The sequence below is a fragment of the Saccoglossus kowalevskii genome, chromosome 18 (genome assembly GCF_978046115.1).
Source record: "Saccoglossus kowalevskii chromosome 18, keSacKowa6.1, whole genome shotgun sequence".
Lineage (NCBI taxonomy): Eukaryota > Metazoa > Hemichordata > Enteropneusta > Harrimaniidae > Saccoglossus > Saccoglossus kowalevskii.
The window spans coordinates 27,437,120-27,581,298 of NC_140658.1; the positions used below are offsets into that span (position 1 = coordinate 27,437,120).

Consider the following 144,179-nt stretch of genomic DNA (forward strand, 5'->3'; position numbering starts at 1 on the left):
CTACTCTGCGCGCGTTTTCAAACTTAGCAATGTTCATATAATGCAGTCGTTGAATGAAAATCTGATTATTCCATTTCATTCAAACTTAAAATTGTTTGAGTTTAGAACAATTGTGGCGGTTTACTTTCCGCATTAAAAAAGTCAAGTCACAAGAATAAGGGAATTATCGTAGCAAATTGTCACTAAATAGTACGTGACTATATGGCTATTTTTCTCGTTCCATTCTAAACAATGTCTTTATTTCTTCCTAATGGGCGAGCTTTTTATAGAATCGGTCAGTTTCTTTTTTTGGAAACTGCCCTCGTTCAGTAGTTTTAACAGTTTAACATTTAACAGTTGATTAGACAGAAGTTTTCGCTGTCATCACAGTTGACTGAGCGGACCTGTTCATATAGATGATTTTCCATCGTCGTCTGTCCATCGTTCGTCTGCCGTCCGTCAACGATTGCATTTTCAACTTCTACATGAAAACTACCAGCTCAATTGCTTTGATACTTGGTGTGTAGGTACCTTGGGTGCAGATTGTTCGTTTCATGACGATATCTTCATTTGTCTATTTTTGACAATTATTTTGTCATTTTCGGTACAAAATGACATTTTCAACTTCTTAAAAACTACCAGCTCAGTTGCTTTGATACTTGTGAACAATTTGTACTCGACTTAGCTACCACAATGTTCTTGTAGGACAGCAGAGCTATTTCGAACGTCAGATCGTGTTTTTTTCATGTTAACATTGAAGAGTGAACCGTTCTTACTTTTCAAGATGCTGCCAAGGTTCTGTGTGTGAATATCCAGATCGGCATTTCTGTCCCGTCGCTACGAACGCCAATAGAAAACCTGCGGACCAGTCATCTGTCATTTCATACTGAACAGACGTGCTGTCAAGATCGTTTTTATTAGTCACGTGACAAGTTATATTGACACCATTAAGTTGAGAGATATTTCGCATCGTTTTAAGACTATATCATTAAACTTACACGTGTTAGTTGTTCATGGTGTTTGAAATCTTGTAATATTTGCTCAATAATGGTGTAAATTTTAGGCAGAAATTATATGTACACATGCGAGTATATAGCAGTTATTTGGTTACGGACGATTGTACATGTATTTGTATGAGGCAGTTTTAATTCCATTTTCTATAAAGTCAAGTAAGAATGTTCTCAGAAATTGTGTGTAGTTACAATGTAACGATGTTTGGCAACAAGTGCATAACATATTCCTAGCACTGATGAATACAAAGACATGCGTGAACTACTATGTACGTACATTTACGGCATTGAACTGGTGATGTGATGTTTTGTGATGCAAAACTTATATTTTGTAACGTAGCTGTTGATTGATTGGTACCGAAAGCGCCCGCTTCGTCAATTACCGTCTCACTCTGCTTTTCCCGAATAATATTAAATGACGTGTTCTTCCTTCCACCTTTGAGCGAACGTAGATATGTCTTAAAATAAACAAATGCGAACGCATTTAGTAAGCGGCCTAACACAACACTGAGATAACGCATACTAGCATACTATTACGGGATCGATTCAAGGTTCAGCAACGCGACGTCGCGTCCCCGTCAGCGATTGACGGATGACGCTGTCTGAGCTGGTATTTATGTTACTAAGCTTACCAGGTAGCAGGTGATCAGAGAAGGAATACAACGAGTGTCCCGTGATGATGCGTACTTGTAGCAGATGTGGTGCGTGCCTATGCCTACGAATCAATTACGACGGGGTTGTAGAAAACACTGACAAACGTTCAAAAATGTGGGGTTAAAAGGGTGGTGGTGGTCGCGCTGCGCATTTGTGACATGTGTGTTGATAAAAATTGATTTTCCCACAATCCAACGGAAATCACAAATATGAGGTTTGACCTGGGCACGATTGCACTAATTACCGCCGGTGACTCCTTTGATACCTTTGAATTACTTAAAAAATACCTAATTAAAGCTTGGTAATATTTAAGTTTGTACTCGTTGATCTGCGCAACAGTCAGAGTCGCCATCTTTGTTTATATGAGATCCATATATCTCGCGCATGCGTGGCGTGACGATTACCGCCCTTTAACATAGTTAAATGAGGTTTACTGACATAAACATTGTGAGTATTGCCTCGGTCTCATGAAAAAATTACTATACTGGTAATATTCGTAAACCTCTTCATACCTTTGAAATAATGTCTAAGCGTTCTGTTCTAAAATCGGAATGGTCCTAAATGTAGCTTATATAAAATGAAATATTCATATCCGAGAGCTGAACCGCAAATTGATTTCACACACGCCAGCGTGGACTTTAGTTTGGGAATTAACCATGTGGTTTTTGAATGAGCCACTTATGTTTTCTGTGAACAACAATTGTGATACGTGATTGGTCATTGAAGCGTGTAAATTATTCACGCTAGAATAACCAAAAGCAGACGCTTCAGAAAGCACTTGTACGTACGACCTCTCCAGATTGTTCATCCAATCAAAGCACTGCATTGAAACAGCGTCAACAAAACTTAGCTACAAATGTATTAAATAATATACCTGAAATGATACCTATAATTTATATATTTATCACGAGATATTATGTCATCCGTCTTTTCCATGGAACAATGTAGAAAAAATGAGGTAAAAATTCAAATTCTAAGAGAATGAGGTGTATAAATGATGTGTGTAACATTGATTTATATATATAATTTATGTAAATATTACTAAAACCATCGCCATGGTCCATATTTGGGCATCGCGCCACCCCATAGCATCATCAGTGTTACTACATCGTTTTATCGACCTTATCTTTGCACACCAAGAATAAAGTGTTGAACATCGTGGATGAAATATTGACTACCCTGGGCACAATGTTGAACATCCTAGGTCAAACGTTGAACATCGTGGGTAAAATGTTGATCATTATGGATAAAACACTATGGGTAAAATTTGATAACAACCAAGAATAAAACTATGCTGACGATGAGATTATATGGAACAATATTGCACGCAACCTGTTTTTTTATCGACATATCGTGCACTGTAATCGTATATTTATTATCGGGAGACACTTACAATCAGTGAAGTGGGGGTCATTGGAAATCTGACGTGTTGTTCACTTCGTTGAGTAATTTGCATCTAATAAAACAGATGAGTGCACGTGCACGCCATCTGCTTTAATTAATGATTGCATATGCAAAAATATATAATAGTATGTAGATTACAGTGAAATGTTTGTGAAGCTAGGGTGACTTCGCAGTGAACCGGAGTGATCAGTGAAATGTGATCAAATGTAACCAATATTGTTTCTTTCCAACACTGATTTACATAGGTATTTGCCACGCACCTCACCGATCTTTCATCAGCCATATTTCTTATATATATATATATATATATATATATATATATATATATATATATATATATATATATATATATATATATATATATATATAATGTACAAACAGTGAGGCACATGACTATAGTGACGTTTATAAGCCAAAATGATGCGATCTACAATTACATTGGACACTAATTAAGCATTTTAATCAGTTCTCTAATCTCTTCCTCTTAAAATGGCCACTAAATTATACACACTTAGATGTGGTGGCATTGGAGAGCTAAAATTAACCTTAGATTCACCAAAATGTCACAAAAAAGTTTTTATATTTTTTGAATACATCGAATCTTTTGTCAAATCATCGACTGATTACTACAGAATCATTGTTATCTACCGACCTTCGTCTACACGCAAAATGGACGAGTTTCATTTATTTTCCAGAAGAATTCACATAAACCACTCATTACCAGACAATTTATTATTCACTTAGAACAAAATTTTTACCAGGAAATCAAAATAATATACCGTTTATGATCCCAGTTACTAAATATCATAAACCATGGAAACCAATCGCATGACGAATGAAAAATTGACATTACAAATTTTACCGCAGATTTTCTTATTTTTAATCACTATTCTACAATCACTCCAACAACTCATTGATCAATGCGACGACACAATGAGAAATCTTGACTTTCTTACACCTGAACTACATCAAGAGGTTACTATGAAACATAATATAAAGGGTATAATAATATTAGAATTAAAAAAAAAAAGAAAACGCGCCAGCTGAGCGAAAATGAAGGAATACAAAATTGGACAATTCATGGAGAGATCTACAAACTTCCTTGTGTCATTCTAATTCAGAAAACGACACAGAATATATATTACTCGATTACACTCACTGCGAATATGACTAATAAACAAGTCACATGTTAACCATCAACAATCTGTTACACAAAGTCAAAGAATCGCCACTACCATCTCATACAAGTGCTGAAATAACAGTTCAATTATTCGCTGAGAAAACACTAACTATTCATACAGATCTGTAACACCAGGTACAAGTTGAATATAAAGTATTGGAAAAACCACCTACCGTACCGTACTTGACACCCACATGACCACAGAAAACATTATAAATCTTATCTGCATAATTCCATATCACGAAAATCAGACAAACCCTCACGTATGACATGAGATGACCACAAAGACAAACTTTCTCACTTAACATATGTTTTATATAACTTCAGATATAATTATATAATCTTATTATTACCTAAAATACACTTTATAACTCAGCACCTTGTTAACTATCATCAACTCATATGCACATACACATAACTTAATTAAAAAAAAACCCACACTTTCTACTTCTGAATCAAGGACGAATGTCCATGTGAAACACGCAGCACTAAAACTATTACTTACTCATATGTATTAACCAGTGTTTGACCCTAACATTATTCAAAAAGACATTGAAATAAGCTCGTAACATATTTGAGCAATTGTCTATTTTGAATTCATATCGATCTAAAAAAATCAAATTTATATTTATTATATAAAATATGATTAGTCACTGATTCACATTCACTGTTTGTTTTGTGATTCAATTTAACACGACTGCCCATCTTGGGTTATCTTGGAATTTTAATTTGTGTATGCCTTGACTAATTTTGTTTAAAATAAGGAAAGAGACCATGATATTGCTTTACATATGCACATTAATTGTCTTTTTGTTGACTATTGAACGACCTTCGCTCAGTTTAGTCAACCAATCCAAATCTTTGAACATGGAATCAATCGTTGCTCACTCAGGTGTGCATTGTCCTAGACCATTCATACCTTGTCTTTAATCATTGTGGGTTACTGACGTTATTTATTTGATTAAAATCGCCAAATGGCAGTAATCTGTTTTTGTCACTAGTTCTACCAATTACTCAAATACACCTTCATTGATTTTGTTTTGCAAGTTTATTCGAAATTTGATTCAAAATCTAAATTTCCCCAATGTCAGGCATAAAATTTTATAATGTAGACTGTTTTCAGGGTAATGTTCAAATACATATATAAAAATATCTTTAATGTGGAAAAAAATAGTCAATTATTCTCAACTACTTTATATCCAACAGTCATTGCAGCAGCTACAATTTATTATTATTAACGTCTGTCTTGAGCGTCTGAACCAATCAGAATGCAGTATTACTCGACTTTATGTACACGTAATGTTAGGTATGTGCATTTATTTGTAAAACAAATATCAACACTCGTTGGGATAGTAGGTAATACAGTTGAGGGAAGTTGTTAGAATTGATATTATTAGCAATATGATGTAAATTACCATTTCATTTACGAGTACAATGCATTCTGTTTGAAAACAATACAGGGTGGAATTATTTAGTTATTTCCCATTACGAAATATAGTGAAATATAGTGTGGATCATGCCTTAAATTCGCCACAAAATTTTCTTGTCTGCATTTATAACCTCTAAATAATGATTATAATTCAAAATATAAACGACCATTAGTGTTATTCCGTCGCTTTTACACGTTTGTGTGAACGTCTGTTTATTTTTAAAAATGCAATGTTGTAAATAGGTTGAATATAACAAGTGTGCAGTGCTTGCTGCAACAAAAGTTTAGTTGAACTAACGGATCAGGCCCCAGTATAAATGTTTATCTTTTTTATCCACATAAATCCGACAGATTACATCATGACGCCACACTTGGACGTTCGTAATTGTGTGTTAGTGCTTTTCATCTTATTATATTTAGTTTGAAATCACCATGCCAACGCTAAAAAGTTCGCAACGTGTTAATATTCAAATGGTCTTACCAGAGGTAAATGTGTCAGCTAGTTGTGGCGTGAAATCTTGTTTAAACCATTGTATCTAACTGTATTTTACTACAACAGACTGGTATATGCTGTGTACAGTTATATCTGCTCCATCAATTCTTTTTTTTAAATCCGTTGCCTGGGAACTAGATACAAAATGATGATTTACCAAGCCGAATAACCATTCACAAAAACATAACAAACAAACACGGTGAGTATTTCTCGGTCAAATATAAAACACAATTAGGCAAGGCTAACATCAATATGCTCACAGTAAGTTGTGTGTAATGGGTTTTCAAGTAAGTCTATTCATGTGACGTCAAGGACCATTGTCAAGGGTGTTCAACAGTGAATAGCACAATTAACCGTAGCATTTAGAAACGTCCGGTGTATTGTTTTGCAATATGTCAAGATGGTATGTTAACCTTATGTGGGTATTAGTTATATTATACAGTGGCTATATGTACATATATTTTATGTGCATGATCAAATCACCGGTATTGTGTTGGACTGGATGTTGAATCCTGTTCACGTAAGACAATACACAGAATGTATTAATATTCATTATGTTTTATTCTGAACCAATATTGAGAGTAATAGGATTGAATAGTTTATACCAGTTGCATGATACACTTAACAATATACTATATACCATGGTTACAGAGGTCAGGGGAACAGTGTATGCGCTGACACTGAGAGTGAATGGAACACTATTTGAGAGACAAAAACATCTATTATGGCTGTCTAGCGAAAAACTCCTCGACCACTTGCGCGTGGAAATCTATTGACCAATTTTAGAACCAGAGGCCATTGTAACTGAATGAGGTCAATTCGTTATAGTTTAATTTTGCTACAGATTGAAAGACAACCGAATAGACCAATACACTGAAGTACATTCCGTAGTGGTATGATATTAACTGCATTCATACCACACGTGTTCCAGTATCAACATTAAAATCTTCTTACCTACCTACTTTGAATCATATTTTGAAAACTAAAATATTTTGAAAACTAACGTTCTCTTTCTAATGTACTTTACGTGACATTACACCAAGTTCATTGTGCCTTTTAATCTTGCTAAAAGGATTTGATGTAGATGGAAGGTCACTTCGAATAGATGGTTGCTGATTAAATCACAGATTTCTAGTCGTGGTTTATTGTATGTCAGTACTCGGCGGGGTTCGCACACGAGTAATCAAGATAGTTGGTTATTACCTCGGACGATACAATAGACGGAAACAAACAAGTACCGTACACGTGTTGTGAAATGCTTAAACAGTGATTGTACTGGCAATTCATGAAGTTTGTTCATCGACTAATAGCATACTGGTCGACCATCTATTACAAATTCACCATTACATTAGCACATGTGATGATAAAAATACTATAGATACGTATCTTATTTGATTTACACGCTGTCGACTTCGAATTCAGTGTTTTGTTTAAAGGGCGGCGTTCATCGCGCCGCGTCCTGTTCGATATGAGACTCATAGCGACATACACAACGCGTGTAAAATACATTCGAACACGCGCTGTGCGACGACCACCGCGCTTTAATATAATAATAACAGCGTAACGTCGCATCGGAAGACAGTCGTTCATTTGCGGTATGCTAGTGTGTACATGTATAGCCCTGGGTAGAAATTACGGCTTTTGATGTTTGTCATTATTATCTCGTGTTGATTAATGCTTCAGAGAACTTGATATTATAGATAATATGTTTCCGATAATTTGTTTTCCGCTTTCAAAACATGCACCATTTTTTTTATCGCCTAGTTACGCATGCATGCGCGCACCCGACAAGCAGTGGTGACGCTCATGCGCAACAGTAGTCCGAGACAGCAATTGAATCAATCTGTCGTTGCAACACCGAAACCGAATAACATTGATGAGATATAATATCACTAATCTCGCAAAGTGGTTTATTTATAACCCGATATAACAAGAATATGGTTTGAATGCAATCCGCTCTAAGTATTATGCAATTACACTGCGGCTTTTTGTGATGTTGGTGGTGGTGGGGGGGGGGGGGTCTCAGGCAAAGTTGTAAATTTGTACTGATTTACACACATTCAGTACTCCCGGAATCCAAATGAAATGCAATTTGCACGTAAACCGTAAAACATATGTTTTCCAGTAGGTTGTTGAGGAAGAGTGCCTTGTACGTGTCTTGTACGAATATGCGCCACTATTTTGACCCCCATTTTAACGGCGGAGCACTCTCATCTAAATTCCAGGAGAGAACCTCTCACACCTACTCCCGGGTTCTGATTATGGTATGTTCAAAATACAGGACTGAGTGATTCTGAATAAAGCCTTACCGGGGGACTACATCTTATCGTCTGACGAATAAAATGCAATTTGCATATAGCAATTGTCTTCATTAGATAGGAGTAGTTTCTTTCGCAGTTTATTTATCGCTCAGTGCACATGTTGTCATGTGTTGTCCGCGCATCTATAGACCGTCGAACTTGTTTGCGTTTTGCGCGCGTGCGCAGTGACTGGTTTGAAAGAACTGTTCGTTCGCATCCAAGGATAAAATAACGGCGTTGTTTGTTGTTTTTGTTTTTTGATATTAGATATACATGTATGATTCCTGCAGTAGACCACGAACCTGCGTATATCAGCAACATTTGTTATCACACAGTCGTATTCTTGTTGGCGAAAACATATATTGTCACATCGCGACGGCCTATCTAATAAAAACGTTGAAATATGTAGTATGTTTATTCAAGCATCAATACAAATATTTGGTATTCTTCAAACTTGTACACTTGGGCAATATTCATTACGTGAGATATTGATCAGTGTTATTCTGTTCATTTGATTCCACTGACAATTCACACACTGATATACGCTACTGAATTATTTTCGAATATACGCGAGCAGTATCTATAGCAACCCGAGTAAACCCAATTTGTTAGTTATATTTCAAACGGAACTATGTTTATACATTTCGTAGCTTAAAAACTGTATATGTAATTATTTTGATAAGCTCTGTAACCCCAATTTCATATACTCAGCTACCATGAAAAAAAAAACTATTTCTGTACGCAAGTTTATGAAATTCGATTATCTTTTACGAAACCGAATTGGCTGCATGTGACTTGAATGTGCGAGTGTAATTTCAGTGGGTTAGAAATTGCACATTCTCAATATAAGATCTGTGGGTATTTGCGGTGTATTACACGAAAAACAGAGCAGCTCCTAGATACGTTGCCGTCTCATACATCGAGTCAGCAAATCAGTGTCACACGGATACAGACTTTTGAAACTGTTATGATGAACCATTAATTGAAGTGATATTTCCTGCTAAATTCAACATTGAATTCAACAACTCTTGGCGCCGCTCCTTTTTATGTACATTTAACGGTTTATGGAAAACCAGGCATTTGATTGCTCAAGGAAATTTACACCTGTGACACCTATTTGCATAATCACGCCAAGCATATGACACTTATTTGCATAATCACAACTGGCATTGATTCACTTCGAGAATTGGAAAGGTATTCAATCTGATAATAAATGAAATGTTTAAAAATTAGGTGCGTAATTCAAAGGTTCCGAGAGGATATATTGGTGCTTTTAATAAATTAGGGTCACGGGTAATATTGCCAATGAATTTATTGAAATGAAAAAAAAATGTTGAATTATAGGATATGAAATTATCACAGAAAGAAACAGCTATTGTTGCACAGTGAAATTGACTCCTACGACTCGTTCTGTTCTGTTTTCCTTGTAGTAACCATGGCAATGTAGTTCTGTCATGATCCAGTATTGTTCAGCATCAGCGCGAGCAACATAAAAAAACAAAAACATTTTTTTTTTCGCAAAGTTGTCATGACAACACCCACGTCAATGTAAGTATTATGTTGGTCAAATGCGATGATTAATTATATGTGATGTTGGCGGCTGAAATGATTTGGATGACATGTAACCCAAAAATACTCGGCGTCTATGCGTGGTGTACTAAAATGTGTTTATATCAATATAAACATAAACTGACATGAACGTTGGTGTTTGCTGTTAGATTTAAAATTGACTTTCAAGCGCCGAATATGTTTTCCCTGTTAGAAAGTATTATACGTGCTCACTGGATGATGAACTCAAATTATGACGACGACACAGGCCACGTAAATGTGATTGCCGCACTCCCGGTTGTAAATCAACGTGAAACAAAACATTAAACGACAATTTGTGTGAATGGAAGTCCATTAATTGTGCATGTGATTGACTGGCTAGTGACTGATGAGTCGGAATTGCTTATGATAGAATGTACAGTGCAGTAACCTTACAAATTGGAAGAACGCTGATGTGAATTGCATTTTTATGTGATTTTAGTTGCTTTTACATGGGCGGTGAAATGAACATGATACAATGGTATTTGCATATTTAAAAAATAATAATAAAAGTTCTCAGTGTCGCGAATGAAACTGCTAAGCGTTGGTAGATTTCTAAGGAATTAATTAATTAATTAAATCAAGCCAGTTGATAAATTTATAAATATATGAAACCAATATGAAACACGTTTCACATAGTCATGAAACTGTTTGGAATTTAAAACATTTACCCCGGAATACTCTCGCAGTACATTCAACTCCGACAGAACGCTTTCATCGGCTATGGAAGCCATTTGGTATCGCCATTGGCATTATGTTTTGCACGTTTCCTTTAATTAATTAATAGCTGATTCGCTGCCATGCACACGAAATGTATCCCACAAAGGCGGTATGCATCCACTAATCGTTGTAATTTATAACAATTTAAATATATTGTGTGTGAAAAACATAAAACTATATCAAACGAAATAATGAGGACTTAATAACACTATATTTTGAAAAGACATCTATCTGGGTGAATCTGTAATATTAATATTCAATAAAAGTGCAAACAAAAAAGCTGCATGAATTAAATCGTTAATTAGTGCACGGCTATCCAACTTGCTGTTCAATCAGTGGCTCAAAATAAGCTAAAATACATGCGACTAAAAACAATAAAAATGTACTTTGGGTTGTTTTTAACCAAAACACTTGTCTGCAATGTGTGTTAAATTCTACGTTTAATTCATAACTATCTAACAATTATATTTAAGTATATGTCAGATAACACACCTTTGTCACCTAAACATGAGGGGAATTTAAAAACAATCACACATTGCACAATTGCCGACGGTAGTTTTAACACAAGATTGTCTGTATTGCCTTGAGGCTGGTTGTATAGATATCGCAAACACATTGATGAATAAATAATGAATCTAGATGTAAAGACATCAGATGTTCTGTCTTCAAAAAAAAAGTATTTTACTTTTAGCGTAACCTCTCATCCACCATGTCATCTGACGTTTCAGCAGCGTAATTTACTGACGAATCACATACCACTTTCTGTTCTAAATCAATATAAATTGAAATCCTACATGTCCACTTGTTTAAATTAGGTCTAAAATTTACTGTCAACATCAAATGGTGTGTAAAAGATGAATGGACAAGTGTCTCACTGTTGTTGATATATGTAGTCTTAATGCCATTTGTACGGAATATACCTTGAACCGCCGAATATGTTGTATTACGATTTGTCTTTCATTTTGCGTGTGATAATAATTAGCATGTATATGTTAATTACATGCTAATTATACAACACAAAGTTTACAAAACTAAGGGACAGAAAAAAGAGAACGAAAGAAAAGGGAATAGGAAAAATATGACAGGATGATGGCTTGCAGGTGTGGAATGACGCAAAAACGCATTAAATCCTTCAAATTCGCAGTGTTAACAAATTTCAATTTCAATTTGTATCCTAATTATTCTTTTTTCGCAAGAAATAGTTGTAACTACGTGTGACAAGACAAAATGTGCTTTAAAACAATGTACATAGATGTTTGGTCAACGTGTATAGTATCGCTCTCAGCTTGAATGATTTCGGCGTCATGATATTGAAGGGTTGAACAATCATCGCTACAATATACGCATGCCACGAATCACGTGGTGCGTGAATTCACGTCTTTGATTGGATGACTACTTGACGTTGTATCAGTACAAGCTTGCCAAATCGTTCTCTGCTTAATTCATCTACGGACTTAAATTATCACTTTATGGGGGAAAAACAAGCTGATTTAAACAAACAAACACGAAATCATTTACCGTGGTACTTTTACATGAGATAGATAAATACATTATCTAGAGCAAAATACCAAATATTGGTGAGTCATTTATTGGCGTCGGCTTTATTCCTTCAAGCTCTTTAAAAGAATATGTACAACAAACTGACCACATCCCCAGGGACGTGGATATCTAATTCTGTCAGTAAAATCAAGTTTGAAGTGCACGGAAGCGATGCTACTTGCACTTAGCGCGGGGTATCAAGATCCCTGTCGTCGCAGCGTAGGTCATTGAACAATAAAGCCGTTCTGGTTATAATGAGCATGCGAAATTGCCGGTTTATATTTTTGACTGATTATTACTCCACACTCTAAGCCTGAACTAGATGTACTCATACTTGATAAATAACGTGTGATTTCACTACTCGTCGATGATTAGTGTAAATGTTAAATATATCTCCAAGCAACATCACACACACGTTTTGTATGTTTGTGGAATATAATACGTCAATCTACTAAGGTAACGTTCGAAAATATGTTTTTACAGAAGATATCATGGGAATGCTGTCACAGAGTGTCAAGAAACAATACGTTAAAACTGTGGCTGGGTGTGGGAGGGTTTCAAGTGTCACGGTCGTCGACACGTGTCGTTGTTGATTTGGGTCCAATGCGATTTCTACAACGATTGCAAAATAATGTATATATCCTATTGTAAACGCATTAATTATTTTCTGGTTTTTAATTTCTCTAATTTCGCCGATAAGTAAAATCCACCAAATTAACTCCACGTCTGACAAAATAACACTCTTCACTCAGTAAGTTATATGTATTTTTTCCCTCAGAGAGATGAATGTGTTTGATTCTAGTGTTCTCTCACGCTGTGTTTATTTCCCAGCACCATGCTTGTTTCTGACGCGTGTTCGCCATCTCATAAAATATGATACACCCCTTTGCACCACACATCTACAAGCTTAATTAAAGCTAATGTTAAAGCTCATGTGAAACGGATTAAATAGAGACATGGGGGAAAAGGACGTTGTCAACAATGTAACGTAGATTGTATATTTAAAGACGTCATCAATCAGGTAGTAACCAAGTTGTTTCTCAGTACTTTGTGATACAAGCCGTGGACTGAACTCATTAATATAAGGAGATTCAACATATTAACTGTACAAAAACCACTGAAACTAATCTCATCTCGATGTATGCGATTACCAAAAACCTGTGTTTGCAATGCATTGGAAAAGGCTTTAATATAAAAACGAGTTAGTTTCATTGAAAGCCAATTACTAGCATTGGCCATCGATTTAATTTACATACAAAAATCAACAGAAATCATGGCTACGTCCCCTTCTTTTAAAATCACAGAAAGTACATGGATTTGACAAATGAAGAATTTAATTTAAATTCGATTTAAATGTTACTAGCTACGTTGGAAAGCGGTGATGATGACGTCAACCTGTACTTATATCCATTTATTAAATCGGTGTCCTTTGCTTGATTTAATATTTCTAATGGCATTGAAATTTACAGATGGCTATATTTTTCATATCATCACATACCGATATAAACAAAATTACTCGTGTACGAATGGAGCGTAGTGATAATCCCCTACTTGTATTGAAATGAATCGTACGATATCGCGGACATAATTAACTTGACAACCGTCTCTCCGGTCATTGCTAAGAATATGCATGATACTGAGAGTGGGTAATAATTTCTGCTGGAGCGAGTGGGATAGACTTATTTTAAAGGGTGGTGGTCGTCGCGCTGCGCATTTGCGACGTTTGTGTTGATAAACATTGATTTTCCCACAATCCAATGCGCTCTTCTGATAGAAATCACGAGTATGAGGTTTGACCTAGGCGCGACTTGCACTAATTACCGCCGGTGAATCTTTCGATACCTTCCAACCACCTACAAAATACCTAATTAAAGCTTGGTAACGTCTCAGTTTGTACTCGTTGATCTGCGCAACAGTCAAAGTCGCCATCTTTGTTTATATGAGACCCATATAGTATCTCGCGCATGTGTGGCGCATTACACGCTAATGTGTAATATTATTATTCCGTTTATGTGTGTCCGTGTATAAAACGTCACACTTGTCGTGCCAAGCCGCGTCATGATCGATATCGGCCCATAGCGACGTATACAACGCGTGGAAACAAATCGTTTGTTTTCACGAAATCCCAACGATGCGAGGCGAATGGGGAAATTCAATAATCTTCGCACAGTGCTTTGTCTTCTTCGCACAGACTATTGTTTTCTCTTTGTTTTGTTTCTGTTTTCATTGTATTTTTTTCCTCCTACAGTGAATACTTCAAAAGTACTACGAAGATAGACGACTTCGTTAATTGCCGAAGTTTAAGACCAGAATCTCGTCTTTGTTTGACATCATCTAAGCACCAAAATCTCATATTCTGTTCGTAATGTCGTACGTTATTCAAATGTAATATATTCACAATTTTCTTGTACATTCTTGAGACCAGTGAATATTTGAATAAAACGATACCAACGCGACACCTACATGCCACTATACACAACACAGGAAACGTACAGTCGTCTAACACTACATGCTCAGTACGACGTTTAGACAATCACCGCCATTTTCAACTTATTTCCCTAATTATAAGCGAAAACGACAGAAATGTAAACTGAACAATACAGACAACCTTAGGTGTAGATTATCTGGTAAAATAAGTTGTGTAATATGAGATATCCGACGGAATATCAATTGTTGAATTTGCAGATTGATCTAAATCTAAATCTGTGTATCCTGTGGTATTATAAACCGTACAGCTATCATAGACGATTCGAAATTCCTAAAAAATGATTTAGCGTTTCTTATTGTGAGTAAAATTTATAAATGGAAGGAAAGTGTGCTATGGAAGAGAATTTGATCGAAAGTAAATGGTCACATCAAACATATATACACTAAAATAGTGTGTAATTCTACGCACTTATGTAATACATAAGGTATAACGCAGAGCTACAGTAATAATCGTACAATGCAAAGGTAGAGGTGAAGTAAGATGAGTATCATGCCGAGTTACAGTAGCGTACGTATAATGCCGAGTTACAGTAGCGTACGTATAACGCCGAGTTACAGTAGCTTACGTATAACGCCGAGCTAAGGTAGCGTACGTATAACGCTGAGTTACAGTAGCGTACGTATAACGCCGAGCTAAGGTAGCGTACGTATAACGCTGAGTTACAGTAGCATAACGCCGAGTTAGAGTAGCGTATGTATAACGCCGAGTTAGAGTAGCGTACGTATAACGCCGAGTTAGAGTAGCGTACGTATAACGCCGAGTTACAGTAGCGTACGTATAACGCCGAGTTACAGTAGCGTACGTATAACGCTGAGTTACAGTAGCGTATGTATAACGCCGAGTTACAGTAGCGTACGTATAACGCCGAGTTACAGTAGCGTACGTATAACGCCGAGTTAGAGTAGCGTACGTATAACGCCGAGTTACAGTAGCGTACGTATAACGCCGAGTTACAGTAGCGTATGTATAACGCCGAGTTAGAGTAGCGTACGTATAACGCCGAGTTACAGTAGCGTATGTATAACGCCGAGTTACAGTAGCGTATGTATAACGCCGAGTTACAGTAGCGTACGCATAACGCCGTGTTACAGTAGCGTACGTATAACACCGAGTTACAGTAGCATCCGTATGACGCCGAGTTACAGTAGCATACGTATAACGCCGAGTTACAGTAGCGTATATATAACGCCGAGTTACAGTAGCATACGTATAACGCCGAGTTACAGTAGCGTATATATAACGCCGAGTTACAGTAGCGTACGTATAAAGCCGAGTTACAGTAGCGTACGCATAACGCCGTGTTACAGTAGCGTACGTATAACACCGAGTTACAGTAGCATCCGTATGACGCCGAGTTACAGTAGCATACGTATAACGCCGAGTTACAGTAGCGTATATATAACGCCGAGTTACAGTAGCATACGTATAACGCCGAGTTACAGTAGCGTATATATAACGCCGAGTTACAGTAGCGTACGTATAAAGCCGAGTTACAGTAGCGTACGTATAACGCTGAGTTACAGTAGCGTACGTATAACGCCGAGTTACATTAGCGTATGTATAACGCCGAGTTACAGTAGCGTATGTATAACGCCGAGTTACAGTAGCGTACGTATAACGCCGAGTTACAGTAGCATCCGTATGACGCTGATTTACAGTGCCGTACGTATAATGCCGAGTTACAGTAGCGTACGTATAACGCCGAGTTACAGTAGCATACGTATTACGCTGATTTACACTGGCGTACGTATAAACGCCGAGTTACGGTAGCATACGTATAACGCTGAGTTACAGTAGCGTACGTATAACGCCGAGTTACAGTAGCGTACGTATAACGCCGAGTTACAGTAGCGTACTATAAACGCCGAGTTACAGTGGCGTACGCATAGCGCCGAGTTACAGTAGCGTACGTATTAACGCCGAGTTACAGTAGCGAACGCGTAACGCCGAGTTACAGTAGCGTACGTATAATGCCGAGTTACAGTAGCGTATGTATAACGCAGAGTTACAGTAGCGTACATATAAAGCCGAGTTACAGTAGCGTACGTATAACGCCGAGTCACAGTAGCGTACGTATAACGCCGAGTCACAGTAGCTTACGTATAACGCTGAGTTACAGTAGCGTACGTATAACGTTTACATACGTACATGTCGTAGAGTATGTCTGCTCTGATCAAGGACCATGCATCGGTCAGTTTTGGTGAGTTTTTTTCCCGTTTCTTTTTCTTGTCATCATCAAAGGGAAAATATAAACATATATGCACAATAACAACGTCGTAGACTTATCTTCGGGGGCGGAACTACGTCACAGACGTTCTACGTTGCTAAGACGCGCATCACTGTACCACGTATTTCTATGGGCTTTGTGTGCGCTGCTGTGGAACGCTGGTGGTCAAAATTCGAGAAAACAACACAAACTCAACTTTGAAGTAATCCTGAACAACCAAATTCATATATGTTACACACGTAGGGCTAATCTTGTTACACTGTTCAGAGAACTCTCAACAACCATCGCAAAGTACCGTTTTCTGCGAGTTTTTGGTCTTTGTTTTCACCGCGAGGGTTGCCAGGCGGTAGAAAATGCCCGGATGTCCGCCCCGAGGATACCATTCGCAAAACATTGTCAAAACGCGAGATCTTGTCACCACACGAGGGCGTAGTTTAAAGACTGTACAGACAAAGACAACCATGAACTCAAGGTAGAGATGCAGGTTCGTGGGCACTTGGGAGTGAAATTTTTTTTTTTGCTTTTGATTATCTAAACAGTCTTGGCTATAGACTGTAAAAAAATTGTAGAATTGTTAATAGTGGAACATACTCCAAAAAACGATTTTAAAATATAAATAACAGGTGCAAACATTCTCTTTTTTGAATGCTTAGCAAGATTTGGCAAGGCTGTACATAAATAATAAAAAAGAAACATGGTGAAAAAAAAAAGAAATGACTGGATGTCCATATTATGCACTATATTTAACTTTTTACAAAACGAAAATACATTTAAATTTGGAACTGTTACAGCCATTTTAATTAAGAGCATTAGCAATCTTCTTACCGAGTGAGTTGTTATGCAAATTAGCAATTATCTCAGCTTCTTTTTAGTGCACATCCCAGAACTTTAAAAAAAAAAGCTCCTAGACGCTTTGATCTTTTGTTTTGAAATTTTCACAAATGATTGACAATGTGTTTATCTTCAAAACGCCGACGGGGCTTTGTTTTTGGTTGAACAGTGTTACAACAATCGTACAGACAACTGGCCTGGGTGTTAATTTATGCATAAACTTGAAGTAGTGAAATTTTAGCTGTTGCCCTGCAAAATTGACAACTGGTAGACAGTTTTCAAGACGGCACTTTCTTCATAGTAAACAGATGTACCCATAAACCAATTTTGGCATGGTTTAGAAGCTATTTTGGCATGGTTTAGAAGCTATTTTTTTTAAAATCACTTTTGAACAAAACAAAAACACATTTTTGAGCATACTTCAAACTACAGTGTCCATACAAATAAAATACTAAAAAAAAATTTAAATTCATACAATAAGCTTTCCGAAAATATATAGTTTTGTGGACAAGGGAGGTCATCTTGGTTTCCTAATTAACTAATTAAAATACCTGTCAGGTAAACTGCATCTCTACCTTAATGTTGGCATAGCAACTACTTCCTCTCTGATGATGGTCCTTTATGAAATTGACTGGATGAACCTATTTGACAGCTGTGAAATATCACTTGATTTAGATCCATACAAGAACACGTAAAAACTGAAAGTTCACATTTTTTATGCTTGTATGTACAAACGCATTTACGATTTGCTCGTTCAATTATACAAATTGCACAAACCTATGATCGCAGTAATATACGTCTCTGTTTTCTAATCACTCACATCTCTCAAAATATTCATCCTCTCAATATTCTGTTTCTGAAATACCATTTTATAAGTGATGTGTGATCAGTGATGTGGGCAAATGTTTAATTTTCATGAAAAGCATTCATTTTGCACACGTTATGCAATGGTCTTGAAAACAGTGATATCAATTGAATTTGATGATGTTAGACTGAACACTTGCAACATGAAGTGGTGTTCGGCCAAATAGGCATAAATAATTCTAAACGCATGCGTAGTAGTTCGTTATTTCATCTCACGCGAGTCTATTTGGTGATCGCTCAAAGCTACATTTTATCTTTTGTAAGATTTGAACGCGAGCTCCGCGACGACTGTACAAGTTTATTAATAAGTCGTTTCCCATCCTGACTAATGTGCTAATTGACGAACGATACGTTAAAATAATAAAGTGTTTATTGCTTAAATACGAAAGCACTCGTCTAGTATTGGTTGGGAGTCGGCAAGGGGTATTTTAGTGAGCTGTAATCAATTGTTTTTATTTTCGTAATAATGTAATTTAAATAAATAAAAAAACGTAAATTCGTAGACATGGGCAAGGTGGAAAATGTAATCAGCTATTTTATTTGTTCGTAATTTGTAAAAAGATCTTATTTTTTGTAAGCGTATAAAGCATTTTGCAAATTAAATGTCGTAATTGGTACGCAATTATGAATTTTGATTCTTAAACACAAATTATCAAAAATATTATAAAAATATAAAATGTAATTGGGAAATTGCTTTATCTGTAAAGTGTAAAAACTATTTTTACTGTAAATGGAACTTTCATTTTATTTGCCTGTAAAAACGTAAAACGACATTTTTATTTCCTGTAACCTGTACAAGCTACCCCCCTTGCCTCCCCCCTTGGTTCATTTCCCTGTAAGGCTGACCTGTCGTAGTCGTACTAGACATGTCGCAATCCTAGTGTTTGTCGTGAACAATTCACATAGTCGATTACAACCGTTCATTACGGTGTACCATACGTCCAGTTCTCAAATGTCATGCATTAACAAATCTTTTCAACATCTAATCGATTCGCTGCAGATTACCGTCCATTTAATCGGCTAATTGTAAGCGTAGAATAAAGGATATTATGTCTAAGTGCGACAAACTGCGTATTTCAAACAACAGCGGCAGAAAAATGGGCTACATACAAGCCTGGCACAAAAAGTAGGACGGTTTTGTAGGTCGTTGTTTAGAGCAATGTGTCTCATGTTAAAGGGCACGCAGTCGTCGCGTCGCGTCGCGTCGTGTTCGATGCCGCGCGACGTATACAACGCGTGTAAATCGCATCGTTTGCGTGCATTCGAACGCGATCTATATATAGATTTATCATGAGTATCCACTGACATATTTACATTCATTTAATATCGCCAAGTCGTTATGGAGACGCCACTATCGACTTTTAATACGATCAACCCGCCACAACAACAACTACGCCATTTTATCTCAATAAATCTAAAAGGACGTTTTACAAAACGCATTTAACACGATCGGTGTCAACGGGGACACTATATCTTGCTGAAAATGCCTCTTTAAATGGAATCCTCGAGAGTTCATATTTCATCCTTAGATTATATCGCATGAAAGATCGAAAAGTTATTGTTTAATTTATCATCATCGCGCTTTTCATCATGTCAACGGATACGAAGATGAATATCACATTTTTCGCAACACGTGTCCAATTTATTCTGCTTAGGGGATCTTAACAGGGGGCAATCAAATGCACAGTAGCTTGAAATATATGAAAATATACGCTATTTATCAATGCTGGGAACGGGTGTAAACACGGCGAATGAGCTAGCACGCACTGCAACTATAGCCTTCGTGTGAACGCTGTATTTTATTAATTACGTGTTCTATTACGCACACAGCTGCAAATTGAAAAGTGTTTGTTATACAAATCATAATTAATACAAAGTAAGCATGTCTATATGGCTGGCTTCAATGCGTCTCCCTCCTCCATCTGTTCACAGCATATAACGCTGAAAATAACGTTGCTTTGTAGATTTGCGTGTACTTGTCGAGATGTAGTCGTAAGCTTGTTGTAGTTAATTTCAGAATTGATATACGTACAACAGAAGACGTCAAACTGTCATAGTGATTAATGGGACATCGCTCATACTAGTACACACAATACAAACGAAGATTCCCGGGTTCATTGTCAATCGACTTTAATATATCGATCTTATTGTATGGATATACTGGTCTCGAGATTTATCGAATATTAATTTGGTTTAGGGATATTTAAGTCACAATTCCTCAACTACGGTAACGTGTTTTTTCGAACACAGTTGACCCAATCCAAAGACCTCAAAAAACTTCTTGGTTTGCACATCCCCTTACCTTTCCAGGACATACCTAGCCAGGTCGATATAATCCCATACATATCCAAAAACACATTGGTCAACATATATCCCCCGTAGACATCTTGGACATTCGTATAGCCCAGTAACGTATAACACTCGGCAGCACATTTCCATATCCCATATCGTGGTCAGCAGCATACTGCCATAATTTGTTAAGGCATCTCTATACCACTCGATACACTCTTGAATAAGACATTCCAATAACTATCACAACATCTTAGTCAAGACATTCCTATAACCCCCCCCCCAAATAAGAACACTCCCATAACCCACTAGGGTGTCTCACTCAGTACATTTCCATATCTCTCCAACATGACTTGGTAAGCACACTTCAATACCCCTCCAAAATCATCTCGGTGAGCAAATCCCCACACCACTTCAAGACATCTTGGTTAGAACGTTATCATGGCTTTATATGACATCTTGACCAGGACTCGGTTAATATATTGATATATTGCTCAACATTATTATATTATATTATTACATTGACATTCTCACAAATGCATACTGGTCAGTACATCTTCACAGCCCTCAAAACAATTTGGTTAGCCCATTCCTATAGCCTTCAAATAAATCTTAGTTAGCACTTTCACCTAGCCCTTCATGAATCTCGATCATGACATTGCCACAACTCCAAATACCCATTGGTAGCGCATTCCTATAATGCGTTAAGGTATCACACTCAGAACATTTCCACATCCCTCCAATACATATTGGTCAGCACATTTGCCGTTTAATTGAGTATGAGACAAATTGGCTACAATACAGCGACGTGTATCTGTAACATCAATTTGTTTGGCCAGAACCCCTTTGAATTGAACAGTCGTAATGCATTGTGGTCACTTGAGATATGGGCATGACATATAAACAACCATCGTGAATTTAGCGCGAAGTAGGTTGGGGATATGATGTCGTGAAAACGTTTGTAGTATCATAAACCAATGGTAGACATTATATCATTTTGGAACCCATTTATCAATAATTGCTGTGATAGAAACTCAAATTCGACATAGATAATATTTTATTTATCATCATGTTCTATGGAAACTGAAAAAAATGAAATTCTCGAGGAATATTTTGTCATTTTTTTCAAACTAAAATTTGCAGCACACAGCATAATGTTGTACTGTAACATTGTAATTAAAAATATTGCAACGCTTTTTTACCATTTTCCCCATTCTACATTTAAAGGAAATTCCTCAAGACCCATATCACAGAACATGTGTCACGTGACACACGACTGCAAGTGAACCTGTAGTAGTTATGGCAAACACTTTAACAGGCGGTAGTCGTCGCACCGCGTCCTGTTCGATATGGGACTCATAGCGACGTACACAACGCGTGTAAAATACATTGTTTATTTACATGAAATTCGAACACGCGCTGCGCGACGACCACCACGCTTTAAGTGACGCTGTAACAATTACTTGCATTTAATACAATACACCAATTTACACGGTGTGTTTCTGAAATAAAATTAACTACCCAGATTTAAATCGAAACCTAATATTAGCAACTAATAAGGTCTTCTATGAGTGGACTACTATTGAAGTGAGCAGTAAACAAAATGTGTTAAGATTATTGAGGTCAGGGTCTCGCCAATCCTAATTACAGATAAAGGCCATTCTAAATGATCACTGCTTGGAAACGTAATAACCATTATTGTTCGGTTATTGTGAAAATGCGTTGTAGTGTAACAAACAGGGTAATTATATGATAATTACCAGGATACCAATACGACCAGAAACGGGTGATAATGGAAAAATAAATAGGTAATTTATATGTAAATATCAGTTTTTGGTATATTGAAAGAATTTAAATACTACTCGGCTGATATCACATTTGCCTAGTGCTGATAATATAAAACAAAATGTAGAAATGTGAAGACTAACGTTTTACACTGGATTGCACTTTACGTATTTGTATCAATCATACAACCAACCAATCAATCAAACAATCAATCTATCAATCAATCTATCAACTTAAATCCATTAACTAGTCACTCATTCACTCACTCACTCACTCACTCACTCACTCACTCATTCACTCACTCACTCACTCACTCACTCACTCACTCACTCACTCACCCACACTCACTCACTCACTCACTCACCTCACTCGCACACCGAATAATTCACCAATTAACTCACTCAATCAATTAAATATGCTATATGTGTGTAAAGAAATTCCCATCATCGCACGTTCTAAGATGATGATTGACAATGTTTGAATGGAAGGCATTTTCATGTTCAACCAACCTAGCTAATCCACTGCCAATATGGCCGAGATGAGATATTTCAAGCGTCGTATCTAGGCGTTAGTGGAGTGACGTATAATGAGTGAAACGGTGCATAGAAATGAGTCTAAGTCTAGCATACTCCATTTATGACAGTTTTACCGGGGTTAAAAAAAGCACAACATTTCAGAAAGCGATATTGAATTCACAAACCATCAAATTACTTCAGATGGAAGAAACGAGAAACAATTACGTAAACCATATTGAAATTGCGCGACAGAGTTCATGAATATTCTCGTAGAATAAACACTAAAACATGAAAAAGGTTGGTACAGTCATACAATTCAGTAGCTCCAACGAAAACGAAAGTACACACGACAGCATATGCTAAAACATAGAGGGCAGCATGCAACAACAATTTGTCTTAATTTTTATAAACATAAAGAATATATACGTATATAAACAATTTCTCCGACAGACAACAGAAATAATGCTAAAAGGAGGTTATGTAATGAAAATGAAAATTTCGAAGGAAAGTCAATTCACTGATTCACCTTGATATTGCAAGATAAAATGTTACAGCAAAGTGTATTCACCTTTAGTAAGAGAGTGATATTTGAACGCTTCATGCGAACGAATCATATAAACGTTCAGTTGTTTTTCGATCTAAAACGAGCAATATTTCAATCAAAGAATATTTCGGTATTTCTACACGTTTTATTAATGGCATACCGTCACAGCGTACATCATAATAGAGAGCGCTATATGAAGTAAAAAGAATAGGGCGTAGTACTCCACATGGTAGATCACGTGATCAAACATTATCAGTCTTAGATGTCACGAAATAACGGAGATATATTGTGCTACGTTTCCAGCTTGTTACGATGACACATCAACAGGAAAGCAACCAACCAACTATTGATTTCGAACGCAAATTATTGAAACGTTCACAAAAATATTACCACTGAAAAGTGATAAAAAACAAAATTATGAAAAGCAACATCGAAATATGACGTCATCCAAAGTGAAATACTAGAAAACACTCATCATCAGAATTACGGTTGAAATGTAATATACTATGAGCTGATTGGGATAAAAACTGTGATTATCCTTCCCAGAATTCCTTGCGCTTAGAACACCGAAAGTATATTCGTAGAAATAGAGATGACTCCAATGGGCACCATATATATGAGAATATGTTTAGATTAAAAACTTTTCATTAGATTATGAAATAGCTTTTGTAATAGTTTATGAAAACAAAATCGGGATGTTCTAATAGTTAACTAGATGGCAGAAGGAATGTGTCATAACTGCCACAGAGGGCGCCATACCATGATCTACGCATATAGATAAACAAAGCGGACACATTTAAACTCTTAAGTTCTAAACATCGAATTGTTATATTGCAATTATTCCATAGAGATGGGTTGCCAGCATTGTAAACTGTTAATATATGTACACAAGGGAATAAAGACTTCATTCTCAAGGTTACAGGTTGTTTATTATTTATTAAATATTAAGATTGAATTATATTATTCTCTTTAGAAATATTTTCTACATCAATACATGTTAAAAAAAAAATTATCGGAATATTTATATGGGTTTTAGCGATTAAAAACATCTCATGTTTGACAGTACAAGTTGTAACAATATATTGTTGTGAAAAATATCTCAGATATGTTTTTCTATTGTTAAAATTCAAGTGACATGCAATCCTTGTCACAAGCTACAAAATGTGAAACTGGGCAAACATGGAGCAACTGACTTGCCTTCGATATCCGGCATTGTTATGTATAAAGAAATTTCACATGACAATGTAGCAAAAATTTCAATTTTTAGGTGAAATATAAATTACACCAAAACTGAATAAATGGATCAGTATAATCTCAATGCTATCTGTAGATTGTTTTATAGAACACGCTGGTCAATGCACATTAATGATACGATTAAACAGCAATTGTTGTAAATTCATAACAAATCATCAAAAAGTTACAAGAAATAACACAATTGGGAGTGACAATACACAACTGTCTTTATTTGATCTGTTTCACTGGGTATAGTATGTTATGATTATGTCAGTTCTATTTTTAATAACATCTGAAAATTATGACAGTAAAAAGTAGATACATATCAAGACTTCAAAAGTTGGAAATTGAATTGATAGGCCCTTCAATCCCTGGGATTGCACCATGGAATCATGGGACACAACTTATTCTTTTACTTAAACTATTATTGTTTTTTCATTTACCATTGAAATATTAATCAAGTTGAATGTTACATAAGACTTATAATAATAACTTTGAATGCCATATTCTTCCAACCCAAATTTTGCACATTTTATATAATTTCATTTTTTTTCTAAATTTTTTGTTAATTTTGGACTGAAAGAATTAAAAACAATTATTGGTTACAGGTTTTTGAACAAAAACAAATTTGAAAATATTATGCATGACAAAAATTGACTTTGGTATTCAAAGAGTCAAGCACATGGTTGAATGTCATCACCAGACTATAGTTTAGCGGTTGGTGTTCTTCTGGTCTTCACACCTAATAGTTGAGATACAAGTGTAGTGGTATCCTGAGCACAGCCCCAATGAAATGTAACACCACTTCCACCATGCCCGTAGTTATGAACAACCTGCAAGACACAATACACAAGTTAATTCATATTTAAGCTACGCTATATGTCGTCTACAATTCAGGTTTTTTTCCTAAACCAGCCAGCAACAATGGTACCCGGATGTTTCTTTGTATTACAAAATATTACATACAATAAAACCGCAGCGATTGGTGCAATCACATGATTACAAGGCGTGTGTCTCGAGGGTTAAATCATCGCAGAGTTGAAAGTACAAAACTTGGTTATTATACAATGTGTTCATGAAATTCATGAATTACATGTTTATAATATGAGGTTATTACGAAGATACCGAAAAGTATACATGAAGACAGTACAGCAGGAGTATCGACCGATACGCAGCAGAGGTCGATGCGACTATGTACTGTCGGAGTGCATATTCTGCAGTATCCTCATAATAACTATAATATTATACATCTTTTCCTCCCAGGAATACATCATGGGAATCCAAAACGTTTAGAGCAGATTTAGCGAACTTCTTTGTGTGGAGTCCGGTCAAACCCTGGAGGCAGCCATGTTTGTTTTTTATTATTAGAGGACGCTCACGTGCGTAATCATTTCATATTTTGAATTCGTATTTCCTAATATGGTAGGATGAAAATACCCTTTGCAATACCGCAAAATTACGGCACGCTGTAATTTACGGCATTACAGTGACTGTTGTATAATAATATTGTTTATAATTCAAAATAATTCTGCATGTGATGTCACTATACGGTACCTTAATTTCTCTACCATTAATATTCATGATTTCTTTCTCTAGTCGGACACTAGTTCTCGAAGGTCTCAAACCCACCCAGTCATAGTCTAATTTTGCATGCTGTGAATATAAAGCAACAAATGTATGGGTTAATTTTAGCACAAAAAATTACCATTATTTGTTTGCAAAGTATATGAAAATGAATATTACATAAGATAAACTATATTACAGATAAATAGAAATCATACATGTCTATTTAAGCAAATAATGTAATAAAACAATGACTACAATGACATTGAAAGTACTGTAAAATATTTTATTTTCGCTTGGAATAAATTTTCGCTGATTAATGATTGAGAAAAAATAAAATCCAGCGAATGTATTTTTTTCCCCATATTTTACATTAAACTCGTCAAAATTCAGTGAAAATAAATTCCATTCAAAACACCCGAAAAGTCTTTTCAGCAAAAATTTATTCTTTTTCAGCAAAAATAAATTTTTATTTTAGTTTCGAAATCAAAGTAAATTTGCAAATATATAACTGAAAATTAAGATGGTCTTTATACAGGATGGTAATACATTATGCCTTGTGATGGCCTAAAAGTGGTCACTATAAGCAGGTCAGGCATTAATAAAGCTAGCATTAACAAAATTGAAATACACATAATTCTTGGATCAAAGGACAAGTCTTTTTTGTAAATTATGAAGCATATACATAAAATTCACTAATTCTTCTTGTCTTTACAAGACAAATAATGAAATTTGTTTTCAGTACTATATTTGTTCTATTTAAAGCACATCTGCCTTGTATGATAAATCCTTACATTAGATGATGCATGTACATCTGTCATTTACGCTTATACTTAGGGACAACATCAAAAGTTCAATGTCGGATAAAAAACTTAATTCCTTTAGTTTTTTCCCAAACCCCCCACTGAAACTTAATTGATAAATATTGACCATGGCGTCAGACTACATTCACCATTAAATACAAATTGATAATTGGACAGTAGTATTGCATAGCAGTCCGTTGTCGGGTGGGTGTAAAAAGACTTTACACATGCACCAATAACAAAGAAAAACAAGCTTTATTTGACACGTATATTTACACTCGGACCAAACCATTTCCTCGTCTTGGATGTTTGTTTTTTCATCTTCTGTTATTTTTGTCCATGATTGGATAGAAAAAATCAAACTACTCTAAGATTTTTTTGACTTCATTAAAAATAAAATCGTTTTTGTAGGATGGAAACTTTCGGAGTTCAAACACCCCCCACTCCCAAACTAAAGCAAATAAGTTTTTTATCCGACATCGATCTTTTGACGCCGTCCCTTATCACTCCTTCACTGTGTGAAATATGCTTGTTTTCAGTTGCATTTATTAACAATAATTACTACCTTTAAACTTGGGTACATTTTACAACATCCTTCCCATATCTTCTTCTTGTCATTCTCATCAATCTTGAGATTCCAGTTACCGACTTGTGTAGTTCCACCAAGAAGTACATTATTGGCACTGAGAACAAACACAACATGATTAGTACAGTTGCATTTACCTTGCATGTATCTGTATCTAATGTGTTACTGCAACCAATGTCACTATAGGTATATGTATATATGATAAGGAAGACATTCCATGAACATGAACATGAAGTTAGCGCATGTGTTTCTTTTAGGGCAAATACAGCATTTAAAAATATAACTGCAAGCAATGATCTGAGGGGTTCCATGTAGTGCTGGTTTAACAATTATAAATATTTAATGAAATAATGACCATATTAGATGATTTGATATTTTGGTCATATATCTTGTCAGACAAGATTATAGCACCAGTTCCGGTCACTGATAGCATAGTGGTTTTCGCGTCAGACTCATGATTGGTAGACCCAAGTTCAAATCCTACCTTAGGCTGAACATCAAAAGGGTCGACCCCTACCCTGGGTGAGTGTGTCACAGACTCAATGGGAATGCCAATTCCACTGGCCGAGATTCATTCACTAACGAATGCGACTTTGGGGGAACCTTGGTTAAGGTCCGCAGGTGCTTGTGTTTGACCGAGCCTGGTTGACGCCAGGATAGCGCATTAAATTGCCACTTGATAGGGAGATGGCCGCACAGCCCTGTCATGTAGTCCCAAACAGGAAATGACTTCTGTGGCAAAATGCACTATGTGTCAGCACTTGAAATTTGCAAGTACAAAAAAAAAAAAAGTCAGGAGAGACAACAGTGACATTCAAAGTCCGGAACTGTCGCCTGGCACAAAAAAATATTTAAAAGATTATAGCACCAGATACATGCCCCTATCAGCAACAGTACTTATATCACATTGATTTCAACTTCAAACTTCAGGTTAGCGCATTATCCCAGGGCATCTATTATTAATATCCATAGATTTTTGACCAAAAACTAATCAGGTCTGTGAATCGTCATAAAGCATCTATGTACCAAGTTGAAATGTTAAAATTGGTACTTGAAACATCAGCAGAATAGCTGAAAATTCACTAATTATACAAATTAGGTAATTATTATGCACAAAAATTAATCCAATACTTATCAGGTCTGTGTATTGTGCTATGACATCTATATATACCAAGTTTCAATGTAATGTGATGATTAGTACTTGAGTTATCGAAGAAAATTTACTAATCATTATGCAAATTAGGTAATTATTATGCACAGATTTCCCCCCAAAACAAATCAGGTCTATGAATAGTCATAGAGCATATATGTACCAAGTTTCATTGAAATGTAATTTAATGTAATGTACTTGAAATACATGTATCAGCAGAAAAGCCCAAAAATTGACTAATTATGCAAATCATGTAATTAATATGCATGGTTATTAACCCAAAACTTGTCTGTGCATATGTCCTATGACATCCATGTACCAAGTTTCATTGTAATGTGGTGATTAGTACTTGAGATATCAGTAGAAAAGTCAAAAATTGACAAATCATTATGCAAATTAGGTAATCAATATACATGGGATTTTTACCCAAAACTAACCAGGCCGGCTCATTGTCTTGAACATCTATGTACCAAGTTTCATTGCAAATATGGTTCTTGAGATATCAGACAGACACACGGACACACAGAAACATACACACACAACTGTAAAAACTCCCATTGTCTATTTTGCACATGGGAGTCAAAAATGACTGACAGTTTGTCATTTTGTATTCATTCTGAAAAACAAAATGACATCATCAAGGTGCCGTAATGTTAAATGTACATATATACCAAATTTAAACAAAGTTCATGCCGAGATCCTGATGAGAAATTTTGATGAATTTTCAATAATAAAAGGCCATCAATACATGTTCATTTGTGCGACATAATGTATATTAAATTTCAAATATAATCTGTCAAGGCATGTCAAGATTATGACTACAGCATTGGTTAAAACAAAATGGCCACTAATCGGCCAAGTTGAATATGATAAGTCAGGGCATGCCAGAGATATTGTTCATGAAGAGTATTCAGTAAAACAAAATGGATGCCAGTCATTCATCAAGGTCCCATAATGTCTTATATATGTGTATTAAGCTTGAATGAAATGTTTCCATACATGATCAAAATTCACAGGTTATGGAATTGTAGAAATGCTTGATTTTGATGAATTATTAGCCCCCAAATGGCCACAATTCGGCCATCTTGAATCAGTTTGTGAAACGAATGGACGTGCATATGTATCGCAAGAAGCACGATGTATGTGTGAAGTTTGAACGTAATCGACATGTCCAAGATACAGGTGGAAATGCATAGTGGTTAATCAATATATCCCAGTTCTCAAACTGTGTCCAAATGGTTACTAAAAAACAAAGTACGATATCTATTGTGGTGGTAATTCACAAGGGCTTTGGTGTTAGGAAATAATGTACAACAAATTTGCTAATAACATTTCATATTATAAGGTTATCTTAATAAGTTCACAAAGTAGGTTGTACAGTGATCGTATCTTTAGATACATAGCAGCTAGGTCAATCTCACACTGTCTGGCTGGGTAATAATTATTAGTGTGTACTATAGTAATAATTCAGTAAATAATAGCAGCTTTAAATGGTTACATTAATGTCTCTGTGATCAATTGATTTCATTGTCATTATTCCATTACTATTACGTGCTGTGAATTTGCTGCACTGATCCAATGTGATTAAATAATTTAAAGATTTTGAATGTAACAGAATTAATCTGGAATGTGCTCAGGTTATGAAATTATAAGATTTTTGGGAAGATTTTTCTAGAAAATTAATTTAATAATTAGTGAATCTGTGAAATAATTGATTGGTGCTCATTTCAGATTGCTTTTGACAGTGATAAAAAAAAAGCATACCGTATGTTATTCATGTGTTCTGTATTTTTGAATGTGACAATATATATTTCTAAGTATCTACTGCAGAATTAAATTCAATCCACGATCACGCAATGGAATGCTCATCTCATACCCTCAGATAATTAATTATTTGAATTTAAAAAGTAAAAATCATGAAACAATTTGGACTGATTCTGAAATCAAACATACTTAGAAATTAAAGACAACACAATTCACAAATTGAACTCACCAAGGTATCACATATGATGAATGTCCTGCATCAGCTGTGATTGCAAAGTGTTTGATCCAATGTGCATGCACCTAGAGAGTAAATAAAGCACTGATGTATGGCTTTGATGGAATATAAAGCTACTGTATCTGTTCTATTACTTTATGATGCACTTCGGTAAACAGCTGTGTGTTAATGGTCAAAATAAGTCAAAATAAGTAATATCGACAATAAAGGCGTTTTTTGGTTTACTATATTATGTATGCACTTTTATATTGGAGAAGTATTTTTAATAATAGGGCAAGTACGGTTAGCAGTCAGCACAAATTTGTTTTTAAATTGCAGAACACATCAAGAAACCCATTTTTTAATGGTTTAGTGGCGACCTTTTTTCAGTATGTTTCGCCTTACCTGCATATATTAAAATATTGACAGCAGATTATGTTGACGTAATATTTACGAGTTTACAATTATTTAGATAAGTCATGTTAATTGTCTGAATAATGTTATAACGATAACAGGTTAATTATCAATTCAGAATATGCAAATGACCTATTCCTTCAAAAAGAAACCAAGCAGATACAATGAGTCATAACATTTTCAGTTGTATCGTGTCATAACTATTACACTGTCAGTGTCAACATTTATTATTTCTCACAACAGTTTATATTTTATTACCCCCCCCCCCAAAAAAAAAACAAAACATGACAATTAAACACATCATGATGAATATGGGTCCCATGCAACAAATACATAATGCATGTAAAATGTGTTACATTTTTGTTCACATGAAATTCTATGTGTTTCAGCGATGCACGAGTGCACCATGCTTTAAATTTAGCATATTGATGAAACATTACATTACCACTATCAGACAGAGCAAGAAATTGTATGTCACTATCAGACAGAGCAAGAAATTGTATGTCACTATCGGACACAGCAAGAAATTGTATGTCACTATCGGACAGAGCAAGAAATTGTACGTCACTATCGGACAGAGCAAGAAATTGTATGTCACTATCGGACAGAGCAAGAAATTGTATGTCACTATCGGACACAGCAAGAAATTGTATGTCACTATCGGACAGAGCAAGAAATTGTATGTCACTATCGGACACAGCAAGAAATTGTATGTCACTATCGGACAGAGCAAGAAATTGTATGTCACTATCGGACACAGCAAGAAATTGTATGTCACTATCGGACAGAGCAAGAAATTGTATGTCACTATCGGACACAGCAAGAAATTGTATGTCACTATCGGACAGAGCAAGAAATTGTATGTCACTATCGGACACAGCAAGAAATTGTATGTCACTATCGGACAGAGCAAGAAATTGTATGTCACTATCGGACAGAGCAAGAAATTGTATGTCACTATCGGACAGAGAAAGAAATTGTACGTCACTATCGGACAGAGCAAGAAATTGTATGTCACTATCGGACAGAGCAAGAAATTGTATGTCACTATCGGACAGAGCAAGAAATTGTATGTCACTATCGGACAGAGCAAGAAATTGTATGTCACTATCGGACAGAGCAAGAAATTGTACGTCACTATCGGACACAGCAAGAAATTGTACGTCACTATCGGACACAGCAAGAAATTGTACGTCACTATCGGACAGAGCAAGAAATTGTATGTCACTATCGGACAGAGCAAGAAATTGTACGTCACTATCGGACACAGCAAGAAATTGTACATCACTATCGGACAGAGCAAGAAATTGTACGTCACTATCGGACAGAGCAAGAAATTGTACGTCACTATCGGACAGAGCAAGAAATTGTACGTCACTATCGGACAGAGCAAGAAATTGTACGTCACTATCGGACAGAGCAAGAAATTGTACGTCACTATCGGACACAGCAAGAAATTGTACGTCACTATCGGACACAGCAAGAAATTGTACGTCACTATCGGACAGAGCACGTTGTAGGAGAGGATTAATATTTACTGGTAGCAAAATAAGTTTAATTTATGATTGTAATTATCAAGTTGATATTAGGTATGGTTGAGATTATTTAATTAGTTAACTGTACTTGAATCAGTAATGAGATACATAGAAAATATCCCCATAGATGAACTACAATCTCCAAAGAGTGGTGAACTGTACTTGAGTTAAAGATGTGAAACATAGAAGATCTGCAATGATATATATCACTAGTTGTAATAAGAAATTACAATAATTAGTCTGTATCATGTATCACACTTGTAGATCAATGGCTACACATTGGCAGCTGACTAATGTAAACAAATGTTGTTGTAACACATAACCACTAAACTTTCAAAGAACGGTCTGGATAACATAACATCACTAAATTGACATATTTCAATTAAGACACAGAACAGCACAAGTATCTCAGAATTGACGTTGATAAAAGTCAACTGAAATAAGCAGTCACTGTATACAATCACAAAAACAAATATTTATATCTCGTTAACAAAATACAGGACTGATTTGAACCCTGAGCCCTAAATGTTATAGAAGAGAACCTGACTGAAAATTGTAAATACAAGTACCTGCCTGCATACATGAAAACATGCATGGATTATAAATCTTCTGTAAGCTAGCATTCTCCAAGTAAACCAATGCCCTCTGATACACTTAGACATTATCAGAAGAGAACAGATTTTTTCTATAACTCATGACCTGACCCGCATGATAAAAACAAAAGTATACAGCATGGACACTGATAAAACATAGAGGGCAGCATGCAACCAAATTGCACATGATTTTAAAAAGCTATTTTAGAAAATACCACTTCTGCTAATATAAACTGAAAGTTCTTTATGTGTATTTGTCGTTGCGTTGCAGAAGCCATTGACTGTCATCCATTCCTACATCCTGGAATTGTGAGTTATCACCAATGCACACTTCTCTAGGCAATCCCCTATTTTAGTGAATTTATATATTGTATTTTCTGTGCTTTGTTGATGTTTTAGTGTATGTGTATTTCATTTCCAGTACTATTGTCTTGTCTACCCCATACTAGCAGTGAAAGAACCCCCTGTCCAGTGTGAGTTCTGTGGGTGGCCCTCTCAATAACAATAAGCAGGGATTAAGCTGTGACAGTATCACCCATAATATACAAGAACTTTGCCTCATTATCTAACAAATTGAACTGTGGATCTGAGGTTTTATTGACTTCTTTATGTTGCGGGCAGTCAATCATCCTCATATTCATCACACTTTTCACAGAACCATTCATCATTATTTGTTTTTGGTTTTGTATGCCGGCCTTTCTCTATTATGATATTGTGATAACTAATTCTGAGTTTGCATCTGTTTTCCCATAAATAGTCAAATTGTAAACTCTGAGTATGTCAAAGAGGGTCGGCAAGGGGTATTTTCGTAAGCTGTAATCAATTGTTTTTATTTTCGTAATAATGTAATACAAATAAATAAAAAATGTAAGGTGTAAAATGTAATCCGCTATTTTATTCATCCATGATTTGTACAAGGATCTTATTATTTGTAAGTGTATAAAGCATTTTCCAAATTAAATGTTGTAATTTTTATTTTTAAACACAAATCATCAAGAATATTATAAGAATATAAAATGTAACTAGGATTTTGCTTAATCTGTAAAGTGTTTTCACTGTAAATGGAACTTTCATTTTATTTCCTATAAAAACATGAAATGCCATTTTTATTTCCTATAGCCTGTACTAGCTACCCCCTTGCCCCCCCCCCTCCCTCGTCAAAGGCTTTATAGTGTTTTTATTTTTCATTTGCAAATTGGAACACTGTTCCTTGAATACAGTTATTACTAGTAATTTATAACCATACATTGCTAATTATAATTTCGCTGATATCTCAAACAGGGAATTCAATATACGTTAAAGAGAGGCATTGGTAACATTTCATTTTTACTTGATTTATGAGAATTGTGAGACTGGTAGATTAGGGAAACAAATCCTGTGTGCTGCCATTAAGTTGGGAGAAATAAAATAGAAGTTTAAGTTTGATTATGTGACTTTAACACCATGATGCACCTTGATTGATGTCTGAAATTATAAAGATTGCTTCTGAACTGAAAAACAAAATTTACAAATTCAGCTCCGGAAAGCAAAAGTGCTGGATTTTGAAGAATAATGTTGAATGTACATGTATGTCTAATTTTGAACTAAATTTACACAACTGAGATTAAGTTCTAGAATGGCGGAAAAAGCATGTTTTTGATAAATTTTTATTTGATTATGAATTTAAACTAACTAACATAGACATGTATGATATACAATGTACGTGCAAAATATAAATAAAAATGGTCCATAAGTCTCAGAATTATATCAGTATGGCTAAGAGGCAAGATCGCCACCAGTCAGAATTCTTTGAGCCGATTGGGTACGAAGTGTCATGGACATGTATCCTAACATGTAAAATGTACATGTATGTATTCAATTTGAATGAAAAACTGACAAAGCTTGTTCCAGTAACCACATTTTCAAAAAAACAAGATGGCCACCAGTCAGCCATCTTTGATCCTATCGTAAAAAGAATTGTGAATTGTGAACATGAACATGAATCTTAACATGTATAATGTATGTACCAAACTGACAGAGCATGCCAAAAATGTACAGTTTCAAAAAAAAAAGATGGCTGCCAGTCAGCCATTTGGAATTGAATAGCGTAACCACTGCATGTGCATATGTGCCACATAAAGTGCCACATGCAAAGAATTTGACTCCGAGGGTCCTGAAATATGATGAACATATGGATGCACAGATGGAGACACAATTATAGCTGATATAAGTATCATATACAATTTAAGTTTAATTCTTATTTTCTTACCATGGAATAATATAACTGGAACCCAAATCAACAAATGTCTTTATCCAAGGGGCATGTACCTAAATGTTAATGTAAAGAATATGAGAACACCTACAGAGAACATTGAGCCCGGCACCTAATTGTTAATGTAAAGAATATGAGAACACCTAGAACATTGAGCCCGGCACCTAAATGTTAATGTAAAGAATATGAGAACACCTACAGAGAACATTAAGCCCAGCACCTAAATGTTAATGTAAAGAATATGAGAACACCTACAGAGAACATTAAGCCCAGCACCTAAATGTTAATGCAAAGAATATGAGAACACCTACAGAGAACATTAAGCCCAGCACCTAAATGTTAATGCAAAGAATATGAGAACACCTACAGAGAACATTAAGCCCAGCACCTAAATGTTAATGCAGAAATTCAGAATCGAAAATTTAATATTTATTTAATTTTAAAGAATGAAGTGTCTTGGCAATAGGTTTAGGGTTTTTAGGTTTATTGTCTTCAATTTACTTGGCTGTCACATACCATATTTAGAGGATCATCTCCAATAGAAGTGCATGAAAACCCCCCCAAAAGCATTTGTTGTGTACAAAATCATTAAAATATTACTTATTTTGACCACCATAGTTTACATTACATGTCTGTAAAACACAAAAGCACATGCACTACAGCTAGAGCAAATAGAGCAGCGAGGAGGATGCAGTCACATTGAATAGAGGATGTTCCATTCACTGAAAGATATCTTGAGTAATGAGTACAAGTCACAGACTAAACATGTCACAAAACTTAGATGAATTTCTATATTTCAATGTCCAAATGCTGACATCTTTCTGAGAATAGGGCATTGAGATATCCTTACTTCATAAACCTTTTCACCACAAATTCACAAAGTAGTCCTGTTTATAGTCTGCACTTTCCTTTGGAAAATAGGAATGAAAATAGCTAAATTTTTTGAGTAAAAACTGAAAATTGACTAAAATTTTGTCAGTTGGCTCCAAAATTAGGATTTAGTTTCAGAAATATATAAGAATATTATAAAAAAAAGTCAGACAAAATTTTGGCAAGAAAGTCTGGTGGTGAAAAGTTTAAGATATAAAAATAACCAAAAATACAATACTTTCTATTTGTTGATTCAAATGTTTTGATGCATAAAGCAGGATTTCACAGTGAGCGGAAAATATGTTCTATTAAATCAACAGTTCACTTGATCTTAAAATTGTATCATCAACAAACGATTCTTGCCAGCGAATAATAATAGTAGACAATCTATCAATTCTTACCCGTATAACCTGACCTCTGATTGGCTGAACTTCAGCGTCATTGACCAATGATCTTGCTCCAATACCTGTACAATTGACCACAACATCGTACTGCTCTACCTACACACAAAGACATATATGTATGTTACCATGGTAGTAGATAATATGTCAAAATTTAATATTTTCAGTGTATACATAAAAAACAGCTAGAACGTGGTTAAAATAGACATTCTACAGCACTACCGGTACATATAAAAACAGTTTTACACATTTTGTTGGCCATAGCAGTGAAAGTGTCTTTTTTCAGAAATAAAACCATTTCATAAAATCATTTTTTTTTTTCATATTTTTATTTCCACAATTTTATCAAGACCTGTAGCCAATAGAAAATGTTATTCAATTGGTCCAAAATTTAAAAGAAAAAAGTGAAGAATGTTGCATCTAAATTTTTTGTGGGACAAATTATGAAATTCAAATGATATAAGCTATATCAGGTGATCCAAGTTTACCTCTCTGATGTTTTCAATCTTTTTCTTCATAGTTCTCCCACCTTGCCGTTTGAATCTGAAAAACAAAATATGGAATTTAAATAAGTAGAAAATTATTTATCAGAAAGTATCCCTGAGTGCTATGTCAAATTTTTAATTAGCTCTTTAAAAAAATATTCATTCAAAAATTATTTTTTTCATTTTCATCATGTTTATTTTTGACTAGATAGACATAATTTTTCTCAATCAATATTTTTGAAAAAAACACATAACAAATGACAAATTTCAAAGTCAAAATATAACAGCCTCTCAGCTGAGATAGCGAGCAATGCATATTTCAATTAACAAATTGAAGTTATCACCACGAAATGAACAAATCTGAGAGAAGTCCACCTGTAGTACCTATATGTATAATATCAAAGCAATCAGACTAGCTGTTTTTAACAAGAAGTCGAAAATATCCCTTTTTACCAAAAATAACAAAAATATTCATCAAAATTAGAGAATTAAAGATATCATTACAAAATGAACAAGTCTGAAAGTGGTCCACATGTAGTACCCATATATGTAATATCAAAGCAATCGAACTTGTCGTTTTCAACAGAAGTTAAAAATATCACTTTTTACCAAAAATGACAAAAATATTCACCAAAATTAGAGAATTGAATATATCATGAAATGAACAAATCTGACAGAAGACTACCCCAAGAATCTATGTTGCAAATATGAAAGCATTTGGTTTAACCAAAGACTATAGAGAAGATAGTCTTTGGTTTAACGGTTTTGAAGAAGAAGACAAAAATGTTAAAAGTTGACGACAGACTACATACTACAGACGATGGACAATCAGTAATATGAAGAGCTCCACGACATCGACTTTGTTTGAACAGAGTTCAATAAATTAAGAAATTAAAGAATTCCAGTTGCTGCATGTTAGTATTTTCAGAATTGTTATTTCTCATGTCATTGTTTGACATTTTGAAATCCAAAAAAAATTTAACATTTCATATTCTAAACTAATGAGAACATACATTTGATTAAGACAAGCCATGCATGGCACAGTCCCAGTTAGTTATCAAATTTAAGATATATAGTTTTGTTTATAGTATATACTGTGAAATACTTTATTTTAGCTGGAATTAATTTTCGCTGAAAAGGCATTTAGGGTGTTTTGTATGGAATTTATTTTCACTGATTTTTAATGAGTTGAATGTGAAATATAGGGAAAAAAGTATATTTGCTGGATTTTATTTTCACTGAATCATCCTTTCAGCGAAAATAGCGAAAATAAATTCCAAGCGAAAATAAAGTATTCTACAGTAGCTGGAATATAAACATGTCAGGAATATGATTATGATGATTGTTTAATATTTGACATTTGTATCTGATCGTCAAACGAGTATTGAGAGATATTGCTCTGGAACAGCATTAATTAAAACAAAATCAGCCATTTTGAATACTACATGTATTCAAAATGGCTGATTTTGTTTTACTACATGTATTCAAAATGGCTGATTTTGTTTTAATGAATATATAAAATTTGAACATAATCAGTCACAGCAAGTCAGAGATATGGCACTAGAACCACATTTATTAAAACAAAATTGCCGCCAGTCGGCCATTTCTAATAGGATCCTCAAACCAATATATCTGTATATCTATGACATGATGTATAATGAATATTTGAAATTTAAACATAATCAGTCACAGCAAGTCAGAGCTATGGCACTAGAACCACATTCATTAAAACAAAATGGCTGTCAGTCGGCCATTTTGAATCTGATCTGAAAATAATGTGCATCAAAGTCCTATAATGTCCAACATATATACCAAGTTTGAACAAAATCCATCTGTAAACACCCGAGAAATGCTTGATTTTAATGATTTTTAAAACAAAAATGGCCGCCATTCAACAATCTTGAATCAGATCGCGAAACAAATTGATGTGCATAAGTATAATATCATGTATGATGTATGTGTGAAGTTTGATTGTGATTGGTCCAGGCATTTCTAAGATACAGGTCTGGATGCACGCGCACACGGACGGAAGCACGGGCGCGTGGACACACGGACGCACGGAGGTCAAAACATAAGTCCCCGAACAGGGACTAAAAATTATTGATTTCTTGGTCAAAAAAATTCTCACAAAAAGTTTTAAATTTAAGTGTTTCGGTACTGCAGTTCTTGTGTTCATAATAGTGCAATATCATTTGAAAATTTCAAGTTTCAGTCATGTGATCAAAAAATCTAGACTGATGCATTTCACATATTATTTCTAATTCAAAACTATGACCACAGAGAGCTCCCTCCAGCAAGCAGTACCTTGACACTCAACTTTTCTGCAAATACTAGTAAATCACAATCCAAATTTACATTCTTTCTTTATTAATGGATAATGATATCAAAATTAAAAATCCCAAAGTAACCTAAATTTGTTTCACTAGTATTTAAATTTCATAATTCACCTCACCTTTCCATCAACCATGGTAAATATTTCTTTCCTTCACATAGCAATGAAGTGAAATAAACCGCATCACTGCAATAAAAAAACACAGCGATAATAGTAATTTATTACATCCTCAGAAATACATATCCAATAAATAAAAAAAAGTGTAAATAATAAAAAACAATATTTTAAGAAATCTAAAACTAATTTATTTGCCAAAATATAAAACCCCTGTACTGTACATTACAATGTGCCTGTTTTATCATCACAAAGTGAATTACTACAGCATAATAAAGTATATCAATGTGAGACATTACTGATGTACATAACATACACCAAAATAACATACAAATCTGCTTATGCACAGATCCTGTGAGCTGGTATTCAAGTGTGAAATGTAAACAATGTTTTGAATAAAGGGGAAAAATAATTGAGACAATTATGCTGTTTTCCTCATAAAACATAATAAATACAGCTACATGTATTTATCATCACAACTATGAACTAGCAGCCTGTCGGCTGATATAGCTCCGCTGTTTGTCCGCTCTGAAAGCAATGACTAAGAAGCAATTTAAACTTTATGCTAGCTGCTTCAATATCGCGAGACACCAACTTTCTTGATTTGGTTGCAGAGAATATTTCACTAAAAGTAGAGAATTGAAGATATCTTTACGAAATGGACAAATCTAATAGAGGTCTACCCAAGCTGCATGTGTACAAGTATCAAAGAATTTGGACTACTGGTTTTGAAGGACAAGTCAAAAATATGATTTTTGATGAAAAATGCCGAAAGTATTTTCTAAAAATAGAGAATTGAAGATGTTGACAGAAATTGAACAAATCTGATATAGGTCCACCCAGGGTACATATACACCAAGAATCATGACATTCAGGTTAACAATTTTGAAGAAGTCAAAAATATCATTTTTGAGCCAAAAATGACAAACCTATTCGCTAAAAATAGAGAATTGAAGATATCGTCATGAAATTAACAAATCTGAGATTCACCCAAGGTACCTACAAATAAAGTTACAAAGCAATTGGATTAGCAGTTTTCAAGAAGACGTTGAAAATAATTGAAGATGTCGTCACAAAATCAACAAATCTGACAGAGGTCCACCTGATGTACCTACATATACAAGATCAAAGCAATCAGACTAGCAGTTTTCAATTAGAAGTCGAAAATATAATTTTTTACCAAGAATTACAAAAATATTCATCAAAATTAGAGAAATGAAGATATCATCACGAAATGAACAAATCTGAGAGAGGTCTACCCAAGGTACCTACACACCAAGTATCAAAGCATTTGGGCTAGCGGTTTTCAAGAAGAAGTCGAAAATAGCATTTTTGACCAAAAATGACCAAAATATTCGCTATAAATAAGATAATTGAACATATTCACATGAAATGAACAAATCTGAGAGAGAACCACCCAAGGTACCTTCCTAGAAAGTTTCACAGCTATACAGTTTGTGGTTTTTAAGAAGAAGTCGAAAATGTAAAGTTGACGATGGCGACGACAGACGATGGACGCCGACAAACAATCAATAATACTATAAGCTCAGCTTGACTTCGTTGACAGCAGAGTTAAAAATTAAACTTATTTAATATTACTGCCTTACAGTATTTTATACACATACCTGTATTTTGGAAACAGTCGTTTCACTTCCTCTTTGGGTACCCTTCTATAATTATACACAGTATTCTTCCATGATGGATCCTGAATTATTTAATTGAAAGAATTGCATATACATGTGTATATTAGTATTAGCTAAATCATTATAAAACTTTCTGCAATATAAAGAAAGGCCATCATCCCCTCTTCTAAAACTTTGGCAACTATTTATTTGCAATGTGATTAACATGATTTTTTTCAACTTTGTAAACATGCGAAAAGAAAGAAAATAATCTCCTTTTGCTATACTACTCAATAATGTTCTTTGAAAAAATGGGTCTTAAAATCTTTTTGTGCCTCCTTGTTCTACATAAAAGTTTATGTCAGAACTATTCACTTTATTTTATGGATGTGTTTATGATATTTGTGTTTGCACATAATTTAGTTTGATATAGGTTATTTTGGGCCTTGTTACAACTCTGTAAACACACATTTCATGTGAATTGAAACAACAGCATATTTCAGTGTTATTATATTCAATAATAATCTTTAAGATGGCACTTGGAATCTTTATGTGGCTTCTAGTTCTAGATAATAATTTAAGTCAGAACTATTTGATGGATTTGTTCTTGAGGTCATAAATTAAAATCAGCAGCTCATAAAACCATCTATGAAATGTTATTTTTAGCCAAGTTTTAAATATGATATACAGTCCAGATAGTTGAGTATTGTAGTTTTTTTGTAAAATTGCAATAAAATATTTTTGTTTTGTATTTGGCCATGGAAAAAACAACTGCTTTATTATCAAGTGCGTTCCATATTGATCATACTTTATGATTCAACTGAGGTAGACTAGTTTTCACTTCAATGAGATGGCGTTTCATGCAAATAATTTGGTCAAGATGTTCTGTTACATGAAGTAAACTTCTTTTAGTATGCAAATTAAATCTATAGTTCAGCATTCAGCTTGGTAAAGTAAATGTACAGTGGGAAGTTTACCCACAACTTGGTTTGAAAATGAAATCACAACAAAATAAATTATAATGCTATGTAATCAGAGATACATGTGTCTTGAATAATTTCCCCCGGTACAACCTTGAAAATAAATTCTTAACTTTATTAGTTGATCAGGATCTGATTAAATAAAATATACCCACCTCCTCAGTGTTAGATTTTTCATATAAATGATACCCAGATACAAGACCAATACCGGCCTGCGATGATTCTTCTGTGAGAAATATCTTCTCTAAATGATGAAAAGTGACATCGCCCCAACGACTGCAAATGTGATTCAGATGTTTCTTATTCATGTCATCTATGAATTAAAGGGAGAGGGTCGTCACCTGCGCATGTGCGGGAATTGAGTCCCAAGCGACGATAACAACACACGACTATTTGTCACACGCAACGTAATATTACCGTAATTGGTATAGTACAGGTGTGATGGTTCAAATACCAAAATGGGAACAGTAACAAAAAGACTTCCCTGGCGGCGATGATAAAATACGAACACGGAGCCAACAGATGAGGTTTAACTGGTACTGGTATTATTATACTCTGCAAACATCAAGTACAATAACGCGGTAAAAATCCACTACTCCAATAACTAGATACTTAAACTCCAATACAATTCAACGAGATCTCCGATCTGATCTCTGTGCTGAACAACTCCCCTATATATACCCACACTGTCTATAAATAGACCATTACATCAGTATACATAATGAGTCTGGAACTTACTACCAATTTCTAGAATGTTCCATTACCTTCTATTGCCTTCTACAGTGTCCTATTACCTATTCAATCAACATCTAAAAATTCCACCCAGACACAGTACGGTTCTAGAACATTCTCAGTGACACGGAAGTGGTAAACAAGTCGTATGCGACACTATTGCATTGTTCACAATCACTTATATACCAAGCCTTATGCAAATGCAATAATTAATATGCATAGATTCGAACTCCAAACTAAGTAAGTCTGTGTATTGTTCATGGGCATATATGTAACAAGTTTCATTTCATTCTTTAAAAAATTCAGTGGAATCCGAAAAGTGAATTATTAAGCAAATTAAGTACACCCGTAATTATGTATATAAATCCAAATCTAATTACTAGTAGATTGTTGCATTGTCTTAAAGTATTTATGTACTAAGCATCTTTGCAATAAGATAAGTACTTGAAATATTGATGGAAAATCTGAAAACTGACTAATTATTATGCAAATCAGATAAATAATATGCACTAATTTTAATGTGAAACTTATAAGGTCTGCTCAATGTCACAGACTTTCTATGCAACAAGTTTCAATGAAATGTGATTAGTACTTGAAATATCGATGGAAAAGCCGAAAAATTATGAATTATAATGCAAATTAGGTTACTCATATGAACAGATTTAAACCAAAGCTAAAGAGGTCCCATTGTCCTTGAGCATCTACCGATTAGTACTTGATATAACAGTGGAAAAGCCAAAAATTGACTAATTTTACAAATTAGATAACTCATATTCATGGATATTTATCAGACTGTGCATTACATGTGCATTACATGTGTCAGAGCATCTAGGAAGCCATGTAGCAAGTTTCACCAACATCCAATGAGTGGTTCTTGAGATATCAGTGGAACAGACACACATACACACACAACCACACACACACACACACAGACACACATACACACACATTAACTGCAAAGAATCCCATTGTGTACATTTCACACCGGAGTCAAAAACATTTTTAGTTATTGTAACTATTATGCAATGTTAAGAACTACAATGTAGATGGGTATATTTTCAAAAACAATTGGATTAGAACCTCTTGAATAAACAAAACCACAACTCCCATATTATTCCTTCTATTTCATTATAAAAAAGGCAAAACATGGCACAACATGCATCTCATAGCCTTTTAAACATAACAATATATATTGATATTAATATTTATTGCATTACTATTAATATTATTACTGCAAACAAAGTACTGTACATGTATCAACACAACATGAACGATTCCTAAAGTTCACACATCCCGGTTCTTCCTAGAAATTCCTTATAAATAACAATTTCTCAATTATTTCCCGTCTCAAGAGAAATGCGATTTAAAAAAAACAGTGAAATATGGAGAAAATTCAAGGATAACCTGAGAAATTTTAAGAATAATACTCCCATCAAAGAGCCAGGATGTGTGACATTCAGGGGGGGGGGGGGGTCATACATAAGTCTTATAATACTGACTCTTGAAGTTCTTGTGGCGTATCGCCTGGTTTGAAGGGTTCCCAAAATCCAGCTGCTCCATCACCTGTAGTGTTTGGTGAGAACTCATCAGATATAATGGTCACAGTGACATCGGGAATTTGTTCTAAAATATTGACAGCTGCTGATAGACCATTAACACCAGCACCAATAACACAAACTGTGAAAGGCATTGTGGGTAAGTCTGGTGGCAAAAAAAAATATTATTTTCCATAAATATTTACTCAAATTACAGTATGAAAACAGTACACCTGGGATATTGACAGCGTACAGTATAAAAACAGTTCACCTGGGCTATTGACAGTGTACAGTATGAAAACAGTTCACCTGGGCTATTGACAGTGTACAGTAAGAAAACAGTTCACCTGGGCTATTGACAGTGTACAGTATGAAAACAGTACACATGGGATATTGACAGTGTACAGTATGAAAACAGTACACCTGGGCTATTGACAGTGTACAGTATGAAAACAGTACACCTGGGCTATTGACAGTGTACAGTATGAAAACAGTTCACCTGGGCTATTGACAGTGTACAGTATGAACATAGTACACCTGGGATATTGACAGTGTACAGTATGAAAACAGTGCACCTGGGCTATTGACAGTGTACAGTATATGAACACAGTACACCTGGTATATTGACAGTGTACGGTATGAAAACAGTACACCTGGACTATTGACAGTGTACAGTATGAAAACAGTACACCTGGGCTATTGACAGTGTACAGTATGAAAACAGTACACCTGGGGTATTGACAGTGTACAGTAGGAAAACAGTACACCTGGGCTATTGACAGTGTACAGTATGAACACAGTACACCTGGGCTATTGACAGTGTACATTATGAAAACAGTACACCTGGGATATTGACAGTGTACAGTATGAAAACAGTACACCTGGGCTATTGACAGTGTACAGTATGAAAAGAGTACACCTGGGCTATTGACAGTGTACAGTATGAAAACAGTACACTTGGGCTATTGACAGTATACAGTATGAAAACAGTACACCTGGGCTATTGACAGTGTACAGTATGAAAACAGTACACCTGGGATATTGACAGTGTACAGTATGAAAACAGTACACCTGGGCTATTGACAGTGTACAGTATGAAAACAGTACACCTGGGCCATTGACAGTGTACAGTATGAAAACAGTACACCTGGGCTATTGACAGTGTACAGTATGAAAACAGTTCACCTGGGCTATTGACAGTGTACAGTATGAAAACAGTACACCTGGGCTATTGACAGTGTACAGTATGAACACAGTACACCTGGGCTATTGACAGTGTACAGTATGAAAACAGTACACCTGGGATATTGACAGTGTACAGTATGAAAACAGTACACCTGGGCTATTGACAGTGTACAGTATGAAAACAGTACACCTGGGCTATTGACAGTGTACAGTATGAAAACAGTACACCTGGGCTATTGACAGTGTACAGTATGAAAACAGTACACCTGGGCTATTGACAGTGTACAGTATGAAAACAGTACACCTGGGCTATTGACAGTGTACGGTATGAAAACAGTACACCTGGGATATTGACAGAGTACAGTATGAAAACAGTACACCTGGGCTATTGACAGTGTACGGTATGAAAACAGTACACCTGGGATATTGACAGAGTACAGTATGAAAACAGTACACCTGGGCTATTGACAGTGTACAGTATGAAAACAGTACACCTGGGCTATTGACAGTGTACAGTATGAAAACAGTACACCTGGGCTATTGACAGTGTACAGTATGAAAACAGTACACCTGGGCTATTGACAGTGTACAGTATGAAAACAGTACACCTGGACTATTGACAGTGTACAGTATGAAAACAGTACACCTGGGCTATTGACAGTGTACAGTATGAAAACAGTACACCTGGGGTATTGACAGTGTACAGTAGGAAAACAGTACACCTGGGCTATTGACAGTGTACAGTATGAAAACAGTACACCTGGGCTATTGACAGTGTACAGTATGAAAACAGTACACCTGGACTATTGACAGTGTACAGTATGAAAACAGTACACCTGGGCTATTGACAGTGTACAGTATGAAAACAGTACACCTGGGCTATTGACAGTGTACAGTATGAAAACAGTACACCTGGGCTATTGACAGTGTACAGTATGAAAACAGTTCACCTGGGCTATTGACAGTGTACAGTATGAACATAGTACACCTGGGATATTGACAGTGTACAGTATGAAAACAGTGCACCTGGGCTATTGACAGTGTACAGTATATGAACACAGTACACCTGGTATATTGACAGTGTACGGTATGAAAACAGTACACCTGGACTATTGACAGTGTACAGTATGAAAACAGTACACCTGGGCTATTGACAGTGTACAGTATGAAAACAGTACACCTGGGGTATTGACAGTGTACAGTAGGAAAACAGTACACCTGGGCTATTGACAGTGTACAGTATGAACACAGTACACCTGGGCTATTGACAGTGTACATTATGAAAACAGTACACCTGGGATATTGACAGTGTACAGTATGAAAACAGTACACCTGGGCTATTGACAGTGTACAGTATGAAAAGAGTACACCTGGGCTATTGACAGTGTACAGTATGAAAACAGTACACTTGGGCTATTGACAGTATACAGTATGAAAACAGTACACCTGGGCTATTGACAGTGTACAGTATGAAAACAGTACACCTGGGATATTGACAGTGTACAGTATGAAAACAGTACACCTGGGCTATTGACAGTGTACAGTATGAAAACAGTACACCTGGGCCATTGACAGTGTACAGTATGAAAACAGTACACCTGGGCTATTGACAGTGTACAGTATGAAAACAGTTCACCTGGGCTATTGACAGTGTACAGTATGAAAACAGTACACCTGGGCTATTGACAGTGTACAGTATGAACACAGTACACCTGGGCTATTGACAGTGTACAGTATGAAAACAGTACACCTGGGATATTGACAGTGTACAGTATGAAAACAGTACACCTGGGCTATTGACAGTGTACAGTATGAAAACAGTACACCTGGGCTATTGACAGTGTACAGTATGAAAACAGTACACCTGGGCTATTGACAGTGTACAGTATGAAAACAGTACACCTGGGCTATTGACAGTGTACAGTATGAAAACAGTACACCTGGGCTATTGACAGTGTACGGTATGAAAACAGTACACCTGGGATATTGACAGAGTACAGTATGAAAACAGTACACCTGGGCTATTGACAGTGTACGGTATGAAAACAGTACACCTGGGATATTGACAGAGTACAGTATGAAAACAGTACACCTGGGCTATTGACAGTGTACAGTATGAAAACAGTACACCTGGGCTATTGACAGTGTACAGTATGAAAACAGTACACCTGGGCTATTGACAGTGTACAGTATGAAAACAGTACACCTGGGCTATTGACAGTGTACAGTATAAAAACAGTACACCTGGGATATTGACAGTGTACAGTATGAAAACAGTACACCTAAGATATTGACAGTGTACAGTATGAAAAGAGTACACCTGGGCTATTGACAGTGTACAGTATGAAAACAGTACACCTGCGATATTGACAGTGTACAGTATGAAAACAGTACACCTGGGATATTGACAGTGTACAGTATGAAAAGAGTACACCTGGGCTATTGACAGTGTACAGTATGAAAACAGTACACCTGGGCTATTGACAGTGTACAGTATGAAAAGAGTACACCTGGTATATTGACAGTGTACAGTATGAAAACAGTACACCTGGGCTATTGACAGTGTACAGTATGAAAAGAGTACACCTGGGCTATTGACAGTGTACAGTATGAAAAGAGTACACCTGGGCTATTGACAGTGTACAGTATGAACACAGTACACCTGGTACATTGACAGTGTACAGTATAAAAACAGTACACCTGGGCTATTGACAGTGTACAGTATGAAAACAGTACACCTGGGATATTGACAGTGTACAGTATGAAAACAGTACACCTGGGCTATTGACAGTGTACAGTATGAAAATAGTACACCTGGGCTATTGACAGTGTACAGTATGAAAACAGTACACCTGGGCTATTGACAGTGTACAGTATGAAAACAGTAAACCTGGGATATTGACAGTGTACAGTATGAAAACAGTACACATGGGCTATTGACAGTGTACAGTATGAAAACAGTACACCTGGGCTATTGACGGTGTACGGTATGAACACAGTACACCTGGGCTATTGACAGTGTACAGTATGAAAACAGTACACCTGGGCTATTGACAGTGTAAAGTATGAAAACAGTACACCTGGGATATTGACAGTGTACAGTATGAACACAGTACACCTGGAATATTGACAGTGTACAGTATGAAAACAGTACACCTGGGCTATTGACAGTGTACAGTATGAACACAGTACACCTGGGATATTGACAGTGTACAGTATGAAAACAGTACACCTGGGCTATTGACAGTGTACAGTATGAAAACAGTACACCTGGGCTATTGACAGTCTACAGTATGAAAACAGTACACCTGGGCTATTGACAGTGTACAGTATGAAAACAGTACACCTGGGCTATTGACAGTGTACAGTATGAAAACAGTACACCTGGGCTATTGACAGTGTACGGTATGAAAACAGTACACAAGGGATATTGACAGAGTACAGTATGAAAACAGTACACCTGGGCTATTGACAGTGTACGGTATGAAAACAGTACACCTGGGATATTGACAGAGTACAGTATGAAAACAGTACACCTGGGCTATTGACAGTGTACAGTATGAAAACAGTACACCTGGGCTATTGACAGTGTACAGTATGAAAACAGTACACCTGGGCTATTGACAGTGTACAGTATGAAAACAGTACACCTGGGCTATTGACAGTGTACAGTATAAAAACAGTACACCTGGGATATTGACAGTGTACAGTATGAAAACAGTACACCTGGGATATTGACAGTTTACAGTATGAAAAGAGTACACCTGGGCTATTGACAGTGTACAGTATGAAAACAGTACACCTGGGATATTGACAGTGTACAGTATGAAAACAGTACACCTGGGATATTGACAGTGTACAGTATGAAAAGAGTACACCTGGGCTATTGACAGTGTACAGTATGAAAACAGTACACCTGGGCTATTGACAGTGTACAGTATGAAAAGAGTACACCTGGGCTATTGACAGTGTACAGTATGAAAAGAGTACACCTGGGCTATTGACAGTGTACAGTATGAACACAGTACACCTGGTATATTGACAGTGTACAGTATAAAAACAGTACACCTGGGATATTGACAGTGTACAGTATGAAAACAGTACACCTGGGATATTGACAGTGTACAGTATGAAAACAGTACACCTGGGCTATTGACAGTGTACAGTATGAAAATAGTACACCTGGGCAATTGACAGTGTACAGTATGAAAACAGTACACCTGGGCTATTGACAGTGTACAGTATGAAAACAGTAAACCTGGGATATTGACAGTGTACAGTATGAAAACAGTACACCTGGGCTATTGACAGTGTACAGTATGAAAACAGTACACCTGGGCTATTGACGGTGTACGGTATGAACACAGTACACCTGGGCTATTGACAGTGTACAGTATGAAAACAGTACACCTGGGCTATTGACAGTGTAAAGTATGAAAACAGTACACCTGGGATATTGACAGTGTACAGTATGAACACAGTACACCTGGAATATTGACAGTGTACAGTATGAACACAGTACACCTGGGCTATTGACAGTGTACAGTATATGAACACAGTACACCTGGTATATTGACAGTGTACAGTATGAAAACAGTACACCTGGACTATTGACAGTGTACAGTATGAAAACAGTACACCTGGGCTATTGACAGTGTACAGTATGAAAACAGTACACCTGGGGTATTGACAGTGTACAGTAGGAAAACAGTACACCTGGGCTATTGACAGTGTACAGTATGAACACAGTACACCTGGGCTACTGACAGTGTACAGTATGAAAACAGTACACCTGGGCTATTGACAGTGTACAGTATGAAAACAGTACACCTGGGATATTGACAGTGTACAGTAGGAAAACAGTACACCTGGGCTATTGACAGTGTACAGTATGAAAACAGTACACCTGGGCTATTGACAGTGTACAGTATGAAAAGAGTACACCTGGGCTATTGACAGTGTACAGTATGAAAACAGTACACTTGGGCTATTGACAGTATACAGTATGAAAACAGTACACCTGGGCTATTGACAGTGTACAGTATGAAAACAGTACACCTGGGCTATTGACAGTGTACAGTATGAAAACAGTACACCTGGGCTATTGACAGTGTACAGTATGAAAACAGTACACCTGGGATATTGACATTGTACAGTTCGAACACAGTACACCTGGGATATTGACATTGTACAGTATAAAAACAGTACACCTGGGCTATTGACATTGTACAGTATGAAAACAGTACACCTGGAATATTGACAGTGTACAGTATATGAACACAGTACACCTGGGATATTGACATTGTACAGTATGAAAACAGTACACCTGGGCTATTGACAGTGTACAGTATGAAAACAGTACACCTGGGATATTGACAGTGTACAGTATGAACACAGTACACCTGGGCCATTGACAGTGTACAGTATGAAAACAGTACACCTGGTCTATTGACAGTGTACAGTATGAAAACAGTACACCTGGTCTATTGACAGTGTACAGTATAAAAACAGTACACCTGGGCTATTGACAGTGTACAGAATGAACACAGTACACCTGGGATATTGACAGTGTACAGTATGAAAACAGTACACCTGGGCTATTGACAGTGTACAGTATGAAAACAGTAAACCTGGGATATTGACAGTGTACAGTATGAAAACAGTACACCTGGTCTATTGACGGTGTAAGGTATGAACACAGTACACCTGGGCTATTGACAGTGTACAGTATGAAAACAGTACACCTGGGCTATTGACAGTGTAAAGTATGAAAACAGTACACCTGGGCTATTGACAGTGTACAGTATGAAAACAGTACACCTGGGCTATTGACAGTGTACAGTATGAAAACAGTACACCTGGGCTATTGACAGTGTACAGTATGAAAACAGTACACCTGGTCTATTGACAGTGTACAGTATGAAAACAGTACACCTGGTCTATTGACAGTGTACAGTATAAAAACAGTACAACTGGGCTATTGACAGTGTACAGTATGAACACAGTACACCTGGGCTATTGACAGTGTACAGTATGAAAACAGTACACCTGGACTATTGACAGTGTACAGTATATGAACACAGTACACCTGGGATATTGGCAGTGTACAGTATGAAAACAGTACACCTAGGCTAGTGACAGTGTACAGTATGAAAACAGTACACCTGGGCTATTGACAGTGTACAGTATGAAAACAGTACACCTGGGCTATTGACAGTGCACAGTATGAAAACAGTACACCTGGGCTATTGACTGTGTACAGTATGAAAACAGTACACCAGGGCTATTGACAGTGTACAGTATGAAAACAGTACACCTGGGCTATTGACAGTGTACAGTATGAAAACAGTACACCTGGGCTATTGACAGTGTACAGTATGAAAACAGTACACCTGGGCTATTGACAGTGTACAGTATGAAAACAGTACACCTGGGCTATTGACAGAGTACAATATGAACACAGTACACCTGGGCTATTGACAGTGTACAGTATGAAAACAGTACACCTGGGCTATTGACAGTGTACAGTATGAAAACAGTACACCTGGGCTATTGACAGTGTACAGTATGAAAACAGTACACCAGGGCTATTGACAGTGTACAGTATGAAAACAGTACACCTGGGCTATTGACAGTGTACATTATGAAAACAGTACACCTGGGCTATTGACAGTGTACAGTATGAAAACAGTACACCTGGGCTATTGACAGTGTACAGTATGAAAACAGTACACCTGGGCTATTGACAGTGTACAATATGAACACAGTACACCTGGGATATTGACAGTGTACAGTATGAAAACAGTACACCTGGGCTATTGACAGTGTACAGTATGAAAACTTACACCTTGGATATTGACAGTGTACAGTATGAAAACAGTACACCTGGGTTATTGACAGTGTACAGTATGAACACAGTACACCTGGGCCATTGACAGTGTACAGTAAGAAAACAGTACACCTGGGCTATTGACAGTGTACAGTATGAAAACAGTACACCTGGGATATTGACAGTGTACAGTATGAATACAGTACACCTGGGATATTGACAGTGTACAGTATGAAAACAGTACACCTGGGCTATTGACATTGTACAGTATGAACACAGTACACCAGGACTATTGACAGTGTACAGTATAAAAACAGTACACCTGGGCTATTGACAGTGTACAGTATGAAAACAGTACACCTGGGCTATTGACAGTGTACAGTATGAAAACAGTACACCTGGGCTATTGACATTGTACAGTATGAACACAGTACACCTGGGCTATTGACAGTGTACAGTATGAAAACAGTACACCTGGGCTATTGACAGTGTACAGTATGAAAACAGTACACCTGGGCTATTGACAGTGTACAGTATGAAAACAGTACACCTGGGCTATTGACAGTGTACAATATGAACACAGTACACCTGGGATATTGACAGTGTACAGTATGAAAACAGTACACCTGGGCTATTGACAGTGTACAGTATGAAAACTTACACCTTGGATATTGACAGTGTACAGTATGAAAACAGTACACCTGGGTTATTGACAGTGTACAGTATGAACACAGTACACCTGGGCCATTGACAGTGTACAGTAAGAAAACAGTACACCTGGGCTATTGACAGTGTACAGTATGAAAACAGTACACCTGGGATATTGACAGTGTACATTATGAATACAGTACACCTGGGATATTGACAGTGTACAGTATGAAAACAGTACACCTGGGCTATTGACATTGTACAGTATGAACACAGTACACCAGGACTATTGACAGTGTACAGTATAAAAACAGTACACCTGGGCTATTGACAGTGTACAGTATGAAAACAGTACACCTGGGCTATTGACAGTGTACAGTATGAAAACAGTACACCTGGGCTATTGACAGTGTACAGTATGAAAACAGTACACCTGGGCTATTGACAGTGTACAGTATGAATACAGTACACCTGGGATATTGACAGTGTACAGTATGAAAACAGTACACCTGGTCTATTGACAGTGTAAAGTATGAAAACAGTACACCTGGGCTATTGACAGTGTACAGTATGAATACAGTACACCTGGGATATTGACAGTGTACAGTATGAAAACAGTACACCTGGGCTATTGACAGTGTACAGTATGAAAACAGTACACCTGGGATATTGACAGTGTACAGTATGAAAACAGTACACCTGGTCTATTGACAGTGTACAGTATGAAAACAGTACACCTGGTCTATTGACAGTGTAAAGTATAAAAACAGTACACCTGGGCTATTGACAGTGTACAGTATGAATACAGTACACCTGGGATATTGACAGTGTACAGTATGAATACAGTACACCTGGGATATTGACAGTGTACAGTATGAAAACAGTACACCTGGGCTATTGACAGTGTACAGTATGAAAACAGTACACCTGGGATATTGACAGTGTACAGTATGAATACAGTACACCTGGGATATTGACAGTGTACAGTATGAAAACAGTACACCTGGGCTATTGACATTGTACAGTATGAACACAGTACACCAGGACTATTGACAGTGTACAGTATAAAAACAGTACACCTGGGCTATTGACAGTGTACAGTATGAAAACAGTACACCTGGGCTATTGACAGTGTACAGTATGAAAACAGTACACCTGGGCTATTGACATTGTACAGTATGAACACAGTACACCTGGGCTATTGACAGTGTACAGTATGAAAACAGTACACCTGGGCTATTGACAGTGTACAGTATGAAAACAGTACACCTGGGCTATTGACAGTGTACAGTATGAAAACAGTACACCTGGGCTATTGACAGTGTACAATATGAACACAGTACACCTGGGATATTGACAGTGTACAGTATGAAAACAGTACACCTGGGCTATTGACAGTGTACAGTATGAAAACTTACACCTTGGATATTGACAGTGTACAGTATGAAAACAGTACACCTGGGTTATTGACAGTGTACAGTATGAACACAGTACACCTGGGCCATTGACAGTGTACAGTAAGAAAACAGTACACCTGGGCTATTGACAGTGTACAGTATGAAAACAGTACACCTGGGATATTGACAGTGTACATTATGAATACAGTACACCTGGGATATTGACAGTGTACAGTATGAAAACAGTACACCTGGGCTATTGACATTGTACAGTATGAACACAGTACACCAGGACTATTGACAGTGTACAGTATAAAAACAGTACACCTGGGCTATTGACAGTGTACAGTATGAAAACAGTACACCTGGGCTATTGACAGTGTACAGTATGAAAACAGTACACCTGGGCTATTGACAGTGTACAGTATGAAAACAGTACACCTGGGCTATTGACAGTGTACAGTATGAATACAGTACACCTGGGATATTGACAGTGTACAGTATGAAAACAGTACACCTGGTCTATTGACAGTGTAAAGTATGAAAACAGTACACCTGGGCTATTGACAGTGTACAGTATGAATACAGTACACCTGGGATATTGACAGTGTACAGTATGAAAACAGTACACCTGGGCTATTGACAGTGTACAGTATGAAAACAGTACACCTGGGATATTGACAGTGTACAGTATGAAAACAGTACACCTGGTCTATTGACAGTGTACAGTATGAAAACAGTACACCTGGTCTATTGACAGTGTAAAGTATAAAAACAGTACACCTGGGCTATTGACAGTGTACAGTATGAATACAGTACACCTGGGATATTGACAGTGTACAGTATGAATACAGTACACCTGGGATATTGACAGTGTACAGTATGAAAACAGTACACCTGGGCTATTGACAGTGTACAGTATGAACACAGTACACCTGGGATATTGACAGTGTACAGTATGAAAACAGTACACCTGGGCTATTGACAGTGTACAGTATGAAAACAGTACACCTGGGCTATTGACAGTGTACAGTATGAAAATAGTACACCTGGGATATTGACAGTGTACAGTAAGAAAACAGTACACCTGGGCTATTGACAGTGTACAGTATGAACACAGTACACCTGGGCTATTGACAGTGTACAGTATGAAAACAGTACCCCTGGTCTATTGACAGTGTACAGTATGAATACAGTACACCTGGTCTATTGACAGTGAACAGTATAAAAACAGTACACCTGGGCTATTGATAGTGTACAGTATGAACACAGTACACCTGGGATATTGACAGTGTAGAGTATGAAAACAGTACACCTGGGCTATTGACAGTGTACAGTATGAAAACAGTACACCAGGGCTATTGACAGTGTACAGTATGAAAACAGTACACCTGGGCTATTGACAGTGTACAGTATGAAAACAGTACACCTGGGCTATTGACAGTGTACAGTATGAAAACAGTACACCTGGGCTATTGACAGTGTACAGTATGAAAACAGTACACCTGGGCTATTGACAGAGTACAATATGAACACAGTACACCTGGGCTATTGACAGTGTACAGTATGAAAACAGTACACCTGGGCTATTGACAGTGTACAGTATGAAAACAGTACACCTGGGCTATTGACAGTGTACAGTATGAAAACAGTACACCAGGGCTATGGACAGTGTACAGTATGAAAACAGTACACCTGGGCTATTGACATTGTACAGTATGAAAACAGTACACCTGGGCTATTGACAGTGTACAGTATGAAAACAGTACACCTGGGATATTGACAGTGTACAGTATGAACACAGTACACCTGGGCCATTGACAGTGTACAGTATGAAAACAGTACACCTGGTCTATTGACAGTGTACAGTATGAAAACAGTACACCTGGTCTATTGACAGTGTACAGTATAAAAACAGTACACCTGGGCTATTGACAGTGTACAGAATGAACACAGTACACCTGGGATATTGACAGTGTACAGTATGAAAACAGTACACCTGGGCTATTGACAGTGTACAGTATGAAAACAGTAAACCTGGGATATTGACAGTGTACAGTATGAAAACAGTACACCTGGTCTATTGACGGTGTAAGGTATGAACACAGTACACCTGGGCTATTGACAGTGTACAGTATGAAAACAGTACACCTGGGCTATTGACAGTGTAAAGTATGAAAACAGTACACCTGGGATATTGACAGTGTACAGTATGAATACAGTACACCTGGGATATTGACAGTGTACAGTATGAAAACAGTACACCTGGGCTATTGACATTGTACAGTATGAACACAGTACACCAGGACTATTGACAGTGTACAGTATAAAAACAGTACACCTGGGCTATTGACAGTGTACAGTATGAAAACAGTACACCTGGGCTATTGACAGTGTACAGTATGAAAACAGTACACCTGGGCTATTGACAGTGTACAGTATGAAAACAGTACACCTGGGCTATTGACAGTGTACAGTATGAATACAGTACACCTGGGATATTGACAGTGTACAGTATGAAAACAGTACACCTGGTCTATTGACAGTGTAAAGTATGAAAACAGTACACCTGGGCTATTGACAGTGTACAGTATGAAAACAGTACACCTGGGATATTGACAGTGTACAGTATGAAAACAGTACACCTGGTCTATTGACAGTGTACAGTATGAAAACAGTACACCTGGTCTATTGACAGTGTAAAGTATAAAAACAGTACACCTGGGCTATTGACAGTGTACAGTATGAATACAGTACACCTGGGATATTGACAGTGTACAGTATGAAAACAGTACACCAGGACTATTGACAGTGTACAGTATAAAAACAGTACACCTGGGCTATTGACAGTGTACAGTATGAACACAGTACACCTGGGATATTGACAGTGTACAGTATGAAAACAGTACCCCTGGTCTATTGACAGTGTACAGTATGAATACAGTACACCTGGTCTATTGACAGTGAACAGTATAAAAACAGTACACCTGGGCTATTGATAGTGTACAGTATGAACACAGTACACCTGGGATATTGACAGTGTAGAGTATGAAAACAGTACACCTGGGCTATTGACAGTGTACAGTATGAAAACAGTACACCAGGGCTATTGACAGTGTACAGTATGAAAACAGTACACCTTGGCTATTGACAGTGTACAGTATGAAAACAGTACACCTGGGCTATTGACAGTGTACAGTATGAAAACAGTACACCTGGGCTATTGACAGTGTACAGTATGAAAACAGTACACCTGGGCTATTGACAGAGTACAATATGAACACAGTACACCTGGGCTATTGACAGTGTACAGTATGAAAACAGTACACCTGGGCTATTGACAGTGTACAGTATGAAAACAGTACACCTGGGCTATTGACAGTGTACAGTATGAAAACAGTACACCAGGGCTATTGACAGTGTACAGTATGAAAACAGTACACCTGGGCTATTGACAGTGTACAGTATGAAAACAGTACACCTGGGCTATTGACAGTGTACAGTATGAAAACAGTACACCTGGGCTATTGACAGTGTACAGTATGAAAACAGTACACCTGGGCTATTGACAGTGTACAATATGAACACAGTACACCTGGGATATTGACAGTGTACAGTATGAAAACAGTACACCTGGGATATTGACAGTGTACAGTATGAAAACAGTACACCTGGGCTATTGACAGTGTACAGTATGAAAACAGTACACCTGGGATATTGACAGTGTACAGTATGAAAACAGTACACCTGGTCTATTGACAGTGTACAGTATGAAAACAGTACACCTGGTCTATTGACAGTGTAAAGTATGAAAACAGTACACCTGGGCTGTTGACAGTGTACAGTATGAATACAGTACACCTGGGATATTGACAGTGTACAGTATGAAAACAGTACACCTGGACTATTGACAGTGTACAGTATAAAAACAGTACACCTGGGCTATTGACAGTGTACAGTATGAACACAGTACACCTGGGATATTGACAGTGTACAGTATGAAAACAGTACACCTGGGCTATTGACAGTGTACAGTATGAAAACAGTACACCTGGGCTATTGACAGTGTACAGTATGAAAATAGTACACCTGGGATATTGACAGTGTACAGTAAGAAAACAGTACACCTGGGCTATTGACAGTGTACAGTATGAACACAGTACACCTGGGCTATTGACAGTGTACAGTATGAAAATAGTACACCTGGGATATTGACAGTGTACAGTAAGAAAACAGTACACCTGGGCTATTGACAGTGTACAGTATGAACACAGTACACCTGGTCTATTGACAGTGTACAGTATGAAAACAGTACACCTGGGCTATTGACAGTGTACAGTATGAAAACAGTACACCTGGGCTATTGACAGTATACAGTATGAAAACAGTACACCTGGGCTATTGACAGTGTACAGTATGAATACAGTACACCTGGTCTATTGACAGTGAACAGTATAAAAACAGTACACCTGGGCTATTGATAGTGTACAGTATGAACACAGTACACCTGGGATATTGACTGTGTAGAGTATGAAAACAGTACACCTGGGCTATTGACAGTGTACAGTATGAAAACAGTACACCTGGGCTATTGACAGTGTACAGTATGAAAACAGTACACCTGGGCTATTGACAGTGTACAGTATGAAAACAGTACGCCTGGTCTATTGACCGTGTACAGTATGAAAACAGTACACCTGGTCTATTGACAGTGTACAGTATGAAAACAGTACACCTGGGCTATTGAAAGTGTACAGTATGAAAACAGTACACCTGGGATATTGACAGTGTACAGTAGGAAAACAGTACACCTGGGCTATTGACAGTGTACAGTATGAACACAGTACACCTGGGCTATTGACAGTGTACAGTATGAAAACAGTACACCTGGTCTATTGACAGTGTACAGTATGAAAATAGTACACCTGGTCTATTGACAGTGTACAGTATAAAAACAGTACACCTGGGCTATTGACAGTGTACAGTATGAACACAGTACACCTGGGATATTGACAGTGTACAATATGAATACAGTACACCTGGGATATTGACAGTGTACAGTATGAAAACAGTACACCTGGGCTATTGACATTGTACAGTATGAACACAGTACACCTGGACTATTGACAGTGTACAGTATATGAACACAGTACACCTGGGATATTGACAGTGTACAGTATGAAAACAGTACACCTGGGCTATTGACAGTGTACAGTATGAAAACAGTACACCTGGGCTATTGACAGTGTACAGTATGAAAACAGTACACCTGGGATATTGACAGTGTACAGTATGAAAACAGTACACCTGGGATATTGACAGTGTACAGTATGAAAACAGTACACCTGGTCTATTGACAGTGTACAGTATGAAAACAGTACACCTGGTCTATTGACAGTGTACAGTATAAAAACACTACACCTGGGCTATTGACAGTGTACAGTATGAACACAGTACACCTGGGATATTGACAGTGTACAGTATGAAAACAGTACACCTGGGCTATTGACAGTGTACAGTATGAAAACAGTACACCTGGGCTATTGACAGTGTACAGTATGAAAACAGTACACCTGGGCTATTGACAGTGTACAGTATGAAAACAGTACACCTGGTCTATTGACCGTGTACTGTATGAAAACAGTACACCTGGTCTATTGACAGTGTACAGTATGAAAACAGTACACCTGGGCTATTGAAAGTGTACAGTATGAAAACAGTACACCTGGGATATTGACAGTGTACAGTAGGAAAACAGTACACCTGGGCTATTGACAGTGTACAGTATGAACACAGTACACCTGGGCTATTGACAGTGTACAGTATGAAAACAGTACACCTGGTCTATTGACAGTGTACAGTATGAAAATAGTACACCTGGTCTATTGACAGTGTACAGTATAAAAACAGTACACCTGGGCTATTGACAGTGTACAGTATGAACACAGTACACCTGGGATATTGACAGTGTACAGTATTAAAACAGTACACCTGGGCTATTGACAGTGTACAGTATGAAAACAGTACATCTGGGCTATTGACAGTGTACAGTATGAAAACAGTACACCAGGGCTATTGACAGTGTACAGTATGAAAACAGTACACCTGGGCTATTGACAGTGTACAGTATGAAAACAGTACACCTGGTCTATTGACAGTGTACAGTATAAAACAGTACACCTGGGCTATTGACAGTGTACAGTATGAACACAGTACACCTGGGCTATTGACAGTGTACAGTATGAAAACAGTACACCTGGGATATTGACAGTGTACAGTATGAAAACAGTACACCTGGGCTATTGACAGTGTACAGTATGAAAACAGTACACCTGGGCTATTGACAGTGTACAGTATGAAAACAGTACACCTGGGCTATTGACAGTGTACAGTATGAAAACAGTACACCTGGGCTATTGACAGTGTACAGTATGAAAACAGTACACCTGGGCTATTGACAGTGTACAGTATGAAAACAGTACACCTGAGCTATTGACAGTGTACAGTATGAAAACTTACACCTTGGATATTGACAGCGTACAGTATGAAAACAGTACACCTGGGCTATTGACAGTGTACAGTATGAACACAGTACACCTGGTCTATTGACAGTGTACAGTATGAACACAGTACACCTGGGATATTGACAGTGTACAGTATGAAAACAGTACACCTGAGCTATTGACAGTGTACAGTATGAAAACTTACACCTTGGATATTGACAGCGTACAGTATGAAAACAGTACACCTGGGCTATTGACAGTGTACAGTATGAACACAGTACACCTGGTCTATTGACAGTGTACAGTATGAAAACAGTACACCTGGGCTATTGACAGTGTACAGTATGAAAACAGTACACCTGGGCTATTGACAGTGTACAGTATGAAAACAGTACACCTGGGCTATTGACAGTGTACAGTATGAAAACAGTTCACCTGGGCTATTGACAGTGTACAGTATGAAAACAGTTCACCTGGGCTATTGACAGTGTACAGTATATGAACACAGTACACCTGGTATATTGACAGTGTACGGTATGAAAACAGTACACCTGGACTATTGACAGTGTACAGTATGAAAACAGTACACCTGGGCTATTGACAGTGTACAGTATGAAAACAGTACACCTGGGGTATTGACAGTGTACAGTAGGAAAACAGTACACCTGGGCTATTGACAGTGTACAGTATGAACACAGTACACCTGGGCTATTGACAGTGTACATTATGAAAACAGTACACCTGGGATATTGACAGTGTACAGTATGAAAACAGTACACCTGGGCTATTGACAGTGTACAGTATGAAAAGAGTACACCTGGGCTATTGACAGTGTACAGTATGAAAACAGTACACTTGGGCTATTGACAGTATAGAGTAAGAAAACAGTACACCTGGGCTATTGACAGTGTACAGTATGAAAACAGTACACCTGGGATATTGACAGTGTACAGTATGAAAACAGTACACCTGGGCTATTGACAGTGTACAGTATGAAAACAGTACACCTGGGCCATTGACAGTGTACAGTATGAAAACAGTACACCTGGGCTATTGACAGTGTACAGTATGAAAACAGTTCACCTGGGCTATTGACAGTGTACAGTATGAAAACAGTACACCTGGGCTATTGACAGTGTACAGTATGAACACAGTACACATGGGATATTGACAGTGTACAGTATGAAAACAGTACACCTGGGCTATTGACAGTGTACAGTATGAAAACAGTACACCTGGGCTATTGACAGTGTACAGTATGAAAACAGTACACCTGGGCTATTGACAGTGTACAGTATGAAAACAGTACACCTGGGCTATTGACAGTGTACAGTATGAAAACAGTACACCTGGGCTATTGACAGTGTACGGTATGAAAACAGTACACCTGGGATATTGACAGAGTACAGTATGAAAACAGTACACCTGGGCTATTGACAGTGTACAGTATGAACACAGTACACCTGGTCTATTGACAGTGTACAGTATGAAAACAGTACACCTGGGCTATTGACAGTGTATAGTATGAAAACAGTACACCTGGGCTATTGACAGTGTACAGTATGAAAACAGTACACCTGGGCTATTGACAGTGTACAGTATGAAAACAGTTCACCTGGGCTATTGACAGTGTACAGTATGAAAACAGTTCACCTGGGCTATTGACAGTGTACAGTATATGAACACAGTACACCTGGTATATTGACAGTGTACGGTATGAAAACAGTACACCTGGACTATTGACAGTGTACAGTATGAAAACAGTACACCTGGGCTATTGACAGTGTACAGTATGAAAACAGTACACCTGGGGTATTGACAGTGTACAGTAGGAAAACAGTACACCTGGGCTATTGACAGTGTACAGTATGAACACAGTACACCTGGGCTATTGACAGTGTACATTATGAAAACAGTACACCTGGGATATTGACAGTGTACAGTATGAAAAGAGTACACCTGGGCTATTGACAGTGTACAGTATGAAAAGAGTACACCTGGGCTATTGACAGTGTACAGTATGAAAACAGTACACTTGGGCTATTGACAGTATAGAGTATGAAAACAGTACACCTGGGCTATTGACAGTGTACAGTATGAAAACAGTACACCTGGGATATTGACAGTGTACAGTATGAAAACAGTACACCTGGGCTATTGACAGTGTACAGTATGAAAACAGTACATCTGGGCCATTGACAGTGTACAGTATGAAAACAGTACACCTGGGCTATTGACAGTGTACAGTATGAAAACAGTTCACCTGGGCTATTGACAGTGTACAGTATGAAAACAGTACACCTGGGCTATTGACAGTGTACAGTATGAACACAGTACACATGGGATATTGACAGTGTACAGTATGAAAACAGTACACCTGGGCTATTGACAGTGTACAGTATGAAAACAGTACACCTGGGCTATTGACAGTGTACAGTATGAAAACAGTACACCTGGGCTATTGACAGTGTACAGTATGAAAACAGTACACCTGGGCTATTGACAGTGTACAGTATGAAAACAGTACACCTGGGCTATTGACAGTGTACGGTATGAAAACAGTACACCTGGGATATTGACAGAGTACAGTATGAAAACAGTACACCTGGGCTATTGACAGTGTACGGTATGAAAACAGTACACCTGGGATATTGACAGAGTACAGTATGAAAACAGTACACCTGGGCTATTGACAGTGTACAGTATGAAAACAGTACACCTGGGCTATTGACAGTGTACAGTATGAAAACAGTACACCTGGGCTATTGACAGTGTACAGTATGAAAACAGTACACCTGGGCTATTGACAGTGTACAGTATAAAAACAGTACACCTGGGATATTGACAGTGTACAGTATGAAAACAGTACACCTGGGATATTGACAGTGTACAGTATGAAAAGAGTACACCTGGGCTATTGACAGTGTACAGTATGAAAACAGTACACCTGGGATATTGACAGTGTACAGTATGAAAACAGTACACCTGGGATATTGACAGTGTACAGTATGAAAAGAGTACACCTGGGCTATTGACAGTGTACAGTATGAAAACAGTACACCTGGGCTATTGACAGTGTACAGTATGAACACAGTACACCTGGTATATTGACAGTGTACAGTATAAAAACAGTACACCTGGGCTATTGACAGTGTACAGTATGAAAACAGTACACCTGGGATATTGACAGTGTACAGTATGAAAACAGTACACCTGGGCTATTGACAGTGTACAGTATGAAAATAGTACACCTGGGCTATTGACAGTGTACAGTATGAAAACAGTACACCTGGGCTATTGACAGTGTACAGTATGAAAACAGTAAACCTGGGATATTGACAGTGTACAGTATGAAAACAGTACACCTGGGCTATTGACTGTGTACAGTATGAAAACAGTACACCTGGACTATTGACGGTGTACGGTATGAACACAGTACACCTGGGCTATTGACAGTGTACAGTATGAAAACAGTACACCTGGGCTATTGACAGTGTAAAGTATGAAAACAGTACACCTGGGATATTGACAGTGTACAGTATGAACACAGTACACCTGGAATATTGACAGTGTACAGTATGAACACAGTACACCTGGGCTATTGACAGTGTACAGTATATGAACACAGTACACCTGGTATATTGACAGTGTACAGTATGAAAACAGTACACCTGGACTATTGACAGTGTACAGTATGAAAACAGTACACCTGGGCTATTGACAGTGTACAGTATGAAAACAGTACACCTGGGGTATTGACAGTGTACAGTAGGAAAACAGTACACCTGGGCTATTGACAGTGTACAGTATGAACACAGTACACCTGGGCTACTGACAGTGTACAGTATGAAAACAGTACACCTGGGCTATTGACAGTGTACAGTATGAAAACAGTACACCTGGGATATTGACAGTGTACAGTAGGAAAACAGTACACCTGGGCTATTGACAGTGTACAGTATGAAAACAGTACACCTGGGCTATTGACAGTGTACAGTATGAAAAGAGTACACCGGGGCTATTGACAGTGTACAGTATGAAAACAGTACACTTGGGCTATTGACAGTATACAGTATGAAAACAGTACACCTGGGCTATTGACAGTGTACAGTATGAAAACAGTACACCTGGGCTATTGACAGTGTACAGTATGAAAACAGTACACCTGGGCTATTGACAGTGTACAGTATGAAAACAGTACACCTGGGATATTGACATTGTACAGTTCGAACACAGTACACCTGGGATATTGACATTGTACAGTATAAAAACAGTACACCTGGGCTATTGACATTGTACAGTATGAAAACAGTACACCTGGAATATTGACAGTGTACAGTATATGAACACAGTACACCTGGGATATTGACATTGTACAGTATGAAAACAGTACACCTGGGCTATTGACAGTGTACAGTATGAAAACAGTACACCTGGGATATTGACAGTGTACAGTATGAAAACAGTACACCTGGGCTATTGACAGTGTACAGTATGAAAACAGTACACCTGGGATATTGACAGTGTACAGTATGAAAACAGTACACCTGGTCTATTGACAGTGTACAGTATGAAAACAGTACACCTTGTCTATTGACAGTGTAAAGTATGAAAACATTACACCTGGGCTATTGACAGTGTACAGTATGAATACAGTACACCTGGGATATTGACAGTGTACAGTATGAAAACAGTACACCTGGACTATTGACAGTGTACAGTATAAAAACAGTACACCTGGGCTATTGACAGTGTACAGTATGAACACAGTACACCTGGTATATTGACAGTGTACAGTATAAAAACAGTACACCTGGGCTATTGACAGTGTACAGTATGAAAACAGTACACCTGGGATATTGACAGTGTACAGTATGAAAACAGTACACCTGGGCTATTGACAGTGTACAGTATGAAAATAGTACACCTGGGCTATTGACAGTGTACAGTATGAAAACAGTACACCTGGGCTATTGACAGTGTACAGTATGAAAACAGTAAACCTGGGATATTGACAGTGTACAGTATGAAAACAGTACACCTGGGCTATTGACTGTGTACAGTATGAAAACAGTACACCTGGGCTATTGACGGTGTACGGTATGAACACAGTACACCTGGGCTATTGACAGTGTACAGTATGAAAACAGTACACCTGGGCTATTGACAGTGTAAAGTATGAAAACAGTACACCTGGGATATTGACAGTGTACAGTATGAACACAGTACACCTGGAATATTGACAGTGTACAGTATGAACACAGTACACCTGGGCTATTGACAGTGTACAGTATATGAACACAGTACACCTGGTATATTGACAGTGTACAGTATGAAAACAGTACACCTGGACTATTGACAGTGTACAGTATGAAAACAGTACACCTGGGCTATTGACAGTGTACAGTATGAAAACAGTACACCTGGGGTATTGACAGTGTACAGTAGGAAAACAGTACACCTGGGCTATTGACAGTGTACAGTATGAACACAGTACACCTGGGCTACTGACAGTGTACAGTATGAAAACAGTACACCTGGGCTATTGACAGTGTACAGTATGAAAACAGTACACCTGGGATATTGACAGTGTACAGTAGGAAAACAGTACACCTGGGCTATTGACAGTGTACAGTATGAAAACAGTACACCTGGGCTATTGACAGTGTACAGTATGAAAACAGTACACCTGGGCTATTGACAGTGTACAGTATGAACACAGTACACATGGGATATTGACAGTGTACAGTATGAAAACAGTACACCTGGGCTATTGACAGTGTACAGTATGAAAACAGTACACCTGGGCTATTGACAGTGTACAGTATGAAAACAGTACACCTGGGCTATTGACAGTGTACAGTATGAAAACAGTACACCTGGGCTATTGACAGTGTACAGTATGAAAACAGTACACCTGGGCTATTGACAGTGTACGGTATGAAAACAGTACACCTGGGATATTGACAGAGTACAGTATGAAAACAGTACACCTGGGCTATTGACAGTGTACGGTATGAAAACAGTACACCTGGGATATTGACAGAGTACAGTATGAAAACAGTACACCTGGGCTATTGACAGTGTACAGTATGAAAACAGTACACCTGGGCTATTGACAGTGTACAGTATGAAAACAGTACACCTGGGCTATTGACAGTGTACAGTATGAAAACAGTACACCTGGGCTATTGACAGTGTACAGTATAAAAACAGTACACCTGGGATATTGACAGTGTACAGTATGAAAACAGTACACCTGGGATATTGACAGTGTACAGTATGAAAAGAGTACACCTGGGCTATTGACAGTGTACAGTATGAAAACAGTACACCTGGGATATTGACAGTGTACAGTATGAAAACAGTACACCTGGGATATTGACAGTGTACAGTATGAAAAGAGTACACCTGGGCTATTGACAGTGTACAGTATGAAAACAGTACACCTGGGCTATTGACAGTGTACAGTATGAACACAGTACACCTGGTATATTGACAGTGTACAGTATAAAAACAGTACACCTGGGCTATTGACAGTGTACAGTATGAAAACAGTACACCTGGGATATTGACAGTGTACAGTATGAAAACAGTACACCTGGGCTATTGACAGTGTACAGTATGAAAATAGTACACCTGGGCTATTGACAGTGTACAGTATGAAAACAGTACACCTGGGCTATTGACAGTGTACAGTATGAAAACAGTAAACCTGGGATATTGACAGTGTACAGTATGAAAACAGTACACCTGGGCTATTGACTGTGTACAGTATGAAAACAGTACACCTGGGCTATTGACGGTGTACGGTATGAACACAGTACACCTGGGCTATTGACAGTGTACAGTATGAAAACAGTACACCTGGGCTATTGACAGTGTAAAGTATGAACACAGTACACCTGGGCTATTGACAGTGTACAGTATGAAAACAGTACACCTGGGCTATTGACAGTGTAAAGTATGAAAACAGTACACCTGGGATATTGACAGTGTACAGTATGAACACAGTACACCTGGAATATTGACAGTGTACAGTATGAACACAGTACACCTGGGCTATTGACAGTGTACAGTATATGAACACAGTACACCTGGTATATTGACAGTGTACAGTATGAAAACAGTACACCTGGACTATTGACAGTGTACAGTATGAAAACAGTACACCTGGGCTATTGACAGTGTACAGTATGAAAACAGTACACCTGGGGTATTGACAGTGTACAGTAGGAAAACAGTACACCTGGGCTATTGACAGTGTACAGTATGAACACAGTACACCTGGGCTACTGACAGTGTACAGTATGAAAACAGTACACCTGGGCTATTGACAGTGTACAGTATGAAAACAGTACACCTGGGATATTGACAGTGTACAGTAGGAAAACAGTACACCTGGGCTATTGACAGTGTACAGTATGAAAACAGTACACCTGGGCTATTGACAGTGTACAGTATGAAAAGAGTACACCGGGGCTATTGACAGTGTACAGTATGAAAACAGTACACTTGGGCTATTGACAGTATACAGTATGAAAACAGTACACCTGGGCTATTGACAGTGTACAGTATGAAAACAGTACACCTGGGCTATTGACAGTGTACAGTATGAAAACAGTACACCTGGGCTATTGACAGTGTACAGTATGAAAACAGTACACCTGGGATATTGACATTGTACAGTTCGAACACAGTACACCTGGGATATTGACATTGTACAGTATAAAAACAGTACACCTGGGCTATTGACATTGTACAGTATGAAAACAGTACACCTGGAATATTGACAGTGTACAGTATATGAACACAGTACACCTGGGATATTGACATTGTACAGTATGAAAACAGTACACCTGGGCTATTGACAGTGTACAGTATGAAAACAGTACACCTGGGATATTGACAGTGTACAGTATGAAAACAGTACACCTGGGCTATTGACAGTGTACAGTATGAAAACAGTACACCTGGGATATTGACAGTGTACAGTATGAAAACAGTACACCTGGTCTATTGACAGTGTACAGTATGAAAACAGTACACCTTGTCTATTGACAGTGTAAAGTATGAAAACATTACACCTGGGCTATTGACAGTGTACAGTATGAATACAGTACACCTGGGATATTGACAGTGTACAGTATGAAAACAGTACACCTGGACTATTGACAGTGTACAGTATAAAAACAGTACACCTGGGCTATTGACAGTGTACAGTATGAACACAGTACACCTGGGATATTGACAGTGTACAGTATGAAAACAGTACACCTGGGCTATTGACAGTGTACAGTATGAAAACAGTACACCTGGGCTATTGACAGTGTACAGTATGAAAATAGTACACCTGGGATATTGACAGTGTACAGTAAGAAAACAGTACACCTGGGCTGTTGACAGTGTACAGTATGAACACAGTACACCTGGGCTATTGACAGTGTACAGTATAAAAACAGTACACTTGGGCTATTGACAGTATACAGTATGAAAACAGTACACCTGGGCTATTGACAGTGTACAGTATGAAAACAGTACACCTGGGCTATTGACAGTGTACAGTATGAAAACAGTACACCTGGGCTATTGACAGTGTACAGTATGAAAACAGTACACCTGGGATATTGACATTGTACAGTTCGAACACAGTACACCTGGGATATTGACATTGTACAGTATAAAAACAGTACACCTGGGCTATTGACATTGTACAGTATGAAAACAGTACACCTGGAATATTGACAGTGTACAGTATATGAACACAGTACACCTGGGATATTGACATTGTACAGTATGAAAACAGTACACCTGGGCTATTGACAGTGTACAGTATGAAAACAGTACACCTGGGATATTGACAGTGTACAGTATGAAAACAGTACACCTGGGCTATTGACAGTGTACAGTATGAAAACAGTACACCTGGGATATTGACAGTGTACAGTATGAAAACAGTACACCTGGTCTATTGACAGTGTACAGTATGAAAACAGTACACCTGGTCTATTGACAGTGTAAAGTATGAAAACAGTACACCTGGGCTATTGACAGTGTACAGTATGAATACAGTACACCTGGGATATTGACAGTGTACAGTATGAAAACAGTACACCTGGACTATTGACAGTGTACAGTATAAAAACAGTACACCTGGGCTATTGACAGTGTACAGTATGAACACAGTACACCTGGGATATTGACAGTGTACAGTATGAAAACAGTACACCTGGGCTATTGACAGTGTACAGTATGAAAACAGTACACCTGGGCTATTGACAGTGTACAGTATGAAAATAGTACACCTGGGATATTGACAGTGTACAGTAAGAAAACAGTACACCTGGGCTGTTGACAGTGTACAGTATGAACACAGTACACCTGGGCTATTGACAGTGTACAGTATGAAAACAGTACACCTGGTCTATTGACAGTGTACAGTATGAATACAGTACACCTGGTCTATTGACAGTGAACAGTATAAAAACAGTACACCTGGGCTATTGATAGTGTACAGTATGAACACAGTACACCTGGGATATTGACAGTGTAGAGTATGAAAACAGTACACCTGGGCTATTGACAGTGTACAGTATGAAAACAGTACACCAGGGCTATTGACAGTGTACAGTATGAAAACAGTACACCTGGGCTATTGACAGTGTACAGTATGAAAACAGTACACCTGGGCTATTGACAGTGTACAGTATGAAAACAGTACACCTGGGCTATTGACAGAGTACAATATGAACACAGTACACCTGGGCTATTGACAGTGTACAGTATGAAAACAGTACACCTGGGCTATTGACAGTGTACAGTATGAAAACAGTACACCTGGGCTATTGACAGTGTACAGTATGAAAACAGTACACCAGGGCTATTGACAGTGTACAGTATGAAAACAGTACACCTGGGCTATTGACAGTGTACAGTATGAAAACAGTACACCTGGGCTATTGACAGTGTACAGTATGAAAACAGTACACCTGGGCTATTGACAGTGTACAGTATGAAAACAGTACACCTGGGCTATTGACAGTGTACAATATGAACACAGTACACCTGGGATATTGACAGTGTACAGTATGAAAACAGTACACCTGGGCTATTGACAGTGTACAGTATGAAAACTTACACCTTGGATATTGACAGTGTACAGTATGAAAACAGTACACCTGGGTTATTGACAGTGTACAGTATGAACACAGTACACCTGGGCCATTGACAGTGTACAGTAAGAAAACAGTACACCTGGGCTATTGACAGTGTACAGTATGAAAACAGTACACCTGGGATATTGACAGTGTACAGTATGAATACAGTACACCTGGGATATTGACAGTGTACAGTATGAAAACAGTACACCTGGGCTATTGACATTGTACAGTATGAACACAGTACACCAGGACTATTGACAGTGTACAGTATAAAAACAGTACACCTGGGCTATTGACAGTGTACAGTATGAAAACAGTACACCTGGGCTATTGACAGTGTACAGTATGAAAACAGTACACCTGGGCTATTGACAGTGTACAGTATGAAAACAGTACACCTGGGCTATTGACAGTGTACAGTATGAATACAGTACACCTGGGATATTGACAGTGTACAGTATGAAAACAGTACACCTGGTCTATTGACAGTGTAAAGTATGAAAACAGTACACCTGGGCTATTGACAGTGTACAGTATGAATACAGTACACCTGGTCTATTGACAGTGTACAGTATGAACACAGTACACCTGGGATATTGACAGTGTACAGTATGAAAACAGTACACCTGGGCTATTGACAGTATACAGTATGAAAACAGTACACCTGGTCTATTGACAGTGTACAGTATGAATACAGTACACCTGGGCTATTGACAGTGTACAGTATGAAAACAGTACACCTGGGCTATTGACAGTGTACAGTATGAACACAGTACACCTGGGCTATTGACAGTGTACAGTATGAAAACAGTACACCTGGTCTATTGACAGTGTACAGTATGAAAACAGTACACCTGGGCTATTGACAGTGTACAGTATGAAAACAGTACACCTGGGCTATTGACAGTGTACAGTATGAACACAGTACACCTGGGCTATTGACAGTGTACAGTATGAAAACAGTACACCTGGTCTATTGACAGTGTACAGTATGAATACAGTACACCTGGTCTATTGACAGTGAACAGTATAAAAACAGTACACCTGGGCTATTGATAGTGTACAGTATGAATACAGTACACCTGGGATATTGACAGTGTAGAGTATGAAAACAGTACACCTGGGCTATTGACAGTGTACAGTATGAAAACAGTACACCTGGGCTATTGACAGTGTACAGTATGAAAACAGTACACCTGGGCTATTGACAGTGTACAGTATGAAAACAGTACACCTGGTCTATTGACCGTGTACAGTATGAAAACAGTACACCTGGTCTATTGACAGTGTACAGTATGAAAACAGTACACCTGGGCTATTGAAAGTGTACAGTATGAAAACAGTACACCTGGGATATTGACAGTGTACAGTAGGAAAACAGTACACCTGGGCTATTGACAGTGTACAGTATGAACACAGTACACCTGGGCTATTGACAGTGTACAGTATGAAAACAGTACACCTGGTCTATTGACAGTGTACAGTATGAAAATAGTACACCTGGTCTATTGACAGTGTACAGTATAAAAACAGTACACCTGGGCTATTGACAGTGTACAGTATGAACACAGTACACCTGGGATATTGACAGTGTACAATATGAATACAGTACACCTGGGATATTGACAGTGTACAGTATGAAAACAGTACACCTGGGCTATTGACATTGTACAGTATGAACACAGTACACCTGGACTATTGACAGTGTACAGTATATGAACACAGTACACCTGGGATATTGACAGTGTACAGTATGAAAACAGTACACCTGGGCTATTGACAGTGTACAGTATGAAAACAGTACACCTGGGCTATTGACAGTGTACAGTATGAAAACAGTACACCTGGGATATTGACAGTGTACAGTATGAAAACAGTACACCTGGGATATTGACAGTGTACAGTATGAAAACAGTACACCTGGTCTATTGACAGTGTACAGTATGAAAACAGTACACCTGGTCTATTGACAGTGTACAGTATAAAAACAGTACACCTGGGCTATTGACAGTGTACAGTATGAACACAGTACACCTGGGATATTGACAGTGTACAGTATGAAAACAGTACACCTGGGCTATTGACAGTGTACAGTATGAAAACAGTACACCTGGGCTATTGACAGTGTACAGTATGAAAACAGTACACCTGGGCTATTGACAGTGTACAGTATGAAAACAGTACACCTGGGCTATTGACCGTGTACAGTATGAAAACAGTACACCTGGTCTATTGACAGTGTACAGTATGAAAACAGTACACCTGGGCTATTGAAAGTGTACAGTATGAAAACAGTACACCTGGATATTGACAGTGTACAGTAGGAAAACAGTACACCTGGGCTATTGACAGTGTACAGTATGAACACAGTACACCTGGGCTATTGACAGTGTACAGTATGAAAACAGTACACCTGGTCTATTGACAGTGTACAGTATGAAAATAGTACACCTGGTCTATTGACAGTGTACAGTATAAAAACAGTACACCTGGGCTATTGAAAGTGTACAGTATGAACACAGTACACCTGGGATATTGACAGTGTACAGTATTAAAACAGTACACCTGGGCTATTGACAGTGTACAGTATGAAAACAGTACATCTGGGCTATTGACAGTGTACAGTATGAAAACAGTACACCAGGGCTATTGACAGTGTACAGTATGAAAACAGTACACCTGGGCTATTGACAGTGTACAGTATGAAAACAGTACACCTGGTCTATTGACAGTGTACAGTATAAAACAGTACACCTGGGCTATTGACAGTGTACAGTATGAACACAGTACACCTGGGCTATTGACAGTGTACAGTATGAAAACAGTACACCTGGGATATTGACAGTGTACAGTATGAAAACAGTACACCTGGGCTATTGACAGTGTACAGTATGAAAACAGTACACCTGGGCTATTGACAGTGTACAGTATGAAAACAGTACACCTGGGCTATTGACAGTGTACAGTATGAAAACAGTACACCTGGGCTATTGACAGTGTACAGTATGAAAACAGTACACCTGGGCTATTGACAGTGTACAGTATGAAAACAGTACACCTGAGCTATTGACAGTGTACAGTATGAAAACTTACACCTTGGATATTGACAGCGTACAGTATGAAAACAGTACACCTGGGCTATTGACAGTGTACAGTATGAACACAGTACACCTGGTCTATTGACAGTGTACAGTATGAACACAGTACACCTGGGATATTGACAGTGTACAGTATGAAAACAGTACACCTGAGCTATTGACAGTGTACAGTATGAAAACTTACACCTTGGATATTGACAGCGTACAGTATGAAAACAGTACACCTGGGCTATTGACAGTGTACAGTATGAACACAGTACACCTGGTCTATTGACAGTGTACAGTATGAAAACAGTACACCTGGGCTATTGACAGTGTACAGTATGAAAACAGTACACCTGGGATATTGACAGTGTACAGTATGAACACAGTACACCTGGGCTATTGACAGTTTACAGTATGAAAACAGTACACCTGGTGTTATGATATTCTATTTTTGCTGTAAAATAAATGTATTTTGATAATGCCCAATTAGCTAGTGAGGCTTGCCCAGCTGCGGAATTAGAATAGATAGCATGTATTGTCATTGCTAATTAATATTCTTTTGTTCGTGCTTGTGCAAGACGAACGGGAACATGAGTTAGTCAGTTGTCACCCAGCTCCCGACCAGTGCAGTGCAGTTCAGCTCAGCTCCGGTGCAGTGTCAACGTGGCAGCCAACGTATGTCTCAAGATAATGCCTGACCAATTCGGCATGTGGGACTAATAGATGCAAAACAGCCTGCTTTGGTTCTGCGCTGTAAAACCAACTTTATCCAAAGACCTGTGTTGCGCCAGAAAGCGTGGTTTGCTGAGCTTGGTCTTTTCTCTGCACAGACGGTATGGAAGTCGTGTAACATTACGGTCAGTGTCGTGTAATTTGCATTCCCCGAGACCTCGTAGTTTGGAGCTGTATAACTGATATCGCCGTCGACGTTGCTGTGATTAACTGTACTATTGCTGAAGCTACGCAGTACGAGTTCTGCACTTCGGTAGGGTAGGCAATTCCGAGCTGGGCTATTATCATTAATGTTATATTTATTGTGATGTATATTGTTGACCGGTTTGTGATTTATATCACTCCTGTTATTGGTTTATGCTTATTGTATTATTAAATTAGTATTATTGGACATATCCTGACTGTGTGCCTTTGTTTGACCCTTTAGTGTTGCGTTCTGGAGTGCGAGATATTGGCGGCCAGGTTCGCGGGAGACTATCTCGTATTCCCGTTCGTAACAAATTGGCGAGCGTGCCAGGATACGACACGAATTGTTATGGTACATTCTAATATATAAATGATTGAATTGCGTTTGGTGGCCGTACTAATGAATTTAAATTGTACTGAATTTTGTTTGGTTATGCATGGATATGTAATAATCCGTACTGTCGTAGTTCTGTAACAGGTCAAACAAAGCATACTGGTAATTTGCTTACTATTGAATATATTTGATGAATATTGTGGGTATATAATTGTTCACTCTATTATATTGCGTAAATTTTGGATATTGTGTTGATACCTTTTGTTTTAGGGCTAAGGTGCATTCGAGTCTTATTTGCATAATATTTGTATTGTAAAATATTGTATCTAACACCTCTCCAATCATGACTTCTAGTGTAGAGTTTAATGCTGAAAGTTTTCTGAAATCTGCCAGTTTATGTGTTAAAGATGTAGAGGCATTGCGCAAAGATGAGTTGAAGGCCCTTGGGGAATACCTAGGTATTGGTGAAACACTGACAGGTATGTTGAAATCTAAGATGGTGCGAGTATTAAGTGAACATTTGCGGTTAGTTGGGGAGGAGGAGGAGGAAGAGATGTGTCTTGACAGCCAGGTAGTTCTAGCTAAGATAGCATGGGAAAAAGAGAGATTAGAAAGACAAGAAAGGGAAAGGGAAAAGGAGAGACAAGAAAGGGAAAAGGAAAGACAAGAAAGGGAAAAGGAAAAAAATTTTGAGTTGGAAAAGATGAGATTAGAGCAGGAACTTAATAGAAGTGGCCCTAGTGGTTCAGAGTTTGGGTTTAGGTATGGTGGTGGTAAAGTTCAGGAATTTGATATGGCTCGGGAAATTAAATTAGTACCGAGATTTCAAGAGCAGGACGTGAATACCTATTTTTTGTCATTTGAGAAAATTGCCAAACGACTTGCATGGCCTGAACGTTATTGGACCTTGTTGTTGCATAGCGTGTTTACTGGAAAAGCTAGCAAAGTATGTTCCACTCTTGATGAGGAGCAGTATGCAGATTATGAGTTTGTCAAAGCTGCAGTTCAGTCAGCCTATGAATTAGTGCCCGAAGCTTATAGACAGAGATTTAGGCATTTGCAGCGTACCGGTGGGCAAACATTTGTTGAGTTTGCTAGGGAGAAAGAGCTAGTTTTTGATAAATGGTATAGGTCCCTCCAGGCAGAGAAAGATTTTTGTAGTTTGCGGGAGGTAGTGTTGTTGGAGGAATTCAAAGATAGCATTCCCCTAGATATTAAAACCCACCTTGATGAGCATAAAGTGAAAAATATTAGAAATGCAGCTGCTGTGGCTGATGATTATGAATTAACCCATAAGAATAAGGCCTATTCCCCCAGATGGAATAATAGGCGTTCCTGTGGTGCTAATGGTGCATTGGACGGTGAGGCTAGTGGTGAGAGTACTAAAAGTCAGTCTGTAACACCTAAACCAGCTGAGAACAAGAGAGTATGGGAAAAACCTCTTTGTTACTATTGTAAAAAGCCAGGGCATGTGAGGGCAGAGTGTTTCAAGTTGAAGAATGAGAGGCAGTGGAGAAAGCCAGTAGCATTTGCCAGGGTTAGAGACCCTGTTAGGAAAGTAGTAGGGAGTTCAGCCATGCCTGGAAAAAGATGTGGAATTCTTGATGTACCTGAAGAGTATAAAAACTTTGTGTCAAAGGGTGAGGTATCCCTTGGTAAGGTTAGTGATAGTAAGCCTGTAGTTATACTCAGAGATACTGGGGCAGCTCAGTCTTTAATGTTGGCTGGTGTATTACTTTTAGATAATGTAAATACAGATAGATGCCAGTGTGCTGGTTCAGGGTATTGGAGGTGGTTATGAGTCTGTTCCCTTGTATAATGTCAAGTTGAGGTCTGATTTGGTCACTGGAGATGTGATTGTTGGTGTGGTCAAGTCCTTGCCGATAGAGGGCGTTACTTTTCTGCTGGGTAATGACCTGGCTGGGGGTAAGGTGATTGTACTCCCCGTGGTTTCTTGTAAGCCTGTGGTTAATGACAAGACTGAAGAGTTGCTTGAATTATATCCTGGTATATTCCCTGCGTGTGTTGTTACTAGGTCACAAACTAGTAAGGAGAGACAGGATGAGCTGGTGTCAGAGGTAGTGAAGGAAGACTCTGGTGTGTGGTTAGCGGAGACTTTTTTTGGTGATTTGAAGGATGGTAATGAGATTAAGACTGACTTCAGTCACTCTTCACTAGTAGAGCAGCAAGAAGCAGATTTCACCTTGAAAGAGCTAATGGCGAGTGCATTGAGTGAGAATGAGGCTGAAAATCTTCCGAAGTGTTGTTATATGAAGGATGGTGTTTTAATGAGGAAGTGGCGACCTCCCAGTTCCCCAGCTGATGAGGACTGGACGGTAGTTCACCAAATAGTGGTGCCTCACTCTTATCGGCATGAGATACTTAGAATAGCTCATTCTATCCCTGTGGCTGGGCACTTGGGTGTAAGAAAGACTGAAGCCAGAATAATGGCACATTTTTACTGGCCCAAGTTACATAGAGACGTGGTTGACTACTGCAAAACGTGTCATACTTGTCAGGTTGTAGGAAAACCCCAGCCTGCTATTAAGCCTGCCCCTTTGGTGCCTATCCCAGCATTTGGTGAGCCATTCAGTAAGGTGTTGGTTGACTGTGTTGGCCCATTGCCTAGAACCAAGACAGGTTTTCGTTTTATGTTAACAATCATGGATATGGCCACTAGGTATCCTGAGGTAGTGCCTTTGAAAACTATAACTGCTAAGGTAGTGGTGGAGGCATTGGTGCATTTTTTTACAAGGTATGGGCTTCCTAAAGAAATTCAGTCTGACCAAGGGTCAAACTTTATGTCTGGGTTATTTCAGGAAGTTATGCATCAGCTGGGGGTGAGTCAGCTCAAATCCTCTCCTTATCATCCCCAGTCTCAGGGAGCATTATAAAGGTATCATCAAACTTTGAAGAACATGCTCAGGTCATACTGTACAGAGTGTCCGGAGGATTGGGATAAGGGAATACCCCTTGTATTGTTTGCTACTAGGGACACTCCCAGTGACTCTACAGGGTTTAGTCCATTTGAACTTGTGTATGGTCATAATGTCAGGGGTCCCCTGTAGCTTCTAAAAGAAAAGTTTCTAGTTGCTGAGACCAATATGCTAGATTATATATGCAAGTTTCGAGAACGCCTTTTTAAAGCAGGCGAGATGGCTGCTGAACATCTTAAGGTGTTCCAGAATGTTATGAAGAAGAAGTTTGATAGAAATGCAAAAGCACGCCAGTTTAGCCCAGGTGACAAGGTCTTAGTATTATTACCGTTAGTGGGTGAGCCATTAGCTGCTAAGTTTAGTGGGCCCTATGAGATTAAAAAGAAACTTAGTGAGGTCAATTATTTAATTAGTATCCCTGATCGCCGAAAACATCAACGAGTTTGTCATATTAACATGATGAAGAAGTATTTTGATTGTAAGGGAGAACCCCCTAAGATGATAGGTGTAGTTGGTTCTGGTAATCAGACTTTTGAGTGCGAAGATGAAGATGAAGATGATCCTGATCCTGGAGAGTTTGATATGTCACAACTGGATCCACAAACTGCTGTATTATCCAATTCTGAGACCTTATCCAACTTGTCGTCTTTGTTGAGCTATTTACCAGAGCCTCAAAAAGAAAGTTTTTGCGAGTTGATTTTTGAATTTCAACATTTGTGTTCTGATGAATTGGGTCGTACCACTTTGGCTTGGCATGATGTGGATGTCGGTGAGGCTATCCCCATTAAGCAGGCTCCATACAGACTCAACCCTGATAAGTTGGCCATGGTGAGAAAGGAGGTTCAGTACATGTTACAGCATGATATAATCGAACCCAGTCAGAGTAGCTGGAGTTCTCCCATTGTTCTCATCCCCAAACCTGATGGGTCTTTGAGATTTTGTATTGATTTCCGTAAGGTAAATGCTTTAACTGTTACTGACTCTTATCCTCTTCCCAGAATTGAAGATTGCATTGACAAAGTTGGGAAAGCAAAGTACATCAGTAAGGTAGATTTACTTAAAGGTTATTGGCAGGTTCCTCTGACTAATAAGGCCAAAGAAATATCAGCCTTTGTCACGCCTGATGGTTTGTTTCATTGTAAAGTTCTTCCATTTGGCATGAAAAACACTCCAGCAACCTTCCAGCGCCTAATGGATAGAGTAATACAAGGTGTACCAATTTGTGTTGTGTATATTGATGATGTGGTTATCTATAGCGAAAATTGGGAAAGTCATTTGCTCCATCTCAGAAAATTGTTTGAAAAGCTCACATGGGCCAATTTGGTTGTAAACTTGACCAATAGTGAGTTTGCTAAAGCTAAGGTGACCTATTTAGGTCATGTCATAGGTCAAGGTAAAGTGTTGCCACGACTGGCCAAGGTTAAAGCCATTGTCAACTATCTGGCTCCAAAATCAAAACAAGAAATCCTTAGATTTTTGGGCATGTTTGGTTTCTATCAAAAGTTTGTGGCAAACTATAGTGAGGTTGTGGCTCCACTTACCAATTTGCTAAGTACGAAGGTGAACTTTATTTGGTCAGATGAATGTGAACAGGCATTCGCAAAGATTAAATCTGTGTTAATAAGAGAGCCCATTCAAGTCTTTTAGGTTAGCGATTGATGCTAGTGATATTGGCGTTGGGGGCGTGTTGCTCCAGGAAGATGACTTTGGAGTTGAGAAACCAGTTTGTTATTTTTCAAGAAAATTAAATTTACACCAAATACGGTATTCTACAATTCAGAAGGAAACTTTGAGCTTGGTATTATTTCTCCAACATTTTGAGATATATGTGACGAATGGCAATGGTCCTACCACCATTTATACGGATCATAATCCACTTGTGTTTTTGGAAAAATTTAAAACCAAGAGTCATCGTTTATTTCGCTGGAGTTTGATGCTACAACCATACTCTTTGAAAATAGTACATATAGCTGGAAAAGATAATGTATTAGCTGATGCTTTATCACGAGTTTGAGATTTGTAAAATTGCATTAACAGTTTGGATTTGTAGTTTGAAGAACGCATTTCTTTAGAAAAGCGTTCTTTTTTGTATGGGGGAGATGTTATGATATTCTATTTTTGCTGTAAAATAAATGTATTTTGATAATGCCCAATTAGCTAGTGAGGCTTGCCCAGCTGCGGAATTAGAATAGACAGCATGTATTGTCATTGCCAATTAATATTCTTTTGTTCGTGCTTGTGCAAGACGAACGGGAACACGAGTTAGTTAGTTGTCACCCAGCTCCCGACCAGTGCAGTGCAGTTCAGCTCAGCTCCGGTGCAGTGTCAACGTGGCAGCCAACGTATGTCTCAAGATAATGCCTGACCAATTCGGCATGTGGGACTAATAGATGCAAAACAGCCTGCTGTGGTTCTGCGCTGTAAAACCAACTTTATCCAAAGACCTGTGTTGCGCCAGAAAGCGTGGTTTGCTGAGCTTGGTCTTTTCTCTGCACAGACGGTATGGAAGTCGTGTAACATTACGGTCACAGTCGTGTAATTTGCATTCCCCGAGACCTCGTAGTTTGGAGCTGTATAACTGATATCGCCGTTGACGTTGCTGTGATTAACTGTACTATCGCTGAAGCTACGCAGTAGGAGTTCTGCACTTAGGTAGGGTAGGCAATTCCGAGCTGGGCTATTATCATTAATGTTATATTTATTGTGATGTATATTGTTGACCGGTTTGTGATTTATATCACTCCTGTTATTGGTTTATGCTTAATGTATTATTAAATTAGTATTATTGGACATATCCTGACTGTGTGCTTTTGTTTGACCCTTTAGTGTTGCGTTCTGGAGTGCGAGATATTGGCGGCCAGGTTCGCAGAAGACTATCTCGTATTCCCGTTCGTAACACTGGGATATTGACAGTGTACAGTATGAAAACAGTACACCTGGGATATTGACAGTGTACAGTATGAAAACAGTACACCTGGGATATTGACAGTGTACAGAATGAAAACAGTACACCTGGGATACTGACAGTGTACAGTATGAAAACAGTACACCTGGGATATTGACAGTGTACAGTATGAAAACAGTACACTTGGGCTATTGACAGTGTACAGTATGAAAACAGTACACCTGGAATATTGACAGTGTACAGTATGAACACAGTACACCTGGGCTATTGACAGTGTACAGTATATGAACACAGTACACCTGGGATATTGACAGTGTACAGTATGAACACAGTACACCTGGGATATTGACAGTGTACAGTATAAAAACAGTACACCTGGGATATTGACAGTGTACAGTATGAAAACAGTACACCTGGGATATTGACAGTGTACAGTATGAAAACAGTACACCTGGGATATTGACAGTGTACAGTATGAACACAGTACACCTGGGATAATGACAGTGTACAGTATAAAAACAGTACACCTGGGATATTGACAGTGTACAGTATAAAAACAGTACACCTGGGCTATTGACAGTGTACAATATGAAAACAGTACACCTGGGATATTGACAGTGTACAGTATGAAAACAGTACACCTGGGCTATTGACAGTGTACAGTATGAAAACAGTACACCTGGGCTATTGACAGTGTACAGTATGAAAACAGTACACCTGGGCTATTGACAGTGTACAGTATGAAAACAGTACACCTGGTCTATTGACAGTGTACAGAATGAAAACAGTACACCTGGTCTATTGACAGTGTACAGTATAAAAACAGTACACCTGGGCTATTGACAGTGTACAGTATGAACACAGTACACCTGGGCTATTGACAGTGTACAATATGAAAACAGTACACCTGGGATATTGACAGTGTACAGTATGAAAACAGTACACCTGGGCTATTGACAGTGTACAGTATAAAAACAGTACACCTGGACTATTGACAGTGTACAGTATGAAAACAGTACACCTGGTCTATTGACAGTGTACAGTATGAAAACAGTACACCTGGGCTATTGACAGTGTACAGTATGAAAACAGTACACCTGGGCTATTGACAGTGTACAGTATGAAAACAGTACACCTGGGCTATTGACAATGTACAGTATGAAAACAGTGCACCTGGGCTATTGACAGTGTACAGTATGAACATAGTACACCTGGGCTATTGACAGTGTACAGTATGAAAATAGTACACCTGGGCTATTGACAGTGTACAGTATGAAAACAGTACACCTGGGCTATTGACAGTGTACAGTTAATAATAAACCCGAATTATTGACTAGTGCATCGTGACTACGATCGTAGAGCTGGTCGTATTGACCCCGCACCGCAACCTGGGCGGGTATATACTGGTCATTATTGTACGAAAGCGGTACATTACTTAAAGTACCACTGGTGATACGTGTAATGATTTCTGAAAGTAAAACGTATAATTTACCTGTATTCCGTGAACATACGGTTTTACAAGTGTAGAACTATTGTCATATCCCTCGCTCATAGAGTTTACAAGGCTATTAATCACAGAGTTCACATGTAGTATCAACATGATAACAGTGGATACGCTGACATCTGAGGTCACCACTCCCACTTAGAGGTCATTTCATGTACTCGATTTGCCCCTAGATGGCGCACTATAACGGAGCAACTGGAGTCCATTTAAACAAGGGATTCTTGGAGCAACAGATGCATTTGTTGTATCTTTATAAATATTCATAAATTTCACAATTCAAAGTAAAACAAAGAATTTATATTTTTAAACTTGCCACATACAGAACATTTGAAAAAAAAAACCTTCAAAGCCATGTTTTGAAGAGATTAAACATATTCACAGCACTGATTGGGTATTGTACTGTGTTATGTCAGACTTTGTAACTAAAAAATTTTACAATGTGTCAAAACGATACATTAACAGAGACAAATGTTTCCTTTATGGGGTGTGGAGAAATGCTGTCGTATACTGCACGTGCAACTTTGTGTTTTAACATTTGATCAGAAGAAATTTGGTTCGCATTCCAGGTCTTGCCACTAGAAAAAAACATCTTTTAACAAGTAAGATAAGGTACTTGTCTGGGGAATGACCAAACATTATTTAAAAAAATGGATGTTATGATAATTAGGCACCCTCTTCTCAAAATATTTTTAGTGTCCTTCTCCACCGAACAAAAATAAAGAAAAACGTCGGTTTAACTTTCAGTTGTAAAATATTTAAAGTTGTATTGACCTAGTTGTATTGTCGAATTCATTAAACCATGACCAGTCCATCTGCAACTTCAAGTCACAACAGTTGATAATTTCAGTGTCACTTTCTCCACATGATTCATCAAGTTCTTGAATTACATTTTTTTCATGTAGGCGTTTGCTGTTGATGTTATATGTTCCAAGTCGCAGTACATTAATGTATCGTTGCTCCGGGGGCAATACATAGAACTTGCCTAATGGGGCGTTCCCCTGAAATGGGTCTCGTTTTTCGAATTTTAGGTATAAGTATCGGTCGTATTTCTGGTCAAGATAGGTATAAATATCGGTAATATAACCTGAACATTGTGTTAATAATATTCTCTTATGTAAGTGACAGAGGTGTTTCTATGGTCAAAATACATATTTTAATAAATCTATTGGAGATGCTCTTCTAATAAAGCAAATACGGTAACTGTTTTATTTGGAATAAACAGTGATGACAGAAATGGTACTTTAATTTAAATACGGGTATATATTTTGCCACTATCCAGGTATAAAAATGGTCACACTTTTGAGCACTCAGGGCCACCTCCATATCCAGCTATGTATCAACTGCCCCGGGCAATTACTGTAACTGTGTCGGTAGATATATAAAACATCTTGAAACCGGATTCTTTTTTTTTGTTTGAGTATAATATCATTTATTTGCACCTTTATTGGCGTTGGGATGTTTTCCTCTGAGGAGACGAATAGATTTGGTGTTCAGTACTTTAATTGTCACACCAAAGAAATCTGATAAAATGTTGCATTGCAATTTTGTCGCGATCCCAGCACACCTGAAATAGCGAATTGGAACAGCCTATGGGACTATTCTCACTATGGGACATTATGGAATTCATAGGTCATGCACTTAAAGCGGGAGAGTCGTCACCTGCGCATGCGTCAGATGGCCATTGCGTGTCATTGTTTACAAACAAGCGTCTACCCATGAGCCTTTGTGTTTTTAGCATGTGTTGTTATCGTCGCGCGGGACTCAATTCCGGCGCGTGTTCGAATTTCATGTAATTAAACAATATATTTTACACGCGTTGTATACGTCGTTATGAGTCCCATATCATGAAGGACGCGGCAAGACGACTGCCGCCCTTTAACTTAAATGTATGTGGTGAGATGGCAAAGTTATCGCACTCAAACCAGTTAAGAGGGGAAAATTATATTCAGCGCATGTTTAATGTGAGATTTCTAGGTAATATGATTAACCCTAAATATTTGGTAGCTTTGACTTCCTGTAGAATACTGTCACCCATTTGTAGTTCTAGTGTTGGGATTGATTTATTTTAGGCTTAGGAAATGTTAGCATTGACTGTTAATTTACTAGCATTACACCATGTGTGTTTAGATTGTGCTGTAAATGTACAAGATGAGCTTTTATTAAGTGAGTGAAAAAGGTTTGTATCATCAGCGAATAATTTGAAGTTGAAAAACGAAGAAGTCGGGAGATCATTGATATATTCCTTTCAAAACACTCTTTGAAGCTTCTTTCATATCAATGATCTCCCGACTTCTTCGTTTTTCAACTTCAAATTATTCGCTGATGATATATATATATATATATATATATATATATATATATATATATATATATATATATATATTTATAGGAGGGGTAGAGGACCCAATATAGAACCCTGAGAAACAACGTAATTAATTGAAAGGGCAGGGGAACTCTAAGTATTACTTTATTAACAAAGTACAGAGCAGAATTCCTTTCAAAACACTCTTTGAAGCTTCTTTTATAAAAATCGTCATTAGGCTGCGATTCATAATGTAATCAAGTGATGTCATTTCCTTAGAAAGTCGTATATCGTAAAAATGCTTGATAATAAGTCAATAAGCTTGGCGTAATAAAACACTTTATATCTTTCTCACAATTATGACTACAAAAAATTGAATATTCACATTACGTCAATATACACATTAGTGACGATCCTTCCTGCAAAATGCTAATTGAAAAATAAAATAAAAATGAGGGAAACGAAGTGTTTACCAATTGAATTGTAGTAATCCATTATTTGTTGAAAGGTATGGTATAAGTCATGTGACCTAATATATCTCCCTGCTGTTTTGATTAATTTGAAATAATGATGTTTCTATAATATATATTGGTATTTTAATATAATATAATATGAATGCCTTGAAGAAAATGATACTACAAAACAATAGTACATCAGCATCTAACAATATTGCAGTGAAATCCATATAGTATACTATAGAGTTAGACCTATAAGGTAGTGCGTGCTAAACAAATTCAAATTTCCCTTGAAATCTTACTAATTTTCACCATATACATCACAAAGCGATGGGATGAGGGATAACAGAAGGACATTAGCTGTGCGATTTCTCCCTTACCTAGATATTACATCGCCATCAGTCAGTGGTAAGAAACCGTATCACGTCACGTTCACAATGTACTAATACGCATTCATACGATGGTTATGCGGTGTAACTCGTTCACCTGCAATAACTCACGTGAATGCAAGTGACCAATAGAAACAAAGCCGGAAACACTTGTAAATATTGATACCGACGCAATCATTGGAAAGTGATTGGTCAATACAAACTGATGCTTTGTGGTTTCTATATCTGAATGATTACACCTCCATTCGTACATTATCATATACAAACATATCAGCAATAACACAGTGACTTTAGAATTAATACTACATTTACTGTATTAATCTTGATATAGCAGGAATTGTATAAGTGTTCCAGTGTTTTAAATTACTGGTCACCCGAGTCCACCATTTTTTTCTGCTGGGACAAAAAGTTTTGTAACCTCGTCACGTGCCCCCCCCCCCCTATTTTTTTGAACAGTGGGTTATTGCTGATGAGCGCCTGATCATTGCATTAGAGAGCGGTGGTCGTCACGCAGCGCGTGTTCGAATTTCCTGTAAAGAAACAATGTATTTTACACGCGTTGTATACGTCGCTATGAGTCGCATATCGAACAGGACGCGGCACGACGACTGCCGCCCTTTAATATACTACCTAATAACCTTGTTTAGCTTGTTATTCCATTGTATTTTCGATTGTAAAGAAGTGTTTGCCGCTTGCCATTTCGCTTCCAATAGAAAACTGTGTCTGTCTGCGCATGTGCATTTCAGTAATAATAAATGATAGAAAGTTCATTGGTTGCCGTTTTTCCAAGACCGTTCTGCAACATAAAGGGCGGTGGTCGTCGCGCTGTGTATGTGTGACATTTGTGTTGATAAACATTGATTTTCCCACAATCCAATGCGCTCTTCAAATGGAAATCACAACTTGCACTAATTACAGACGGCGACTTCTTCTATACCTTTAAATCACCTAAAAAATAACTAATTAAAGCTTGGTAACGTCTCAGTTTGTACTCGTTGATCTGCGCAACTGTCAAAATCGCCATCTTTGTTTATATGAAACCCATATATCTCGCGCTCTTTAACAATGCGCGTCTGGCAAATAAAGTAATATTTAAGCGTGGATAACAACTTGAACGCATACCGTGGCACGGCAAGGTTTACTGTGATTTTACGTTTTGTGCCACACACCGTTCGGTGGTATCGAAACTGATGCATCGAGTTTTTTTTTGTGGGGGAGGGGTGCAAACACGAAGTAAAAAGCCAAAAGTTGACTCAATGGTCGTGTTTTGATTAATTTCGTGGAAATATAGTTGGTAACAGCCTTCTCATAAATTAAGTAATTGGTATTATATCCTCTTCATTTGTTTTCAAGTATGTACGCGAGCATATGCGTGAAGACGAGTAATAACTTATGTACCAATAAAACAGGTAATGCCTTTCAGTTTGTAATCTGAGAGAACCTCAAACTGATTTGATCGGCGAACATAATGGAAAAAAAAGAACCAAATTACTTCTCGATAAAATTTAGGTGTGATTAGCACTAATAAATTTGTGAGAATTTGTATTCTCGCAATTAAATTATTTTAAGTTTACAGTTTTTAATTCAAAATTTTACACCACCGCCACGACAAATATCTCTTCGTTACCGACGAGGACAATATAAAGCGTAGCGTAGCTAAACTGCGGGAAAGTATTAGCTTCTCAGCCCAGTATCACAATTTTCAGTTCACAGTAATCTGCGCCTGCAAACGATTACCGGTACTCGATCGGTGACAAAATAACCCACCTAAATTGGAACCCTCAGCCACAATATAATTACAAAAATATTGATTAATTTTCGTTGCAGGTAACAATTGTAGACTTTCCTTTTTTTGTGTTTTTTTCGGTAGAAGCTGTCATTTCATTTGAGTGGCTTTGTGACAGTTTCTAAATGGTGACGTCACCAGGCGTGCTACAGAAGGTGTGATTATTTGACTAGTCTCGTTATGCATCGATTTATATGTATGTGATGATAGTTCAAATAGTGCAAAATATGTACGTAATAGTAATATTCTCAAAATTATTGAAAAATATAATACTAATAAAATTAAAAAAAATACACGCCATATAATACATCAGATTTTATTCAGATTCCTATACATCTATGCCACATATTATGTGTGTTGTTTGTGAGTCACAGATTCGACTTGTACATGTAGAAGTAGTTTTGGCGCTTTGCCATTGTCGTCTGTCCGAATTCCGTATTGCGCATTTATATATGTTTGTAATGCGGTTGTATTATTATTTTCGGGCGGACTGATATATTAATAATGAATACTAGTTACCTTTTCTACTTTTGTGTGTTTTATTTGCTGGTTTATAATAACGAAATAAAAATGCACATATGGACAGGGATTATCTCGTGCTTAAAATATTACACACCAGCTTGTGATTGTGAAATGATGGCAAAACATGTAATAACAAGCGCAGCTTTTGAATCGTGTGGACAAACATGTCTTTATAGTATATACGCCGATATTATAATATCACCAGTTCAGAAAATGCATCTACGAATGAGATATTCAAGTAAAGTGATGATCTTGTTTTAGTCAAAACAATTACTATTCGAGATATCAAAACGTGTGCTAATTATGGGTCTAATCAGTATGTGTGAAATAATCTGATCTTTCATTAATAGCGTGCTTTGGTATCTTCATAGGGTGTGCTGACGTTGTGAAGAATGCGGACTATACTCGTTTAATACCAATGTTCGTTCTCCGACGGAGTACGACACCATTGCCCATTACATTGCAGAGGCGGCGGCACCTTTTTTTGACTGTGGGGACGAAAATTTTATGTGAATGTCAACAAATCGAGCGACCTTTCTTGGGGGGTCCGGGTCATCCTCCCCTGGGAAAATTTTGAAATCTAGACCCTCTGAAATGGTACACTTAGGTATATTTCTCTTACGTTTTATTGACACATATAGATGAGTGTTTCACTTTATTTTAACGTGGGGGCAACCGCCCCACTTCCCACACGGCGCCGCCGCCACTGCATTGATCTTTTCCTAATTACATTTTGTTCGAAAACACACGTTTTAAGCAATCTGAAAATGTTGACGGCACATACTCATTCAAATATTCCCCATGGACAGTTCGTTGTCTTTCCCGGCGTCACTCAGCAATGATTCCACAAGATCATTAGTTCGTTTCTCTCTTGTCATTGCCCCTGCTAGTCGACATTTAATAGGAAAATTGTACACGTATTTTCATAGAAAATAACCATAAAATGTATTTAGTAACCACATGTTATAACTGATTCGTTCACTGTAAATAACTCCTATTCTCACAACCACCACGACAGACCACTGTTTTGAAAATCGGAAATCGTCGGATTGTCATTCACAATACTATGTTTTCGTCCAGTTTGCATATGTTTTGAATAACTAGTTTATATAAACTATTACAGTAGTGTGAATATTATTGCATATTAGGATTAACAGTTTAAATGGTCTGAGCTACGTGTTAATACTCTGTTCCACTAAATGTGTAAACACTGGATAATATGTTATGCAGTATGTCATAGTGTTGATGACAACACAACACAATAAATAGTATGAGCATTGATTTGTCAAGACAGTGCATATCCATAGCAACGTATATCATACGAGCGTGCATTCAATTGGCATCTTTACTCATTATTACAAGAATAAAAAAAATGAACAAAATAAAATAACAACAAACGAACACACGTCCCTTCAGATCAGAGGCCACAGTTTGATTCAAATTAATACGGACAAACAACGAAAATAATTGTGTATACAAACTAAACACACAGTACGACCCTTTTAGTTTACCGGGGAACAATATTTTATCGGTATCCATGCGCGGTAAACAGCTGACGCATCACACCCTAGGCCGTGTAGCGAAACATTAATATGGGCAAGATAACACGGCGGCGATACCATCAGGTGACATTACATGAATACAAATATACAAGACGATGCTAGGTAGTTCTATATGACAATAGCATCATATTATACATCATTGCGAGTTCATTGCTGCCAATAGGTGAATATAAGTCTCATTCATTATCGAATTCATCCGATTAGCACGATTCAGTGACTTTTAAAGCTAAATATACGATTCTGATGATATATTTGACATAAGCCGTAACCATATGACACGTGCGTATTCAAGTACGCACAATGAATGCATTATACCAGTGAACTGGAATATACGGTTCTGTATTGTCAATCGCAGTTGGTTGGTTGGTTTAATATCGGCAGTTTGGAGGTAAGCGGACGTCGTTATGTACAATTTGTGTAAATCAATTACTTTTGCGATAAATCATATTGAATGTGTCCCCTAGGTAGCATGCTAGGGAAGTGGATCGATTCCAAATGCAAGATAGGGAATTGCGTTCAAACCCAGGGGCAAGAATGTTCGTATAAAGCTGACATGTGACAAGCGATACGTCGATCACATGACGTGTAATATATATCTATATATAATCCATATTCGGTTCCTGGCAGCCAAGTCCAAAATTTATTGTCACATATGTGTGAATAGATACATTATTGTTCATACCCGATTTATGTAAACGATCGAGAAGAAATAGCTTTTACTCAAATGATTTTGTTAGTGAGGTTATCGGACGTGACATCTGCGCGGGTTCCTTTTTTTTACAGTCACGACACGCCGACAATATTGTCAGGGTTGAACAATTTAAAATCCTGAGGAAAGCTTGGGTTTTGTTTTCGTTTATTTCATATTAGTGTTTTTGTCTGACTTCTACCTTTTTATAATGTGGCTCGACCTATAGCAGGTGACTTTGAAAACAACTCCTGAAATCTTCCAAGCACATCTAATGGTTTCAAATGTTGATGCCTCACATGAATTGTCCCCTGTCATAGCGTCACAGCTTTGAAACCAATGGTCGAATGACGTCATCCTCGACCACAAATGTACGATTCAGTGACAGAGGTCAAAGTTCATTTATTTCACTCACAATCTAGTATTTATGGCTTCAAATAATGACCTAATATATTTAGAAAATATATTACTTCAACTCGGAAACACATGATATATTATTACTCCGATATTATCCTACGAGTGTGTCGTTCGAAAAGGTTTATGGGTTTAACGTCAAAGATGTATACATTAAACAATTAAATTTGAGTTATTTGTCTTATTTTTTATTTCAAATAGGAAACACTCACTCTAAATGTAAAATTTCAAAACTAGTTGCCAATAGTTTTGTTATGAATTCCACTCACTTTACCTATTCTGGTATCATATTAAATAGAACATTTTGAAATACAAGCATGTCAACCTCCTGTAAACAGATAGTATTGTAATATACGTGACTCACATATTGTGATTGTGATGTGAAATATACTGTACGTAGTTAGTGTATAATCTATTCACGGCTTCCCCTGACATGTACAATAATTCTCATTTGCATTGAACCCCATAACCTATAATGACATGTATACAATCATTTTCAGTGTTGAAATAATTAAAACGTAGCAGCTGTCCGATCATATGTCTGCCGTGGTAATATCCCATAGATCTAGCCGTGGTTTGGCGTCTCCAGGGTCATATTTTCACGACGAGATCAGAGCGTCAATAATATGAACCAACTCACTGTTATTGCACATGCAACCAAGTTGTACCAAGGAAATTTATTTTTGCTTGTTGTCAATTTAACAAGTTCGTGGTCCAAATTTAGCAACTTACCTTCATTTTTTTTTTTAAATATTGTACTTGTAGATGAACGCCGGTGTATACATTTTGGTGAGCTATTCGATAGTGTTATAGTACTTCGCACCATGTCAATTGCAGTGCCAACAAAAAGGCGCCAATGTTCGCACATATGAGACAATTGTTTAACAATTCAACATGTATATACTATACTAATTTCTGTTTTTTTTCAGGCATAAATTACTATGCTATTTCTTCAACATCGAAATGCACGATTTTCAACCTTATCTGGAAGTTTATGCTTACTTGTTGTCGGTGTCGTCTACATTTCTAGAGATGGGGCGTTGACAAGAAAATTGAACTACTACAGTGGCTCTCGTAGAAAGAATACCGATAACCAAGCAGAAAAAGGGTATGATTCGTCAATTCATCAAACGCTAATATATACGTTGTTGAAAACGTACCCGTGGTTGAACAGAACTAACGTTATCCCGAACTACTTCACAATAGGAATGCATAGCCAACACCTGAATCACGAAAATCCTATCGTATTTCTCCACAATCATAAATCTGGAGGAACGAATATCAAACACTGTATCAATCAAATCAATAACTTGACTCACAACGAACCTTACGATAAGCTCACTCACTTGAGATACTACAATTTTCAATCGATATATAAACAGCTGGATTCGGTAAAACTTCGTCCGAATTCCATATTCAGAGGTGGGTACACGTTTGGGGTGTGCAATCGATTGAAAAAGCCATGTTCGTACTTCACAGTTTTGCGAGAGCCGTATGACCGCATGGTATCACACTATATCTATTGCCATGACAACTCAAATGACCATATATGCAGACCGAAAGGGTCAGCCAAAATGACAGTCAACGAGTGGGCCCTCAGCGTTGGGAGCCACTTCTTCAAACAACTGTTTAACGACGTCGATTTATGCACCGCCACTTACCGTGGAGAGCAAGACAGGAGAAAGTTGCGATGTTGGCAAAAACTTGACGACTACCTCGATAATAATCTAAATGAAGAAGAAAGGGATGTTTTATTAGAATATGTCGTTAGTAATTTACACAACTGGTTCACTGTGATTGGTATAACAAGCCACATGGACGTGACATTTGAGTTATTAGACGAAGCGTACGACTTACCGTTTGTAACAAGATGTAAAAACGACGAGTATAACCTAGCTCGCAAGGCGCATGTAGAGAGTGAAAACATCACTGAGAGGAACGATATGAAGGTCAGATTGTTGGCTGACCGGGAGGTAGAACGCGTTCTTCGCTATGACACACTAATCTATAAGCAAGCTTTCAAGATTTTTGAAGAAGAAATGGCAGTGTTACAACAAATTAAATCATCCTAATATGTAAATGTTTAACCTAGATCAAATACAATCGTATTGCACCAACTGTTACATGCTTAACATAGCCACACAACTGTTGCGAATTGTTAATATATGGATGTGAAAAACAATTATGTTAGTATGGTATATTGTATATACCTAGTTTTGAAGAATGATGACTGCCACTAAACGCGTCCAACCTTGTATATACCCATATGCACGCTTTGTGTATTTAAATACAACTATTTGTCCTATCTATCGAGATTCATCCACACAATGTGTTTCTATACATATGGTTAATATGTTATACATGTTTTCCGATTACTGACGAGAATACATTGAAATTGTTGTTCTGTATGCATTGAAATCAGTGGTAAATGGCGGACAAACGAGTTCCGATAGTGTTAATCGTGACTTGTATGTCTTATTGCATAATGCTAGTATGTAAGTAGTTTTGACCACGTTTTCGTATTAAATATTAATTATTTTCGACAATTGATTTTTAAATAAAATATATAAAAGTCCGTCAACCAATTATTTAAGATTTGTAAACTTTGAACCGACCAAATGGGGGGATGTTTATTTTAAACTTTATTCGTCAAAAAATAATAACATCAATGTTGGTGTTTAGTTCCATAACAGATAAAACAGATGTCTTGGTAGTGTACATGTTTATGGTTCTACACGATAGTAAATAACAGCCATGCGTGACAAGTATGTAAGCTTTCTCAAATTGTGATGACCTTCTTTGCCACATTATTAGAGGGCGCCACCACGCGGTTTTCTTCTTGACAAACCTATTTAATGAAGGGTAAACTACTCTCAGATTTTTGTGCAGACCCAGACAAGTGTATTGAATGTCTGAATCTATATTTAGGTATTATTCCCTAATATGTAATCCAGTTTGAGGATCTTGTGATAATATTTGCGTCAGCCATCAGGGATATGATGGAGCATTAACGTTTTTTGTAACATTGCTACGATAGAGTCAGGGACAGACACTGTTGGTGGCGCTATAAAGATTCACGCACATGTAGGGGCCGAAAATACGCGGCTGTGATGTTTTTGATTAATGCCTTTGATTAATAATTGAACCTTAAAATAATATTCATGAGATATGCCCACGTCGTAACCTAATTAGCATATTATATGCACTACATATGCCTGACCTCGTTGTCATGTGTTTCATCACGTGACTGCAAGCATGTTCGTTGAAGTATGGCAACGACTGTACGACAGCAAATGGTTGTACAACACCATAACTTCTCTGATGAAGACAACTAGTGGCGATTTTGCAATGGCTGCAACGGGAATGCGGTCTTTGTGCGCATGTGTGAGCCCTGCTCAAATATGCGATGGTTACAACTCAGGTGCAGCCAACGAGCAATAAATTGAAATAGTCAATTCTCTGGGACAAAATTTATTTTATGGGACTTTTGAAGTATGCTAATTAATATAAAGAAAAGTGGAGAAATTAAAAGCTGTTCATAAGCTTCCCTCCACCTGAAAAAAATGTCTTCCCTTCCTGCTGACCAAATTCATCTTTCCCCTGCCCTCATTAAATAAACGCCTTTATGTCTACTCCCCTACCGCCAACTTGCCGTTCTTGCCCTCCTGCTGACCAAATTCATCTTGACCCTCCCCTCATTAAAAAACACTTTTTTGTCTACTCCCCTCCCCCCGATCGACTTGCCCTCCTGCTGAATACCCGGGTGAATATTCACAGTGACAGAACCTACATTGCTGTGCCGATTGGTGGCGTAATTCATCGAGTCATTGGCTTCTTTGGGCTTCTTGAATATATTAACCACTCAGCAGATCAGTGGGTGATTCGCATTTTCAGTTATTGATAACACACGGCTGCCCACATTTAGCAGATGTTATTTCCCCCAATGCGAATTTTCTTATTATACCCTGACCTAAAGACTGTTTTGCCCACCCTGTGATATTTTTTTTATGTAAGTACCCTACCCACTAAAAAAAAAAGTTTCACTGTCCTTACATTTGTTTTTAGAAATCTGTCCTGCCCACTGGGGGTACTGAAAAAATCCCCTGCCCTCAATAAAAATTCATTGGAAAAGATTTTCCGATGAACAGCTCAATTGGCTGTACCTGACAACTGCGATATTGTATTTTACGGATGTATGGGTAGGGTGTATGTACATGGAACCAATCATTCGCTGTCAATTAAAGGGCGGTAGTCGTCGCACCGAGCATGTGCGACATTTGTGTTGATAAACATTGATTTTCCCACAATCCAATGCGCTCTTCTAATGGGAATCACAAGTACTAGTATGAGGTTTGACCTGGGCGCGACTTGAACTAATTACCGCCGGCGACTCCTTCGATAACTTCCAATCACCTAAAAATACCTAATTGAAGCTTGGTAGCGTCTTAGTTTGTACTCGTTAATTTGCGCAACAGCCAAAGTCGCCATTTTGGTTTATATGAGACCCATATATCCCGCGCATGCGTGGCGCGACGACTACCGCCCTTTAAGCATCCGTTTTTCGGGATACCCGGTGACCGAGGGGAGGACGTGCAGTGAAGCTAGGCGTTTAGGTGCCGTACGCGAGCGCCGGTTCGAGTCACGCACGCAGTACGTGTTTACTCAACCTGATTAAAACCTGATGTAGTGTACGGGCTTTAATTATTTTAAACTTATAAACTTATATAAACTTATTTTAATTTTATTTTTTATTACTTTTCTAATTATTAATGCCTTTTTATTTTATTATTTTACTTTGATTTTGTGATTTTTTTTAATTCCGCCCTACATACATCTGATCCGATGCCTATGTAACGAGATTTCAACGAGACCCACTATCGACGATTTTAGTCAACGAATCACATGATGACGTCACCGGGCAGAGTCAGGTGGCAAACACACTCAAATAAAATGGCGGATTATACCGACGTCAGCGACCGAGAAAAACACGGCTTTTTCGGTAAGTTTATCATTGTCAAATGCAACGAAAGTCATTTTTTATGTTTATATTGTGGCTCGAATGGTTCGAGTTTAGATCGTTATTTTGCGTAGTTATTCTAGGAGTGACGATTTTGTTTCCACTGGTTCGACCGAACACCGGTGTCTTTTTATACAATTTAAAATCAGTTTGCATTGTTTACTACAGCTGTTTACAGTGTTCTAATCATTACGGTTTACTTATTTTTTTGCTTCCATTCTAGATAGTTATGCTCAGTGTTTGATGTAAAATTGAAGCGATGACTGAATAAACGAACCTTGGCTGACACATTTGTTGGAAGTGAAAAAAAATATTCAATGGAATGACAAAACTTGTAAAATGCTGTGGAATTTCTTTTGTAAATAAAAATATACTAGCAATTTTCTATTAATGGTTTATTCAAGTGGCAAAATATAATGTACAGAAAGATTGCCCGTAGAGTATCGCTACACTGAAAAGTAAGCAACCGACAGCCTGTATGAAAGGGGGGCTGTGATTGGCTGTTACTTACGCGAGATTTGAACGGGACTAACATAGGCATCGGATCAGATGTATGTAGGGCGGAATTTAAAAAAATCACAAAATCCAAATCAAAGTAAAATAATAAAATAAAAAGTCATTAATAACAAAAGTAATAAAAAATAAAATTACAATAAGTTTATAGCCAAAATAATTAAAGCCCGTACACTACATCAGATTTTAATCACATTGGTGTTTACTATGATTTGACGTAGTATTTACCTTGCCTTTTATTCGGCGGTATTTGCATACATCACATTAACTATGTGTATTACTTTTACTTTACACTTCATACGTGTACGCCTACTGATCAGTGTCTATGAATTTGTTTAAAAAATGTATGTTCACATGAAATCTATAATGTATTCACCTTGTCATACAGTTTTGAGTTAAATTAAATAATTTAAAGTTAAATAAATAATGAATAAGCCATTGCCGCAGTGCAAAATACCAAAGATTGTATCTTAATTACAACAAAGCTCATTGAGACAGCTTTTATGAAAACCCTTCAATATTTGGTAATATTGAATATTTGTTTCTAAAACTATTTTAATTCACAGTTGATGCACAGGCAAAACAATACATAATCACACCATTGTTTTTAAATCAGGTCTGGAGTAGATTTATACTTTCTTTTACTAAAATTGACATTGTCTCCCATACATAGTCCAAATTTATTTAAAACAGACAACAAGTAGATATGTTCAATATGATAGATAGTATACCAATCAACGCACAACTCCGTGACAATTCGCGATTGTTGCTTAAGAGTGGAAAATAATTAAGATCAAATATAGCATAACACACTCTTTGCCCCTTTGAGCGTTTTTTTTTTTAAAAAAAACTTCAAATATCAATACCGCCAATTTATTCCTTCAGAAAATTATTCCTAAATTGGATATTGCAAAATAAGCAGCTTTTATATATAATAGTAATTAATATAACATCACAGATTACATCCCTTCGACTCTTCGACGTACACGGCGATCATCGGAGTCACTGCGCCCTCATCGGCGGACTTATAGGCAAACTGATAGAATTGTCCGTACATAATTAGATTGCGTTCCATCTACAGTTTATGTGAGATCCACCCCGTCTTAGTAGTTATTTTAGAAAGATAAAATGAAATATCTCTGATGATTCTATGACTTAAAAACACTTTTAATACACGTGACATTTACCGACCACTACATAAAGTCGTTTGTGAATAGCCGCTCACTTGTGTATACTTAAAATCAACTTTGTCAAAAAAATAATAAGGGAACACCATTAAACGACCAGTGCTGGTTTGGGGTTTCAAATCCAAAACAGCTCTTGTTGTACAAAGTTTAATTTTTGAAAAGCAAACTGCAAAAATAAAAAAATCCCAAGTTTTGTGGCAGAGTTGACTAACTAGCATTGACCCATGTGAAAAGCTGCTCACATCCACACAACAGAAACTGATTGTGGGAAAAACTTGGGATAATCAATGAATTTTCGAGGGGTGGGTAAAATTTAAAGAAAACATTGGTGAGCCCCGTTTTTTTAAGAAACCAGTATAATAACGTTTCGCCATTCACGTTAAAATAAAGCATCGATATTCACGTTTAGTTGATTTACTAGAATACGGATACGCCACCCTCATTCTTTGTCCATTCCTATACGTGAATATTGTTTTTGTATTGTAGTCCGGACGGCAATCGATTGATTGGTTGCAGCTTCTGTCCAATTGTGCATATTTTCCACACAGCAGAACAATAAGTCTTGGAGCCGCAGTACTTAAAAACCAATCATTTCAGGATTACATTACATTCCTTATTAGTTTGATGAAATTGTTACTGTATTCTTTTGGAAAAAAATATACTCCTGAGTTATAAATGCCAATTAATGATAGAACTAATATTGTGCGTATCGTATGGAATTGTTGAACATCTAAACGCTCAAGGGATGAGGCGTGTCACGTGTTGTGTTATATCAATTATTCGTTGTTTATATTTGGAAGCAGCTGTTCGTCGCGCCTTTTACTGGTTGCGTTGTCTAAATGCGTCCATGTAACAAAATGAGTTTTAACATTTTCGTTACAGGGACAAAGAAAACGTATTCGCGTTTACATTGATAAAATCTATACAACTCAATGGGGTGAAAGGTGTGTTATGTGATATGTCGATTATTCTCTTTCATTATGCAATGGCCGCAATAGGTTACGGACTGTAAATTTATGATGCATTTGTCCAATATTCATTGCAATATCTTCTCCATTTAATATTAATATTTTTTCTGTTGTGAAAAATTTACAGATTTAAACTTCTTTCTACAAAATTTTTCATATTGCTTTTTTGCATTCACTCTTCTCAGATCACAGACGTCAAGAGTAAGTAAATCGCAATATTCTTCTTCATATTTCAATTTTCCCCTACATCCATCTGTACTCTCATATAGTTTTTGGCGAAATAGTGACAAATCTCTGTCGAAGTCGCCATCGTAATTCTGTATTTTGCTCCAAAGTGTTGAGTTAAAGTATTCATATAATTCAATGTCAAGGGCTAATGTTGTCCCAATTTTTTGCTTCATTTCTGCCGTCATGGGTTGACGCTGTATATCAGACACTTTATTTGAATGATATATGACGTCATCAAATGTCCAACACATCATTTTTTTCAACAGGACAAGCGATTCGTCCATGTACTCTGTAATCATCACCAAATCAAACTGTTTTTCCATTTCCAGCAATTCATGACCAGAAGTCAAATCAAACCAAGTTGATACCCGTGACACTAACACCGTGTTTATGTATTTCTGATAAGCACTGTTGAAAAGAAATATTTCAAGTGGATTAATTTGATTTTGCAATCCATATTTTATATGGTTGTTCGTAAAATAAAATTTAGACTCGAATGTATCAATTGGTGAACGGAGAATTGTTATAAATTTGGCTTTAGGTATAAAGTCTTTAAGCACATTGTAATTGTAATCAAGGATATGACTTGCGATGTAGTTGTATCCAGGAAATGTGTGGTTACAATCATATTTTGTAGTCAATACTGTAACATTTGTGACGTGTAACATCATTTTACTCGGTGGATCTGGAAGAGCAGCTACGAGGTCATGGTAGAAGCCATACCTATACAACAATGCTGCTACAGTACTGCTACCTGTTTTGGCAGTTTTCCGAAATATGAAATAGTTGTACGGTGTGCAACCTTCTGGTTTCGTCGAAGACACGTGTAAACTGTTATAGTCACTTCCTCGATGAGTGGGTATACTTTCTTCAACTGTATAGGTAAAGCCAAGCTCAACGCCAGAACGATTTTGTTTATAAGTCATTAATCTAATGGGAAAAAAACAAGAAATGAAACGTTAAATTTGGAAGAGGAATAAAATATCGTCAGTTTTATTCCTTTAATAAATGAAACATATTAAGTTTGGTGATTGACAAAATTGGTCATCAATCGCATGCCGATGTTCATTAGTTTATTATGACGATAATGTCTCATGTTACAATGAAAAAGCATTATTTTGTGTGATACAGTTAAGCTTTTTGAGAAACATGTTCTATTATTTCTTAAAAATTGCTATTTTTATAACAATTCTATAGAACACAATGTTAAAGAACAATTGCATGTTTTTACACTGTTTAAAACACAGATTTTTTAAAAAAATAATTCAGAATAACAAAAAGTACTCCATCATTAACAAAATATGATTTTTTTCAGCCTATGTCACCAGGCTAGATTTTGAGATATTGCATAATATCTCTGCCATAGGAAATATCTTAAGGCTTTGAGGATAATTTCTAGTGATTTCATTAGAATTAGGTACTCAGGGGAATAGATGTGTGTGTATGTATAGATTGTGTTAGACTGAGGTTTACCTGTGTATATACTTTATTTTTATATGTGTAGGCAAACGTGTGCAATGTACATATCAGCATAATAGGGGTAATGTCGACTATTGTCTATTAACAATGGTTATCTAAGCTGCTCTTTTATATAATCTAATCAAGAGAATGTCGCCATTGATATCGCATTTGAAAAGAGAATGATGCTCAATGTAAATTCTCAAAGGCTGTCAGCGTATAACTATGTATGAATATAAAGGTATTGTATATTTATAACATGCAAGGATATATCTATAATGTATTTTCCATCAGCTTAAACCATTAGTATCTGTTCATAAACACTATTCCTAACTTATAAATGTCTTTACAAATTGTTATTCACTGTCTTTTATATAGAGATCAAATGCATGGCTGCTGATGACATATTGCCTGCAGTCAATATAATCCCAAACACAACTCGGTACATAATATAAGTATACACACATCTAATATATAGATACAAAATACAAGAATGCCATTTTACTTCAAAGAAGATATAGCCACAAACATTTCCCACACCAAGAAGCACTACCCAACTTATATGTACAAAAAACGATGTGATTCGTATGGGCGACAATTCACATTTTACTAACCCCATGACACTTCCCGTGTCTATTTATACTTATGACCTGTCATATCAGAGCTAAAACATATCATTTAAAATAACTTATAAATATTTGCATCATTTTGTAACCTAGTACAATACACACCTTAAAGTATAGTCATAGTTCAACATCCGAGACGATATTTTCTTATAACAGGCAAATATGTACAACGATTTAAATAGGTTTAAGTTTAAGTAGGTTTTAGTATTTTTCGCTAGCAATAATTACATGAAACATGGGCGCTCTAAATGGACTGTTCACAAACTGCAACCAGACTAATTAATTAATTACTAGTAGTGCAAATGTTTTAGTAAATATTACATATAGAGAGTCCCTTGCCAGCAGGCGTTGTGCAGTCAAACACAATAATTAAAAAATCACATATCTATAATTTTTTTAATCACCTCACACTATTGTGATTTATGATTGGTTACCTTCCAGGTTCTTTATTCACTGGTTCCATGTCGACATGTGTTAACTCGTAATAGTACAAGCACATTAGGCAGCATACTAACACCAACGAGATAATGACGACTTTTTTCATCATCACCGAAACCTATAAATAAAAGAAACATTGCAATATCTACATTGTATAACCACTAATGAACATTACATGCATTTTAATGGAATAGTATAAATACAATTGAATTACCAGTCTTTGTCTGTTTCTATTAGTAGTTTAGTACACGATAACCCATAGCGTGGTTCACGAACTGTTATACGCGCAAGTAGGATACACATGTAATGGTAATATAAGCACTCAATACTTTAGGTGACCTATATACATAGATCAACCAATGTACAAAAAAAAAAATTTAAGTTACCTGGCTGTGCAAATACATATTTCTTATGATAAAATATCTCCAGTCAGACATAGCGCTACACTGTAATGAAGGAGCACACGTCAGAAAATATGACTCTTATCCCAACACAATTTCTGTTACGATTTTATACGTACTCACGTAAACGAATATCACCATAGCAACAACAACACCATCAACCAATCGTTATGATATGGTTTAGCATAGGGGAGTGTACTAAATTTAGTTCAGTTGTTCATACACAATTCATTGAACCAATCTTTAATATGATTTATCACGTAGAAATATACTCAAGTAATTGAAACGACTTTTGATGTAATTTAATATGGGTAAATTTACTCAATTCACTGAAACATCTTATAACTTGATTTAACACAGTGAAATATACTCAATTGATTTGAAACATAATTATATAAATAAATACTCGAAATGTTATACATTTAGTTATACATATACATATAATATAAAACACATTCTTTGTACAATGATAACATGAACTGGTCAAATGAACGTAAATCTACAGTGTTTTTCAAAGCAGATTCAACTGAAAACTAAGCCAGGAGATACAAAATGTCAATTTATTATTTACGCTATACATTAATCCAGAGATTCGCGTCTGATAATGCACGAGTGTGATTAGGTTTTTTATGCCTTTCATAGAAACACGCCGTTATAATTGCAAGCAAACACGTGTATTACATTATAAAATACCTGTATTTTCAATCAAAAGAGTAGTGTTTTAGAATTTTTAGAAAAGTGTTTTGGGAGTTATTAAAACGTTTTTTAATGAAAATTAAGCTCATTGAAAACACACAAAGATACACTTTTTCGAAATAAAACACAGTGTTTTACAGGGACATAAATGTGTCATTGAAGTGTTTATTGATAGGACATTTATGGAGTATATCATTCAACTTTATGCAAGCAGTATTAACAAAATTAAGTGTAAAGTTTGGAGACTTGTAAATAAACATTATGGTATATATACTAACTAAACAATCACCGAAGGTGACGTAATTCGTCGCATGATGAGATGGTTAGAAACAGTTTTATGTCAAACACCAGGTTTAGTACAGTCATTCTAGCAAAAAATGGGGGTCAACCCATCACAAATTGCAACAGAAATAATTTCTTCACAGTGCTTTTCGCAAAGGTATCTAGATTGACATTCTAAAAGTCTAGGAAAATCTAGGCTTCCGAAATATACCTAATTTGCATATATTCAAAATGGCCGTTTTGCACATTTTTACAATATGGAATATAACTATTTGGACATAACTTTAATTCTAGATGAGGTATTTTAAAAATTCAAGATGCTATGGTATTGTTTTGAGTTGGAGAAGGTATGAGAGTGCCAAATGTGTTGATTGGGTAGAGGAAAATTAGCATAAATCCAATATGGCCGCAGTAATATAATTATTTAATGTAACTTCTCTTCTATGTGGCATGAGTAATAAGTTTAAGATGCTAGAATATAATTTTAAACAGAATCGTACAGTACAGAAAAGATGTAAATAAATGGTTTCCTGGGTAGACAGATGCTTCATTTGCATAAATCCAACATGGCCGTCACATCTAAAAGAAAAACTGAAAGGAATGAAACACCTTGGTTGGATCTACAAATCTGCTATACTATATACATAATAGACCATTACAACGTAACACTCTGTAAACTATATTTTTGATTTAACAAACTGTATTAAATAGTTGTAATTCTGTCCAAAAGTTTATAATTAATGTTATTGCGAGTCGTCATCGCTATCTTCATCAGATATCTGAACTACATTTGTGCATCCAGATCCTCGACATTGACCACAAATTGCAGAACATTCAAGGTTGTGCTTTCTGCAGGTACATCTGAGACTGCGACAGTCTGTGGAGCAGTTGCATCGCACTATCTTCAAGAGAAATTCAGGTGCTGCCCCCTTGTCAGTCATTACAGGAATGAGTTTTCCATCACTTGTGATCCAGCCCCATTCTTCTGCTAGAAGTTCTTCATTTCCCATCCACTGCTGTACTTGAAAGTAAACACGATAACTGTGATATCTTGCTGCTGCTGATGTAGGTGGAAGACTCTGTGGTTGAACATGCGAATTTTTGGTCGCAGCCTTTTCACAGAACCGCCTGTATCGAAGAGTGTCCAGATTTTCACCAGACTTCCCATTGTACAGGCTTACTAAAGCTTTCTCTCCAGCAAGTGTTATTTGATCTGAAGAAGAGCATGGATTGTTGAACACTTTTGCTTGTTCACGAAACTCATTATTAGTGGTAAACTTTTTAAGCGAGGCTCCTTTTCCTAAACCAAACAAACGGGAAGTTGTGTCACATCCCAAAATTGCATGGACAAACAGAATGTGAGTGCATACATCATGACCTAGCTGCTCCTTTACCACCTTTATGTTCCACACTCGATGTTTCTTTGAATGCCTCTTTTGTTCAGGCTGGAAGAACAAATCAAATGCACCAGAAATTGCATGGTAACACAGCAGAATAAGAAGATCTGTGTCATCTCCAATCAATATGGTGTTAGCCCTGGTGGAAGATTCTACAGCTTTCTGTACTATGAGAACATCTGCATCAGCTTGGGCATGATGTACTTTGCAATTCGCCATCTCTAGATAGTGACCTAGCATGCAGATGAAACGCTGTTTGTTGCTTGTGTTAGACAGGAAGATGTCCTTCTTCATGGTCAGTTTCATTTTATCTGAAAAAGTTACATTTGGACCAATTTTTCCATCTGTTCGTCTCTGCTGGGTAATGTGCTTGGTTGAGATAGTGTCATATCCGTCAAAAACTATGATTGCATTTCCATACTTCCTAGTAACATAATCAACATAGATATTGCAAATTTCTGCATATGTGGAGAATCCTCTAGGCCATGGAATATGATGTATTAATGCACCACCATCGAGCACAAATTGCATATCACCAACTATCTCTGTATCATCAGGAGATAACTTGCCCCATATAACATCTGCAAGTAAAGGCTTTTGTGGCTGTCGCAGCATGAGTGAGGAATCAAATATAGCTGTTGGGTAACTACATAGCTCAAACTCGAAGATTCCTTCCATATCATCAGATGTTTTGCAAGCAATTATCAGGCGTTGAAACAGAAGTTGTGGATCCACCTGTATCTGCTGACCATCAATTTTGATGGATGACTTTGAACCAAGTGTAATAACTTCACTACTCTTTTTGAATTCACCAACTGATTCTCCATTCATGGATCCCAATATGGTTCTTCCAATGATTTTAGCTTTATCCACATTCACAGAGCTATCTGCATTCACACCAGTCATGATATTCTGAAGACCCATATGGGGAGTAAATGGATTTCTGTCAGTTAAAGCAATCAGCATGGTGCGTGTATCATTCATATCACGGAGTTGTCTTGCCTTGGTCATCTCTTTGTTTTGCTCACCTGTACTATATTTTACATCTGTGAGCTCTTGCATTGCTCTGTTGATTTCAGCACAGGCTGGAGTTGACAGTAGCCAAGTAAGACGCTGTTGTTCAGTCATACCCCTGTCTCTCGTAAGACCACCACTCGTTTTCATGCTTCTCATGAATACTTGCTCTATGACAAGATCTGTGGACAGGCCTGCCCACAGGCGATTACTTTTTCTAACTACATGAAATTCAGCTTCAAAGTTCTGGTATATATCAGGGTGATCATTCTCAAGGCTAGACATGAATTGCAAATACAATTTAGCTGATTTTGTATATGAATTGTGTCCCGAGGCAGCTAGGTAAGGAAGCATCTCTGACACAGCTTGGAGATGTAGAGCCCAGTTTCCTATACGTTCAGCTTTGATAAACATTCTAAGGATGTCAACCATTTCCATGTATTGTAACCATAGTGTGGCTATTCGAACAATCTTCATTAACTCTTTCTGTTTATGAAGCTGGTCTTTGATCCTGTTCAGAACTTCAGCTGCACTGGCTTCCTCAGCCGACTTATCCTCTTTCATCAACTCATCATATATTGACTTGACTTCCTCTAGATCTGGGCAGTTAGAGATGTGTAATTCACCTGATGATGCTATGCCTTGACTTTGCTCACCATTACCATCTGTACTATCTGTGATACTTTATTCACCTGAATCACCTGGAATGGATACATCTAATGCAATGGACAGAATTAATGCATTAAGAACTGTGTCAATCAATATATGAGCTCGTACTGCCCTAGAAATGGCCTTACCAGCAACAATTTGCTCAACTGCCTTTGGGGCATATATTATTTCCAGAAGCTCTACCAGACCAGAACCTACCATTAGATTGCCAATGCTCCCAAGAAAACTCATTTCAGTATGCAATCCGCCCGGACTTAAAACCATTTTACGTAAATTGGTTTCCATGGGTGCGGCAACTACAAATGTGAGAGCTTTCCACCATAGTGGCTGGTCAAAAGTGACAATTGGTGCTACATTGTGACGCTCTGCATGTTCCGTGATAAACTTCAGAGTAGAGAAAACACATGTGATATCACTTGAACTCATATCAATCATTGGGAGGAATACCACTGATGATTTACCAGGATGGTTGCCATGATGAACAAACTGCATCATTCCTGACCAAGCAGGTCTAGAGGGACCAAACAAAAGTGTTGTCTTCCAAATGATGTCGAGATTTGCTGTTGGATCTTTAGCTGTCTTGAAGACTGTATCCCTGTACTTCACTTCAGCAATACCCTGGCCTTCGACTACATGGAACTGTATTTGAATGTGTCCTGTTGTCGATATATCTTTTGGACTAACATTTTCTCTTGGAATACAGTTGGTTTGCTTAGTGCCTGGAGTGACAGTAGCTATTATCCCCATACCATGAAATGTATTATTTCCATCCAAGGTTCTTATGTTATGGTCCCCATTGTCTGCTGCATACTGAACAAACTCACTTGAGAAGTTGGGTATGTCTGTCCTTTGATATATTGCTGCATTCTGTCCAAATCGTTGTGTCTCTAAGTATGAACTACAGAATCCATGATGGTGGAATGAGTCTATTAGGAAACGTGATGCAAAATGGTGATGTAGCTGCACTGCCAAACCAATTTGGAGTGGCGCAAGTAGAACCCTGGGACGAGATGCTTGTATAATAGCCTGTCCAATTGATTCCAGCTTCACTTCAATGTCTTTCCCCACAAATATTTCTTTTAAAAAACACTTGAGAGACTCTGGTACAAATGCAAGACATTCTTCTTCCGATTCCATTACACTAGAGGGTGGGTATGTATCATTACAAGTTTCGATTGATTTTATATCATCTCTAATTAACTTGGCAGCTGCTTCTATAATGTTAAATTTCTCTCTCTCTCTGGGTCCTTTTCCTGGCGAGCATGAAATTCTTGGAGAACAGCCTCCGCAGTTGTCTTGAAAGTGACTACATTAGCCTTTCCATTAATTTCTGTTATTATTATCTGATTGCCAAAATGTTCATTAAGTTGAGCCTTCATGTGTGTATGGCTATATGCTGTACTTTCAGAGTTCACTAAAAATCTGTCCATCAACTCGATGAAATCACTTATGGTAACTTGCTCATCATCATTTTCTTGAAAGAACTGTGCGACTTCAAGAAATGCATTTGTTCTTTCTTCATCATGTGGTCTACCCATCTTCTTTCTTTTGGAAACATTTTGCCTAGCCATGTACTTCTTAGGAATTTGCTTCCCAGTACGAAAATTTACACTGCACACCTGGTGATACATAGCATCAGCAGCAGGTAAGTCATGTACACTTAGAATTCTATCTCGTACATTGTTGACCCATGCATCTTGCCTATCTCTGCAGGTTGCCAATAATGCTCCTTTGTAGTCAATGGTAGTTACTGGGAAATAGCTTTCACGTATTTCGAAGTCCATTGGAGTGTTACAGAAGAGACAATCAGAGCAAAAGATGAAGCTTTTTTCAAGTGAACGCAGTTTGTGAGTACTCGGAACTTGGACTTGCTCAACCTGCCTCTTTGCCTGGGCTATTTTCAGTGGATTGCAGTGAATACGACAACATTCCTTGTGAACTTGTTGGCCAGGCACAGTATGAATAGTAGTGTCACCACGTTCTTCACTGGCTTTGTTAATACCGACACTTCCGTTCACGCCCAGGGTAATGATAGCTGATTTTTCACCACCTAAAGACCTTTCACATATAGCACATTTACTTACTTCAGCCATTGCAGACACGTAATGAACAACAGTCTGAAATAAATGTAATAAAATAGACCACTCATTGTTGGCAGTTTAATAATAATCAAAAATGTCATGTTAAGTCTAGCAAATTATATACTTACCCAATGATAATACTTTTCTTGTAATTAAATATTAACCCAACAATTGCAATGTCTTACACCTGTAAGTGAAAACATGATCAAATGTTATATTGGTGGCCATTTTGAATAAATTATGCAAATGAGACATGTCTAATAAGAAGGTCATACACTAGTTAAAATTTCTTCTATTCCAAAATTATAGTTTTTGCATCTACATCCTGTACATAATATCACCTGAATGCCAAAACATTTAAATGATACTATTTTGGCGGCCATATTGGATTTATGCAAATGAGATTGTTATTCAATCAAATGTTTCACAGTCACATACATTCAAACACACCAAACCATATCGCAGCAACTTGAATACCTAATAAATGTCATCTAGAATTAAAGATATGTCCTAATAGTTATATTTTCCATGTTGTAAAAATGCACCAAACGGCCATTTTGAATATATGCAAATTAGGTATATTTCAGAAGCCTAGATTTTCCTAGACTTTTAGTATGTCAATCTAGGCACCTCCCCGGAATGTATTGTGAGGAAATTATTTCTGTTGCAATTTGTGATGGGTCAAACCATAAATTGACTGGACTAGTTGTGGAAGAACTAATTGTATGTACGCTTATATGGTCTTGCCAACCTACATGTACAAATGAAAATCGAGACACATGGTTAATTATGTACCTCGTAGCCTAATGGATTTTGATACTCCACATTTGGTTAACGGTAGTTGTAGTTCCAATCACATCTAAGCTCACATGTGATTTAAACATATTTTTGAAAAACTGTTCAATTTGAAACACTGTTTTAACCCAAAAAACCAGACTAGAAAGTGTCATTGTATAAGGCACATTTCTGACGATAACTAAAACACTTCTTCCACACTGTTTTGAAGCACTTTGAAAACAAACAGGCATTGAACGTTTCAAGCTAAAACACACAACTATGCATGTTTCTTGAGTGTTCCTGTATACGATATGTACGCAAGCTCATAAAAGCAACTAAAACACCCCCTAAAACAAACACACATGCAGTGTTTCAACCTAAAACACCCGACTATACAGGTGTTCATATACAGACAATTCTTATGCCGTCTACGGTATGCAATACTTAATATCGAATGTATGCAGCATATTTATTATAAAAAAACACGTCACCATCGTCAGAAGACATACTGTGAATGTAACGATAAATTTATTGATTTCAGTATTTTTAATAATGAATAGCGTTATATATTTATATGTGCATACCATGTACCTGTCACAATATAATAACCGATGGAATTAAACATGCACGGTGTTGTTATCAATGCTAGAGTTAGTAAGCTGGACGACGCTGCGCTAGACAGGCGTTAATTCCATGTGATCTGATCACTAGATTCATTTACAGCTCTTATTCCATTGGCGAAGCCTCAATGTTGAATTTCATATTATATGATGATTACCACACACCTTTGGAAATTCACGTATAATTTAAATGAGCTCCCCTAAGTCCATAATATATAATAATAACAATAATACATAACCATTTAACTGATTTTAAAAATTTCATTAATAAAAAAAACACAATATGGAAATAAATATTGAACAATATTTTAGTTTCAATATTTTTGCTACTTATTTGCAAACATTTTGAGATACCTTTCGTAAACGACGATGTTCACGATGAACACTATTATATGTTGCGTGTTCAAGTAACTGGTAACTTGTGTCGTGTGCACGCTCATTCAACGATTGCATGGTAGTATAGGGAGACAGGTGGCATATTCGTTAAAGATGCAATAATAACTTGACCGAATGACGTCTTTTAGATATTATGAGAAAAGAAGGGAACCGGAGGTTACCCTAAATAAACCTCATCATTACAAACGTATAGAAAGTGTAATTGATAGAGCCAGTTGTGCACTGTAGTATTATTTGCAGCGGCCTCCTTTCATTATGTGCGGGATAACGGATTAAACTCAAGTTCATGCATTTGATGTGCCTGGTCAGACTGCATTCGAGACCACATGGGAAGAAATTGATTATACTCAATCTTACCTTAATGTTTATATTATATTTAGGAATCAAGACTTACTTGATTATGTGATTATGTCATGATTGCTGTAAATAGTGCAAAGTGATTTATGATGACGCATCATTTGATATATTTTTCTCATTAACAATTTCCAAAATCGTAATGTAATAATTTCACCATGTGGAAATACATTTTAAAATGTGTCTCTGTTTCAAGCACTTGTCAATATTCAGTTTGTGTTTTGCGTGAAAGCACTTTGCGATGATAAACACTTTTTCATTACATATTACATGGTTTAAACACTTTTCAATGGTTTTCAAAATATGTGTCTAGTGAAATCACTTTTCAAAGAGTTGTGATAGGAAATACTTCGTTAAAACATGTCCTGAGAGACACTTTTCTACGTGTCGTGATCATAAACACTTAATGTGTTATGTGTAAAAACATCCCTGAAATGTTTCCATACGACACATTACGCAGATTATAAAGTGTTTTGAAAATGGGGAAACAAAGCTTATAAACACTTTAAATGTTTTACCGCAAAACAGTAAAAATGTTTTATTTTAAAACAGTGTTTAGTTATAACACACTTAAAGCGGGACACAAATGTATCATATTTTAAAACAATGTAGCTATTAACTAAGCTACATCCAGTACTACTTGAGTGTTCTGAACAATTGTCTAGCAAAATAATTCGTTTTTCAAGACCCTACATATTTTGTCCAATAGTATCGATCTCCACTAAATTAGGATTCATAGTAGTTACATGTCCGATGCTGTACATCACTACATGGCGTTTCATGTGGCGTCTAACTGACCGCTCATGAAAAATAAATGATCGCTTGTTCATACACACAAATAAATAACCAATGATCTATCCCCTATAATCTGTATCATATTATAGGATTATACGAGTTTACTAGAATAACAATTACGTCCAAATACTCGTAAATGTAGCTGATTGTTTATCTTAGGAAGTCCCGAGTCTGTCAGCAATACACATTGACCTCTGACCCCAAAACAGGAAAGTCACAGAAGTGTGTGTTCAAAAAAATTAAATTTGGGTTACTTTGTGTTATCGCATAGATAAAGCAGTGTAATAATTATCAATGTCAGCAAAGTGCAGGTTCGGATGACAACATCGCAATAGACATGTATATACAACTTGCAGTGGCACAATTTACAAAGCCATGACTGTATTATCAATATGTAGGCTGGTAACAGCGTTCTCTGATTGATGCTGCGCCCAGGCAAATGGTAACACCATCAACCATGGCAACTACGGTTAACCAGTAATATTAATAATAATAATAATAATAATAATAATGTTTATTTGCCATAGATTACATAAAAAAATAACAATACAGCAATAAATAATAACTAATAAATAATAATAATATTAATCTATGGCTGGGAAACAGAAATTAGCTCATGCAGAGCTAGTCTAGTCTATTTCCCATCAAAATATATTTGTAAATAGCTATTTATTAAAAAGGGCAATCAAGTAGACAGAAAAAACTTATTTACAATGGTTTGCTTACACACCGATACATGTTTGTATGCCTCTATATATACATATTGGAATATAACTATGGATGATTACAGTGGATTAAATAGTCTTTCACTTCTTTTTTAAAATTTGCTCGAATACGAATCAATTGGATATCCAGGGGTAAGCTGTTCCAAATTTTAGTTTCCTGGTAATCGACTGAAAACTGACCCAAATTTGTCTTTTTCATTGGTAGAAGAAAGTTTGAATTATCCCTTGACCTAGTGTGATAATGGTGAGTATGGAAATTGAAATAGTAATTAAGGTCACGTGGCAATCTGTGAAATTGTAGGTCATGTATAAATGTACATAGCTGATACTTAAATTGGTCATAAATATTGAGAATACGTAGTGACTGAAAAAGAGGTTTACTATGTGCACAGTAGTCTTTAAATAGCATGATACGAACAAGCTTTTTTTGTTGTTTATATATAGGGTCTAGAAATGTGCGATACGTACTACCCCATACTTCTAAACCATAGGAGATATGAGGAAGAATTAGAGAATTATACAGAAGGATAAGAACGTATTTGGGAAGTGTATGTCTGAGCTTAGCAATTAAGCCAATTAGAGGAGTTATCTTTGCTAAAACTCTATTAATATGCGGCTTCCATGTGAGATGTTTATCTATCACCACACCAAGATAAGTAGTAGTATCGACTTCCTGGAGAACTGCATTGTTTAAATGTATGTTTTGTTTGTTTACCAGCTGTTTCTTAGAGGTGGAAAACAGCGTGTAATTAGTTTTGTTGGTATTAATTGTAAGTTTATTAGTGTTGCACCATGTGTTCACCATATCTAAATGTAAATAAACTTCAGAGCTGGGTATATTGTTACTGGAAAATGAATGAAAAAGATTTGAGTCATCAGCAAATAATTTAATTTGGAAGTAAGTTGATGATGCAGGAATATCGTTTATATAAATTAGAAAAAGTAACGGTCCAAGGATGGAACCTTGTGGCACACCATAATTAATTGGGAGAGTGGAGGAGGTATGGCCATCAGCTTGAACAAACTGTTTACGATTCAATAGATAGTTTTCAAGCCACTTTAAAGGTTTTCCACGAATACCATAGGAACTTAATTTGGAAAGAAGAATGTTGTGATTTATCGTGTCGAAGGCCTTAGTAAAATCGAGGAATACCCCCATCACGATATTACCATCATCAATTTTATTAATTAATTCATAGAAAAGATCTATTAACGCAAGCTTGGTACTGTATTTTCTGCGAAATCCATATTGGTGCTTATTGATAATATTAAATTTGTTAAGAAAGGAAGATAATTGTTTGTGCAGAGTTTTTTCAATAATTTTACTGATAACGGGTAAGATTGAGATGGGTCTGTAATTACCAGGCAAATAGGGTGAACCTTTTTTAAAAATAGGAGTAATTTTGGCTATTTTTAGTTGGTCGGGGAACACACCAGACATAAAGGATTGATTTATAATGTGACAAAGAGGTATTTTAATGAAAGGGGCAGCATCTCTTAGAAGACGGGAATAATTATAGTCATGGCCACAAGATTTACGCGGGTCTAATAATTTTAGATCAGATTCTATTTCATGGATGGTAACTGGTTGGAGAAAGAAGGAATTCAAATTGGTAGTTGTAAAGTAGTCCAAGGGATCGGCAGATGTGTTAATATTCATAGCAAATTCCTCCCCAATGTTAGCAAAAAATCTATTAAAATAGTTGGTTATTTTTATTGGGTCATGAATATTCATGGTTTGAGAAAGCGGGTTGTTTATGGTAAGTAGTTTAGGCAGTCTACCACCATTCCCAGTGGCCCTTCCTGTTAAATCATTTATCGTTTTCCAGAGTTTAGTCGGGTTGTTTTTATTTAGATTAATTAAATTGGAGTAATATTTTTTTTTAGATTTTCTAAGAATAGTTGTTAAAATATTTCTGTAGGTTTTGTAAGCAGACAGGCGATTTTGATTGTAATTACTCTTAATCACTTTCTCGTATAGTTTATTTTTATGTCTGATTGACTTTGTAATGCCCCTCGTTATCCATGGCTTCTTGGGTAGTTTTGATCTTTTTTTCATCTTGACTAAGGGGGCCACTTTGTCACAAATAGTGCTAAAATAGACGAAAAAGTATTATACGCATTATTTACATCCAAGCTGTTTAGGACATCAGACCAGTTGACACTGTTTAATTTCAGATGAAAATTTTCAATATTATACCGGGAAAAGTCTCGAGTATAATATACACTCTGCTTTTGGTACATTTTGTCAAGATTTTCAATGAATGCAAAAATGGGAAAATGGTCTGTTATATCTGTCAGAATAGTGCCACAGTGCACAAAATAATCATAAAAGTTTGAATATATGTGGTCAATTATTGTTGATGAGCTATTTGTTGAACGTGTGGGTTTATTGATTAGTTGTTTGTAATTGATACTGGCCATAGAATTGATGTAATTCTGATTTACTGTAGCTGATTGATTATTATAATCAATATTAAAATCACCAATTAAGATACACTTTGATTTAGTAACATTTATATTCATAAGGTGGTTTTCTAGGCCAGTACTGAAGTCAACCACATTTGTTCCTGGTTTCCTATATATAATGCCTATGTTAAAATAACCAGAGTTCAAGTGTAATTCTAGCCACAAGGTTTCAGAGTGGGGAATAATGTTAGAGTTCAATACACGGTAATCAACCGAATTGTGGATATATGCTGCCACCCCTCCCCCAAGTGCACCAGTACGACATTTCTTGATAAGAGTATAATTTTGGATATTAAAATAAGATGAATCATTGATTTGCCAGGTTTCAGATAAAGCGATGACATGGAATTTTGGGGATAATGTATTTTCGCATAATAATTTTAGTTGGTCAATATTTTTGTTTAATGATCAAATATTCATGTGTAAAATGGACAAAGCACCTGGTGGAGAGTTTGGAAATTGTGTATTGAAGTCTTGTACAGAGTAACTATTACATTGAAATTCATGTAATGAAGATGAGTCTAAGACTGTCATGAAAATAGAAATTAATTCACATTGCTATTTCACTACCACAATTTAGATGTATTAAACAATGCGGGGTATATCATGTTCACCCGAGATAAGCATACCTCTTGAATTAACTTCTTCTTAATATAAATCTTTCCATTATTTGTCCATAAAAATCTATACCCAGCTCTCTTTCTTGCAATATTTACCTTAAACAGAAGTTGACGTGTTGCTAATACTAAATTTTCATTAATAAAGATTCTCCCGGTGCTGTTAAATCCAAAATTCCTCGCTGTAATGTCTTTCAAGTTCTTTCTATTTTCGTAAATGGAATTTCTAGAACTTCGTGTGGCAAACTTAACGATAATTGGTCGTGGTTTGGTGTGTTCATTTTCACTGTTGTTTTCTTTTGTGGGAAGACGATGAGCAATGTCGATATCACTTGCCTGTATCCCTGGATTGACTTTCTTACATACTGACAATACGATTGCTGTTGTATCTTCATTTTCACTCACAGGCACGCCACTAATTTCCAGGTTAATTCTCCGTTGATACTGATTAAGATCTGAAACTTCTCTTTCCAGCGCTGTCACTCGTTGACTCAAGTCTTTGTTTACTTGTTTGAGTTCTTTGTTACATTGAAACATCTGGTCCAGACGAGCGGACAGAGCTTCATATTTCTCATTAAAAAAATCAAATGAGCTGACCAAGTCCGCTTGCTTTTTTTTCACCTCCATTAAGTCATTTCCGATTTTCAGTAGTTGTGCACTGATGGGTTGCAGCATGGCATGTAGTTGGTCAGCCGGTGGCATACCAATGGACATGGACGTCGCCATCTTGTCTCTTTCACTTTCACTTTCGGTTGATGTTGATGTTGACCTTTTTGCATTACAACTTGAGCATAGCATCAGGTCGCCTTGGCACAACTTTACACCCTTTCTGGCATTACAATCGTGGCATTTCATGATGAGGTAGATAGATCTATACGCTTGAACGAGTAAAAACTTAAAAAAAAAAAAAAAAAATGTTGGTTAACCGTAGTTTTATTAAAGGGTGTTGGTCGTCGCGCCGCGTCCTGTTCGATATTGGACTCATTGCGACGTGTGTAAAATACATTGTTTATTTACATGGAATTCGAGCACGCACTGCGCGACGACTACATACTCAGAAGAACATACTCAGAAGTGATTTTTTTCTAGTTTGTCATTAATTGTAGTAGACTTTTAGTATTATTTGATTAAGTAGCCTTACGTTATACCTTACCTTCCCACATCACGCCGAACACATATATGCAACAGCAGTGTGGTAGTGAATACATCACTGTACAAACAGTTAATGAACGAAGGTCGTTATGAGTATCACTGTGTCCAAGGACGGTGGTCCCTATACAAAGAGTACATGTACTCAACTTTCAGTAGAAATCGATAATTTACAGTACTTCCAAATATAATCTTAATAAAATGGGCAATTGTTGTAGGATGGGTAAACTATAGACAGAAACTTGCTCTGTTTGCCTCTATTGATGTTTTTGCGTAAACATAAAACTAAATAGATATGATGCAACTCGCTATGCAATAGCTTGGTAGCCCCACAATAAATCAATCCCCGAATATATTTTCAGATTATCACCAAGCAGAGAATGTATTTTTTATAGCTACGAGAGTTTATCTACTATAGATCGTTCATGGACTAATTTAGTTACATCCTTCATGATTATCAAATCTTCAATAATTACTACGTTCACGTTACGGGATCTCGACACGTGCCGAAATTTTTAATCAGTTGTGTTTGCAGAGGGATTACAGCAGTTGTGTTCACGTTATTCAGGACCCACTTAGGACCGACTGGGCTCGTGCCGAAATCACGCTCTCATTCGTCGATCTGTTGGCCCAAACGATACGCATATGATGATAATAATAATTGTTATAGTGAAATTATATCCATTTGCTGCAATGGTGTTTATTACAAGCCATCGTGCACATGAACGGCAAAAAAGATTCGAAACATAATTATTTTTTTCACGTCAATGTAAAATGTGCAAGAAAATAGAGGTTGTAGCAGCACATTATGATAAATATGCGTCGCTGATGACGGTTTGCATTCATTACTACAGCATCCGACCATCTACTAGTATATCCGAATTTCCTGTCATCGTACTTTCATGCTAGTATCAATCAACTTATGTTTTTCTTAAATTTACCACCGAGGGCGTGATTTCGGCTCGTGCCGAGCGTTCAGGCAGCAAATCTCGGCACGTGCCGAGTTTCGGTCCCAAGCATCCATCGGGACCGAGATCGAGTTCTTTTCGGCACGTGCCGACTCGGTCCCGACCGTTCACACACAATTTTCGGCACGTGCCGACTCGGTCCCGAGTCTCAGCACGTGCCGAGATCTCTAACGTGAACGCCACTATAGAACCCATAGTTTTGTCTTTCTAAACATTGGTTTTGTAAATAACGCCGATCGTCATTGAATACTAGGGGATTAATCGGAGTCGCGTGACCGAGAAACGACTTTTGACAGTTTGTACAAACATATCCCCCCCCGCGATATGCGATGTATATTTCTACGCAGTGTATTGTTTTCATTTCCACTGAAACTACTGTGTGAGATGTGTTAGTATGATCATAAACATGTCGAAAAGTATTTACGTGATTGAAGAGGAAAGGCGAGATTGTACGTCACGGCGTGTTGTCGGCGCATTCGATCGACGTTGATTATTTTTATTGTTGAGTTTTTATTTTGTCTCGCAACTGAGGGCACTCGCTGTCTCATACTTGCCAGCCAATAAACGTTTGTTTTGGGTCACCCCTACAAACAGTCATAGTAAATGTAGTTGTAGCGTGGTATTCCATAAATCTATTCACAAGAACGTCGACGTTTCTCTTATAAATACTCTTGAACGTCTTGTTGATCTGTATGTTTCTGTACAGATATATCTTTAGAAAGGCAACACACGAGTTACAACCAGCAAAATATCGGTGCAGCGTCGGGGATACGTATGAACATATTGCTGAAGCGGATTGTGATTGTGTGCTTATTCGTAAGTGCTTGTCTCTTTTCAATTGTCACAACCAGCTGTCGCCACACATACAATGGTTGCCTATATATGATGGGATTACAGTAAAACATTGAAAGGTAGCCATTGATAATGAATTTATAGATTCAGATTATTAAGTTTTAACTCGTCTCCTTGCTGTTATGCCACGTGCCATGTGTTATTGGAATTAATCTGAACACATTAAAAGGAAGGAAAATCACAATGAGGGGTAATAATTTTCCCCAGGCATGTTACGCAATTTACGAAATTATGAGTATATATATTGCAATTAATAATGTGCTTGCAAAATAATGTGATCAGCACATGTTGTCATAGTGATGAAGTCCAATTTTACTCCAAAAAATCAGAAACGTTTGTTTGAGGCTTTAATTACTAGGGTTTATATATCTAACACTTCTCTGGAATTTTTGCTGAAAACAATCAATTGTGGAAGCTTCTGAGTATTTTATTTATGGTGTAAATTCACAATGTTCCATGTGTACCTTCCTGATTGGGGTAAAACAAGTCTATTTTTACAACTGTATGTTTTTTATTCACCAGAACGTGTTATTCGCCAGAACGTGTAGGAAATAGCCAGGTTCAGAGAGATGTTGTGAGGGTGTAGCCTGAAACAACGGTAGCGGTGTTAGCTACTTATACACTACGTGGATTAACTATTTAAAACATTGATTGACTATATTTGTCGAATTCAAGTTGTTAATTCAAGTTAGTCGTGATGAATTGATGATGACGTCGGTATATTGCATAAGAAATTGAATCAGCCAAAGAATAGAATTCCAGGAAACATTTTTCTTTGGCATAATATTGTACTTACATAGACTCTCAATATCTGAATTCATGACAGAATAATGATGAATCCAGTGGAGGTAATTTTGCACTAATGAATTAATTTTGTCAAGTGCCTAATTAACCAATACATGATATTTTGTTGAGGATTGTAAAATGTCGTGTAAAATGAACTATTACCCTAGAAATATCTTGACCTTCGTTTTAATTAATAGTTTAAAAACAAACTTTTAAATATTTTATAGTTATAAGAAAACAACAAAGGCAAGAGTTTTCAGGATGAAATTCGTTTAATTGCAAGTATACACAACATAACATCTCCATCAGACAATATTGTTTCTGATTTATATAGAACACAGTTGTAATTTAAAAAAACAAAACATTAAACTGCTCACGCCCATCGTTTAAATATATATATATACCGTGCTTCCGGGTTGAAACGCAATATTGGAAGCTTGGGATCCCAGGTCATCATCAGGGTATGTCAATAAGGAAAGATTTCATTTTGCACCCCTTAACAGTAACCCTACCTCTACCGTCTTGTGTTTCACAATTTAATTGTTTATACAACTAAGAACACCGTGGTAAGTATCTTCAGAGGGGCATACTTACAATTTAATTGGGGGTTAGGGTTAGGAGTGGGATGCAAAAAAAAAAACTCTTTCCGTCAATAATCCTATATAAACACATGAATTTTGTAGGGAACGCCAGTGCAAGTTTAAAATGGGTGAAATAATGCAGCGTGAAAATATATATGCAAATAAGGCTTCGGTGACCCCACTGCCATGTGCCCTTGAATATATCACTTCAACGAAGGGGGCGTTCACTAAGTATGAACTAATCAAATGAATAACAAAATACCCCTACGTTTTTTATTTGTATAAAACACATTTGATGGTTAAATATAAGGCGAGTTCTATTTGTTTATCAATTAATAATTGAACACACGATGAAGTTCCTCACTGATGTGTCGGCGTTCAATTGTTAACTATTTATTTGTTGCGATTTAGACATCCTCATACATCAAGACGCCTACCATCGATAAGCTCGTTAACAGTGGTGTAAAATTGAATAACTATTATGTTGCTGGTCACTGCGCTCCATCGCGGACTATGAAATGTCTGGTAGACATGTGGTATGTAATCAATAATTGTAATATTTGAGTCAAAATGAGGATTTAGACAATTTGTTTCGTGTACATATGAAATTGTAAACTATAGTGTTCACAATGTTCACAATAAACAATGTTCACCCAGAAACATTGATATGGGGCGCCATTTGTATATTTCTTGATGTAATAATTACACTATACATGTAATTACACTAATTGTATTTGTATATAATGCAGTGAATTATTAAATTATCAGTTGCTAGTGTATAGTGAGTTTTTTTCAAGATCATATTTATGATTTGTAAAATGAAACTTTTGTTGAGATGAGATGACCTTCTTGAAGGTCTTCCGTGTATGTGTGTGTTCGAAATTAATACACACAGAAACCTTAATAATGAATAATGGACGTGCTTCTAATTTTGTGTGGCACTCTTTATTATCACTGTCACTCATCATAAAGGTATCAACAGGAATGGTGTTTACCACCAAGATATTGGTGTGAATTTAAAACAGTATGCTATACCTTGATTGTGCTTGTAATTTGACCAGCACACATTGCTATTCTTCTCATGAATGACAAGTATATAATTTATGTACTTATTCAAATAAGTAGCAAATTATTTCTGTTCTATTATAAGATTGACTTTGGTTTACAACATGGCCACATCGCTGGAAATCCCCGGGGTTTACCACTGAACGAGTCTACTTTTGTAGACAAGTTGAAAGAGGCTGGATATGCAACCCATCTTATTGGAAAATGGCATTGTGGATGTTATACGAAGGACCATAACCGCATAACAGAAGATTTGACACATTCTTAGGTTAGCGTATTTGCATTCGTTTTAACAATATACAATTCACCTATGTAGAGCAAGCCTTTCGAATACAGTTGCAACAGTTCAGTTGTATTCATACTAGAGTTGTACAAGACACACATTTATATAGAACAATCACAACCGACAACACATACTGCTAACTGACAAGCATAAGGTTTATTACAACATCATATAATAATGCAATTGAACGACACAGATAAATAATTGTGGGACTGCATTGAAAGGTCTTTTCAATTGAATAGATTTATGCAGAATACTCATGTCCGTTACATACCCTTGGTTTCTTTCAAGACTTTATGCCGGGTTGAGTATTTCTTACTCGTGAAAAATGTGTTGCTCAATAATATATGTACGTTTCTTATATACCGATTACCAAATAAGTAACTATTTCAAAGAAAAAATACTTAAAAGACTGTGTTGAGGGCCATTTTGAAATATAGTATTTCTGTATTTTGTCTAAGACTAATAGATATGAAATGTTTTATGGTTTTATTTACAAGGAAAACAAAACTTCTTATGTTCGCTGGATGTGCGATTAGATAGAAACAAATGGTTTTCTATATCTCATCTGACACAGTTTATGTGATGAGTGAATGAGAACTTTCAACAACATCAACTTTACCCATAAACAAGTACATAATAGTGTTACTAGATAAATTTGAGATATAATGAATTGATTTACGTGCCAGGTAGAAAGTTCCAAGTAAATGTAATTGTTGTACAGCTTATTTTTGTTGAATTCACATATTAGGTCGTGGCATATTTATACGTGTTGTTGGGTATTAAAGCGGGAGGGTCGTCACCTGCGCACGCGCGGGAATTAAGTCCCAAGCGATGATAATAACACACGCTAAAAACTCAAAGGCTCATGGGTAGACGCTTGTTTGTAAAGATTAACACGCTATGGCTATCTGACGCATGCGCAGGTGACGACTCCCCCGCTTTAATATTTAGTACTTAGTACTGTTCTCTTCAACTTATCGGCACATAACTATCCATAACTAATCAAAAGTGTATATTTGTAGGCTTTCTTGGCGTTTGGGTCGATCACTATAGTCACAGAAAGCATGGCATATCAGACCTGAGATTCAATGACGAATGTGTGGGTTACAAACATGTTGGTGAGTTCTCAACAATTATGTATGCAAACGAAGGAAAGAATATAATTGAGCAACATAATCCAACTAAGGTAAGTACATGCATTTAATGCCAGTAAATAGTACGCTAAAATTGAATGTTTTTTAACACTAATTGAAAAACAATTGTTTGTCAGTTAAACATATCAAAGTTGGTATAATTGATCCATTGTGTTGTATATTGATATAGAACATTTATTTGCTGATTATATTGTATTATCTTCCGTATATCACATAATACGATGATAAGTGGCCATATCATTTACTGTATGATAACTCATTATATCTAATAAAACAGTACATGACTTTTTTTGTGACAAATTCACTTTGCTGTGTGTAATAGCCCCTTGTTTCTTCTGATGGCGTTTTCTGCAGTCCATACGCCAATACAAGTCCCATATATCTATGAGCACCAATATGAATCAACCATCCGTGACCAAAATAAAAAAATATACGCAGGAATGGCATCGTGCGTTGACGAAACTATAGCGAATATCATCAAGGCACTCGACAATAAAGGAATGTTGAAGAACACTGTAAATGTATTCACAACAGGCAAGTAGTCGTGCTGATCAATGTATGGTCTCACATGCAAACCTCATAAAGAAATTATATAAGCACTGTTTTCTTAACCCATTAAACATTGTACATGCATTTCAATCAGTTTGTTGGACTTCAAAATTTCATACTTTCGATTATAACATTCATTTTCAGACAATGGCGCCGGAAGATATGGAAGCAATTGGCCTCTGAGAGGGGGTAAAAAATCGCACTGGGAAGGTGGAGTGCGAGCAGTCGGTTTTGTCTATAGTGATTTACTACCAATGGTGTTGATCAATGGGACATGATAAGGTATTTATCAATAGTTTAGAATATTTAATTTAACGATGTAGTTCTGGAATAACACATTCTTGCAATACCATCAAGTTATATATTTTTAGAAAGCTTATTTTTCAAATAATATAATATAAATATTCCAACAAAAAAATGGAACCATGTAATCACGTGATTATGTGCAAATAGAGAGATGTTATTTTTGAAGAAACGGAAATAAGGCCACATAAATGATGTTCGTGGTACTTAGAGATACTATAAAAGGTTTGAATTCAATTTTCTAGTTCGTCTACTGTTGCGTGGCCTAGGTTTTGACCTCATACCACTTTTTAAAAACATCGTCAACGGGAGAGTTGTTTCATATTTTCTAAAGTCAAAGTGGTAGACAAACTATCTTTGCCAGATTTCATTAGCAGCTATCACAGAATACCTATGCAAGAATGACCATCGTGGAGCAGCTGGGAGTCGAGATGAACTCACTCGACTAACCTCAAATACCGATGTTTTCTTATGCGTGAAAAATAATAATCTCAGATTTACTCAAAATGTATCACCCTTTTTCTAGTTAAATGCATGTTTTATATATTTTTGTAAGAGAATGTGAAAAAAAAGTAAATCTGATATTTTCAAAGAAAAAAAAAATTTACTACATTCTTAATCAGAAATCCAGAGATATATAAACGACATGGGTATACACGTAAGTAATTAGTTTTGAGTAAAGATTTTTAATCATTGAATATTTTAACAGCTTTACCAGTCGAGTCAATAATTAAAACGTTTCTAGTTTTTGAATTCATCAACAGATATCAACATTCTTTATATTACACAATACTTCATTCGTTTCAATTATACGAGTGTCATATGACTGTCACTGACCAGAGCTTTAATGCGGCGTGGTAATAAGAATGTAATAAGATTACAAGTACGTTGATTCACAATGTGTATACCCGTCACGCAAGCTATTTTATTTATTTATATAACTTTGAAAATTCGGTTTTGTAGAAATCATTACAAATAAATCAGTATTCATGTTGTAATATATAATTTGTCTTCCAAAAAGTGTTCTCAAATCGATTTCGGGATATTAATATTGTTGTGTTGAAAATAAAATATATTTAATTTCAATTTATACAATTAGACTGTGTCTCAATGCTTGCATATTTAAGGTTTAAACAGGCAATCAATTAAAGAGATTAAAATAAATGTATAATCAGTTTGACGTCACAGAAGATCTATTTTATTAGAGAGCGCTTAATGTGTATTTTCTTATCGTTCATAACACCATTTAGTAATTCAGTGATATGACTGGTGAAATACATCTGCGTTTGTCGGGAAAAGCACATCATGAACATTTATTAATAATTTTAATTTCTTCATGGTTTTGCCTAACATAGATGAGAATTGGTGAAATATTGTATGTTGTTTACAATATTACAATACACTGACTTAAAAATAATGACACCCACCTTTATCTCCTTACTCACGTTTTATTCACAGTGGAAAGGAACTGTCGGCACGTGGTGATGTATTGATTGGTCTCGACCCGACAGAGAAAGCAGGGAAAAAATATCGAACTGGTCCTTTCAAAGATGATAAATTTGACATAACAATTTATGCAGCTATAAAAATGAGCAAATGGAAGTTACTGGCCGGTAACAACGGACGTGAGTATTTACAATGCAAGTACCACGTTGGTCTAGAAACTGATCTCATATGAGCTGAATTCAATGTTATTTGATGTAAACAGTAAATACACTGAGATTTCTGTCTTGTTTGACATTGAATTTACATTGTCATGTACACAATGCTGGTTAATCTAAATGAATATATCTAATCTACTATATATTATTCAAGCTAAACTAATACTCATGATTAATTTACTGATTTACTGGGAGGCCAGCAATTAGAAACTGCCAGCACTAGTGTTAACGACTGCTATCCTCGGGAGCGGACATCCGGGCGTTTTCACCGCCTGGCAACCCTCGCGGTGAAAACAAAGACCAAAAACTCGCAGAAAATGGTACTTTGGGATGATTGTTGAGACTCCACTGAACAGTGTAACAAGATTAGCCCTACGTGTGTAACATATATAAATTTGGTTGTTCAGGATTACTTCAAAGTTGAGTTTGTGTTGTTTTCTCGAATTTTCATCGGCTCGACCGGCGTTCCACAGAAGCGCGCACCGAGCCCATAGAAATGCATGTACAGTGGTGCGCGTCTTAGCAACATGGAACGTTTTGTAACGTAGCTCCGCCTCCGAGGATACCAGGAAGTATTTTTGATTACAACATACGCATTCGGAGTATTTAGAAAACTACCTGTATTTCAATATAATTCAATATGACATGTTTTACTAATTCAACTCAATTCAATCAATTACATTTTAGCCCGTAATTCATGGAATATGGCAGACCCAGTCGGGGGTCAAACACGAGATTTGGATTTCGACGAAACACGCATGGTTCGGTTATATGACCTAGTGGATGATCCTTCTGAAAGAACTGATGTGTCCGAGGAAAAACAAGAAATAGTACACAAGATGCTCGCTAAACTTGATGAATATGCTAAAAAAGCTGTGCCACCGCAGATGTAAAAAGAACCTCGTGTTGACAGTAATCTGATTGGACTCAAAGATGTCGGCATAATGAAACTAATATTCAGGATGCACGATAGCCCTGCGTACAGTGCAGTGTGTACGAGGACGCGTTCAGTTGATAGATGTCCCCACCACAGCCCTGCGTACCTCCATAGACAAAGTCCGGGTGCGCAAGTTAAAAATAAGTAGTTTCCCAGCCGAAATCGGTTGAAATGACGATAATTATCCGAAACAACCATTACAAAGTTATCTAAAACTGAAATGTCTTTAAAAAGCGACTAGTAAAGGCGGACAAAATGTAAACGCGTTGGTACCGGAGGAATTATACACCAAACGCCGCCATTTTTAATTTCATTCACGCAAGAGAATGTGTTTGTTTTTAGGGCAAAGTAGCCGATTCCATCCACAATTGGACTCCGAACTGGGAGTTCTGGATATATCTGGTGATCGATCATCATTTTTGGTACCTGGGCATGTTATTTCATTAAAAAATTTATATTTTTCAAAGTCCCGGACTTTGTCTATGGAGGTAAGAGGGCTGCGGTGAGGACATCTATCAACCGAACGCGTCCCCGTACACACAGCACTGTACGCAGGGCTAGATGCACGATTGCATATAAAATCTGCAAGTAAAGTCTGTGTATTGTAAGAGTTGATATCTTTGTAAATGCATTGCATCTGTTTAATTGATTCAATCTTGGCATCACCCAGACGCACACAGTGTTGAATGTTGTGTGTATGTAACATACCGTTCACAAAGCCTCACAGATTAGTGATACAGTGGGACGAATACGTACGGGAATAATACATTTTTGGGCTCGGCACAGGAAAGATACATGTGGTCCATCGATATAGTCACCAGGACCGGAAGCAGTGGCGACAAAACCAGGCGGCACACACAGACACTTACACAATCTTTAATGCAATCTACTTCAGTAAATATACAAAGGTACAATAATTAGCATATGCATATAGTTTACAAAGCCTTTCAAGAAAGAATAGATAGTTGATAGCTTTGAATTTTATTATTATTAGTCTTAGTTTTATTATTATTAAACTTATTAGTATTAGTAAAAAATTTAACACATTACATTTTACTTTTATACGTAACATTATAATATTTTCTCTTTCTTTATTATTTCATTATTATTATACTTTTATTGCTACTGTACTGATAGAAATACTGTATTTCTAAAGATGCAATAAATATTATTATTATTATATAGTAGGATATCCCTGAAATATATTAAAGAAAGAAAGAAAATCTAACCTTAGCTAATTAGAGTTGAGTTTGAAGCGGAGGGGTCGTCACCTGCGCACGCGTGGAAATCGAGTCCCAACCGACGATAACAACAAGTGTTTAAAACTCTTGGGTGGACGCTTGTTTGTAAACAATCCGGCATTGTAAATAATGGTCATCTGACGCATGCGCAGGTGACGACTCCTCCGCTTTAAATGTGTTAATCGGTCCTTCAATGAATAATAAAATCAGCTAATTCGTACCTAACAAAGCCAATCAAACAATCAAAAAAAAAAAAACACAGGTGTGGATAAGGAACGAACACCTGAATACATCAACAGTTTAGCATCAATGTTCAAATCAGGTTACAGTTCACTTACAGTCAGCGTCTGTGCACGGTTCCTGAGATTTGACACAATCCAAGGTTGAGGGCGCTCTTCAGAAAAATTGGGCGTGGCTTGGGTGTGTCCACAAATAACTTACTTGATGCTGATTGGCTGAAATAGTGAATAAATAAACGCTGGTCGAACCGATAAATATTATATATATATTTAGCAGATAATATTTGATAATCATTGCACTAAGTAACCATTCAAAAGAGCGGGACGTTTCGAGCATTAGCTCTTTATTGATGGCCTAGAAGGAAATGTTTTTTTTTCACTTAGTTTTGTGCTTTCACATCTCCTGAACAAATGTTGAATTTTTGGAGCGTATGAAGATGCAACACCTCACATTTAATACCGCCCTCACTCGACCAAATACGTCATACCTAATGAATGTGTCGATGTATGTTCCTCCGATACAATACCAACCTTTTCTTGGTTCTGGCATCCCATTATCGCTATCTCAATGTGGAAACTTTTTCACTCGCTCCCAGCTTGGGGTTAGTGATTTAATATATCCTGTGCTGTAGTTTTTTGAATTGCTATTTTCACCACACACATTTTTAAGAAAAATGTTCTGTGACCGGAGAAACGTAAACATCGCCCTCTCAGACGAAACAGACATGTGGCGGAGAAAGCTTTTACACTATACTAGTACATTGAAAATCAAGATGACTATTTACAGAGATAGTACCTTGATAACTTAATTGACGAAGACAACTCAGAAACAAATCGCCCAACGTGACTGGCTGGCCAACTAATTAACATAACTTCACGTGTTGTACTTCAATGTTACGTACTCCTCCCGAGTCATTTACACAAGATATACACATTACGTCCACTGTTTCCCTGTTTTACACGGGTACTCGGCGTTAATGTTGGTACGTAATGGTGCTGCCACCACCAGTGAGTAAAGCTATTAAAAACAAAAGGCTTAGGTAATATGACATTGTACGTATAGTGGCGTTTACCATTTTGGATATCAAAGTAATACTTTGTTAAGCAGTGAGTCCCATTTCAGTATTATGTTCTTGTGAAGAAATCTTCATAATATATGTATATTGGGGCGAAAATCCGGGCATTGTCACCGATTTTCACGATGAAAACAAACACCGAAAATTTTCAGAAAACGATACTTTGGGATGGTTGTTTAGACTCCGCTGAACAGTGTAACAAGATTATCCCTACATGTGTAGCATATATAAATGTAGTTGCTCAGGATTACTTGAGTTGAGTTTTTGCTGTTTCCTCGACTTTTGCTGTTTTCCCCGGCTATTCGATCGACATTCCACAGCAGCTCGCTTAGAGCCCATAGAAATACATGTTGGTCCCCAGAAATATCTTACAAATGTGAGTACAGGTATCAAAATACGTATTAGTTTTTTGTTCAGCGAATAATCCGGTAAACGTGGATGTCTACAATAAAAATAAGTTCGGAACAAAACTAAAGGTGGGATAGTAAAATATCTGCTAGTGCGGTATTTCGGACAACCGCCGTACTAAATCGACATCGACATCAGTTGCTAAGCAACCAGGGGACCCAATAAACTCAAAACTCGTCTATTAGAACGCGTCTTACTAGAGATCCCGAAGGTGAAGGTGATTTGTATGCCAATTGTTTTTAATAGAATGCACCGATGTAATTAGATCAAATTGTAATCAGATTGATCAAAATGTTATGGGTATCCAGATCTGAAAATCAAGGGTCAAAATTTCAGATAAAAAATAAATAGTAATACGGTAAAACCATTTTAAAAATACTCGAAGGGTTGGGGTATGTGGCATTCAAATAGGTTGATTTTAGGCATGTTGGTGTAGTTTACTTCAAATTGGTTTGAATGAAACTGTTTGAATATAGGCAAATTATTGTAGACCAAATCGGATTATGATTTATCAAAAAAATTAAAAAATGTTGCGTTTGCAGGACCCGCGACAGTATTCGTTTGATGAAAAATTAAAACCACTAATACGCATGTGTGCGAAGTGGTTATTATTGTGCGTACTAACACAACTACTGAGTGCGCATGCGTATTGGGGAATTCATTGAATGAATACTCAGATGTGAGCCACAACAATAGCGATTTTAGCTTATGATAATTGAAGTTCAATATCTATCAATATGCAGTGTCAAACAACTGTATTAAAAATTACATTTTCTCGTTCAGATTGCGTCTTTAAATATATATATTTACAACACTAATGTATTGTTAAAAATATTTATTCTAAAAACAAAGAAGAAAATACAAGCAATGATTAAACGGATTTTTTTACATTTTAATTGAATAATAGATTTTGAAAATGCCGTTGTTAATGTCAGAATGTTAAACTCGACGAGGTCTCTGAATATTATTTCAGGTATGCGGAACATGATTGTTGAGAGGAAAGCCCGGGCGAATATCATAATAAGCAAACAAACGAACTTAAATCATTGTTAACTCCACAGAAAGTAAGAGAAAGGAGACATTGTTTACATGTTATCGGCACGTGATTCCACTATTTAAATTTATAACAAAAATGTTAATAAAACAATGCCTTGGATTATGTTCTACCAAGTTATCAGCCTTTCAATGCGCCCACGATGACGGATTTCATCACACCCCATGCTTTCTGCCAGGCAGCCTTTGCAGCCGGTGTGAAAGCACTGCCGCCTTGTTCTTGGAGTGTGTACATCAGAACTGAGTCCATAGCCTGAAGCAAATGACACAAATTCGTTAATGATGTCCGAATTTGACAAATGAGACAAATTCGTTAATGATGTCCAAATTTGCATTGACTGTTCACACGTATTCGAGGTTGTCTTGCAGTTGAAACTCATTTTGCATGTTAGAAAATTCACCCCACTTTTAATTTACTATAGTATGGTACGTGATACTAATTTAAGATGATTGTGAATTAGTGTATTTCGTTACTTTGAATAACTTAATGTGTAAGCAATATATTAAAAATTATTAACCAAACTTATCCATTTCCGCTTTAAAATTTTATAAACATGTGTCATAGAACGTGGTCAAAGATGAAAACTTACATTAAAGTTGTCTTCGGTAACTTTAAGAGCAATGTGAGTCGTTCCGAGATGTTTGAGTTGTTTCACCAGTTCGGCTCCATTGGTCAAATTTCCCATCCACTCGTTGATTCTGTCCATCACCTTTACACCGTGGTTTTCCAGGGCTGGCAACGTCTTCATATCACCATCAGCAACACCAGACATATAGCCGAACTGCGACTTGAAGCTAGGATTCTCGGTAAATAGCCTGTTTTAGAATAATAGTATTATTATATACGTCAAATATTCTTTCATATTTGTATTAATATTAATATTAATTATGATATTTACATTAGTAAAATAATGCAATGATCAAACATAATACATGTAATATCAACGGGATTTGGGAATTTAAAAAATAATTTTAAAATTTTTAGTATATTTTCTGTTTTCAGTTCTTGCTAATATAATCAAATTTTTTTGTAATCATTTATTTATCATATTTTAATAAAAATTACCGTATCAAAAACACACACTGTGGCAAGGTGATGGGAAAGCATGACAAGTTCGGAGAAAACTTTCGTGTACGAACCGCAGGCATTGTAAAAATGCTCTCAGAGCGTTCTTCAGATTTACTATTTGCGGAGATCATGGGGAAAATGCTCATTGCCAGTGTCGCTCTAGGACACAGTCGACGTGGAAGTGGTGAGCGCCGACAGGGTTAGATGACATCGTTATTTTCCGTCACCGTGACGTGGATAGATTCGGTGAAACTGCAGTAAACCTTTTAATTGTCAGTGCTAACACTATTCACTATTTCAGGATTCAATGGAATTCGTGATGAAATTTCACGAAATTCACTGACACTTAGGTCTCCCCCCCAATGTTCAATGCTACACAATTTCGCGATTGTCACTATTAAACTTGCTAAAGTTTGTCTCTTTCGAAATTAACGCGGCTCACAGTAGTTTGCACGTACAACCTTCCCGGATCTGGTGACGTCGGACCCTGATTTAGCTTGATGTCATTTCATTGACGTTATTTTTGGGTATCTTTAATTTATGATTTGTGGAGTAGCACAAGCAACTGATGGTCATGCCTGAATGCGTACCGCCGCCATATTCAGACGAACTCATAAAACTCTACTCGGTTGTTATTGTAAAGAACGACATCGATTTATCTGCCCCTAAATTGCCTCGTTCATGTTCCCATGATCTCCGAGATTTTATGATGGCAGTCTATTCAAGCAGTACACTTACCTTTTCATTGTCACTGGCCAAGTAGAAATGAAATATACACCCAAACTAACATAAACAGTACAACGGCTGCCGAAATAATGTTTGCAATATAAAACGGCCAGTGTCAAGTTGTGTGCATTGATTATTTAGTGTATTGTCATAGACCAGGGACGTGATACTAAAAAAGTAACTAAAAGCTACCGTACTTGTTACTATTGTTCCTGCTGTTAAAAGACAGTAGTCGTCGCGCCGCGCATATGCGACATTTGTGTTGATAAACATTGATTTTCCCACAATCCAATGCGCTCTTCTAATGGAAATCACAAGTATGAGGTTTGACCTGGGCGCGACTTAAACTAATTACCGCCGGTGACTCCTTCGATACATTCCAATCACCTAAAAAATACCTAATTGAAGCTTGGTAACATCTCAGTTTGTACTCGTTGATCTGCGCAACAGCCAAAGTCGCCATCTTTGTTTATATGAGACCCACATATCTCGCGCATGCGTGGCGCGACGACTACCGCGCTTTAAATGATAAAATGATTTCGAACAAATTGTATAAAGGAACAATAAGTAAAACTCACTTTACGAATAATGTCACTCCGCTTTCTTTCTTCTTGTCGTAGACGGCGCTCCACGAACTCTTAATCGCTGCAACCTCGTCGGATGTCAGGGTAGTCACTGGATCTGCCATCTTGATTTATTGTCACTGCGTGAACATATAAGCATATTATTATTATTATATTATTATTATTATTATTATTATTATTATTATTATTACATGTGTATATTATTATTATTATTATTATTATTATTATTATTATTATTATTATTATTATTATTCAGTATTTGTAGGTTGTCAAGTTGCCAGATTGAAATCAAAGAAACACCATCGCCCTCCATTGTTATTTTTATGTTTCAATTCGGCATTTGTGTTTTAGTAACGCGCTCTCCCGTCAACACGCGTCGCGAAGTTGTCGGGCTTCCATACACATGCTGACATGGTCAACCACAGACTACTAACACATATTTACCCGTCATGCAGTGGTGTGATAGATATTCGGAGGACGATTTTAGTGGCGACGAGTAGCTACGAACGAGACACCAGATTATATGACGTACTCAACAATAATACCACCTGACACTGAAATACATTGAAAGTCATGTGACTAACCTTGTCTGACTAATTAAAATTTAATCGCATTCATGTTATTAACCGTGAACATCTTTCTGTTATATTCAATAGTTTATACGCAGGGCATTGAAGGCAGGTCATAAAGTAAGGGGGCTTGGCTTATCCATTCACCGTGAAATGCCTACTAAAATCGATACAAAACAACCACAATCTGACACTATAGCTGGGGGCTAAACAATCGGACACGCGAGGCCGTGTACTTGGAATATCTGACAGTTGGTATCCCAATCTAGCGAACAATGACCCTTTAATAAATGCCCGATAAACTATACGCTCGGTATCCCTGCATCGCCAACCCAACTGTAACGTCAAACCGGCAATATACTAGTACTAGTATTCAGATCCAAGGCTGCCAGATTGTTTATTTATTTTTGTGGTATTTACCACCCCGTGAAACCTGATCATTTTCCATTGGATTTTTACTTTGTCCTAGAGTATCGATAATATGATGACAACACACGTTTCCTACAATCACATACATGGATATGGTCTTCTCATCGTGCAAATTCATTTGGCAATTATAAAGTTACATTATATTACAATGGTTTAAAAGTTGTTTTGATCACATTGTAAATACATTTCAATTTTACACCCATATTATATTGTTCTCATTCCATACATAGCAATAAAAACTCAATATTTGAAGCCAATGTACATCATTATCGAAAACTTGGGAAATGTCAATACATTATTCAGTATGAATACTAGTAGTCCTTTGCAAATGCTGGAATTTTCTCCGGAGAGTGTGGAAATGGTAAAGGGATAATAATGCACTAAATGTTACAAAGTATCAGATATTAGCACGTGGTCGAAAAGTGGAACCTCAGTTATTTTTTGGTTTAACAGAATACGTCCATGATTATGACAAATCTGTGACAAGCCGTCGTTTCTTGCACTAGTTGTGAAGTTGCAATTTAGGCTTGTTCCTGTAGATTACGAGGGGCTATATTACATAATCACATAAACACAGGCCGGTGTCTTCTCCAGATGCCGTGTGACCCGTCTACGTGGAAGCGCAGGGGAATGTAGGTGTAATATGAAGTTTAACACTAGTTCATCAGTGGCTGCGGAACAGCGGGACCAGAGAGAAACAGATGTTGGGGGAGTCTCCCCTCCAAAGTCAAGCTGAACCCCTTTAGCAAATTTTGCCCCTCAAAAAGCAGGAAATAGCGTTTCAGGGGGTGCAGATCTCGCCCTCCCATGCAAATTTACATAATAATGAATTACAATTAGCATTGAACGTGGAGACCATTTTGTCAGTTCGCGACATGGTATTTTCTCTCCGTAACAAAACTTCCCGGTTTTGGCAATATAGTTTACACAATATATAACTACATGAGAATAATCTCTAACAATAAGTTCGGAAATATTACTGTGGAACGTTTCTTTGAATACTGTGCTGCTCCATCTGCGATCAAGATACCCGGGATACATTTTTTTTTTTTTAAATTTTCGCACCGGGTATGAATGATAAAAAAAAAAATACCTGCGCTCAAAGTTGAACAACAATATAATGTATGATCAAAATTCCCCATTATGTTGACACGGCGAAACAGTTGCAAACAACTTGAATTTAAAACATCAAAACGAAAATGTGGTCGCGCATTTTTGTGCGATAAGCAACAATTTGGGACGAGTAAAATAAGGTCGGAAAATATATTTAGAGACATGTAAATTGCTTTAAAACAGCGGTTATTCAAGTTTACATTTAATGTCTTTTCAAACACGTTACAGGTATACCGTAGATGTAACGGAATGGTTTTATTTTGCCTTGCAGAAACCTTAACGTAAAGTTGACTATACGTACCTGCTATCCTACAGCCTGAATCAAGTGGTTGGATCGAAGCGGAGAACTCAACTGAGCAGCGGTCGGATGTTGCCGGGTTGATGTAGACCCAGTAACAAAAGGGGTCTTATCACGTGGTTCGCCTAAATGTTTATACTGCAATACAAGTCATGTGCTCTCGCACGTAGGCCAGTATAATTCACTGGCCCATTAGTGTTACAACGATAGTGGAATTCGGGACATAAAAGTTGCGTCGCTATGGAATCGCGTGTTTCAATGTAGCAAGTGATGATCGGTGATGGGCCTTGTAAGATGCCCGTAAATAATGAGAGATGTGAAATCCACTAAGCGCATCTGAAGTTACGAGTTTTTGTTTCATACAACTGAGAGGCGCTGGTGTGCTGGAGTACGTGGCGGCTCACACGTTTTACATTTTTATCACTTTCATTAGATGGTTTGAATTCACATGACCTTCACGACCCTGGTATCTGCAAATTTTAATTAGTAAGCAATAAACTAAAATGTGTTAATAGTACATGTATATTGAATATGTTTGTCGCTATTTTCACGCTACCCTATTTCGGAAAACTGTGTCTACGTGCGCGTCCGCTTACAATGGCGAGACGTTTTGCCGTGTTCGTGTTCGAATCTTGTGTGTTCGTGTTTATAAGTCTTAATTTGTCTGTACTTATATTTATAAAGTCATTAATTTTGCTTTTAACGTCGGTCACGCGGAGTTGGGTTGCGTTACTGCAAGCGGTCATAATCAACTGAAGAAGGACGGGGTATCAGGAGGGGAGGAGTCCAAATTACCGAGCTTGCCCGAGTAAGGCAAGGGCGGAGTGTTCGGTTTGCAACTGTAGTTTGGGACGTGGTATTGACCGGCTCCAGATTTGTCAACATTTTACACATGAAACATAATTATATACTCTCCAATCTTCGGCCTTGCACCAGCTCAATTTAACGTTGGATGAAAGAAGAATTTTCTCATGCGAACTTTAAAATGATTGTCAGCTGAAACTAATAAATTTAATATTGTCACGAATATTGGGACCGGTCAACAGATGTAATTAGGAATGCAGTAAAATTTGCCAAAATTTGTCAAAAAGTAAGACGAAATATAATTTTTCTACCAACCACAATTCAATCTTTCGGCCTTGCCCCAACTCATTGGATGAAAGGTTACGGTTCGTTCAGGTGAACATGAAAATGGGACCCCGGAGGGAATCTCTTTAATATACACCATTACAATTTTTTGCAGAATGTAATCATGTGGCAGTGGTTTTTATTGCGAACAAGCTTATAACGAACGCGGACATAATTGGCCCCATACACAAATAGATGATGACGTAACGCAATACTGATGTTATTTCGCTGTGACGTCAAGCTTGCTACCCGGGTTGCCGTGGCTGTGTGGTCTGTGATTTTCAGTGGCAACATGAACACAGTGCATCGACCTGAGTTCAAATTTCATCTTCATTTCCATCTGAAGTAAATCGGTCATCAGTGTTAATGAACTCTTTAACCTCAGACAAGACATCCTAGTAGTTAGTGTAGGTTCTCCGATGGCGATAATTTCCATTATTATACCTCAATTTATGTAAATTTTGTTAACGACAACAGCTTTAATTTTTTGTAATATGACAAAAAATAATTTATAGTGAATTTGCACCCCCAGAAAGTACCAGGATGTGTGACCTTTAGGAATCGTGCATGAGGCATATTGTTAGGTTACCATAGTAATTCTATTTAAAATGTACATAGTTTCTGTAATTATGAGCACAATCAATCAATCAATCAGTCAATCAAACATCTCATTCCTGTAGATGTAATATTTATGCTTTGACACTCGCACTACTTTTTCGAAAACGTGTGAAAAAAAAATAGAGATAAAATAGTAACGTGTGTGTATTAACATACTAGCATTCGAGCTGTGACCTAGTTAACACGGCGTGCGGTGTATAATTCAAAGGGCGTGTAGTTGAAAAAGTCGCCAGAAAGTTCGTACAGCATTAAAGAACTAGTTACACAGATATTAGCGTCTATATCAAACGGTTAAAGTTGTTCCGGAACTTTGAAAGGGCGGTCCATCTTCTCATAAAAGTTCCTACATACCAGACGACTTCAATGTATTCATGGTCTTTCACAATGGCGGTTCTGTCTTGGCTTGCGCAATTATGTCAAGCTGCACAAACAGCACACCATTACGCCTGCTAAGTGTTTGACAACGTAATTAATCATTCTTACACGGGAGGAATGGAATCTGCACCGATTCATTAATAAATTATGACCGTTGTGAATGTTATGTCGGTTCCTCCTAGGGATGAGAAGCAATAAGCTACCAATATAACAATTGAAATATTATCGATCCCTTTTACTTTTATAGTCTTTTGTACACTACAAATAGTAAAACAATGATGTCAAGTTCAAACACTAATATAACGGTAGCGGGTTATTAAAGAGCCATGCATGAACAAGACGCGGCTACTCCTGAACGTACATGTTGTTGGACAACCACGAATGACCACGATGACCGACCTACGCCGACCACCGAAAATAAAAATCACTCCCGTCTTTTTATAGGGAAGGAATCATGGGTCACGTGGTATTCGCAATGTAGTTACATTGGCCAAGCAGACCCAGCAATATGTAAATTGTTGTATTGAGCGTCCATTAATGGAGCAACTCACAATCAATACCAAAGTAATAAAACATCAAGACAATTGAATGTTAGGTAACGCTTGGTAACCTTTTCAAAATAAACGAGAATGACTGGGACTTCACGGTGGCTTAATATATGGTTTAAGAACATTCGAGTGTATCCAGGGCTGATAACATGCTAATTTTCCCAATATGGAGTGACCTCACTTCATAAAATGTGTCTTCGCTCAAAAGTATCCAAGGCTGATAACATGCTAATTTTCCCAATATGAAGTGACCTCACTCCATAAAATGTGTCTTCCCTCAAAAGTATCTAGGCCTGGTAACATGCAAATTTTCCCAATATGGAATGACCTCACTCCATAAAATGTGTCTTCGCTCAAAAGTATCTAGGCCTGGTAACATGCAAATTTTCCCAATATGGAGTGACCTCACTCCATAAAATGTGTCTTCGCTCAAAAGTATCTAGGCCTGGTAACATGCAAATTTTCCCAATATGGAGTGATCTCACTCCATAAAATGTGTCTTCGCTCAAAAGTATCTAGGCCTGGTAACATGCTAATTTTCCCACCATGGAGTGACCTCACTCCATAAAATGTGTCTTCGCTCAAAAGTATCTAGGCCTGGTAACATGCAAATTTTCCCACCATGGAGTGACCTCACTCCATAAAATGTGTCTTCGCTCAAAAGTATCTAGGCCTGGTAACATGCTAATTTTCCCACCATGGAGTGACCTCACTCCATAAAAAGCGTCCTCACTCAAAAGTATCTAGGCCTGGTAACATGCTAATTTTCCCACCATGGAGTGACCTCACTCCATAAAATGTGTCTTCGCTCAAAAGTATCTAGGCCTGGTAACATGCAAATTTTCCCAATATGGAGTGACCTCATTCCATAAAATGTGTCTTCGCTCAAAAGTATCTAGGCCTGGTAACATGCAAATTTTCCCACCATGGAGTGACCTCACTCCATAAAAAGCGTCCTCACTCAAAAGTATATCACTTTGATTAGCAACATGTATAACAATACAAGTGTGCGTCTCTGTAGTACCGAAACAAGGGTCATACAATTTACAATGGCTTTACAAATTTTAAACATACTTGATATGACGTCAGTATAGTGTTATAGGTCAATAGTTTGTTGATGTACATACTTTTTTTATCGATACTTGCGCAACTATGTGAGACAAAAATAAATAAATGTGTCCCTCTTTACCCTAGAACACTTAAAACTAGTATCATGTCAGAGCATAACGACTAAAACGACAAGGTGTGGTGTCTCTGACCACCAATCCTTCATTCACACAACTCAATAACAACAAAGTAGGTACAATAACAACTCAGTAATATTAAATACAATAAATAAAGCGTTAGGTTCTCTGACCATTCATCTGTCGCTTGACTTATTTGAAACTTCGATGAAATAATAACTCTCTTATTGTAATCACAATTAAAAAAAACAGGTTTGGCGAATAGAGAACTACAGTTGGCTAATCTGTAATTATCCACTCTGCCCAAAATGAAATGTTTGCACACATTCCGCGTCAAATTAAACAGCGAATTCAGTGCACGACAATAGCCATGGCAAAACAATGAGATAAATCACGTACATTGGAATACACAAAGTTTGTAAAAAGTCATGTTGAAGGATGCAATTTCAATGATATTTTGAAAAAAAAAATTCCTTATATTGACATGTAATTTCATAGTCTTCCGTAAAACTCGATGACTGTTGAATTTTCGATGTTCGGTGTATTTTTATATATACTTTTCAAGTTGTCGCTGGAGGTGTTCCATGTAGTTTAATTTCTTGTGAAAGTTTTCTTGAACTTCGTGTTATTCTGTTGGCGATGTATGTCGGTGTTTTCTTTCAAATTTGCATCGCATAGTTTTCACTTTATCCTGGTCCCGGGTCGTCAGTTTTGGTCTTCGTCTAGATTTGAAATAGATCACATACCTCCATATTCTTGTAGTAGTAGTTATTTTCTTTAATGTGTTGGGGAGTAACTCGCTTTGCATGTTGGTCCGTTAGCAGTACCCACACCTGCTAATCTCGGATCTTCTGATTCTTCCACTATGTCGCAGATTTGAAAGCAGCTAGCTCAAAGATCAGTTTTCTGAGAGGTTTCGACCTTTGTTTTCACCAGTTATACCCGGATATTCGCCACTGAGAATAATAAAACGTAGATAAAGCCCACGAATACAGACTCAAGTGAACAGTTGCCAAATCGAGATACAAATGGTAATATTTTAGTAAAAAAAAGAAGCCGTAACTGTACGTCCTTTTCCAACGTATTGAGACCAGTTATCCACATTGATCCTTCCATCTCAATTTCCAACGCTTCTTTTATCCTTACTCTCTTTTGTTATGATGAAATCACTGCGATTAGCATTAACCAGACTCGACTGGTGAGATTGTCTGTATAGTATTTCTAGGCTAGTATATTGTTGGGCCATTTGAGAATGGTAACATTTGTACAATCGTATCACCATATGCCCCAGCTTCCGGGAAAAAAACATACATTGCTTAAATATAAGATTATTATTAAGGTGTTCATCTCGCCGTCACTTTAAGTATCTTATTAAGTTTTGTATATGGTTGTAATGTGGATGAGGATTTGTAATGTTTACATATGTTTTCTTACATATTGCATATGAATAGTAGTTTATAAATAAATAAACGCTGCTCGGACTGATAAATATGATATATAGAAGATAATATTTGGTAATCGTAGTCCTAAATAACTATTAAAAATAGCTAGACGTTTCGAGCAATGGCTCTTTATCGATAGCAATTTCTTCTATGCTATCGATAAAGAGCCATTGCTCGAAACGTCTAGCTATTTTTAATAGTTATTTAGGACTACGATTACCAAATATTATCTTCTATATATCATATTGCATATGACATTGGCGTACTAGTATTTGTCACATTTATAAACTTCGAAGTCGGTGATTGGATTCTTGATACATTTACGAGGGGCGTTAAATAAGTAATGCTCCTGACCTATTTCCCATAGCAGGAGATTAATGAAACATGGCACAGTTATTAGTCTTTCCTTACACAGAAACCACCCAGCGTTATGCAATTCTCCCATCATTTGATGCAGCTCTGGGCACCGTTTTTGTAGAACACCCCAGGTTGGTCTTCCAACCACGTAGTAACGTCAGAAATCAAGGCTGCATCATCTGGCAAACGCTTTCCTTTCAAAAAACAACTTCGCGGCTGGGAATAGATGAAAGTCAGAGGGTGCAAGGTCAGGAGAGTAATGGGGGTGGGGAGGATTTCATAGCCACATGCCCGTGCTTCTGATCTGGCGACATGCGAGTTGTGGACCGGAGCGTTGTCCTACAGGCGGAGGATACATTTGATGAACTTGCCCCGCCTCTTGATTTTGATAGCTTCTCTTAATTTCGTCAAAAGTAAAGTGTAATAGACTCCTGTAATTGTGGTCCTCTTTGTCAGGAAATCTGTCATCACTATTCCGTCCTGGTCCCAGAAGACTGTGAGCACGACCATGCCAGCGGATGGCTGCACCCTTGCCTTCTTCGGAGATGGTGAGTCCAAGTACTTCCACTGCATTGACTGGGCTTTAGACTCTGGATCACCAGTGTTTTACAAGGTCATATGACGGGGCATCATCACCATAAGTTTCTTTCATTTCATTAAAAGTCTCCTTTGGCGTGCGTCCTTTCAAATACAAAAACCAGATCACTGAGCGACACTCAACTGGCTCCATTTCACACCTGACTCAGTTCAAACACCTGTAAATCAGAAACCACAATTAGTTCAGAGCTGTTTTTTGGCAACATAACCCATAGAGATGTAAATCATTAGACATGCAAAATTTCATTTAGATCAGACAACTGGAAGTGGGTAAGGGGCATTACTTATTGAACGCCCCTCGTAACATGACTCTTACGGCCGCAAAAAGTGACACACTTGACATGTTTCTGTACAATGCAGCATTACATATTCTGGTATAAAATATGGCAGGAAATCATCTGCTGGGAAGCTGTCGCCGATTGGCCGCTCCCGATGTCGAACATTCGGCTGATGTATAATGCATACGACTGTCCTTTCGCAGAATTGTTCATTGCCTATGATTCTATCGCAAATGTGGCATATTCAATATTAGTATGACCCTTTCACAAAATATATTAAATTGAATATATCTTCACGGTGCAATGCGCAACTTTAATAACACACAAACAAAGTTGAAGAGAAACACGCCCATTTCAATGTTATTATTGCACTTACATCTAACATTACATCAATCATTCCACTTTGTTGACAGCAATTGTACGTAACGTCAAACTGACTGCACAGAAAAACAACTGATGGATTAGGATACAATGACACAGCAGCCACCTGCTGCCGCTAATAGGATATCATTATACATTTATACTGAACGCTGATCACGTTTTATAATACTAATGTAATACTCAAAGACGCAGCATACTACAAAATGGGAGACTCGAGGACAATTATGTTTATAACTATAATACTTACGCTGTTCATCGCAGTAATGTCGGCACTCTGTTACAGTGTATTAACAGTCGCGGTACAGCAATGTACAGAATATAAATCGGCCAAAAGTTCCACTGTGTACATTGATGTAGGAGCTAACAGAGGGGACACATTGCAGGTATTTTATAACACTTTATCAGCCGATTTATCAAACAACCCATATGTTGAGTTACCGTACGACTACGAACCATCGAAGTGGAAAGTGTTCGCCTTTGAAGCAGATGAGATTCACAGTGATGAATTACATCAACTGCAAAAGAAGTTTCATTTCAAACTCTATAGCGGGACAGCAGCATGGGTGGATGATTTAGGAGTTATGTTATACCTTGACCGATCTGCCAAAACAAATGGGTACTGGGGCACGTCTATTTCTGGCACTAAACGTAATCTGAACGACACACATCCGGTGAAAGTGCAAAGCCTGGATTTCAGTGCCTGGTTACGTGAACACGTGACTAATGATGACTTCGTGGTCTTGAAAATGAATATAGAAGGTGCAGAGTTTGCTGTTTTGGATAAAATGCTTCGCGACGAGACTTTTTGTCTAATAGATCAATTGTTTATTTTTTACCATGTCAATGCAGCCTTTCAGAAAAAGAATCCTTTGGCTAACGATATGCCAGGCCGGGTGACGCGGAAAGCACGAGAACCATTTTGTGGAGTTCAGATATTATTCCAGTCAGAACACTGACAGATCTTCGTGGTTGGTGTTCTACTGTAACAGCTGTTCGATACATCAAACCACTAACATTGCAAAATGTACGAGGTGAAAATATGAGTAAAACAAATGGCGGGGATTTATATTTATTTATATGCTTGCTATTTACACATCTTTTTATGGTTATCTCATTTCGCTCGTCATTTCATGTTGTTTCACCCCTGGTAATATTGGACACTAGTTTCGTTCATTTTCAACACATCATTAGCACTAGTACTGTTATATTCATAACTATTCATTTCAATCAATCAACGCAAATCGAGGGACGAAAAATGAACTGACAATGAGACTTGATCTGTACTGATTCATCCTGTTATTCTGCAATTCTGTTATTCTGAATTTGAATTGATATTGTTTTATAACTGTAGAACTAACATGTATTAACATGTATACCTTCCTGGTTACTGTACATAGTAATCATAGTTAACAGTACATTCATAACAAGGTTGGGTGTTTCTTAGCCCACGCCAATCGCTGTTTCCCCCGTGCGTGAGCGCAATTGGCTCTAGCCAATATGCAACTGATGCAAACATATAGGATTAGCTTAAATCTTAGCCCGTACTTATGGGTGAAAATAAATCCCAAGTTGCAAACTTTATAAATCAAAGTTTGTTCAAACATTGTGAAATTTAGTATTTATTTATTGACACATAGCATCCCTCGAAAGAGATGAAAAGTGTTACAATTGAAAACTTAACAATGGACGAAACTAACGCTAAGAAATAAAGAGTGCAAGAGGTATTGACAAGTCATTGGTGTCAATTATACCGCATAATATACAATTTCGTAAAAATTACCAGAAAATTTAAAAGGGAGAGGTGATTTTTGTTTTAATTTAAAGGTATGCCCAATATTATATCTTTCTGAGAAAATTGTATGTAAATATTGCCGTTAATCTCTAAATAATTTTCTACCTGTGTCCAAAGCTCAAGCACATGGGGGCATTCAAAAAACAAATGATGACATCTTTCTACAAACAAACAACAAAAAGAACATCTTTCATCCTCTACCAAATTTCTTAAATGAAAGTATCTGTTAGTTGGTGTAATTTTATGTAATAATCGAAATTGAACATTTCTCAATGATACATCGTCCGTATTTTTATATGGCAGAATGAAAATATCTTGAAATTCTTCAGTTTGTAAAGAAAAGAACTCACTCCACTTTTTTACAGCAGTAAGTGGTTTTGTTTTTATAGACATAATTGACGAATGTAGTAACTATAAATAGTTTTAGATATTTTCTTATTGCCACTGGGAATATAACAGACATCCGTCTTGCATGTTGTCTGTTTATTTTTTTTTCAGTTTTGTTTTCCAATTTTGGGGGATTGCAGTAATTAAAGATTGATATTGAAGAAACTTTGGAGTAATATTCCATTTTTGGCCAAATACATTCAATAACATAATGATTTTACTTTCATCCAATAAATCCCCAATTACATCAATTCCTTCGTGATACCAATTCTTATACATTACAGTGTTATTTCCTACCAATATTGCTGGGTTATACCAAAGTGGTTGATTTACAATATAATCAGCTTCTGTTTTGGTAATACAAATTTCTTCCCATACAGTAAATACATCTTTCCAAAATGGATTATCACTCAATACTGTATGTCTAATATAACGTATTTGTTCTTCCCCCATACGCTTGAGCAAGTGATGTTTAAATTTTAATTGACTATTAAAAAGTTGTTTCCATGTATAAAAGTCATCACTGAGTAATTTATAAATCCAGGTATATTTCATAGATTTCATAAATGATAATAAATGGGTCAATTTCAAGCCACCATCGTTGTATTCTAGGCACATTCTATTTCTATTAATTTTATCATAATTAGAGTTCCAAATAAAATTATTTTTTCCAGGTCTTTGATGATATTAGCCGACATGTTTGGCACATTCTTGTATTGTAAGCTCTTCCTCT

At 37.1% G+C, this 144,179-nt stretch overlaps 5 protein-coding genes across 7 annotated transcripts; 2 read left to right on the top strand and 3 right to left on the bottom strand.

Moving 5' to 3' along the window:
- Positions 1-24,745: 24,745 nt before the first annotated feature.
- On the bottom strand, positions 24,746-83,546 carry LOC102806786 (D-aspartate oxidase-like). 2 transcript variants are annotated; one of them, XM_085493424.1, is made up of 11 exons: positions 83,406-83,546; positions 44,980-45,181; positions 42,904-43,024; positions 41,772-41,851; positions 40,153-40,218; positions 37,704-37,758; positions 37,216-37,314; positions 31,167-31,237; positions 28,003-28,120; positions 26,626-26,724; positions 24,746-25,904 (listed from the first exon to the last, which is right to left on the bottom strand). In XM_085493424.1, exons 2-11 carry the CDS (start codon positions 45,168-45,170, stop codon positions 25,776-25,778), a joined length of 1,029 nt encoding a protein of 342 aa, XP_085349550.1. In that variant the 5' UTR covers positions 45,171-45,181; positions 83,406-83,546; the 3' UTR covers positions 24,746-25,775. The 2 variants fall into 2 exon arrangements, with proteins under 2 accessions (XP_085349550.1, XP_085349551.1); XM_085493425.1 differs by lacking the exon at positions 31,167-31,237 and adding an exon at positions 35,942-36,000.
- LOC146731996 (uncharacterized) lies at positions 76,416-78,966 on the top strand. The gene is made up of 2 exons (XM_085493048.1): positions 76,416-77,732; positions 77,830-78,966. Exons 1-2 carry the CDS (start codon positions 76,416-76,418, stop codon positions 78,964-78,966), a joined length of 2,454 nt encoding a protein of 817 aa, XP_085349174.1.
- Positions 83,547-99,315: 15,769 nt separating the features above from the next.
- Positions 99,316-102,407, bottom strand: LOC144356257 (galactosylceramide sulfotransferase-like). The gene is made up of 3 exons (XM_078011128.1): positions 102,357-102,407; positions 101,967-102,088; positions 99,316-100,378 (listed from the first exon to the last, which is right to left on the bottom strand). The coding sequence occupies exons 1-3, from the start codon at positions 102,405-102,407 to the stop codon at positions 99,316-99,318; spliced, it is 1,236 nt and encodes a 411-aa protein (XP_077867254.1).
- Positions 102,408-122,544: 20,137 nt separating this feature from the next.
- Positions 122,545-125,510, top strand: LOC102806672 (arylsulfatase J-like). Its single transcript, XM_006819259.1, has 4 exons — positions 122,545-122,638; positions 122,798-122,912; positions 124,415-124,581; positions 125,305-125,510. The coding sequence occupies exons 1-4, from the start codon at positions 122,545-122,547 to the stop codon at positions 125,508-125,510; spliced, it is 582 nt and encodes a 193-aa protein (XP_006819322.1).
- A 3,828-nt stretch (positions 125,511-129,338) lies between these two features.
- On the bottom strand, positions 129,339-134,453 carry LOC100313670 (neuroglobin-like protein). Of its 2 annotated transcripts, XM_006819257.3 has the most exons (4): positions 134,363-134,453; positions 131,945-132,069; positions 130,162-130,387; positions 129,339-129,824 (listed from the first exon to the last, which is right to left on the bottom strand). In XM_006819257.3, exons 2-4 carry the CDS (start codon positions 132,052-132,054, stop codon positions 129,693-129,695), a joined length of 468 nt encoding a protein of 155 aa, XP_006819320.1. In that variant the 5' UTR covers positions 132,055-132,069; positions 134,363-134,453; the 3' UTR covers positions 129,339-129,692. The 2 variants fall into 2 exon arrangements, with proteins under 2 accessions (XP_006819320.1, NP_001161601.1); NM_001168129.1 differs by lacking the exon at positions 134,363-134,453 and having other exon boundaries at positions 131,945-132,072.
- Between the last annotated feature and the right edge of the window lie 9,726 nt (positions 134,454-144,179).

Excerpts from the sequence above, each read along its gene's own strand:
- LOC146731996 (XM_085493048.1), top strand. The coding sequence starts at position 76,416 with ATGACTTCTAGTGTAGAGTTTAATGCTGAAAGTTTTCTGAAATCTGCC. Across the intron at positions 77,733-77,829 it reads GTGAGGTATCCCTTGGTAAG|ATAGATGCCAGTGTGCTGGT; the intron begins GTTAGTGATAGT and ends ATGTAAATACAG.
- LOC100313670 (XM_006819257.3), bottom strand. The coding sequence starts at position 132,054 with ATGGCAGATCCAGTGACTACCCTGACATCCGACGAGGTTGCAGCGATT. Across the intron at positions 130,388-131,944 it reads GGAGTGACATTATTCGTAAA|GCTATTTACCGAGAATCCTA; the intron begins GTGAGTTTTACT and ends ATTCTAAAACAG. Across the intron at positions 129,825-130,161 it reads TTACCGAAGACAACTTTAAT|GCTATGGACTCAGTTCTGAT; the intron begins GTAAGTTTTCAT and ends CATTTGCTTCAG.
- LOC102806786 (XM_085493424.1), bottom strand. The coding sequence starts at position 45,170 with ATGCCTTTCACAGTTTGTGTTATTGGTGCTGGTGTTAATGGTCTATCA. Across the intron at positions 40,219-41,771 it reads CGACTGTTTCCAAAATACAG|TGATGCGGTTTATTTCACTT; the intron begins GTATGTGTATAA and ends TTTTTATTGCAG. Across the intron at positions 31,238-37,215 it reads TCAGAGGTCAGGTTATACGG|GTGCATGCACATTGGATCAA; the intron begins GTAAGAATTGAT and ends TTTACTCTCTAG.
- LOC144356257 (XM_078011128.1), bottom strand. The coding sequence starts at position 102,407 with ATGTCTGACTGGAGATATTTTATCATAAGAAATATGTATTTGCACAGC. Across the intron at positions 102,089-102,356 it reads ATATGTATTTGCACAGCCAG|GTTTCGGTGATGATGAAAAA; the intron begins GTAACTTAAATT and ends TTTTATTTATAG. Across the intron at positions 100,379-101,966 it reads GTGAATAAAGAACCTGGAAG|ATTAATGACTTATAAACAAA; the intron begins GTAACCAATCAT and ends TTTTCCCATTAG.
- LOC102806672 (XM_006819259.1), top strand. The coding sequence starts at position 122,545 with ATGGCATCGTGCGTTGACGAAACTATAGCGAATATCATCAAGGCACTC. Across the intron at positions 122,639-122,797 it reads TGTAAATGTATTCACAACAG|ACAATGGCGCCGGAAGATAT; the intron begins GCAAGTAGTCGT and ends ATTCATTTTCAG. Across the intron at positions 124,582-125,304 it reads ACTGGCCGGTAACAACGGAC|CCCGTAATTCATGGAATATG; the intron begins GTGAGTATTTAC and ends ATTACATTTTAG.